The sequence below is a fragment of the Carcharhinus amblyrhynchos genome, chromosome 8, assembly GCF_965287045.1.
Source record: "Carcharhinus amblyrhynchos chromosome 8, sCarAmb.v2.hapA, whole genome shotgun sequence".
Lineage (NCBI taxonomy): Eukaryota > Metazoa > Chordata > Chondrichthyes > Carcharhiniformes > Carcharhinidae > Carcharhinus > Carcharhinus amblyrhynchos.
The window spans coordinates 34446447-34568342 of record NC_137331.1 but is presented as its reverse complement, the minus strand read 5'-3'; the positions used below and the strand labels follow the sequence as shown (position 1 = coordinate 34568342).

General features: G+C 44.2%; 1 protein-coding gene across 1 annotated transcript; it reads right to left on the bottom strand.

Annotated features, from left to right (window-relative positions):
* Positions 1-17031: 17031 nt before the first annotated feature.
* Positions 17032-116835, bottom strand: LOC145346939 (uncharacterized). Its single transcript, XM_080194816.1, has 24 exons — positions 116785-116835; positions 114507-114518; positions 114307-114390; positions 113679-113732; positions 107941-107994; positions 104405-104458; positions 101098-101151; positions 100955-101008; positions 93039-93092; positions 87744-87797; positions 76238-76291; positions 50753-50797; positions 46455-46508; positions 36946-36999; positions 34039-34092; positions 31366-31437; positions 30978-31013; positions 27339-27383; positions 27194-27226; positions 26202-26348; positions 26051-26105; positions 24975-25160; positions 20476-20553; positions 17032-17497 (listed from the first exon to the last, which is right to left on the bottom strand). The coding sequence occupies exons 1-24, from the start codon at positions 116833-116835 to the stop codon at positions 17307-17309; spliced, it is 1629 nt and encodes a 542-aa protein (XP_080050942.1). The 3' UTR covers positions 17032-17306.
* Positions 116836-121896: the final 5061 nt, after the last annotated feature.

The following is a 121896-nucleotide window of genomic DNA, read 5'->3' as shown; positions in this document are numbered from 1 at the left end:
CTGAGACTCTGACGGAACGACTTACCCAGACCTTATCCCTGTCACCCTATGTGTTTACCCTGCTAATCCCCCTAACATACACATCACTGAACACTAAGAGGCAATTTAGCATGATCAATCCATCTAACCTGTGCATCTTTGGAGCATAGGAGGAAACTGGAGCACCAGGAGGAAACCCACGTAGACACGGGGGGAACACGCAAACTCCACACAGTCAGAAAAGGCCAAAATTGAAGCCGGGTCCCTGGTGCTGTAAGGCAGCAGTGCTAACCATTATGTGATTAAAATGTACATTGTGGGAAATTTAAATCCTGTATGTTAGTTTCCCCCTGGACACTTAGAATCAGCTTGGCAGGACAATGGAAAAACCAATGGCACAATGTAAGTAGTCGTTAGTAATCCCTTCCACTTATATAACAGGAAAAGATACCACTCACCCTGTGGTCAGCTCATTCTGGACTGTGGTGTACCACATTGAGCACACTTAATCTTGCTTTCCTGCCAGATGCCACCACCATAATGCTTTCACTTTCAGCCAGTCTCTCATTCCATTTCATTCCACCACACCTTGGCTTGGAAAAGCAATTTTTAAAAATTCATTCATGGGACATGGGCATCACTGACTGGCCAGCATTTATTACCATCCCTAGCTGCCTTAGAAAGAAGGTGGTGGGAAACTGCTTTCTTGAACAATTGATACAACTATGCGTCTCATTTCAGGGGACAGTTGAGAGTCAACCACATTGCTGTGGTTCTGGAGTCACATGTAGGCCAGACCAGGTAAGGATGGCAGATTTCCTTTCCTAAAGGACATTAGTGAACCAGATGGGTTTTTCTCAATATCGACAATGGTTTCATGGTCATCATTAGATTCTTAATTCCAAATTTTCATTGAATTCACATTTCACCATCTGCCGTGGCAGGATTTGAACCTGGGTCCCCAGAACAGTAGCTGAGTTTCTGGATTAATAGTCTAGCGATAATACCACGAGGCCATCACCTCCTCATAGCTGGGTAAATTCTAGAAGAACAAGGCTAACCCCCAAATAATGGGCTGTTGACACCAGCACACTGTCGACAGACACCAGCTCAGCACTGCTAATATGATGTTGAGTGAATGACCAGAATTTACATAAAGCAGACTACTGGAGAATTCATTGCAGATGCCTGCAGTCCTGCGATGTTCTGTAACATGCTCCAGCTAAAGTCTCAAGGATCATGGTGGGGTGATATATGTTCCTCACTCAATGAAACATCAGAGACTGAAATGACAAACACCCGGGGCTTCTGGTGAAGCAACAGCAATTGTACCATGAGGAGAACGTAAAGGACAATGCAGTGCAGCCAATGAGAAACATTAGGACCAATCTGATATAAAACATCTCCTCTGCCTTACAATTTTGCCCACTCATTCATAATTCTGTCAATGTTGCCTTCTCACCAGAAACAGGTGTTGATGCACAGGAACTGAGTCATGATACTCATTCAGAGAGTCGAAGCAGACAGGATGGGTCAAATGGCCTCCTTCTGTGCTGTAACAATTCTGTGATTGAATTTACCTTGTCTTCCAGTTCCTGAGAGGACACACGTGACTCCCAGTCAAAAGCATTTCCAACACTCACCAAAACAAATGGGCCAAACTATCTTTTGCTCCATCACTGTAACTTTGATGGGACTAAAAGATACTTACACAGGTTCTGTCACACCTTTACCTCCAAGGCGACGTTATTGTTAAGAAATCCTACCAATGCCTCTACTTTCTCAGGAAGTTAAGGAAATTCAGCATGTCCGTTATGACTCTCACCAATTTTTACAGATGCACCATAGAAAACAACCTTTCTGGATATATCACAGCTTGGTATGGCTCCTGCTCTACCCAAGACAACTAGAAACTACAAAAGGTTGTGAACTTACCCAGTCCATCATGCAAACCAGCCTCCCATCCATTGACTCTGTCTACACTTCCTGCTGCCTCTGAAAAGCAGCCAACATAGTCAAGGACCCTACACATCCTGGACATACTCTCTTCAATTTTCTTCCTTCAGGAAAGAGATACAAAAGTCTGAGGTCATGTAACAACTGACTCAAGAATATCTTCTCCCCTGCTGCTGTCAGACTTTTGAATGAACTTACCTCATCTTAAGTTGATCTTTCTCTATACCCTAGCTATGACTGTAACACTACATTTTGCACCCTCTGTTTTCCTTCTCCCCTATGTACTCTATGAACGGAATGCTTTATCTGTGTAGCGCACAAGAAACAATACTTTACACTGTATCGCAATTCATGTGACAATAATAAATCAATCAAAAACCAAAGTTACAGTGGTGTGAAGACCACACTATACTTACACTGGTTCTGGTACACTCCTAATCAAAGTTAGGTGGCAGAAGTTACATGAAATTCACCTCCCCGACAATAATTAGGATTTGGTAAATTCAGTTTATTTTGTATTGTTAAGCCAGAATTTCTTCATGTTGACAGGAACCAATCTTGCTATATTGCAAATTAAATCGCTCATATTACAGTTAAAAGTTTATTTATTAGTCACAAGTAATGAAGTTACTGTGAAACTCCCCTAGTCGCCACATTCCGGCGCCTGTTTGGGTCAATGCATGTAACCAGCATATCTTTCAGAATGTGAGAGGAGTCCGGGGCACCCGGAGGAAACCCACGCAGACACGGGGAGAATGTGCAAACTCCACACAGAGAGTGACCTAAGCCAGGAATCAAACTCAGGTCCCTGGCACTGTGAAGCACCACTGTGCTACCGTGCCACCCTTATAAATCTGATTATAAATAAAACAGCTTTGCACGTGCATTATATTTTCCGAAGCGGTATCCTGAGCTCAGTTTATTTATGTGGTGGAACATTTGGCTCAGAAGTCAGGAGCTCCTGACAATTTCTCTTTAAGTTATGTGTTTTTGTCTCTAGGTCAGGTTTGACTGCTTCGGTATGTTCTCCACAAGAGATTACCAATCTCTTCAACAGTTCATCCATCACCAGAAACTCAGTTAACCTTGGGGAAAAGTTGGAGCAGGTTTGGAGGATGTCTGTGCTTCTTCAGGATGTTTAGACATTCTTTTGGGTTCAATGAGGCTCCCAGGATGGCAATACTCAAAAGAACCCAGAAGTGCCACTCTTACAGATTTGCATAGATTTTAGATGGATCCAGGCACACATTCCATGAAGAGTGGAATTCCATTTTTCTGATCTTGTGAAGATATACCAGGCCAAAAACAACTAGAAATATTGAAAACAGCTCCCCATATCTATCAGTCAGTATCTAAGTGATGTTAAAAATTTATAGCATGAGGACACGAGTTTAAAGTTTATTTATCATTCATAGAATCTCGACAGTGCAGAAGAAGGCCATTCAGCCGGTTGGGTCAACACCGACCACAATCCCAACCCAGGCCCTGTTCCCGCAACCCCACCAATCTACCCTGTTAATCCCCCTGACATTATGATCAATTTAGCACAATCAACCTAACCCACACTTCTTTGGACTGTGGGAGGAAACCCACTCAGACACGGGGAGAATGTACAAACTCCACACAGACAGTCACCCGAGACCAGAATTGAACCCAGATCCTTGGCACTGTGAGGCTGCAGTACTAACCACTGTGCCACTGTGCCATCCTATTGTCATGGTCTGAGTTAGGCTTACATTAACACTACAATGAAGTTACTCTGATAATTCCTGGGTCATTGTGCCTCTGCGCCAAAGCTTATCTAAGCTTTGCCCACCACCTGTGTGCCTTAACAACATAATTAACATAATTTTAACAAGGCCAACTGAAAAATTTACCTGGAGGTAGGATGGATTAGGGAAACCAGCACATTGCTAGCAGGGCTATTTTTAGATCCTAAACCAAAAGAGAAAATGCTGGAAAATCTCAGCAGGTCTGGCAGCATCTGTAAGGAGAGAAAAGAGCTGATGTTTCGAGTCCAGATGACCCTTTGTCAAAGCTATTTTTAGATCCTACACTCTTTAAATCCTGGGCCTCGAAGAAGTCAAAAATTCAGCCTAAAGTCCTATAAATCTTCAAATCTTTGGACAGAGTAAACTGATGGCAACCTGGGCCCTATGTGCATGTCTATCACAGTGCAACATAAGCAAAGGCTTGGAACCAATCACCTTCATTGATCAAAGAAGGGAGTGAAACTAAAAATAAAATTCATCGATGTTAGCTTAGCTTGCAGATTGGCATCCATAACATAGAATCATATAATCCCGACAGTACAGAAGGAGGCCATTCAGCCCATCATGTCTGCACCAATCACAATCCCACCCAGGCCCTAAGCCCATAACACCATGTGTTTACCCTCGTTAGGTCCCCCTGACACTAAAGGGCAATTTATCATGGCCAATCCACCTAACCCGCACATCTTTGGACTCTGGGAGGAAACTGGAGCGCCTGGAGGAAACCCACACAGACACAGGAAGAACGTGCAAACTCCACACAGACAGTGACCCAAGCTGGAAGTTGAACCTGGGTCCCTGGCACTGTGAGGCAGCAGTGCTAACCACTGTGCCACCTTGCCATCATGTCATCACCTCTGAGTCAGGCTGCACAATTTACACCAACAAACCCAAATCCTTTTTTTAATACAGTGGAGAACAGTTTTTAGTGGAAACATGAATTGTTATGGGATTATACGAGGATTAATCACGAAGGACTGCGGTTCTCACGAGTCTTTCGGCATCTTAGCCTTGGGGCCATGAGAAAATATTTGGTTATACAATAAAGCCAACGTTCCTTCTTGGTGACTTTGCAATACTTTCCAGACATTTCTAACAGCAATGCAAACATCTGACAGCATAGATAGGAATGCCACACTTGTCTTTGCAAATAGGCAGACAAAAAAACATGTTAAACATTCACCGTGAATTCCTCCCCCTGCCATTTTAATGGTGGTGACTACACACTATGTTAAGCTGGTTCCCCCCTCCTGTTACAATATGACATGGATGAAGATCCTTCAAGATCTATGCAGTGTTCACAATATCCACACAGAGTTAATTTCAGGCCCATTCATTTTTAGTTCAGAGACTGAGGCTCTTTTTATCATTGTCAACTATTGTGAAGTATAAACATTCTTTCCAAGCTGAGTCAAGTTTTGGCAGCGCAAGAAGTTCCCGGAGTGAAAGTCATAGCAAAGTGCATGTGTGTTCTCCCACAAGCAGTCTCACTGGTGCAGCAAGAGGTCAATGTTTCAAACCTTACATGACTTTGACCATCAACTATGGTGGGATTGGGGAAGACTGGCACGTTAGTGAAACTGTGGGAGACGAGCAGGATTTCCACGGACACGTTTGACATCCAACCCTTACATTCTGTGCGCCTGATATGTCAGAATTCACAATTTAGATTCTGCCTTCTCTTAAGTAGCTGATTTTAAGAATTTTACACCACTGTGTTAATGACTCTTCACTTGCACTTGTCTTTGTCAGAGTTAGGAATTGCTGAATTACAATTTAGAATCATAGAATCCCTACAGTGTTGAAAGAGGCCATTCAGCCCATTGAGTCTGCACCAACAACAATCTCACCCAGGCTCTATCTCTGTAACCCCACACATTTACCTTGCTAATCCCCCTGACTCTAAGGGACAATTTGGCGTGGCCAATCCACCTAACTTGCACATGTTCGGACTGTTGGAGGAAACTGAAGTACCCAGAGGGAGCCCACGCAGACATGGGGAGAACGTGCAATCTCCACACAGAAAGTCACCCGAGGCTGGAATTGAACCTGGGTCCCTAAAGCATTTTAGCTTATATCATAAGATAAGCCAAAATGCTTTATGTTTGTGCCAACATGGATGGATTTTTAATTCATTTGTGGGATATGAACGTTGCTGGCTGGCCAGCATTTATTGCCTGTCCCTAGTTGCCTGGGGACAGTTGAGAGTCAACAACATTTCTGTGCTCTGGAGTCACATGTAAGCCAGACCCAGATTAGGACAACAGATTTCCTTCCCTAAAAAACATTCGTGGACCAGATGGGTTTTTCTGACAATCATCAATGGCTTCATAGTCATCAGTAGATTGTTGATTCCAAATTTTTTTTAATTCAAATTCCACCGTCTGTCATGGTAGGATGTGAAGTTGGGTCCGCAGAACATTAACTGAATTACGAGATGGATAATCTAGTGATAATACCACAAGGCCATCGCTTCACCCTGAATGATTATCCCAATTCACAACCGCAGTTCAATGCTCCACAGCTTGCTATGTTACAGAGTTAGATACAGATACAAAATCCCTACAATGCAGGAGGAGGCCACTCGGCCCATCGAGTTTGCACCGATAATAATCCTACCTAGGTCGTATCCCCATGACTCCACATATCTACCCCGCTAATCCCACAAACCTACGCATTCCAGGACTCTAAGCGGCAATTTGGCAATCTAACCTGCACATCTTTAGACTGTGGGAGGAAACCGGAGCACCCGGAGGAAACCCACGCAGTCACGGGGAGAACTCCATACAGACAGTGACTCAAGCCGGGAATCAAACCTGGGTTCCTGGTGCTGTGAGGCAGCAGTGCTAACTGCTGTGCCATCGTGCTGCCCATGTTGTGAAACTAATGGCAAATGTCAGTCTATAGATCTGCCCATTTAAGCCCCAGTGCACCCAATAACTTTCTATGTTAGTTCCACTGCTACTTTTTAAGAGAGGCTCTTCTGACTGAATAATTAGAGTAAATAACTAGTGTTAAAGTCAGCACATTCTATTGACTGGCACTTCAAATGACTTTGGTTTATATGGTGCTGTGAGCAGAGTGGATGTTAACTGTGTAACAGCAGTGCCTAGAGAAGTGTAAATTGTGTTGTTTCTATCACAGCTGGTAACTCTCTCCGGAGTTGGGGACAGGCACAGCAGCGTGTGATTACAGTGCTGAGGAGTATGATGAAGTTTAACTCAGTGGAAAAGCAGAATTCCTTTAACTGTGCTCCAATGTTTTCCAATCAGGATCAGAGAAAAATACAAGGAAATACAAAGAATGGAGACACGTTGGCACAGTGGTTAGCAGGGACCCAGGTTCAATTCCAGTCTGGATTAATAGTCTAGCAATAATACCACTAGGCCATTGCCTTCCCCTGAGTGATATTCCTGACTCACAACTTCTGTTCAGTACTTCAGTCTGCCCATGTGGAGTTTGCATGTTCTTCTTCTGTCTACTTTGGGTTTTCTCCGGGTGCTCCGGTTTTCTCCAACACTCCAAAGATGTGCAGGTTAGGTTGGTTGGCCAAATTACCCCATAGCGTCAGGGGAATTAGCAGGGTAAATACTTGGGGTTACAGGGATAGGGCCTGGATGGAATTGTTGTCGGTGCAGGCTCAATGGGCCAAATGGCTTCCTTCTGCGCTGTATGCTCTTATGAAAACTGTTACATCGGGGCCCAGCAGACACAAATAAAGCGTCTCCTAACTAAAAACTACATCAGTCATTGACAGCCTCTTATAAAGATAATGAGCCTATTCTAAGTGTGGAAAAGTCCTCTGTTTCATATCTCGAGTTCAAAGTGAAGTCTCCTTGTGTTCAACAAAGAGCAGTGAAACTCTTACACCATCTTGCATCACTCAAGTATTTCCACACAAATAGGGAGGTGTGACAGCTTCATCTCAGTGTTGTTTTTAAATAGTGTTAAATGATGCTCAAATGATTTTGTAACACCATTAAGGAATGCCTTGTACGGCACAGACGTCCTGCTGTAATTAATGCTGAGACTTTATGGCTTAATTGCTCGGGGCCTTCCGTGGTTTAAACTGGCTGAGTATTTGTGTTCGGCTTTACTCAGCTTTCATGCCAAAAGCTGAACTTTCCAATATACAACTTAATTAGTTTTCTGAGAAAACTCCAATACTGAGGGCAACTTTTAGGCAAATTACAGATATTTTTGTAGGCATTTAAGTATGTTTGAAACTGGAAATTCCTTATTCATATAAAGGATACAAGAATGTTTAATGAGTGTTTTACCCTCTTTTCCTTTCACAATTCTCTTTTGGCAAAGGGAGTTTTACCAAGAATAGGTTCAGGCAGTGATTAGATTTTTCCTCCCCTAAAGGCCAAATAATAATTGCTCAATTATTGGGCAGCACGGTGGCACAGCGATTAACACTGCTGCCTCATGGTGCCAGGGACCCGGGTTCAATTCCGGCCTCGGGTCACTGCCTGTGTGGAGTTTGTACATTCTCCGCATGTCAGTGTGGCTTTCCTCCAGGGTGCTCAGAGTTCCTCCCACAGTCCAAAGACATGTGTGTTAGGTTGAGTGGCCATGATAAATTGCCCCATAAATTGATGGAGTGGCCATGATAAATTGCCCCAGTGCTGGAGGGAATAGCAGGGTAAATACAAGGAATTAACGGAATAGGGCCCGGGTGGGATTGTGGTTGGTGCAGACTTGATGGGCCGAATGGCTTCCTTCTGTACTGTAGGGATTGAATGATTCTGTTTTATCTATGAAATCAACATCAGCAGTTGCCATTCTACATTTCAGAATGTGGTTTCTACAGCCAGCTTCCCTTCCTTTTGAAGGTTGCTATTGAATCTCCATCCACTGTCCTGCAGGGCACTGGCTTCACTGTGATGCCGTTACAGTTGAATAACCGACTTGCACACATTAAAGCTGCAGAGTTGTGTATGTACCACTTGGACGAGGGATTGAAGCCCAGGCAATGGTTTCCTTGCCAGGAGCCAGTAACAGAAGAGAGGGGAAAGAATTGTTGAGGGCAAACAAAGCCATTAATAAAAAATAAGTAACGCTAGATTTTCTCAAACCATTAAATGGAATTTTCATTGTTCCAAACAATGAAGTTGCTGCCAAAAGCAATTAAATAATTTACCGCAGTTCCCGACAAATTTGAAATGATGATTTTACACCAACTGAGTGCCAAAAAATGGCAATTAAAATTCTGTTTAAGCTTTGCCAAATCCATCTCATTACAAATCTAATTGCGATGTGAAATGCCCAACTCATTTCTCGGGTGTAGGCCCTATGCAGTAATCTTTATCAAGTATGGAATATGCACAAGTCAATCACTTAAACACTGCTGGATAATTACAGTTCCCAGAATATGCTGTGACAATCCAGCAAAACATTCACAAACAATGAAACATAAAAACCGACAGTGTTACATTTAATCAGATTTATACAGATTAAATTATAAGTTGCACTCTGTGGCAAATTCTAAGCTAGTCATGCTGTTCTGAAGGATAGGTTAGTGAGGAAAATTGATGTATGTGCCAGCGTTATTTGATTTGATTTGATTTAATATTGTTATATGTATTAACATAGTGAAAAGTATTGTATCTTGTGCACTACACAGACAAAGCATATCATTCATAGACAAGAAAATGAGAGAATGCAGAATACACTACGTTCTGCACTTTCTCCTTTCCTTCCCTATGAATGATATGTCTGTATAGCGCACAAGAAACAATACTTTTCACTGGATGTTAATACGTGTGACAATACTAAATGAAATCAGTCATAACTAGGGTGTAGAGAAAAATCAACTTAACGTGAGGTAGGTCCATTCAAAAGTCTGACAGCAGCAGGGAAGAAGCTGTTCTTAAGTTGGTCGGTACACGACCTCTTTTCCCGACGGAAGAAGGTGGAAGAGAGAATGTCCCGGGTGCGTGACGTCTTTAGTTATACTGGCTGCTTGGCCGAGGCAGCGGGAAGTATAGACAGAGTCAACGGATGGGAGGCTGGTTTGCGTGATGGATTGGGCTACATTCACGACCTTTTGTAGTTCCTTGCGGTCTTGGACAGAGCAGGAGCCATACCAAGCTGTGATATAACCAGGAAGAATGCTTTCTATGGTGCATCTGTAAAAAGAGAGTCGTAGCAGACATACCAAATTTCCTTGGGCTGCTGAGAAAGTAGGGGCTTTGGTGGGCTTTCTTAACTAGTGTCAGCATGGGGGGAACCAGGACAGGTTGTTGGTGATCTGGATGCCAGAAAACTTGAAGCTCTTGACCCTTTCTATTTCGAGGGGAATGCCATCATGGGGGGAATGAGAGACAAATGTACTTCAGCAAAATTCCTTGCCTAAGGGACCAACTGAGTTATCACATCACTCTGATACGGCCACACTTATCAGGCCTGATTTTACCATTTTCATTCTAAGTGTTGAATCTGGGTGCAATTCAGATCCGACTTGGAAATCTGCTTTCAGGTGCCCCCATTAGCACTTAGACTGAAAAAAAATCACGGATCTGAATTGTACTGTGCGTGGGGCTTAGCATGCCCGAAACGATCAGAGCTCTGAACTGCGCGTGCGTAGCTAGAAAAGAATTTGTAAAAGTATGCCCGTGTCAGATCGCTCCCTGGCCACAGAAAGTGGATAACATGGCCTGGGAGCGATGGCCCCCACAGACATCACTGTCCCCTTTTTCCACCCAGCCCCTACTATCCAGACGAACCATGACCCCTGCCCCCTTCCCCCCACCGATCGGCCACAAAGTGACAGTGGACCCCCCCTCCCCCTGTTCCCCGCCCCCCCCGCCCCCCCCCCCCCCACCAGAGATACCTCTTACCACCCCCCCCCCCCACAACTGCCCTCCCCCCTCCCCCAGAGAATGATCTGGCCTTCCTTCTCTTTCCCCACCCCACCACCAGAGAATGATCTGACCCACCTCCCTCCCCTCCCACCCCACCACCGATCTGAGTCAGAGAGCTGAGCACCCGATTCAGACTTTTATTTAGCAGGTCCGTTTTGGCATGGTTCCAGATCGGCGAACACGGTGGTAAAGGGGGAAATGCTGATAAAGTTGGATGGGCAGTTCATTAATTCAATTGAAATGCACGCAAATACATTTAAATTGCCGTTGCGCCCGTTTCAAGTGCGAATCGGATTGCACCCATTCCCGGGTCTGGGTAAAGTGGCCATCTGCGTGGGCGCGGATCGTGTTAATGGCCTCACGTCCGACTTTACCACATTTTTGCGCCCAAAAAAACGGGCACAACACAATGGTAAAATCAGGCTCATCGTGACCGCTTGGTTTCAATAACGAAGTGACTTCAAAACCCCAAACAGTTTTGGGGTGAGATTCGAACACAGAGTGGTGAGATTTTCCAGCCACGCCTGCCCCAAGACCGGAAATTTCCACCCGAGGTCGACAGATCTTTCCACGGTCTGCCGAATTTTCTATCCTGCCCACTACTGTTCCCTTGGTGGGCAGGATGAGAAATTTTCCAGCAGTTCACGTTCCGTCGCCGCTGCTGGAACTTGGGAGCTCAGCCAAATCTCCGTTCACTGTAGAGGGAACGGAGGATCCTGCTGGCCGGAATGGCCGGAGAATTCCATCCGTATCCTGTTGGACTGTTAGTCCAGTGACATAATGAACAACACTACAGTACAAAAACAGAAAAATGCTGGAAAATCTCTGGTTCTGACAGCATATGTGGAGAGAGAGAGAATAGAGCCAACATTTCCAGTCTAGATGACCCTTCCTCAGAGCGGTTATATGAGCTCTGACGAAGGGTCATCTGAACTCACAATGTTGGCTCTATTTTCTTTCCACAGATGCTGTCAGACCCGCTGAGATTTTCCAGCATTTTTCAGTTTTTGTTTCAGATTTCAGCATCCGCAGTATTTTGCTTATAACACTACAGTATATCTTTGTTTCAATCCATTGGCTTGTGGCAATGATGGCTTGTTGTATTTAGTACCAGGAATTGAACACCAGGGTCCAGGATTATCTGTCAGCAAAGCTGTGGGCAATCCCCTCGGATTGATAAATAAACCTGTTCCATATAGTACAGCTGCTGTCAATGCTTGGTCCCTCTCAGATGTAGTGAATGCTTCCGATAGATGTAGAGATGTGTTCCTGTTTACAACATGCCTTACTTCTGGCCTTGTTGAGACCAATGGTCATAATTGATCCATTCCCCTCAGTCAGTATGTAGCTGTTCCCAGCTATAAAGCAGAATAATCTGATATACACATTATACTTTGTTAATTTTCACTTCTACATTTTCATAAGGGTCATAGAGTCATTGAGGTTTACAGCATGGAAACAGGCTCTTCAGCCCAATTTGTCCATACCACCCAGTTCTTACCACTAAGCTATTCCCAATTGCCCGCATTTGGTCCATATCTCTCTATACCCATCATACCCATGTAACTGTCTAAATGCTTTTTAAAAGACAAAATTGTACCTGCTTCTGCTACTATCTCTGGCAGATTGTTCCAGACACTCACCACCCTCTGTGTGAAAAAATTGCCCCTCTGGACCCTTTTCTATCTCTCCCCTCTCACCTTAAACACATACCCTCTATTTTAGACTCCCCTATCTTTGGGAAAAGATACTGGCTACCTAGTTTATCCATGTCCCTCATTATTTTATAGACCTCTATAAGATCACCTCTAATCCTCCTACACTCCAGGGAAATAAGTCCCAGTCTATCAAGCTCTCCTTACAATTCAAACCATCAAATCCTGGTAGCATCCTAGAGAACGGGGTGCAACCCACACTATTTTTTTTAATCATTTGAAATTACATCATATGACATTTCCAGAAGAGGTAATGGATGAAATGTTTGCTGTTGACTCTTTTGCTGCAACTGGGTCTGTCGCAACTGTTCCCAGCTATAAAGCAGAATAATCTGATATATGCATTGTACTTAAGTCGCAATGGGCTCTGAAAGGGGCCAGGCAGAATTCTAACTCTGGCCTTGTAGCGTTCAATAAGGTTATTCACACATCAGTCCTTTTCCACCTCTCGTCCCCACCTGTCCTCAAACAAAACTGCCCCCCCCTTCTCCCTACCCCAGTGCATCATCGTTGAATGGATGAGAAAGCAACACGTACATCTACAGCACATGCCACTTAAGAAGGCAACGTATCTCCACCTTCTTAACGGCAATTAGGGATGGGCATTAAACGCTGGCCTAGCCAGCAACACCCACATCACATGAACCAATTTTAGAAAGTGAAGCTGTGCTCCCAGTGAGGTGGATGTGAAAGATCCCACAGTCCCTCTGGAAGTGGATGAGATCTTCGAGCCCCCTAACCTCCCAACACCCTGGCCAATATCTGACTATCCAACCGACTCCTGAAAACAGATGATGTGGTCAACACGGTGGCACAGTGGTTGGCACTGCTGCCCCCATTGCCAGGGACTGGAGTTCAATTCCGGCCTTCTATGACTTTTTGTGTGGAGTTTTCATGTTCTCCCTGTGTCTGCGTAGGCTTCTTCCGGATGCTCCGGTTTCCACAAGAGTGCGGGTTAGGTGGATTGGCCATGCTGAATTGCCCCTTTATGTCCCAAGAGATATATAGGTTGGGGGATGAGCAGAGTAAAATATGTGTGGTTAGGGGAATAGGGTCGAGCTAGGAGTCGATGCAGACCTGATGGGCCAAAGGACCTGTTCTACACTGTAGGGATTTTATGATTCATTCCACGCAGCGTGGGATCTTGCTGTGTACAATTCAGCTGCCACATTTCCCACATAACAAACAGCTGCATATATTCCAATATACCTAACTGACTGTAAAGGAGATCCAGAGGTCATAAAAGGTGCAACCTGATACCAAAGGATGCTGAGTGATGTTCTGCAGTGGTTCTGTCCATCCAGCTGTGTTTCTCCAAGGGGAGCAATATTCACCCACCTCTCTCTGTCCAGCTGTTGTGACATTCCCCTTGGCTGAAACAGGTGATGCTCGGTTGCAACACCGAGCTGCTGTCTGGAGTTTACAGCGAACTTTGTTCATAACTCCAGAAGTGGCCATGGGGCAGCAGGAATGCTCCCGGGAACACCATGGCAAGCACATAGCGCAGCGACAGCACCACCACCCGCTTGCTGTAGTAAACCCCTCTGCAAGCCGTAAACCCAGCTTCCCTGCTCCAAACTGCAGATCCAGAAATATCCTCATATAGCCCCCCACGAGAGTGGAGCAGGAAATAATGAGAAATACAAGAGTTATCTTTCCAGGTGTTGCTGAGATATAAACTTCCTGTGAGACTGAGATATATTGAACTCTGATTGAAGTGATTGTTTCTAAATGTGCTCCTCCATACTTTCTCTCAGCTACATCTTCCAGGCATTTTATTGTGTTCAGTTACTGTTGAGTCCATTCTCTGGCTTGGATCTGATTCCCCTGATTGGTTCAGCTCGGCCTGCATCAGGCCAGTTATGCACATTAGAAAATGAGCTAACTGCTAAACTCAGCGAATATCTTTTGGAGGTGGCACGGTAGCACAGTGGTTAGTACTGCTGCTTCACAATGTCAGGGACCCGGGTTCGATTCTGGCCTCAAGTCACTGTCTGTGCAGAGTCTGCATGTTCTCCCTGTGTCTGCATGGGGTTTCTTCCAGGTGCTCTGGTTCCTCCCACAGTCCAAAGATGTGCAGGTTAGACTGGTTGGCCATGATAAATTGCCCCATACTATAAGGGGGACTTGCAGGGTTACGGGGACAGGGGCTGGGTGGATTGTTGTCAGTGCAGGCTCGATGGGCCGAATGGCCTCCTTCTTCACTGTAGGTTTCTATGAGTAACACATTAATTAGGAAAACAGTCAGTGAGACCTCAACATCACTCAGGCTTGTGCTAAGTCACAGGCGGGTAGCATTGTAACAATGGAAAATATGACTTGTCAATTTTCACACAGCAACTCTTGCAATCAGCAATGAGATAACTAGGCAAAAGTTATGGGATGAAATTTGTCCCAGAGACTCTGAGAGTTATACCATTCGTTGACCAGTGTCGTGGAACTTGGGAGAGTATGAGTGGACTCACATCCAAACAAACTGTACCTCTGATAGTGCATCTCTCCCTCCTTACTGCACCAAAGTATCAAGTACATAAACTATATGTTCAGGAATACAAGGCCCAGATAGGACATCTTTGTCATCCTCTGTCCTGGCTCCCCTACCCCTTTGTCAACCACCTTCTTTTCTGACTCACCTTATTGGTGACTGAGTGAACCCCTGGCTATGGAATGTAACCATACGGTTTCCTGCTGCTACCCATTGCTTCGTTACCTCCACCAAGCGGGAGTTTGGCATGGGCTCCTGCTCTACCCGAGACCGCAAGGAACTACAAAAAGTCGTGAATGTAACCCAATCCATCACGCAAACCAGCCTCCCATCCATTGATTCTGTCTACACTTCCCATTGCCTCGGCAAAGCAGCCAGTATAATCAAGGACGCCACGCATTCTGGACATACTCTCTTCCACCTTTTTCCGTTGGGAAAATGATACAAAAGTCTCAGGTCACGTATCAACCAATTCAAGAAAGCTTCTTCCCTGCTGCCCTCAGACTTTTGAAAGGACTTACCTCGTACTAAGTTGATCTTTCTCTACACCCCAGCTATGACTGTAACACTACATTCCGCACTCTCTTGTTCCCTTCTCTATGAACAGTATACTTTGTGTAAGAAACAATACTTTTCACTGTATATTAATACATGTGACAATAATAGATCAAATCAAAATCAAATCAAAGTTAGTGAGGGGGGATTTTAATGAAATCCAGGAGTTAAAGTTGCCCAGCCTCACACTGAGGATGGCTGATGGATAGGCTAAACAGCTCAATTCTTTCACAAGGCCCCAGGTTAAAACCTACCACCAACTAGCTCGCAAATCCTCCCCACCCCCTCATCCGCACCCTAACCATCATATCCAGATTCAACAATTTCTGCACAATACTTTGCTGAGTCCAATGTGGGACATTAGCCCCAGCAGACCTCTGCCTTGTGCCCCATGTTCTTGTCCATGAGAAAAGGCAACACAGCTAACCTGAAGTGGATTTGGGATCATTTCCCTTTAAATCTGTGGTGCACCAAGTGCTGAGATACTAAAACCCACCACCTGGTGGCATAGCGGAACCATCAGATTAAATTTACTCAGTGTCACCACCTGTGGAAACTTCATGATATTACAGCCCAAAAGACTCACGAACATGTGAAATATTTTAAGTGTGGATCTTATTTCAGTTTGTAATCCTGGAAGGCAATATGTTCATAGAATCCCCACAGTGCAGAAGGAAGGTGTTTGGCCCACCAGGCTTGCACTGACCACAATCCCACTCAGGCTCTATCCCCATAACCCCATGTATTTGCCCTGCTAATCCCTCTTACATAATGGGACAATTTAGCATGGCCAATCCACTTAACCTGCACATCTTTGGGGTGTGGGAGGAAACCAGAGCACCCGGAGGAAACCCACACGGACATGGGGAGAACGTGCAAACTCCACACAGCCGAGAATCGAACCCAGTTCCCTGGCGCTGTGAAGCAGCAGTGCTAACCACTGTGGCGCTGTGCCCCCCTATGTTAGTGATTTGAAAATGGTGGCTGGATAGCTAATATCTGGGCCCACTCATTTTCCCTGATTTGGAAGAAAGTGATCACACCCTATTAATATTATTTATATTTTTTATTTATTCATGGGACATAGGCATCGCTGCCTGGCCAACATTTATTGCCCATCCCTGGTTGCCATTGTTCAGAGGGCAGTTAAGAATCAACCACATTGCTGTGGCTCTGGAGTCACGTGTAGGCCAGACGAGGTAAGGACGGCAGATTTCTTTCTCTAAAGGACATTAGTGAAACAGATATGTTTTTTCGACAATTGACAATGGTTTCATGGTCAGTAGATTCTTAATTCCAGATCTCTTTATTGAATTCAAATTCCACCAGCTACCATGGTGGGATTTGAACGCAGGACATTAGCTGAGTTTCTGGATTAATAGCGATAATACCACCAGGCCATCGCCTTCCCATTAATGTTACTCCAACACAATGTCAACACACAAAACTTTCCATCAATGCAGGAGTTGATGTTGTGCGTGCCTGATTTGGGTACATAAAATCCAACCCTATCAATCCCATGGATGTTGGGAGGCTGAGGGAGGGAGTTTTTGATTGAGTTTGCATAACTCAGACTGCCAAGTCCATGATGTCTGAGTTGAGGTTGGGACACCAGGTGTAGCTCCTACCAGCATTGCATCTTTCATATTCCAGGGTGACCATTGTATAGTTATACAGGAACTATTTACAGAGGCAACAAGAACACATCAAAATTTATTATATTTTTAAAAAACCATAGTGGGGTAAACATACATGCACAGCACGCGGTGTGTCTAAAATGTTTGTATTGAAGTATTCCAAAATCAGTAGCAAATCAAGATAACAGACTGAAACCTGTAATAATTAGCTATTGGTTCATGCACCGATTGTTTTCTTCCTGAGAACCAGTTCCTCCGATTTGGCAGCAAGTGAGAGAGATTTGAGATGATGGGGCAGGATTCAGCTCCCAGCTGACCCTTTGAACCCTGGAAGACCTTCAAAAGTTTGGTCCTTTGTTAAAAGGATTTCGGCCACCATTGTAGGAATTATAACAGCTCGCTATATCGCACACTCCGGGCATTCCCGGTGCTCCCCGCTTCCCTGGACTGCCGGGCGCTCCGTTTCTCCCTGGTTCCCCATCCACTCCTGGCAATCCTTGACCAGCGGGACCTGGCAATCCTGGCAGACCTGGAATTATAAACTAATGTTAAGGAAATTCGGCATGCCCGCCATGGCTCTCACCAACTTTTACAGATGCACCATAGAAAGCATCCTTTCCAGATGTATCACAGCTTAGTATGACTCCAGCTCTGCCCAAGACCGCAAGAAACTACAAAGGGTCATGAACAAAGCCCAGTCCATCACTCAAACCAGCCTCCCATCCACTGACTCTGTCTATACTTCCCACTTCCTTGGAAAAGCAGCCAGCATAATTAAGGACCTCACGTACTCTGGACATTCTGTTTTCCACCTTCTTCCGCTGAGAAAAAGATACAAAAGTCTGAGACCACGTACCAACTGACTCAAGAACAGCATTTTCCCTGCTGCCATCAGAATTTTGAGTGGACCAACTTATATTACTCTACACCCTAGCTATGACTGTAACACTACATTCTGCACTCTCACCTTCTCCCTTACGTACGCCAGGAATGATGTTTTGTATAGTACGCAAGAAACAATACTTTTCACTGTATCCCAGTACGTGACAATAATAAACTGAATCAAAAATCAAAAAGTTGTCATTCACACTCTGTGCCTTCACATAAATAAATGCACTGTAACCCCCTGTTTTACCCTCTACTCCTTTTGCTTTTATTCTGACTATTAACTTACTATTTTCTATTCCAGTGCTATCCACCTCTCCTCCGCTGTAACAGCTCTGTGGTTATTGGATATGTAATGCCAGTCAAATACAAAAAGGCTAACGTTTCTCTTTTTATTGATTCCACTCCATCTTTGTCCAATGAACAGATGAATTTTGAGGTGGGCTACTTAAAGGACTCGCTGTCCTCCTGCTAATGTTTCACAGTGTGTCATAACGACACTGAGCAATCATGTCATGTTCCAACTGATGGATGAAATAATTGTGTGGGGTCACAGGAATAGGGCCTGGGTGGTGCAGACTAGATGAACCGAATGGCCTCCTCCTGCAATCTAGAGAATTCTGGAATTCTATCAAGTATTTCCTGATAATACAATCAAAGAATAATTGGATCCCTCCAGTGCAGGAAGAGGCCATTCGGCTCATTGAGTCTGCACCAACCCTCCCTTCCCCCAAGACAAAGCATCCTAACCAGGCCCCATTCCCATAATTTGTATTTATTCCCCCCAGTACACACTAAGGGACAATTTAGCATGGCCAGTCCATCTAAACTGCACATCATTAGAGTGTGGGAGGAAACTGGAGCACCTGGTGGAAACCTTTGCAGACATGGGGAGAACGTGCAAACTCCACACAGACTGTGACCCAAGGCCAAAATTGAACCCAGGTCCCTGGGGCTGTGAGGCAGTGGACAATGATTAGATAGTGGTGCTAATCTGAGACAGGAGTTAGACAGAACCAGACAAGGTCAGGCTTTTGGTAGCTTTGCCAGGCACAGATTTTCCCAATCTTTTGTTGCCAGTATCTTTGTAGCTGATGGTACAATTCATCAACTGGCTACCTTTCTTTCATTATTTATTTATTTCATGGGATGTGGGTGTCACTGGCGAGGCCAGAGCTTGTTGCCCATCCCAAATTGCTCTTCATTAAGGAGGCTTACTTGGCCATTTCAGAGGGCAGTTTTGAGTCAAGCACATTGCTGAGAGTCAGGGGTCACAAGTAGGACAGACCAGGTAAGGATCTGATGGGTTTCAATGTTTCAAGGTCATCATTAGGCTTTTATTGAATTTAAATTTCGCCATCTGCCAGGGTGCCATTGAATGAGCCGTAGAACGCTATGGAAATTCTCCCAGATTGACTGTAAATTGGGTATTGAGGCAAAAAGAACAGGCTCCAAAGCAAAATGGAACATGTTACCCATTCCAGAAAATCTTACCCCTCTTCAACTGATTGAGTCTGGAGGTCGGTTTAGCTCAGTTGGTTGGATGGCTGGTTTGTGACACAGAGCGACACCAAATCAACGTTGTCCCTTGCCTGAGATGGGGACCAGGGTAAGTCACCACAGTTCGATGGTGACCTGGGACTATGGTGATTTTACCTTTCAGATTGGGTCCTTGCTGTGCGTTTAAATTATAAATGTAGCATTGATGCAAAAGTAATTCGCTTTAGAGAACTACAGTTATAATGCGAATGGGCCTGGAGTGGACTTGTTTCGAAAGACTGGCATTCTTACATTAAAACTGGCTGCTAAAGATGCCTAAATTTCTGACTCTGCCTCTGTGTTTGTGCGGAGAATTGCTTGGATTTTACTGGTTAATTTTCCAAGACTAGGAATTCATTGTGTGGAAGATCAGACACAAACCAACTTTAGACTCTCACCAATTTTTATCACAGCTTGGTATGGCTCCTGCTCTGACCAAGATCACAAGAAACTACAAAGGCATGTGATGGTAGCCCAGATTTCAATTGAATACAGATTTCACCATCTGTCATGGTGGGATTTGAACCCAGGTCCCCAGAGCATCACCCAGGGTCTCTGGAATACTAGTCCAGTGACAATATCATGATGCCACTACCTTTCCTTAATTGAATTCAAATTTCATCACCTGCCATGATGGGATTTGAACCTGGGACCCCAGAGCATTATCATGGATCTATCAAACAAACCAGCCTCCCAACCACTAACTCCGTCTACATTTCCTGCTGCCTCGGAAAAGCAGCCAGCACAATCAAGGTCCCTATGCATGTCAGGCATTTTCTCTTCCACCTTCTTCAATCGGGAAAAAGTCTGAGCTCACTTACCAACCGACTCAAGAACAGCTTCTTCCCTGCTGCCATGAGACTTTTGAATGGACCTACCTCATATTAAGTTGATCTTTCTCTACATCCTTGCTATTGCTGTAACACTACATTCTGCACCCTCTCCTTTCCTACTTCCCTATGTATTCTATGAATGGTATGCTTTTTCTGTGTAGCACACAAGAAACAATACTTTTTACTGTATACTAATACGTGACAATAACAAATCAAACCAAGAGCTGATGTAATATGATGTATATCTCACCTGCTTGACCAGGCGGGCCAGGTAACCCTGGATTCTCTTCACCTTTCATACCTTTGGCTCCTTTAGGTCCCTGATCCCCTAAAATTATTGATAAATGTTGAGACTGTTGCATACAAGTTATTGCAGAAGATTAGCATAAAATAACACTTCAACTTCAGCACACTGTGGCAATTTTCAAAGGTTAGCTTCACTGTACTGCACTTATTACACTAATCTACTTGCCTTCACATCTGAGAAAATGATATCCATTTGGAATGAGTAGAAGTGTAGGATATTGAGAGCAGGTGCCCCCACTTACCCCTCCACCCTCCAGCCATGCACCCTTCCACCCCCCCCCTTCCCACTTCCATTCAATAGGGTCATGGCGGAACTGTGAGCCAACTGCAGATAGTTACATTTCCCCAATTTCCTTCAATACATTTGCTTAACAAAAATCCATCAATCTCAGTGAAACACTAAGAACCAGCCTAGTATCAGTTGTTATTTATAGAAGAGTGTGTTGAATGTCTGAAGAAAGACTTTTCCAATACATGTGACAATAATAAATCAAATCAAAAAGCCTTGTTGTTGTTATTTTGAATCTACATGTGCAGACCGCATCCTTTTCTTTTCATGCAAAACCTCCAACTTCTAACATAGTTAGGACATAAAAGCATTATCAGTAAATTGGGGTATATGACTTTCCATCCATCTTGTAAGTTATTAATAAATATGATGAATAGTTGACACCCCAACACAGATCCTTGTGAGACACCATTAGTCACATCTGCCAATAGGAGTTCCTGGAGAACTACACACTCACCATCGAGCCAACTGAGCTATCTGACCCCCATCCTAAATTACAAATGTGTAATTTCCCGACAATAAATGTTATGTTAACTGGTCTATAATTCCCAGGTTAGTCTCTCTCATTTGTCTTACAGAGTGCTGTGTATAATTTTCTAACCTAAAGGAACAGTTCTTGAGTCATGAGAACTATTGAAGATAATAGTTAGAGCATCTGCAATAGTCTCACCCCCAACTTTCCTTGGGCTGTCCAGCTTGTTATCCTCTTCCTCTACAGTTAATACTGATGAAAAGTAATTATTTGACATGCCCATGATTGCCTTACTTTTATTTATAGTGTTATTATTGTCAGTAACTTCATTGCAGAGACAATACAAGCCTAATTGTGACACTAATAACAAACATTTTAAGAGCACAAATCACTCTAAACCACCCTCTTTCTCTTAATATAATTGAAAGGGGTTTTGTGCTGACTTTAAGATTCCTGACCAATTTCTTTGTAACCCTGAATTACCAACCATTTTGTCAACCTTTGCTCTTCTTTGTATCTCTCTATTCCCCAGTGTCTCTTATCTTTTATATTAAAGTATGTTTGTTTTTTCCCCGTATTTAGCTTTGTTGTCCCTTACTTCTGTAGTTTCTATGAAGAAGGGTAAATTGAAATCAGGTTAAAGAAGCCCTTCACTTTAGTTTTGCTATTATAAGTAGACTAGGTTAAGGTAATTATAAAGTGCCTTCTATGTAGTGAGAATTTACAATGTCCTGGAACAATATATGCAAAGGTATTATAAACTATTTAACCACAATTTCACTCAGTATTTTGAAATTAAACTGTATTCTTAATGTGTTTTGTAAACGTTGGCCAATGGGTGATGTAGCTGCTCAGCATAGAATCATAGATCTCTGCAGTGCAGAAAGTGGCCAATACGCCCATCGAGTCTGCACCAACCACAATCCCACCCAGGCCCTATCCCCATATCCCTCTAACCTATGCATCCTAGGACACTAAAAGGTAATTTAGAATGGCCAACCAACCTAACCCGCACATCTTTGGACTGTGGGGGGGAAAGCAGAGCACCCGGAGGAAACACACACAAACACAGGGAGAATGTGCAAACTCCACACAGACAGTGACCCGAGCCAGGATTCAAACCTAGATCGCTGGAGCTGTGAAGCAGCAGTGCTAAGCACTGTGCTGCCCTACGCATGATGGGAAACACAGTGGTAGACAGACCAAATTGTTTCAATACAACAGAGTACAGAAAGGCAGTTTTTCTTGTCAGCTTAAGATACGCAGGAGCAGGTTTAATTAGAGGCCTGGAACGTGTGGGAGTATATTCATTCCTGAGTAGTGAGGCTGAAGCAGTCTCTCAAGCTGATGAGAGGCCGGATCTGGGCAAAAGAATGACTCCATTTGCCAATTAAAATTTGCAGGTGTTAGCTGCGGCCTTAGATATGTGGATTAGGTTTGCTAGTTAACGGGGTAAGAACCAAAAGCGTATTGAACTACTGATCTCCTAATCCTGTTGACAGATGGAACGTTATTGACTAAGGTAATACAGTGCAATATTGTAATTGGGCCCTCCAACTTGGGTGACAGGCTGGGCGGGATATTGAAGTGTTCAGTAGAGTATATCAATTCTACATCTGTATTGTTAAGCCAGAAAGGATAGTCGACCCTCACGGACTGCTTTCTTCCTCTCCTCTTGCAGGCAATAGCAAATAAAATTCCTTTTCATTTTTTTAACTACACGCTGCCTTTTGTAGTCTATGTATTGGTTGTGTGAGATCAGCTGAGTGCAAGACACCACAGTGGGACATTTCAGAAAATTCCTCTTTCATTTCACAAGGCTGTTTTTTGGTCTCTAAGGGCTAAAATCTACCTTTGCCACTTGAGTCTTCACCTCCCCATCTCAGCCCCACTCACCACATAAATTCATTACCACAGAAAGCAGTAGGGGCCTAAACATTGTGGGCGCGATCTTAACGTCCATGCCACGTTCCTGCTGCATTGAGGTCTGAGAATTTAGCAACCAGCCAAAACTCTGTTCATTGGGTGGGATAGGAAAATCCCGCTGACATGAACGGTGCTAAGAATGCGGCCTGTATGCTTTCAAGAGGGAGTTAGAAATAGCTCTCGGCGCAAAGGAGGTCAAAAAATATGAGGGGGTGGAGGCGGGATCAGGCTATTGAGTTGGATGATCAGCCACGATTATAATGAATGGGAGAGCAGGCTCGAAGGGCTGAATGGCTTCTTCCTGCTCCTCTTTTCCATGTTTCTAAAGTATCTATCTGCCTCATTTATCCTTATCACTAGGCCCTGGTTCTAGCCTGATTCAGGTGGAGCTCATCCCAATACTACTGTAATGACTTTAATAAGGGAGTTGAGGTTGGTCTTCTTGAATATGAACTCCATGATTAAGGGGCCCCTAAGTTAGTTTGATTTCATTTATTTGGTTGGACAACTAAAGATATCCCTGATTAAGTGCCGAATTGATGGTCTAGTCAGGGAGCAGCCAGTTCCTCTGGCACTCCAGATGGAGACTACGTACTGACAGCACTCTGTATCATGTTGTTGGATCTTGTAAATAAAGAAATTTTGATGAAGGGACTTCTGCCTCTGAGCACTTATTACAACTACAGATCCTTCCTACTGCAGTACAGATTAAGGAAGGCAATGGCCTAGAACTTGGAGTGTTCATTGGTCCAGAATAGAATTGGCCTAAGGCACACCCGATACTGGGCCTGGTGCCTAACTTACAAGAGGGATTGGCAGGTTGGAAATGCCAATATGTTGACTAAAGGCAATTTGTTGGTAAAGGTGATTTCAATTTCAGGCCCCTGTACCTGGAAGAGCAGTGAATGTAACTGGGAGTGAGGGGGAAAGTAATCAGGGACTTCTGAGTTGGGGCCAGTCACAGACTTTGGCTCAAAATTCAGGCATTCTTTTTAAAGGAAAAGCAGCCTCCCCTCTAGGGACAGTCATTTTGACCACAAGTAAACTGGATCGTCCTACTGCAGCCATTACCAGCTTCAAAGAGGAGTCGTAAGGCCCTGCACAAGGTTTTATTTATTAGTATCACAAGTGGGCTTACATTAACACTGCAATGAAGTTACTGTGAAAATCCCCTAGTTGCCACACTCCGGCACCTGTTCGGGCACACTGAGGGAGAATTTAGCATGGTCGACACACCTAACCAGCACGTCTTATGAGCTGTGGGAGGAAACCGGAGCACCCGGAGGAAACCCACACCGACACAGGAAGAACTCCACACAGACAGTGACCCAAGCCAGGAATTGAACCTGGGACCCTGGCGCTGTGAGGTAGCAGTGCTAATCACTGTGCCACATAAGGATGTAGCATTCAATTCAAGCAAGGCCTTAAACATCTCAATTTTTGCCTCTATCAAAATGGTGATGAACGCACACCTGTCGGCCATACCAGTTGCTTTAGGGAATTGCTTTGAGTCCGAAAAACTGGTGTGACACATAAGATTCCGAGGCCAGTGTTACCTTAAGAAGTACTGCCCTACTCCCTGTTCCTTCCCCATTGCCCTACAACCTTTTCCCCCCCTCAAGTAAATAAACATTGAATCTACTACCGCTATCTTTTTCATCACCACAGATTAGTTAGAAAGCCAGCAGTGGAAGTACTTGTTTCAGAACCAAGACCAGTAGGAAATCTGTTCTGAATTAATGTCACTTTATTGTACCTTTCATTCCTGGCAGTCCAGGCATGCCAGGTAGACCTCTGTATCCTCGCCTGGCTGTTCTTCCTGGGTGGCCGGGTAATCCTCGTTGTCCCTGCTGTCCAGGCATTCCAGGTTGTCCGGGTGTCCCTTTAATCCCTTCACATTGACAACTCGGTCTCATGCTTTGAAGTAGTGATGGCAACTGAGCTGTACAATAGGTTAAAAAAAAGACAGACTTTGTTGCGAAAACGTGCTTTTTGAAAAACAAGATCCAATTTTTAATCTCTTTTCTCTGACTGCATTAACACAATGGAGTTCTGCTAGGATATAGCCACAATATACAACTTGCATTCCACCCACGTGGGATGAAAAGGGAATAGACAGTGAAACCTCCCCTCACCAAGGTTATGTGAAAGACTCCCACCTTCTGCTAGTTTTCACACTACCTTGAAACCTGTCAAAGGTTTGTCAGATGAGACATCAGAATGCATGTACCTGTTTCTGCAGCAGGCATAGTAATTGAATTCCTCTGGGATGTACAGCCAGCAGGACTTTTACAAACTGTTTGACCAAACCAGACAGAAGGCAAGGAAAGATCAGAATGCTATATTGAAAGTCTGCAAGATAGCTGTTGTTCTCTCTCTCCCTCTCCCTCTCAAAGAATTGCACCCAAATTTGCAAAGTAACAATGCTGAGAAGAAAAATCTTCTGCAAACTACAATCTTTTGGGAGTAATACATAGAAATCTGCTCCATACAGGGACTCTGGTTCGATTCCCGGCTTGGGTCACTGTCTGTGTGGAATTTGCATGTTCTCCCTGTGTATGCATGGATTTCCTCCAGGTGCTCAGTTTTCCTCCCACAGTCCAAAAGATGTGCTGGTTAGATACACTGGCCGTGCTAAATTTTCCCTCAGTGTACCCGGACAGGTGTTGGAGTGTAGCAACTAGGGGATTTTCACAGCAGCTTCATTGCAGTGTTAATGTAAGCCTACTCGTGACTAATAAATAAAGTTTAACTTTACTCCAATTCTATTCATATTGCGCAAGCTCTAACAGTGCTATTCCGAAAAGCAAAACTGCTGTTACAAGTACTTACTGCGAAGCATGTCACTACAGAGTTTCATCACTCGTTCATCTGTGACAGGCTTCCCCTTAATAAAATAAACATAAGTTGTCATTCAGTATTACGGGCACACATTATAGACATCAAAAAATAATCATAGGAATGGTATTCTAATTATACCTACAGGTTTCCCAGGAAGTCCAGGAACACCAGGCAATCCATGTGGTCCTTCCTGGCCTGAAGGTCCACGTAGTCCAATTGAGCCCATCAGACCAGGTTCTCCATTCTTGCCATCAGTTCCCCTTTCACCAGATAGTCCTGCATTCCCTTTCTAAATTACAGTAAAGAAACATGTGTATATTACACGTGAAGGTATACTACAAGAAATAGAATAGGCCATACAGCCTTTTGAGCCTGCTCTGCCATTCAATAAAATAATGGCTGAATGGCTACCTCAACTCCATTAAGGAATCTATGATCACATTGTTGACGGTGGGAACTGGCTGCGTACATACGATTTGCTGTATTGTCAGCCTAGATTTTTGTGCTCTAGTCTCTGGAATGGGGACTTGATTCCACAACCTTCTGATCAAGACTAACTGCTATCTATTGAGCCATTGGAGCCCTCTTGTCCCAGGTCATTGGGAATAATCCGTTTCTGTTATCCTGCCTCGTCCTTTCACAAGGTCACGTGCTCTTTCCAATATTCCTCCGAGGTGCAGCCAAGGAGTTGCCACTGGATACATCTGCAGGGCTGGAAAGGCAGGAGTGCTTCCCTGATCTCACAAACCACCCTGGGTCAATGTTACTCCACGTTCTTCTCCACTCCCAAAAATCACACTTTCCTACGGATTATTTTCTTGCCCATATGCCGGCCAGATTGTCCACTATTGCCCAGAGTTGATGGGATATCCCAGGCATCCATTTACTGGACTCATAGCCCGGCCAGCTGACTGCTAATAAAACCTGACCTTTCAACCCCAAACTAAAGCATGCTCCTCCCTCCCAATGGGACCATATATGTTGCTGGTTGGCTAGTCAAAGTCCACATGAAGGGAATATCTATTCTTATATCATTGAGTTGACAAATGGGAGCTACTTTGGTTAAAAAATAAGATATTAGGAAGCAGAATTAACAATAATTTGACTTTTTTTTGTTATCTCGCAGACAATTACCTCTCCTTTTGCTCCTTTGGTACCCGTAGGTCCCTGAGGAAATGTAAAGACAGCAGGTTACTGGTGAAGCTCTGGGATAAAAGTGAATGACATTTGCATATAATGACATGTGTATTTCATAAAGTGTGTGTGTTAATGTATCTACCTGTGGCCCTGGTGCTCCAGGGGGTCCTTCTTCACCTTTCTCAGCCTAGGTAGCAGAAGAGAAAGATGATTACATTTGAAGCATACCTTCCCCATGGACCCCACTTCCTGCTGGCAAAGTCCGATCAGGGAATCACCTCTTGCACATAATCAGACTTAAAACTACTTTACAATCTTCTCACTGAAACAGGACTTTGAACTGCACCAGCCTTGGTTATCTTCTGTTATGGACCCATTTATGCAAAGACTTAACTTCAAGATATTTCTGCGTCTGCTTTAAGCTTAGCATTTAAATGCTAAGCTTAAAGAAATTAACTAACAGTTGACTACATTTTAAAACTCAGAAGGCATGCTGTTTTAACTAGAAATTGACCGCAGTTTTGAAGGGTACGATGCAAGCAAAACAGACATTTCATAAGCCAAAACAAGCTTTTCATAAACAACATCTGCAAGGCCTGTTTCTCCAAGTTGGAGACAGCAGAGGCAATTCTCCCTAAAAAGCTGAATTTGCAGGGGAACTGGTGTAAATCACGATTGTTTTTTCAGTGGGAGTTCAGACTCGAATCTTTCACACTCTGTGCACTGCAGAGGTCACAGTTTTGAATATCATTAAAAGCTCAGGGAGGGCAGGGCCTATTCACGCCAGAGTTTGACAGTTCTGGAACTCTGCCCATGTGCACTGGCCCCAAACTATCAGCCACTGACTTGCTGGTCAGCTCAATAGCCAGCATGAGATCCCCCAGCTGCCCCTCAGGCTCAATAATGGCCCCCACGACCATTCCCAGGCCAACTCCCGCCTGTCCTGGAGCGCCCTAATCTCCAGCAACCCCCCCCAAACAGTGATGATCCCTCTACCTCCCCCACACCAGCAGGCCCCAACTCACAGGAGGCAGGCACCCTGCTGGGAGGCAGACACACTCCCCACCCCAGCAGACCTCCTCCCCCATGGGAGGCAGAACCCTTGGCAGACCACCCTCCCCCAACCTGCCCCGATTGCTGGCCTCCCTCCAGCACCAAATGGCAGAGGAGCATTACAAAGGCAAAAAGAAAAAGCTGGAGAGAAACTGGCTTATTTTCACATGCACCGATCGTGCATCTTCTCATTCCAAGGGTCCGAATCCCGCCATGGCAGATGGTGGAATGTGAATTCTATAAAAAATATCTGGAATTAAGAACCTACTGATAACCACAAAACCATTGTCGGGTGTTGTAAAAACCCATCTGGCTCACTAATGTCCATCAGAGGAGGAAATCTACTGTCCTTACCTGGTCTGGCCTACTTGTGACTTCAGAACCATAGCAATGTGGTTGACTCTCAAATGCCCTCTGAACAAGGGCAACTAGAGATGGGCAATGCATGCTGGCCAGCCAGTGATGCCCATGTCCCACGAATCAATAAAAAAAAATTAGAGGACATTGATTTAAGGTGATTGGTGAAAGAAGTAATAGCGGCACAAGGAAAGCGTGGTCAGGATCTGGAATGAGCAGCCTGAGAGCATGGTGAGGTAGAATTCAAGAGAAAGTTGGAAAATGTAGGATTTAGAGAACTGTGGGAAAAGGCAGGCAAGTGAGAGGAGACAGGTTGCTCTTGCAGAGCATGCCAGAATGTTCAAGATGGGCCAAATGGTCTCTTTCCGTACTATCCCCATTCGATGATTAATACTTAAACTAATATAGCATCATCTTTGGCTTTACATTTGGTGATAAAGATAAGTTTTAACACTACCGCAGGCAAATTAATGTTTCGTTTGCAATGAGCTTGGAGTTGAACAGAACATGCCATAGTTAGTTACTGCAGTCACCTTATCAAACCAGCAAGGGAAGATGATGAGAATGTGCTATGGACAACTTGGTTCTGTTCTGCTACATCATACTCACAAATTGTAAATCATTGTCAGCTTTGTAATTTTCCCGGTAATATGCTAAAGTAACTATAATTACACTTTTTCTCTTGTATTGTGAAAGGATCTACAAAACAGATTCCCCCTCCAGTCCCTGCCACCACCCCCCCCCCCCCCCCCCCCCCCCACAGTGTGACTTGTGCTGCCAGAGGCGGCCAGCCATTGGTCGACAGTGGGATCTTCCGATCTTCAAGTCCTGCCACCTGGAACAGACCACCAAAAATATCATATTTTGCCACAGTGCAGAGATATCGGGCAGGATTTTCCAGCTGTTCCTGCCAGCTGGATCTTCCATTCTCTCCAACAGCAGAGGGTGCAAACAACCGTAAAGCTTCGAGAGAGGAGACAGGTTGCTCTTGCAGAGCGTGCCAGAATGTTCAAGATGGGCCAAATGGTCTCTTTTTGTACTGTAACCATTCTATGATCAATTCTTAAACTAATATAGCATCATCTTTGGCTCTACATTTGGTGATAAAGATAACAGTTTTAACACCACCGCAGGCAAATTAATGTTTTGCTTGCAACAAGCTTGGAGTTGAACAAAACAGGCCACAGTTAGTTTACTGCAGTCACCTTATCAAACCAGCAAGGGAAGATGATGCTTTACAGTTGTTTGCACCCTCTGCTGTTGGAGAGAATGGAAGATCCAGCTGGCAGGAACAGCTGGAAAATCCTGCCCGATATCTCTGCACTGTGGCAAAATATGATATTTTTGGTGGTGTCTTCCAATGGGAATTGCAAATTTTAAGATGAGGTGGGAGAATCCATTCCCTATTGCAAACTGAAAGTTTGATTACGTTTTTAAACAAAATAAATGATTGGTTTCCATGGTGTTTCACAGAATTCCAACCCCTGCTTTGGGCTCAGATGGTTCACTAACTAAAGTAGCAATGCCAATGGAATATTACAGCTTTGTAATATTTTAGTTATTATTTTACTTTTACTGTGTTCAACTGAACTGATGATTATAGAGTTTGGGGTTCAGAAAAGAAGAGATATGGGGACACACTTGCACAAATATTTGTGGCAGGAGAAGTTAAGAAGGCTGCTAAAAGGGCATACATGTTCCATGGCGCCATGAATAGAGGCATAGAGCACAAATGTTGTTTCCTTTTAGGAAACAGTGACCATTCTCTAGCTGGTTGGATTCCAATTAGAGCATTGTGATCAATTCTGGGTATTGCACATTAGGAAGGATATCGAAGACTTGGAGCGGGTGAAGAAGAGGTTTACTGCAATGGCACTGGAGATTAGAAGAGTTCAGCAATGCAGGGAGAGTGCAGAAGCTGGAGTTTTTCTCCTTACAGTTGCGAAAGTTCAGGGGAGAATTCTGATACATTGCGAGATACCAGGACATTTGAACAACAGTGCAAAACTGTTGCCATAGGACCTGGATTTATGACAACAGACAAAAGAGACAAAATTAAGAGTTTGTATTTGAAAAATATGACATTTATGACATGGCATGTCTGAAAGGGTCATGGAAGCAGATTCAATTGTAACACTCATGAGGGAATCGGATAAATATTTGAAGTGGTTCAAACATTGCAGCTCTAGTGGGAAGGGAATTAGTTGAATGGCACTCAATAAGGTGCCAGCATGGACACAATGGGCTGAAGGGTCTCCTTCTGGGCTGCATCATTCTATTTTCCTCCTGTGCTCAAGGGCTGTCCCACTTACCAGAACCAGATGCCACTGGTATTATTCAAAACAAACATGGGAAAGGAAGCAATTATTACCTGGCCTCCTTCCTTCCCTGGATTTCCTGGTTCACCCTGTAAAATATCATTATATAAAGTAAGATTTGCTGATACCGTTCAGTGCGAAACACGCAAAACATTCATTTATTCCAGGTTGCTGTTCAGTATGTCGGTGTATCGTTTCGCACGCTGATTTTCCTTGTTTTGCAAACATTTGGATTTTCTTTTTGTCAGAACATTATTATTTCAGTTAGGAAACAGCTTCTGAAAGCAAAAATGTTGCAGGCCAAAATCAATACACTCTTGACTTGGTGAAGTTTTGGGGTTTGTTCAAATTTTAAACAAATGCATTATTCAGAAGGTAGAGTGAGAGTTGGAACAGGATGAGAATTTCAAATTTAGCCCAGTCATGGATATAAATCCTCACCTTATTTCCCTTTGCTCCAGGAATCCCCATAGAACCAGGCTGGCCTGGAATACCTGGCTCTCCTCTTAAACCCTGTAGGTGATAAAAAGAAATGTGGGCTCCTTCTAAACTGATTAAGCATTTCCTGGCAATGGTATTAGTTACACAAATGAAGAATTGGGCAGGAACAAAGAATAACTGATGTGATTCTTTGTTACTCCAAAATAATCAAACACTTAGCTGCTAAGCACAAAATCCAGTGAGTTTAATATATGATGTGCAGGTGCTGGTGTTGGACTGGGGTGTGCACAGTATGAAGTCTCACAACACCAGGTGAAGGAGCAGCGCTCCAAAAACCTGAGATTCCCAACAAACCTGTTGGATTTTAACCTGGTGTTGCGATGCTTTTTAATATACGGGACTGTTCAATTCCTGTGAGGGCACATCATTCAGATTGTGGTTCTTGAGAAGACCAATAATCTCCTTACAGCAACAAGAGATGGGCAATAATTATGGCTGAAATGTACACAGAAAATATAGGCTGCGTACCTTGGGGCAGATTTCCAACTTAATGGATGGGTGCGACATTGGATTTGCATTATCCAAATGGCTTCTTTCTCCTTTCCATTGAAATGAAAATCTGGGGCTCACTATAATGGGTACAACACACCCACATGCAGCAAGACCTGGTCAACATTCCAGCTTGGGATGACAAGTGGCAAGTAACATTCAGGCCAAATAGGTACCAAGCACTAGCCATCTCCAACAACAGAGCAACTAATCACCTCCCCTTGACATCCAATGACATTGCCATCACTGAAACATCAATATCAACAACCTGGGGGGTTATCATTGACCAGAAATTAACTGGACCAGCCATCAAAATGCTGGCCAGAGGTTGGGTATTCTGTGGTAAGTGACTCCCCAAAGCTTGTCCACCATCTGCAAGTTAGTGTGTGATGGAATACTCTTCACTTGCCAAGATGAGTGAAGCTCCGACAACACCTAAGAAGCTCAACGCCATCTTGGACAAAGCAGCCCAATGGATTGCCACCCTGGTACCATCAATTTTAGTATTCACTGCCTCCATTACTGGTTCACAGTGGTAGCTGTCTGTATGGTATACAAGACAGGCTGCAGCAACCTCTATCACTTATGTGAAGAGGGGTACATAGAAATGCAAGAACAAGTTCCCCTGCAAGCCATACACCATCCTGATTTGGAACTATTTTGCTGCTCCTTCACTGTCACTGGGTCAAATTCCTTGAACACCCTCCCCAACAACAGTATGGGTTTACCTACACCACATGGACAGCAGCGGTTCAAGAAGACAGCTCACTACCACCTTATAAGGGCACTTAGGGATGGGTAACAAAAGACTGGCCTAGCCAGCAATGCTCATATCCCATGACAGAATAAATAAATCTGCAGTTTAATATCTGGGGTGCAGAGAAGGAAGTTGAAAATCTACTTCAGTGAGACAGAAGGGAAAAATTGCCTCCCTAATTTCAGAAATCTGCATTTGTTTGACATTATGCCCTCTACAAAACCTTCCCCTTTCACAGAATCATAGAATCCCTATAGTGCAGAAGGAGGCCATTCAGCCCATCGAGTCTGCACTGACAACAATGCTTCCCAGGCCCTATCCCCACAACCCACATATTCTCCTTGACACTAGGAATATTTAGCATGGCCAGTCAACCTAACCTGTACATCTCTGGCCTGTTGGAAGAAACTGGAGCACCCGGAGGAAACTCCACACAAACATGGGGAGAATGTGTAAACTCCACACAGACAGTGACTCAAGGCTGGAATCGAACCCAGGTTCCTGGAGCTGTGACGCAGCAGTGCTAACCACTGTGCCACCGTGCTGCTCTTGTGCACATGGCCAGAATCAATAAAGGAGCAAATGAATGTCAAAACATGCTGGACCACTGAATGCATCAACGACATCTTTAAGCACCCACAAGCTCCATAGCAACAGATAGGCCCCGGTTTGCTGGTAAGAGTTGCAGTGAGCAGCAATGGCAATATTCTCCCCATGTGTGAGTGGAGTTTCCTCCAGGTGCTCCAGTTTCCTCCCACAGCAGCAATGGCAACGGAGGCCTTTACATCACCAGAATTCCTGAGAAAGACAGAAACAATCTTAAAGGGCTGAATATTTACCCAATATGTGGCATCAGCTCTGATGATATCACGTTAGAAAATGGCCAAGGACGGATATGTGGGTGTGAAAGCAAGTGCGGAGTTAAAATTGCACGCCCCAGGAAAGTTGGGGTCATGCCTGTGGGCTGAATCCCCACGACCTCCATGGCAGACTGAAAGGGAGGTCATCGTTTGGTCCGATTGAGTTGTCCATTAAACATGGTGCCCTGGTCTGGGTGCAGCCGGCACGTGGAGGCCCTGACCCCCTACATGATGGCATGAAACACGCCCAGGGCTGATTTTGTTTTAACATAGGTGTGGTAAGATATGGAGAGAAAACTGACTGGTTTCTCTGGGGAGAAACATGCCGTTTCTCTCGCCGGAACCAACATTCTGCCATTGTTTGGTACGATTTCACCCACCGCTCCAGACTAGGTTAGTGACATCATTATTAAGCTTAAAAGGGAGCAACAGTTTAAAGAATTATAAATATACCAAATTTTCTATGAAATACATTTTCATTGCAACTGAAATGTGGATGCCACTCACAGCTGAGCCTGGACGTCCTGGGAGACCGGGTAATCCTGATCCACCAACTTCCCCCTGAACCGACATCAGAAAATAACACAAACAGGTAAGAAAATAACACAAGATTCAGTGATACAACTCCAGAAAGACATTAATCAACTGTAATGAGTTACAAATGCTGGCCAGGTCAGGGGTGCTTTCATCCCATAATAGAATAAAAAGATATATTTTAATGGGACACCCATCGATCCCCTGCGGCAATTTCAACTTTTAAAGAAAACCAGTATTGGATTTGTAAACAAACGTGACTGAATTTATTGAAGTGGTGGCCAAATGAATGGACAGGAGCATGTCTCTGGCTATTATTTATGTGATGTTCCAGAAGGTCTTTGATTAAGCCCCAGCTAATTGTTAAATAACTTTCAACCTCCTAGAATGGAAGGAAAATTATTGGCCTGATGAGTGGCAGGAGATGGTGAATAAAGGGTTCATCTTATTCTTTAACTGCTTAAATGATTAAGATGCTTCAAAGGAGGAATTTCCTTGCCTTTTTAGTGCATTAGCAAAGCATAATTTTTTTAACAGAATCTCTACAGTGCAGAAAGAGGCAATTCGGCCCATTGAGTCTGCACCGACCACAATTCCCCACAGGCCCTATCCCCATAACCTAACTTATTTTACCCTGCTAACCCCCTTCACACTAAGGGGAAATTTAGCATGGCCAATCAACCCAACCCGCACATCTTTGGATGTGGGAAGAAACCAGAGCACCCGGAGGAAACCCACGCAGACATGGGGAGAATGTGCAAACTCCACACAGTCACCTGAAGCCGGAATTGAACCCGGGTCCCTGGCATTGTGAGGCAGCAGTGCTAACCACTGTGCCGCCACTAACTAGTGCATATTCTTTTTTCAGCAGGACAATTTGGTGGAAATAATTTCTTTTCCCATTTTGTGCCAATAGAAAGCTCAAGAACTCCAACTCCCACTGGCCCCAATTTGGGGGTTCCTAAACTCTGCCTGTTAGGTCCCTTCTCGAACCCACTTCCATACACGTGGGGCAGCATGGTAGTTGTCCCCGTGTCTGCATGGGTTTCTTCTGGATGCTCCGATTTTCTCCCAGTCAAAAAGTCGTGCTGGTTGGATGCATTGGCCATGTTAATTTCTCCCTCAGTTTATCCAAACGAGCGCCAGAGTGTGGTGATGAAGAGATTTTCACAGTAACCTCACTGCAGTGTTAATGTAAGCTGGCCTGTGAGACTATTAAATAAATAAATAAAAGTCTTGAGGAGCAGCACTTTAACAAAGAGGCGACTGAGCGCCAGAAACTGCATCAGACCACAAATTATCCCAGGATTTTTCTCTCGCGGGTAACACTATCCTCCCACAGGCTTCCCTCCTTCCCTGACTCCATAACTAATAGAAAAACATATCTCAATCCACTACACATGTTACCAAATCACAACAGTCTTCTTTATCCTTACAGGACCATGCCAATAATTGTCACCTGAATGAATTAATCAGCACCAAAGGGCTGTATGACTGGACCCTCTATGAAAAATGAAGTACCATGTTGGTGGCTTTTTAATTTTAATTTGATAATTTATCATATTTTAATATAATAATTGCACCTGGTATATAACCACCCTGCTCTTTCTAAGCCTACCTATTACCTATTCTAATGAGTGTTCTTTCTCTCTTTAAACCCCTCGATGGATGACTACGTAGATTTACAGAGGATATCTTGAACTCTTGAATTTCTGCAGTGCAGAGGGAGGCCATTTTGTCCATTGAGTCTGCACCAACTCTCCCACAGAGCTTCCCATCAAGGCCCTATCCTTGTAAGCCCACAGATTTTCCCTTCTAATCCCCCTAATCTTGGGAGACTAAAGGACAATTTATCAGGGCCAATCCACCTAACCCGCACATCTTTGCACTGTGAGAAGAAACTGGAGCAACTGGAGGAAACCCATGCAGACACAGGGAGAACATCACAAGGCCGGAATTGAACCCAGGTACCTGATGCTGTGAGGCAGCAGTGCTAACCACTGTGCCACCATGCTGCCCCAATACAATATAGAGACAAGAAACAGGCCATTTGGCCCAAACAGTCCATGCCAGCTTGAGCCTCCTCCCTGTTTTCCTCATCAAAATTTACCAATGTAACCATCCATTCCCTTCTCTCACATATGCTTGTCAAATTTGCCCTTAAGTTCATCTATTCTTATTTCAACCTCTCATTGTGGTAGCGAGCCCCACATGCTCACCACTCTTTGGATAAAGAAGTTGAATTTCTTGTTGGATTTCTTGGCAACTATCTTGTATTGATGACCTCTATATTGCATTACTCCATAAGACAAAAGATTCTCCTTGTATCCAATCAATCAAAACCTTCTTAATTCTAACAGCGCTGATTAGGCCATATAATATCATACAAGCCCTACAGTACAGAAGGAGGCCATTTGGCCCATCAAGTCTATGCCAACAACAATCCCACCCAGGTCCTACTGCTGTAAGCCCACATATTTATCCTGTTAATTCCCCTGACACTAGGGTCAATTTTGCACGGTCAATCAACCTAACCCGCACATCTTTGGACTGTGGAAGGAAACCGGAGAACCCGGAGGAGACCCACACAGACACGGGGAGAACATGCAAACTCCACACAGACAGTGATCCGAGGCCAGAATTGAACCTGGGACCCTGGCGCTGTGAGGCACCAGTGCTAACCACTGTTCTACCTTGCCACCCAGCCTTCAGCCTTCTTTTCTCAAGAGATGTTAGAGTAGTTTGCTAGATCTAAATGAAGTTCCAAGTGTGTCCTCTTTGGCTTGTTGCCATGTCCTCACTCCCCACCACAAATTATTACTTTTCCTTGCATTTCAGAAAATCATCTGTGACAGAGAATCATAGAGAACTGCACAGTACCATTGGTCCTGGTGGCCCATCACGTCCAGGTGATCCCTGATGTCCTTGCTTACCCTGCAAAGAATGAAAGAACGATGGTCAATATAATCATAGAATCATACAGCGCAGAAGAGGCCCTTCAGCCCATCGGTTCTGTTACGAACGCATCAGAAACACCTGAACTCCTACCTAATCCTATCTGCCTGCACTTGGCCCCTCACAGCTGTGAGGCAACCTGCCTCTACCACAGACCTGAGGTAAAGAGACAGTATTCAGATGGATATCATAGATCATACAATCTCTACAGTGCAGAAGAAGGCCATTCGGCTCATTGAGTTTGCACCAAGCACAGTCCCACCCAGCCCCTATACCCAAACCATACGTATTTACCCTGCTAATCCCCCTGACAAGAAGTGGCAACTTAGCATGTCCAACCAACGTAACCCACACATCTTTGGACTGGTCCCAGTCCAGGTATGTCCCCCCTCCTCCCTCACGTGCCATGTCTTTTGGGGTTAGGAGCAGTGGGGACAGGGGTGGGAGGGGAGGAACAGGTCGCACAGAATGATGAAAGGGCTGAAGGAGGGGAGTTGCTGTCGACAACCAACTCCCCCGAGGAGGCAGCCATGCCTGTTTCCGCATTACTTGGGCAATTAGGCACCTAAATGTGAATCCCAAACCATAGCTGTGCCTGCCTGTATGGTGCACTGAAGGATCCTGGAGGACTACATGGTCCTCCCATGGCCCATGCCAATCTTAGCAGGGGACAGTGTTACAGGGCATGGCTGAGTATGTGCTCAAATCAACAGAGTGGATGCCAGCCTTTGAAGGTTCAAGACCCCAATCAGCACTTACTTAAATGATGCCTTCTGAGACATCTTGACTGCCAGAGCCTCCCTATCGTACTGTGGATACTTGCCATTTTCCAAAAAGATTGCATACCCCATTCGACACAGAGATCAAGAGCATCAGCCCTTTACACCACTTAAATATTTAAATGATCACATTTCCATTTCCGGACAAGATCAGCTCTATTGTCAAGAGGCAATCACAATCTTACCTCATATGTAACCTAACAGAAATCAAATGATGCCTGAAGAAATTTGATTTGCTCTCTGTGAATCATAGAATGTCCCCTTGCACCAGGAGTGGTAAAATAGAGAGAGCTGTCAAATTCACCAGCATTAGCCCTGGTGCCAGTGAAAGTATACATAAATCTGTTGGCCAGTGCTGTTTTCCCCTCACTGCAACTCCCCCCGTTTCCCAATTTCAATTCTTTCTCTCCTGAAGACACAAAGTCAAAGTCTTTAACATTCAATTCATGTAACTTGGATGACCTGCTTGTTGACTGGAGAGGTCCCGATGATGAAAAACAAGCTGTTCAAATATTTATCCTTCTAAGAAAAAGATTATTTTTAAAATATATATGGAAAAGGTTACTATGACTGAAGAGCTTTATTTGTGAATTCCATTTGCCCACTGAGGGACTAATGAACAATGTACAAGAGGCTGACGTGTTGATTGGCTGGTTGTCCAAAGGACTGACCAAATCTTAGTAATGTTCCAACCAGAAGTCCAGACCCCACTGCTTACACTGCCCCCTGCTTATTATGGACAACTGCCCATATATAACAGTCCACAAACAGTGAAAGGAGTCAGTTATCAAAGCACTGCTTATCTGGTACTTAATTGGATCTTGGCTCCTAAAAGGGCTTCATCCCTGTAAGGCGGTGCATGCTCTTTTTGCTGTTTCATCAACTTTTGGTTTTAACGTCCACTGTGTAACATAGAACACCCACTATAAGTGGTGGGGACTGGAGTTGCATTGTAAATATTAGAATGGACATTTCGACAAAAATTCCGGCTTGGTGGTTACCACTGCTGCCTCGCAGCCTTGGGACCAGGGTTCAATTCCGGCCTTGGGTGGAGTTTGCACGTTCTGTGTGGGTTTGCTCTGAGTGCTCCGGTTTCTTCCCACATCCCAAAGATGTGCAGGTTAGGTGGATTGGCCATGCTAAATTGCCCCTTAGTGCTAGGGATCTAGCCGGGTAATTACATGGGGTTACAGTGATAGGGGCTGGTTGGATTGTTGCTGATGGAGACCTGATGAGCCAAATGGCCTCCTTCTGCACTGTAGGATCCTATGATTCTAGTTAATATAAAATGTAATAGAGCATCCAGCCCTGATACCCTCTGCATCATAACCGATAAGACCAGCTACTAAAATAATAACTGGCCTGAACTTTCAAAGCAACAATGACAGAATGACTGAAACCAAAACAAAATACTTGCTGTATTGTTCATGCAAAAAGGCCCAAATCTATATCGATAATATCTTTATGCCTCTTCGGAAGTGAGGCTGGGAGAAAAGAGCAACTCCTGCATTCATTGACTTAACTTCAGAGACTGTGTTTCAGAGTCCTGGGCTGACTTTCACTGATTCTCAGCAAGTCCTGGAAAATATAGGATTATAGAATCTACAGTGCACAAGGTGGCCATTTGGCCCATCTAGCCTGCACCAACAACAATCCCACTCAGGTCCTATCCCCATGACCCCACATATTTACCCTCTTAATCCCACTGACACTAAGGGGCAATTTAGCATGGCCAATCCACCCAAACCATACATCTTCAGACTGTGGGAGGAAACCGGAGCACCCGGAGGAAACCCACACAGACACAGGGTGAATGTGCAGACTCCACACATCAGTAACCCGAGGCCGGAATTGAACTCATGTCCCTGGCACCGTGAGGCAGCAGTGCTAACCATTGTGCCACCGTGCAGCCCATCGTGATAAAGCCAAAAAGCAGGACTTTGACAGGGATGGGACACAGAGCTACACATTGCTAATGGCAGCCTATTACGAAGCTCCTGCCAGGACAACTGTCCACCTGAGGATGGTGTTCCACCTCCAAGAGCTCCTGGTCCAATCAGAGGGCCAGCAGCTCAGCAGCGCCACTGCTAGCAGTGGTCACTGCTGAGATTGCAGCTGTGGTGATAGGGCTTCTTAATGACTGCAATGCCCTTGAACAGCATTGAGGTGGGTTGGGTCAGGTTCGGGAAGCCAGTGTCAGGAAGCCAGACACTGTTGGTTGTCGTGGAATACAGATGGCACTGTTATCAGAGGGAAGCCACTTCTGCTATTGGGCACTCTGAGTCAAGGAGCATCCATCAAGGAGGTTATCCACCACCCACCAACCCCAGGGCCTCCTGGCAGGCTGCCTGCTCTCACGATGGGTGGATTTCCCATGTGGCAGGGGTGGATCCATGGAGTTCCCGTGGAGTTGGGGAACGGCCTTTACTTGGCCATTTAAATGTCTCAGGTGGCCTCCCGAAGGGTGAATGATCCACCGACTGTCCTGCCTTTGGTAGCATGACATGGGTAGATATTGGGCTAACATTCGGTGCCTTCCTCTGCCATTTTGCCAGCTCTCCAGCTTCCCAGCCCAACCCCAAAGGACAAGAAAAATTCAGCCCTTTAACTGACTGAAAAAAACTAATACACATAACACCTAAAGGCGGTGGCCTGAAATAATCCATTGCAATGTTTTACTTCAAGCAGTGGGCCCTCTGAATTCAGATCTAAGAATGCTGACCTTCCCAGCTATGTCCACATGCCAAGAACAAAAGAATGAAGAGAGGGGAAAAAATAAAAGGTGAAATTACAACTTAAGTTTTCTGAGCGTGCGCTAGCGGTGAGGAGCCTCAAAGCTAACAGCCTCACAATTGTGCTCCCTTCAAATTAATGAATGGATATTAATGGGCAATCTGGCCACTGATTTTCTGGTTTGCCCTGATGGTAGGTACATAATGGGAAAACTAAATCCAACATGGTAAGCATTTGTTGCTCTTGCTCTGACAAACTTTAGATTTACATAGAACGCGGATGTGCTGAAGCAGGTCCTGCATTGGCCGTACTGACTGGCACAAGACCAACAGTTGGATACAAGTCTTCCCAGAAATCCCATTGGTATTGGTGCCACATTTCTTCTACATTTTGGGAATTGGCTGTGAATGGGTTGCCCTGACTTTGCCCTGTTCCTGGGCCCATGTGATAAACATGCAAGTTCTGCAAACAAGGTCATATTGCTACTGCCATCTTTGCCTCAGCGCAGCTAGTGATGGTTACTGAGCTGAGGAACCATATGTCTATGAATAAACAAAGCTTCACCACCACAGTTAATACCATCAATGTGATTCCTAACTTGGTCCCCTCATCGCTGAAGAGCACATACCATCTGTCACTGCACCAACTAATTCAGCCTTCAATGACTCAATCACTGCTCATTGGATACTAATTACTGCAGCAACTATGTCATCAACAAAGAGTATAACACTACTAACGATGTCATCAGCCAGGCCATTGCTAGTGAGGAAAACACAAAGTTGGACACAATTTCCTGATGAGTCACTGAATACATATTGTGTTAAGGTATGGAATTCCATTTATATTACCTGACATTACCTAGGCAGCACGGTGGCACAGCGGTTAGCACTGCTGTGTCACAGACTAGAGACCTGGGTTCAACTCTGGCCTTGGGTGACTGTATGGAGTATGCACATTCTCCCAGTGTCTCTGTGGGTCTCCTCCAGCTGTTCTGGTTTCCTCCCACACTGCAAAGAATTGCAGGTTAGGTGGATTGGTATTGCTAAATTACCCCTTAATGTCCCAAAATGTGTAGGTTAGGGGGTTAGCAGGGTAAATATGTGAAGTTACAGGGATAGGGCATGGGTAAGATGCTCTGTCAGAGAGCTGGTGCAGACTTGATGGGCCAAATGGCCTCCTTCTGCACTGGTGGGATTCTATGATTTGATTTATTATTGTCACTTGTATACATATTGTTTTTTTGCACACTGTACAGACAAAGCATACCGTTCATAGAGAAGGAAATGAGAGAGTGTTACAGTCATAGCCAGGGTGTAGAGAAAGATCAACTTAATGCGAGGTAGGCCCATTCAAAAGTCTAACAGAAGCAGGGAAGAAGCTGTTCTCGAGTTGACTGTTACGTGACCGCAGACTTTTGTGTCTATTCCCAAAGATAGAAGAGAGAATGTTCAGTGTGGGGTCCTTAATTATGCTGGCTGCTTTGCCAAGGCAACGGGAAGTGTAGACAGAGTCAATGGATGGGAGGCTGGCTTGTATGATGGATTGGGCTTCACCATGACCCTATGTAGTACCTTGCAGTCTTGGACAGAGCAGGAGCCATACCCAAGCTGTGATACAATCAGAAAGAATGCTTTCTATGGTGCATCTGTAAAAGCTGGTGAAAATCGTAGCTGACATGCCAAATTTCCTTAGTCTTCTGAGAAAGTAGATTTAGGTTTATTTCCAAAATCTACACCTGATTCAAAGATAAAACTCAAGGGGATATGCCACAATGTTTCAATGATGGACCCCACTCTATTAGTTTATTAATGTAATGATTTAATTTTTTTTTTAATTCCACGCAGAGTAACTGCTGACTGATTTTATTCACAGGTCATGAGGCAGAGGCCTAGATTTTCCCTTGCAACAGATTTGGGGTCTTCAAGAGAGACACCTGGGCTGTGGGTTTCTGAAGAGATTGGTTGGAAATGTCCTGGAGCGGTGATGTGGGCATTCATTGAACCATAGAATCCATACAGTGCAGAAGAAGGCCATTTGGCCCATCGAGTTTACACTGACCACAATCCCACCCGGGCCCTATCCCTGTCACCCCACGTATTTACCCTGCACCCCCCCCGACACTAAGGGGCAATTTAGCATGACCAATGCACCTAGCCTGCACACCTTTCAGACTGTGGGAGGAAACTGTAGCATCCAGAGGAAACACATGCAGACAGGGGGAGAACGTGCAAATTCCACACAGACAGTGACCTGAGGCCGATGATCCAACCTGGGTCCCTGGCGCTGTAAGGCAGCAGTACTAACCGCTGTGCTATCATGGTATCCTGTCTGAAGTAATGTTGGAATCCCATCCACTCCATCCTACTTAGATTTGAACAACACTGATACACCAGCCTCTCCACTTCAGTTCCCCGTCATTTGGGACCCACCTCGCTAACTGAATGCTTGTATAAAAGGTTGCTAGTTGGCATTAGAGCTCCGCAGGCTTCATTCACAACCTCCTGCAATAGTTAAGACAGTGCAATAAAAGCTTTACCTTAATTGCGTCTCCTCACTCCTGTGATTGGTTTTTATTCCTCACAAAACCAATCAAGGCAGGAGAGAAGAATGATGATTCTACTGGGATTCAATTTTACTCCATTTATGATGAAGAAACAGAGAAGAGTGAGGAAGTGTCCACAGCCAGGGATGCCAGGGCTGCCAAGCACCATAGGGAACTCCTGCTATGTATTCCACTATAAACAAAGATGTGGCAATGCCAGCATTGGACTGGGGTGGATGCAGTGAGAAGTCTCACAACACCAGGTTAAAGTCCTCAGCGGTTCTGCGTTCAATGCAGAACATTCACACGACTACGCAGAATTGCCAAGTAGAGACTGATAGCCAAGTTCCGCATGCATGAAGACAGCCTCAACCGGGATCTTGGGTCCATCTCACACTATCTGTAACCCCTTTCATTTGGCCTGGGCTTGCAAAATCCTACTAACTGTCCTGGCTTGAGACAATTCACTCCTCTTTAACCTGTGCTTCACCCTCTCTCCACTTGCACTGTCTGCACCTATAAAGACTTGATTACCTGTAACAACTCGCATTCCAACCATTGTCTTGTAATTGTGTTTCAGGCTCTATGTGCTGTGTTTGGGAAACTTACCTTTTCCCTCACCTGATGAAGGAGCAGGGCTCTGAAAGCTCGTGATTCCAAATAAACCTGTTGGACTTTGACTTAGTGTTGTGAGACCTTACTGTGCCATAAACAATAAGTGAGAGGGCTAAGCTACCCTAGAGATGCTCACCCTAGACCTGGAACCCACACTACCACAGGATGCCACCGTAACCCTGAACTTCTATGTCTCCAGGCTACATGAGGGAATGTTAAATTGTGTCACTCAAATGGCTGTAACCATTCGGCTTTGAACCCATAGTTGTTCATCTGGTCTCACTCCAGAGGTATAGGGCTGATTAACTTGTCTGAGCTGCTTGAGTCATAGAGTCATTATTACAGCACAGAAGGAGGCTATTTGACTCATTGAGCAATGCTCGCTCCCTCTGTGTTTCTCTGGTTGCTCATAAACAGCAAAAACGATTTAACCCAGGGCCGTGATTCCTTCACCTTGAAGCAGCCCGATCTCCCATCACTCCTCATTATCTGGAGTCAGAATTCTGTATGATTTCAGGAAGCTGGAATCTACCTCCTGCTGTAGCTAGTTACCAGTGGTGCACATTCATACATCAGGTGATGACTGATGCCACGGCTCATTGTGACACCGGAAGGCTCATTGAGCAGATCCCTCAGATTCTGAAAACTTTGTTTCAGATTCCTGTACAGACCAAAGAGCGAGTATCGAGGGTCACGCTACATTAATTCGCTTGTTTATAGAAGACATCAGGGGCGGCATGGTGGCGCAGTGATTAGCACTGCTGCTTCACAGCATTCGGGACCTGGATTTGATTCCCAGCTTGGGCTCCTGTGTGGAGTTTGCACATTCTCCCCGTGTCTGCGTGGGTTTCTGCCGATTACTCTAGTTTCCTCCCACAGTCTGAAAGACGTGCTGGTTAGGTGCATTGACCCGAACAGGCGCTGAGTGTGGTGACTAGAGGAATTTCACAGCAACTTCATGGCAATGTTAATATATGCCTTACTAGTGATAATAATAAATTTTTTTTTAAAAAGGTGCTTGCTTAAGAGGAGGAAGACGAATTTGGGAATAGGGATAGAATCCCCACAGTGCAGAAGGAGGCCATTTGGCCCATTAAGCCTACACTGACAACAATCCTACCCAGGCCCTATCCCAGTAACTCCAGATATTTACCCTGCTAATTCTCCTTACACTAAGGGACAATTTAGAATGGCCAATCAACCTCAACCGCATATCTATGGAGTGGTCACTTAACCTCTTGAGGTGCTTTGCTATTCAATTTGATCATGCTTGAACCTGAACTCCATTTATCCATCATTGTTCCATACATATCCTTTCATAGTCTAAGCAACTTTCAAAATGCCTTTGCTGGAAGGAGATTAACTAATAAGATAACATTTGAACAGTCTGTCAACTGAGGATTCAGAGAAGATATATCCTTGCCTGAAGAATCGATATGCCTTGATGTTAATTGCGCAGGATGACAAAGACTTATCATTGGTTCCTAGCTGGATTTTGCAAGCATCTGACTGGAAATCTTACATCTGAACTATTAATTCTTGAAGGATATTTAGAAAGAAGCAAAATCATGCAGTAGCATAGGTCAAAGTTTTCCATCCTTTCCCGCCGGGTAGGATCATACCGTTCCCCACCGTGTGTGACCACCCACACCTACTCCACCAACCCCCCTCCCCCCCCCAACCCCCCACCACCTGTTGAGGTCAGTTCCCCAGTGGCAGAGGGTGTGATCAACAAAAAAAGCCATTAACATCAGTGGGACCTGAGAATCCCAATGCTGGCCAATAGCGAGCCATCCCCACTGCGACAAAACATTCGACAATTTGTTGGGGGTGGGGCGATCCCACTGTAGAATGAGAGGGTAAAGAACTGGAATTTTCTGGCCATTCACGCTCCGTCACTGCTACAAGTGAGGACGGAGAATTGGATGCTCAGCCAAATCTTCATTCACTGCAGCTGGACCAGGAAATGCCACCGGCGTGAATGGCTGGAAAATTCCGCCCAGGATCTCTTGCTAGTCCAGTGGCCAACTTGTCGACACTCTCTTCCCATACAGCATAAAGTTGTTATTTCCCCGACATTGCTGTCCTTGCGATTGTCCTGCTGAGTGTAAGATGAAAAGCTTCGACAGAATGTCTTTTCTCAGCCATATCCACAGAAAAGTTACTTCATTGAAAGGGAAATAATTTAGAGGGCTATCCATGCTGAAATCTGATGGATCTTTCTCCCTTATTCTCTGTCTGTGTTAGATTCTATGAGCATCTAATTAGGTAACATTTCCCAAACCAGACCGGGCGGCAGTGGTTAGCATTGTTGCCTCACAGTGCCAGGGACACAAGTTCAATTCCCAGTTTGGGTCATTGTCTGTGCAGAATTTGCACAGTCTGCCCATGTCTGTGTGGGTTTCCTCCGGGTGCTCTGGTTTCCTCCCACAGTCTGGAAGACGTGTTGGTTAGGTGCATTGACCCAAACTGACACCGGAGTGTGGTGACTAGGGGCAATTTCACAGTAACTTCATTGCAGTGTTAATGTAAGCCTTACTTGTGACTGATAAATAAACTTAAAAAAGACTTGGTTTGTAACCTCTTAACAGATATCCAGCACTGCAGAGACTAGGGAGGAGGGAATACAGTGAGTGTGATGCAGGAGGATTTCTGCAAATATCAGCTTCTCCTTTCCCTCCAACCCTCGAGTGTTTGTTGTGGAAACGGCAAAAGTGGAGGTACAATTTTTCTTTCAAATAGCAGAGAAAAGGATGATCACTCACCGGTATCCCAGGCTGACCTTCAGCACCCTTTTGACCAATCAATCCTTTCTGTCCCTTGGAAGAAATGGAAACATTTGACTATCGATTTATTTATTTGCCCATAAAGGAAAGTTTAAAAGATACAAAACAACACTGTCAATATATTTGGAGTTTCACACTATCATGTCTTGGGCTCAGTGTCCCTTGTCCCTTGGTTACTGAGAGTTACATGAACTTCATGATATCTCTGCCCATTGAGCTGTCAGGCTTGGAATTCCAATCAATCCAAGTGCTGTACCTTCTTCCCAAATGTCGCTGTAACAGATGTCATTGGGATATTGGCAGAGGAGGAGGCCATTCAGCCCTTCAAGCTTTTTTCACATTGATTCAGGATGGCACCGGAGCGTGGTGACTTCCCGCAAACTGTCCCCAGCATACTCTCTAATTCTATTTTTTATTCTTGTTCTATGCTTTTAAATCTGTATTCTAACTCTTATAAACTCTCTAACAATGCTTCACTGTGCGCACCCAATTATAGAAAGGATATTATCAAATTAGAAAGAGTGCAGAAAAGATTTACTAGGATGCTACCGGGACTTGATTTGAGTTATAAGGAGAGGCTGGATAGACTTGGACTCTTTTCCCTGGAGCGTAGGAGGCTAAGGAATGGGTTTATAGAGATCTGTAAAATAATGAGGGGCATAGATCAGCTAGATAGTTAACATTTTTTCCCAAAAGTAGGGGAGTCTAAAACTAGAAGGCATGGGTTTAAGATGAGTGGGGAAAGATACAAGAAGGGTCCAGAGGGGCAGTTTTTTCACACTGAGGGTGATGAGTGTCTGGAACAAGCTGCCTGAGGTAGTAGAAGAGGTGGGTACAATTTTGTCTTTTAAAAAGCATTTACACGGTTACATGGGTGTAGAGGGATATGGGCCAAACACAGACAATTGAGGTTACCTTAGCAGTTTAAAAAAAAGTGGAATGACCAAGATGGGCCGAAGGGCCTGTTTCCATGCTGTAAACCCCTATGACTCTATAACTGTAACACTACATTCTGCACCCTGTCCTTTCCTTCTCTATGAATGGTATGCTTTGTCAGCATAGCTCGCAAGAAACAATACTTTTCACTGTATACCAAAAATGTAACAATAATAAATCAAATATCATTGAGATCATGGATGATCTGCCACCTGATCCCGTACACTCAGCATTGCTTCATTCCCCTTCATACCTCTGGCTAATAAAAATATATTTTCGATTTAAAATTAACAATTGATCTCACATCAATTGCCTTTGAAAGAATTTCCAAACTTTTGCATGTAGAAATGGGTAGATAATTTCACTTTTTTCAGTATTCAATATCAGTGGAAGACCAGCTAATGAATGTATAGTTGTACAAATTGAAGGAGAGGTGGTCCTTAGTTACTATTCAAAAGGCCTCCATGTATGCATAATACAGGTTCTGGGCAACATAGATAAGCCTGAAGGGAAGGTTGGGAACTGTGGCTGCAGCTATAAGTACAAACACTTCTGGTGCTTTGAGCCCACAGTGCTTGGATGGGATTACGTATGATCCTGTAGTTGGTTATGATCATTTACAGCTGTTTATGTACAGAGATATACAGCACAGAAACAGGCCCTTTGGCCCAACTTGTCCAAGCTGACCAGGTTTCCTAAACTGAACTAGTGTCTTTTAAGTGTTGATATTGTACCTGCCTCTACCACCTCCTCTGGCAGCTCATTCCATATTCGCACCACCCTCTGTGTAAAAGAGTTGCCCCTCAGGTCCCTTTCCCCTCTCACTTTAACTTATGCCCTCTAGTTTTGGACTCTCCTGCCCTGTGGAAAAGCCCTTGGCCATTCACCTTATCTATGCCACTCTCCGGTTTGAATGTGAAGGAGAGAACGAGGAGCTGGTTAAAAGCAGGAAGAATTGAAAAGGAAAATGCTAAGGAATCTCCGAGCCCCCCTCCCCCTACTTTCTCTGTTGTCCTCAGACTTTCCGGGGTCCTCTCCGTCGAAGGAACAAGGAACACAGGCCAGAATTCTCCATTCTTGTTTGCCCCGCCACCGCTGCTAGCGAGGACGGAGAATTTGGCAGTCAGCAAAATCTCCATTCACTGCAGTGGGACTGGAGAATTCCAGCTGTAGGCGAGCTCGGAGAATTCCAGTCAATGTTTCCTCCTCTGTCTGGAGATAGTAGCATCTGTTACCCCTGACCCTGATGGAAAAGATGCATATAAATGGAATAAAGAACAGGAAAGATGATATACATCATCCCAGCACCCAGGCCACTAACTCGATGAATGTGCAGCTGTATTGGCAGGATGGGTAGTGTTTTTACTTGACCTGCTCAATGATCCATTGGGTAAATATTTGGTCTGGCAGCAATTCAAGTATCTTAGTTAAAGGAGGACAAGTCTGTGCATTTAAACATTCTTCAACAGTTGGCAGTGCCATTCAGAATGTATGCAGGGCGCCATCTTTCCTTGCGCTGTTAAGATGGGTTTTCTGCCAACATCATAAAATTGAACCAAATGTACGCAATACTTCCTCAGATCACAGAATCACAGAACACCACAGTGCAGAAGAGGTCCTTTGGCCCATTGTGTTTGTACCGATGCATGAAATGTCCTGACCTGCCCACCTAACCCCAGCACTTGGCCCATAGTCTTGAATGTTATGGCGTGCCAAGTGTTCATCCAGATGGATGTGAGGCATCCCACCTCCACCACCCTCCCAGGCACTTCATTCCAGAATGTCGCCACCCTCTGGGTAAAAATGTTTTTTCTCAAATCCTCCCTAATCCTCCCACCTCTCACTTTTAACTTGTGTCCCCTCGTAACTGCCTTCAACTAAGGGGAACAACTGCTCCTTATCTCCCCTGTCCATGCTCCTCATAAACTTGAGCAAATGTCTTCCTCAGCTACATCCAGGTTCGGTGCTTATTCGAAGCACCCGTTACTTTTTGCTGCTTCCATCCAGGAAGCTTCGCTGCTTCGTCTTGCTGGTAACTTCTCAAACACTTTCTTCCGAGGAGCTTCCAATCTGCTTCAATGGGAGGAGCAGCTCTGAGTGTTCTGACAAAGGGTCATCTAGGTTTGAAACATTGGCTTTATTCTCTCTCCACAGATGCTGCCAGACCTGCTGAGACTTTCCAGCATTTTTCTGTTTGTTGTTTCAGCTCAGTGCTCGCCTGATGCCAGCCATTGCTCTTCTCTCCTGCAGCAGGGGTGACCAGCAGCACTTTAACAGCTGCTGATTCACTGATAACCTGTCCCAATTCTAGCCTGTACCCAATATGTCACATGCTACATGTCAGGAGCCCCAGAACAGAAAACCGATGGACCGAACTCACATTATGTAGCAGTCATAGAGGTTTACAACATGGAAACAGGCCCTTTGGCCCAACTTGCCCCTGCCACCCTTTTTCTTTTAACCAGTAAGCTAACCCCAATTGTCCGTATTTGGCCCATATCCCTGTATAACCATCTTACCCATGTAACTGTCTAAATGCTTTTTAAAAGACAAAATTGTACCCACCTCTACTACTATCTTTGGCTGCTTGTTCCAGACACTCACCACCCCGTGAGAAAAAAGCCCCTCTGGACCCTTTTGTTTCTTTCCCCCCCTCACCTAAAACCCATGCCTTCTAGTTTTTACACCTTTTGGGAAAATATATTGACTATCTAGCTGATCTATGCCCCTCATTAATATATAGATCTCTATAAGAATGCCCCTCAGCCTCCTACATTACTGGGAGTCTATCCAGCCTGTCCTTATAACTCAAACCATCAAGTCCTGGTTGCATCCTAGTAAATCTTTTCTGCACTCTTTCTAGTTTAATAATATCCTTTCTATAATAGGGTGACCAGAACTGCACACAGTATTCCAAGTGTGGTCTTACCAATGAATTGTACAACTTCAACAAGGCGTCCCAACTCCTGTATTCAATGTTCTGATCGATGAAACCAACCATGCCGCATATTCTTCACTATGATGTCCACCTGTGAGTCCACTTTAAGGAGCTATGAACCTGTACCCCGAGATCTCTTTGTTCTATAAAACTCTCCTTCGCCCTACCATTAACTGAGTAAGTCCTGCCCTAGTTTGATCTACCAAAATGCATCGCCTCGCATTTATCTAAGTTAAACTGAGTCAGCTCAGTTTATTGTAAGTTCATATTTCATCCAAACAGCACTAGTCTAAGAATCACTACATTTCTTGATTTTCACAAGTAAAAATGTCATATGGATAATGAAATGCATTCGATATAATCTAATTACATGTATTAGATATAATCAAGAAAATGTATCTACCTTGGGGCCTTGTGGTCCCTGGGGTCCGGGGAGACCTCGAAAGCCCTGGAACAAAGAACAATTTCAACAATAACTTTTTCTGTGGTCATTCGCTGACATTTTACCATTTCATAGAGCTGTCTTGCACATGTGTTGAGATATTTAAAATTGCAAATATTATCAGGAATATGTGATAACTGGACACTTAGAAAATAATCATAGAGTCATAGAAACCCTATAGTGCAGAAGGAGGCCATTCAGCCCATCAAGTCTGCACTGACAACAATCTCACCCAGGCCCTATCCCTGTCACCCCACATATTCAGCTGGCTAATCCCTCTAACCTTCACATCCTGGGACACTAAGGGGCAATTTAACATGGCCAATCAAGATAATCCACACATCTTTCAGACTGTAGGAGGAGACCGGAGCATCCCGAGGAAACCTGCGGAGGCACGAGGAGACTCCACACTGTCACCCAAGCCGGGAATCAAACCCAGGTCCCTGGAGGTGTGAGGCAGCAGTGCTAACCACTGTGCTATCCCATGGGATGATTGGACAGAGTTACCATCGAAGGGAAATCTTATTTGCCAAACCCAATAGTATTTTTTTGAATGTTTAACTAGCAAAATGGATAAGATGGAGCGAGTGGATGCGGTGTATTAGGATTTTAAGAAAGCATTCAATCAGGGCTCAAAACAGGAGGCTGGTAAGCAGAATTAGAGCACATGGGATTGGGAGTACTATACAGGCATGGGACTGAGAATTGATTAATGGACAGAAAACAAAGAGTAGGACTAAGCAGGCCATGACTGGTGGGGTACCGCAAGGTTCAATATTTGAGCCCTGGCTGTTCACAATCCATATCAATGATTTGAATGTGGAACCAAATGTGATACTTCCGATTTCCTGATGACAAGAAACTGGTTGGGAATGTAAGTTGTGAAGAAGGTGCAAAGAGGCTTTAAGTGGATTCAGACTGGCTAAGTGAGTTGGCAAGGACATGACAGGTGGAATATAATATGGAAAAGTATGAAGTTTACCCATTTTGGTAGGTGAAGTGGGGAATTCTGTTCTCAGTGGCCGGAATATTTTAGAAAATATTAAAAAGTAATTCTATTTAATATTTTTCACAAACGTAAATGAAACTCAGATTTAAAGTGTAATAAATTTATTCCTAACACTAGTTTTGTTACAAAACATATAAACAGTACAAAGAACAAAAGACATACATTAGACAAATGCAATATTTCAGCCGAAGGAGGATCTGGTGATGCAACAGCACCTTGCGTTTCCACTACAGATCTCCGACTTCTGTGCCAAAATCTTGGATAATTATACGATTTTGTTATCTTAGATACAGCCCAGCAATTAACTTAACATGATCTCATTTAATATTTAACTTGTCAATCTATTCATGACACATTCTTGAATCAAATTATAATAAAAATGTGCATAATTTATCCATGTTCAAGCAACATTGTAATTGAGCTTTCATGTTTTTCAGTCCACTCTCTGATATAAGGAAACCTTGGGCTACTAATCAGGCTGATCTAACAATTAACATTAAATTACTTTTAATGTCCTTGTTAGATTTTCATTTAGAAGCCTAAAACTAAAATATTAGTTGCTTAGTCCTCTATGCTGGATATTATGATCAAACAATTAAATTCCCTTTATCAGTAACAAAAGCAGAAATACAGTGTAATTCTTGAATGGTAATGTGTTGGGTAGTGTTGCTATCCAAAAAAGGCCTGGGAGTCCTAGCTCATTAGGCATTGAAAGCTAATGTGCAGGTGCAGCAAGCAATTTGGAAGGCAAATGTTGGCCTTTATTGAGAGGATTTGAGTACAGGAGTAAATAAATGTCACTGCAGCTGTACAATGCCTTGGAGAGACCACACCTGGAGCATCGTGTGCAGTTCTGGTTTCCTTGTCCAAGGAAAGATATACTTGCCATAGGGGGAGCGCCACAAAGGTTTACCTTACTGATTTCTGGGATGGTGGTTTTCTCCCCTGTGGAGAGATTGAGAAGATTGGGCCCAGATTCTCTAGGTTTTAGAGGAACAAGAAGTTAGCTGATTGAAGCATACATTATTCTTACAGAGCTTGACAAGGTTGATGCAGGAAGGATCCCTTGGTGGGGACCAAGAATTAGGTACACAGTCTCAGAAGGAGAGGGAAGCCATTTAGGACTGAGTTGAGGAGGATTTCCTTCTCTAGTGAATCTTTGGAACTCTACTGTAGGAGCTGAGGAGATTCAGACATTGAGTATGTTCAGGACTGAGATTAATAGATTTCAACTTTTTAAAGATATCAAGGGTCATGGTGATAGTGTGGAAAAATAACTTTGAGTTGGAGGGCGTCACAGTGACATAGTAGTTAGCTGTGCTGCCTCACAGCACCTGGGACCCGGGTTCAATTGCAGCCTCGGGTCATTGTGGAGTTTGCACATTCTCCCCATGTTGCGTGGGTTTCCTCCGGGTGCTCTGGTTTCCTCCCACAGTCCAAAGACGTGTGGGTTAGGTTGGTTGGCCATGCTAAATTGACCCTAGTGTCAGGGGATTGGCAGAGTAAATATGTGGGGTTACGGGAATAGGGCCTGGATGGGATTGTGGTCGGTGCAGACTCAATGGGCCGAATGGCCTTCTTCTGTACTGTAGGGATTCTATGAAATTAGCCACCATCCAGTTGAATGAAGGAGCAGGCTCGAGGGGCTGAGTGGTCTACTCCTGTTCCTATTTCCTATGTTCTTACTGGTGGGAATATTTTTACAGGTAGGTTTTAAATCTGGAAAGAAACAATCTTCACTTTGTGGGGACTATTTGACTTACTTTCGTCCACTTTAATACATTATTGCAAAACAGATATGGTGCAATAAAACTGACAAGAAACATCTGAACATTTGATCGCATCTTAACTTTAACATGGGAATGACAATTCAGCTGCCATGCATAATATCTGGGTTTATACACATATAAACTCTAATAATTATAACTTGGGTTACTTTATTCAGTATCTTCCTTCTAGGGAGTGTCTGTTGACTGATTCCAATGGATTCATGGCAACTTTAACAATGGTCAGAATATTGTTGCCTTTGAGATATTAATCCTACTGGATTGATATCTAACCTGCTCTCCTGCCAACAAGTTTTGGGTATGTAAAAAGATGGCACCTCTTGCTATAATCAGCAAACTGCTGTTGACTCCACTCTATTGTACAGCAATGCAGGGGGAGAGAGAGAGCTGGGCAGGTACATCCACACAAATCACTGAAGGTGGCAGAGAAGGTAGGAAGTGATTAAAATGTGATATCGGCTCCTGAAGATATCAAATCCATATGCAAGGGTGTTACGACCAAGCTTTATGGAACACTGTACATGCGAGTATTGGCCAAAATATTCCTGTGCTGCCTGCCATTGGGATCTTCCAGTCCTGCTGATGGCGAGCACTGCCCCCCCCCCCAGCCCTCACTACCCCACCCTCATTCATTCCTGGCAGCAGAGTGTGCAGCGCATGCAAAACCCTGTGGACATCAGTGTGGACAGGAAGATCCCACCGCTGGCCAAAGGTGGTCCACTTCACCCTCCAGAAGTGGTGGTTGTGAGTGTGGGAGGGAGGGGGTGGTTGGTTTGAAAAAGGTGGCAGAAAATCCCATCCATTGTGGCAAATGCTGGACACCAGGACACCAAACTTTAGGGATCCTGGAAAAGAGATTCACAAGAATGGCTCCTGGGATTACATGGACAGACTGGAGAAGCTGTGGTTGTTCTCCATCGTGAAGAGAACGTTGAAAGGAAATTTGATAGAGGTGTTCAAAATCATGAAAGATCTGGACAGAGTAGATCGAGAGAAACTGCTCCCATTGGTAGAAGAATTAAAAGCTGGTGAACACTGAGAACATGGCGGATCCAGATATGACCAGGGCAGATATGGATACAACTAGAGCAGATACAGGTAGGACCAGGGCGGGATACAGGTACGACCAGGGCGGGATACAGGTACGACCAGGGCGGGATACAGGTACGACCAGGGCGGGATACAGGTACGACCAGGGCGGGATACAGGTACGACCAGGGCGGGATACAGGTACGACCAGGGCGGATACAGGTACGACCAGGATGGGATACAGGTACGACCAGGGCGGGATACAGGTACGACCAGGGTGGGATACAGGTACGACCAGGGTGGGATACAGGTACGACCAGGGTGGGATACAGGTACGACCAGGGTGGGATACAGGTACAACCAGGGTGGGATACAGGTACAATCAGGGCAGATACAAATATGATCAGGTGGATACAGATACGACCAGGGCACATACAGATACAGGGAATTGGATATGGATAGGAAAGATCTCCAGAGCGACAGGAACAAGCGGTGGACTGGGACTTGCTGAGTTGCTCCAGCAGAAAATGAGCGTGAGCATAACTCTACAGATTAAAAGGACTGAGGGAATGTTGACTAGGGTTGATGAAGGAAGGTTTGTGTGAGTAGGTGCAGGGAAGTGAGAGAAATAGTGCCAAAGTGATGCTTGTACCTGTGCTCTCCTGGCAGTCCTCAGCAAACCTTTCAAGCTTCAACTGACGCACCACTGGAGGGCACTGTTGAGCACAATCTCAGCTTTTCACTGGAAATGTGACCTGTGGACTTCAACCCTCATTCTTTCTGAATGAAACAGGCTCCTTTACACATAACGAGTCGAATTTTGCTCTCAGCAGTGAATAATGACACCAACTGTTCATTATGGCACTGCGGTAAGCAATGCTGCCTCACAGCGCCAGGAACACAAGTTCGATTCCGGGCTTGGGTCATTGTCTGTGTGGAGTTTGCACATTCTCCTCATGTCTGCCTGGGTTTCCTCACACAGTCTGAAAGATGTGCTGGTTAGGTGCATTGATCCGAAAAGGTGCCGGAGTGTAGCAACTAGGGAAATTTCACAGTAACTCCGTTGCAGTGTTAATGTAAGCCTTACTTGTGACTAATAAATAAACATTAACTTTAACCATTCTTTCCAGAGGATTTTACATTGGAATTTCCTATAAACTAGACAGCTAAAATAGTGTTACACTCTACAGGGAGCTGCACACACATCTCCTTTACCAATCAGATTGAAGAATCATTAATTGCCAGTGCAGAGTCTAAAGCAGGAAATGTCATTCAGGATGCTTAGCTCAACATCAAATCAGCCACAGAAAGTAAAATAAACAGCGAGAAAAAAAGATAGGGTTGAGAAGAAAAATGAGACAAAGAAAAAATTAAATATATACTTGCAAAAATAATTAAAACTGAAGGAATGAGACTCTACACTTGTAAAAGTCAGTTCTCAATGGCAGGGAGGTTGGCTCACAGTAATTAAGGCTTAGCACACCACTGAACATTTAATTACATCAGCTTGTAACATTAGCAAATGTTTGTGGTGTACTTAGCGGAAAGCTATTAGGTTAAATACAAAAACCTCACCCCAATTTCCATATTTTAACATTGAGCTTTTCAGTGTGATACCATGATAATGCCGTTTCTGGAGGAAAAGGGCAACTGGCGCAGGAATTTATGGATTTCTGCACTCAACTCACATCTGGTCACTGTAGGATACTGTCTAATTTATTATAATAATACATAATAATGTTATTAAATTCAAATTTACAGTTTATAATGATGAGTGCTGTTATTCTCACTTATTGTCATTTTGTCCCAATGATTGGTAATGTTGCATTGTATTGGAAAACAAACAGATACATACATAGCATAAATCATAGAATCATCAAATCTACAGTGCAAAAGAAGGCCATTCAGCCCATCAAGTCTGCACCGACAACAATTCCACCCAGGCCCTATCCCCACAACCCCATGCATTTATTCTCACTAGTCCCCATGATATTAAGGGGCAATTTAGCCTGGCCAATCCACCTAACCCACACATCTTTGGACTGTTGGAGGAAACCGGAGGAAACCCATGCAGAAACGGGGGGGATGCACAAACTGCACACAGACAGTAACCTAAGCCGGGAATCGAACCCGGTGCTGTGAGGTAACAGTGCCAACCACTGTGCTACCATGCCACCCTGTATCAAATCAAATCAAACCTGAGGCCGGCATTGAACCCAGGTCCCTGGTGCTGTGAGGCAGCAGTGCTAACCACTGTACCACCGTACCACCCACAAATATGCTAAAGGAAGCCATATCACTGCAATACATAAACACCAGTCATTCATAGAGCAACTCAAAATTAGCATTATGCCGTGTGGGGAGTCTGTCAAAACTTGAACATTAAAATCACTTTATCACAACGCCTTTACAGATTCTTAAAAATGGTTCAGAATAATGCCTTACAATATTTCCCTCAAAGACTTGCTTGAAAAAGTAATACCATCAATTTAACATGTTGAGAAGAAAATTACACATTCTGTCTTGCAATGGTTAATCTTTTAAATGGAGCATCCATTTTGTTTTAAATCCAGGAATCGCTTTCAATAAAAGCTGTCCTTTTGCATGTGTTATTTTTGTTTAAAGAATAAGACACAAGGTTTTTTTTTCATAGTCGGATAATGAAGGACTATAGTTTTTTCACATCATCAAACTCATGCACTCCCTCAAGACCGGGCGCATTCTTCCTCAGTAAAGGAGACCAAAACTGCACACATTACTCTAGGCGTGGCCTCACCAAGGCCCTGTGTAACTGCAACAACACATCCCTGACAAAAGATACCACAGATCCATTAGTATTTGGCTATGAACCTCCTGAGAAACCGTTGTTGGGGGATGGAGGGGGTCATTTTAATACAGTGTGGAGGAAACCCACAGAATCAGTTGAATGCTGGTGTGACACCACTTGTGTGCTATGCTCCTTCGGAGAGTAGGTGCAGGCTTGATAGGCCAAATAGCCTCCTTCTGCACTATAGGGATTCGATGGGGTTATGTCCACTTCTGGTGATGTTGCAGTGGCAGAACAGGGCACAGCTCCAGAGAAACCTCTGGAGGTAATTTCACAGTACCATAGTCAGATACTGAAGGACTATAGTTTTTTCACATCATCAAACTCATTTAAATACATGTCCAGAAGGAACATTATTCCATCACTTGCTGTGTCAGCAGAGCTACTTACAGTGCAGTCTGATAACCTGTAACAATACTGTGATGAAAGCTTTGCTCCCTTCCTCCATGAGAGAGACGATGGTGGGGGAGGGGTGGGGGAAGTGAGGTTTCTCACCCCCCCACCCCTCCCCCGGACATTCCCGGTGGTGGGGAAGTCCAGAACCACGGTCATGGTTGCAACTGCAACAACAGTGGTTAGCACTGCTGCCTCACAGCGCGAGAGACCCAAGTTTGATTCCCGGCTTGGATCACTGTCTGCGTGGACTTAGCACTTTCTCCCCATGTCTGCGTGGGTTTCCTCCGGAGGCTCCAGTTTCCTCCCACAGTCTGAAGGTTGTGTTGGCTCGATGCATTGTCCCAAACAGGCGCTGGGCTGTGGTGACTAGGGGAATTTCACAGTAATTTCATTGTAGTGTTAATGTAAGCCTTACTTGTGACTAATAAATAAAGTTTTAACTTTTCACAGTCTGAGGATTCGGGATAGACTATTTAGGACGGAGGTGAGGAGACATTTCTTCACCCAAAGAGTGGTGAGCCTGTGGAATTCATTACCACAGGAAGTAGCTGATGCCAAAACATTGAATGTATTCAAGAGGTGGCTGGATGTAGCATTTGGTGGTGAATGGGATCAAAGGTTATAGGGAGAAAGCAGGATTAGGCTATTGAGTTTGATGATCAATTATGATTGTGATGAATGATGGAGAATGTTCTCCTCCTATGTTTCTTTGTATCTCGTATCTCAACTGAAACAAAATTAGCCTGAGCCAACCCAACTAACAAAGTGTTCTGACGTGCACAGACTCAGTTTAATTTTTGTTCTGAATATATCTTCGTATGCAGACAATAAGACTGTTTAAATTATGTAACTGTGTTACGATGATGCAGTTATAAGTATAGTGCCTTCAGCATACCCTGAGCTACTTGGTTAGCTGATGTTGGTCATACATTGTTAACAGGTCACTAACATTGTCGATTTAACATACAACCTGTTTGTAGAGTCACCAGTTAAGGATTTACCTGGTCCAGTCATTTCAATCCATTTCTGTTATTTTTTAAAATATATTTATTTTTTGAGAAACTTCTCACGGGCCCACTTCCTATCACTTACAGATGTCCATTTCCGGTTCAAAAGTTGCAGCTCAGCTGTGACTTAAACTCAGACCTTTGAAGTCAAAACAAAATTCAGTCACAACATCGGTTCAAAAGCCAAGTGGTGCTTCTCAAGGGGAGGTGATGGCCTAGTGATATTATCACTAGACTGTAATCTAGAAACTCAGCTAATGTTCTGGGGGCCCAGGTTCGAATCCCACCACGGCAGGTGGTAGAATTTGAATTCAATAAAAAAAATCTGGAATTAAGAACCTACCGATGATCATGAAACCATTGTGGATTGTCGGAAAAACCCATCTGGTTCATGAATGCTCCTCAATAAACATTCATAAATTGCCAAGGAAAGGAGGTGCTTCTGAGACATTAGCGTGGACAAAAGACTCAAGGTGCAAGTGGTTTCCGAATGGGCGGTGCATAAATGTCATGAATCGGAAATGTGAGGCATCCTAAGAGTTGGCTGACTCTCATTTATATCCCATTGATGGGCTGCTAATCCCTACAGCACAGGAGGAGGCCTTTGGCCCACTGAGTCTGCACTAACGCTCCAAGACAGCATTCCATTCCTGTAACCCCATGTATTTACCCTGCTGATCCACCTAACCTGCACATCTTTGGACTTTGGGAGGAAGCTGGAGCACCTGGAGGGAACACACGGAGAGAACGTGTAGACTCCACACAGACGGTGACTCAAGGCTCCAATTGAACCCTGGTGCAGTGAGGCAGTAGCGCCAACCACCGTGCTACCATGCCTCCCCAGAAGGTGGGATTTGCAATTGAGTCCACTGCCGGTTTAAGGAATAAGCTACACCCTCACAGCGTGGTGCAACTAGAACATGGAAATCCATGTTGCTGCCAGGGGGCTCCCGGAGAATTTGCAAGTGCACCTGCCTTCTCACACACAGTAACATACACACCCGTGGAGAAGTTAAGAGCACGCAGACAGGAATTTCTCCTGCCTCGGATAATGGAACAGTATCCGAGCTGGCACTGGATAAAGGGGATGGATAACAGCACCTATGCCACAGCTTAGATTTTCCCAGCCCTGTGGTGGAGGTGCTGAAGGTGTTGGGGTGGGGAGGCTGTCAGCTGGAGTTGGTCTGGAGAACAGCGGGGAGCTGCATTGGAATGGAGCCCTGATACATTCCCAACTCCAGGGATTTGCCTCAGATTCAGTCGGCTGTCAATTAAACAGGGGTGAGCAGCCAGTGAGTGCAGTGAAAGGGCCCAATAGCTGAGTATTTCCATTGCCTCTGACACTTGACAGAGTCTGCTTACTGCTTTCCAACTTGTAACAAATCCCGTTTGCTTATCACCCCTGTGCTTGCTGATCTCTGTTGCCTCAAAGCAAAGTAACACCTCAATTTTAAAATCCTCATCAAATCCTCTCTCGTGACCCTTCATAAACTGGAGCAGGATTCTCCAATCTCGTCCGTGCCCTGCCTCACTGCAGATGAGAACGATGAATATGACATTCCAGCCAAAACTCCGTTCATTTCTAGCGGCACCCAGGGAATCCCAGCCATGAGTGAGGATGGAAATTTCCAACACCGAACTCTCCCTATTGCTGTAATCTCCTCCAACCCTACAACCCTCTGAGACATCGATGCGCTTGGCCCCTTGTATATTCTCAACTTTAATTGCTCCGCCATTGGCAGCCATACCTTCAGCTGCTTGGACCCCAAACTATGGAATTCCTTCCCTAAACCTACCTTCCTTTCGACCTGCCTTTCCTTCTTTGAGAGACACTTTACCCAGACCTGTGGTAGCCTGACCTAATATATCTTTATGCAACTTGGTGGAATAATTTATTTTATAACCCACTTGTGAAGCGCTTTGGGATTTTTTATTTTGTTAAAGGCACTATATAAATATAAGTTGTGTTTGGGAGAGAAGAAACCAGAGGGGGTGATGGGGGTATGACATATAGGAGGAGATATTTGATTATAAAGGAGCCAAAACAAAAGCAGTGTGAGATATGTTGTCACCACGGCGCATGAATAATATCAGCAAATATCCAACAGAGCCGAGACTAGTGGGCTTTTCTTTTACAAACGGAATAAGCTCGTTGTTTGGGCCTCTCAGTCAATTCTCAAAGTCATCTAACAAGTGAATGATTGGCTTTAATTTATACAGGATGGCTGGAGCACAACAAGCTCTTTGTTTAAAAGGAAAATCTAAAAAAGGTGGGAGAGAAAGGGACAATGGCCATAACATTTCGCACAATAACCTTTGTTGTTTCATAAAAGTCAGAGGTTTCCACGTTGCTGTTTGAATGCCAAACGGGGCAATGCTGCTGTGTTGGACAATGTCAGTGACTAATCAGAGGTCACCAATCAGGACCCATCATAAAACTCATCTAATCTTTAGCAACATTCAGAACACTTCTGATATTCAGATCAGACTGAGTTAACCTTGTGAGAAAAATTATGCAGGATTGTTAGAGCCTTTCGCCATATAGGTTACAGCCCACGATGCATGAATGGGAGTTTATTCAGAAGTTTAAAGTTCAGGGTTCAGGCACGTGTCAGGAAGATTTTTTTTTAAAACCAAACCACTTGTGGAAAATCTGAAAATCCTTCCTTCAAATTGTCAACGTTTTTCAAGCGGTTCACAACGGGTGGAATTTTCCTGAAATCTGGGTGTGAGAATCAGAGCGTTCTGTGCTGGTATGATCCAGATCGCAATCTTCCCCCAGTGAGTTCAAGTATTCCTCCCCCGCTTAGTGAGGGTTGTGGAGCTGCTGGACACCAGGCCTACTCATGCATGAACCTGGAGGGTATGCGGGGCATCATAGCTCCTCCTGGCTTGGCGCACCCATGCCACCCGTTGCCAGTCCTCCTTTCTCAGGGTCCTCCTCGAGCTCTTCCTCCTCCTCTAATGGGGGTGGGGTTGAATCAGGCATGGAAGCCTGATATTGAGTTGATGATGTATTCCAATGATGTTCCCTACATTGAACATTGAGTCACTGATGGGGGTGGGGGAGGGAGGAGAATTGTGTCAACGCATCCACACCAGCATGAAATATTCTGCAAACAAACAATTTCAAGAGGATCTCTGACACCAGATTTCCACTGTGTAGCCACAGAGCCTCTTCAAACTTCATGGAATGTAAAATGCTCTGTATATAAACAACAGATCGAAATACTCTGCAAACAAACAATTTCAAGAGGATCTCTGACACCAGATTGCCTCTCTGTAACTATAGAGCCTCTTCAAATTTAATGGGGTTGAAATACTCTGTAAATAAACAACTTGAAGAGGATCTCTGATGCCAGAACACCTCTGTGTAACCTCAGAGTCTCTTCAAACTTAATGGGACATTACAAGAGATAAACTGCAGAATATCACTTGCCCTGTGAGAAGATTTTAGGACAGACAGCCTATAAATTTGCTCTGGGCTGTTAAGGGGTTTTAAACCTGAAAGGTCTCAAGGTTACACAGACCACCCACAACATCCATCCCAGGGGATACCACCAACCTGGTCCCCTCAACCTCAGCTTAAACCCTCCCCCCCCACCCCCCACCATCTCCAGGTCCCATTAAGGACCCACTCCCACTCCTCTGCATGTGACTAGTAGTTACTTTGCCCTTGTGCACCCTGGCACTACGTGAAGTGTGGTACTCAACTCCTCCCTACCACTCAGAGTCCATGGCACCTGGTCCATGTTTTTAAAGAGCAGTCGTAATTTGTGCCCAAATGACATCACGCTGGTTGTCGGGGGGGGGGGGGGTGATTAAGTGAGGCCAGAACCTACATCTTTAACCTCACTAATGATATTCAAATAGATTTTAAATGATGAATTAGGATTCTGCAACCGAGTGGCCACGTGCGTATGTGTAGACAGGTATCGGCAGCAATCTTGCATTGGCAGGAGACACAATGACCGGAATTTTCCAGCCCTTCATGCCAGTGGGAGCTTCCAGTCCCAATGATGCGAATGGAAATTTCAATGGCTCACTGTGCCCGGGATGTGGCAGGGAACAATGCCCGGTATGACACTCTTCCCCCCGCCCATCCCGAGTGATGCAGTCAACTGAGTTCCTCTGGAACTCTCCAGACTGGTCTCCTCGGGACATGAAGTATTTTGGGGAGACCAGTCAGGTCCCATGCTGTTCTATCATCATGCCAACACGTGTGGGTGGGGTTGAATCAGGCATTGAAGCCTGATAATGAGTTGATCATGTATTCCAATGATGTTCCCTACATTGAACATTGAGTCACTGATGGGGGTGGGGGTGGTGCGGTGGGGGGGGGAGTGGAAAGAGAGGTGGTGGGGAAGGGAGGAGAATTGGGTCAACGCATCCACACCAGCATGAAACGCAATTTGGGACCCCTCACAAAATTTACCGCTTTCACCATCGCTGAACCCATCTAACCCAATTGGCAGTGGAAAATCGTAGAAACTTACAGTGAAGGAGGCCATTTGGCCCATTGAACCTGCACCAACCACAATCCCACCCAGGCCCTATTCCCATAACCGCATGCGGTTACCCTAGTTAGTCCCCCTGACACTAAGGGGCAATTTAGCGTGGCCAACCTCCTAACCCACACATCTTAGGACTGTGGGAGAAAACCAGAACACCCGGAGGAAACCCATGCAGACACGGGGAGAACATGCAGACCCCACACAGACACTGACCCGAGCTGGGAATGGAACCATGTCCCTGGCGCTGTGAGGCAGCAGGGCTAACCACTGTGCCACCCTGGCCAGGATTTGTTAATTGAGTCGGCAATTTATAACGTTACTTGTAAAAGCGGCCACTTAACAGAGCTACAATTTCAAAATCAGAAACTATTTTTCATATGGACCCAATGGACTTCATATTCAAGTGGTATATCCATTTGGATTTATTGGCACAACCTCATTGAGGGAAAAAAAATTGAAATCAAAAACAGGATTGGAGCCTTCAGGAAAAGAGGTAACAGATGTTTTTCTTCCGTAGTATTCAAATTTTCTAAGTACAGAAAGTACAGAATGGTAATATCTTATTAAAAATATCAACTAAAGGTACTTCCCAATAGTTTGTGAGCCTTGGATTGAAATTTAACGTCATGTGGTTTCTCACAACTTTGCCTCAATCTATATTGAAGCTTAGAATGTGAGGGCCATATTTTTCACGCTTTGTTAGTATTATATAATGAAAATGAGAGGAAATTGGTGAGCACGACAGCTACAAAGTAATAATAAGAAATGTGTTTACTTTTGTCCGGAACTGCTTAGAGTTTACTGAAAGCCAGTAATGAGAGGTCTATCAGTCACAATCTTATGAATGGCAGGGCAGGCTCGAGGGGCCTACTCCTGCATCTAATTTGTATGTTCACATGCATCAGAATGAAGACGCTGGTGGGGGAGGGTGGTGGCGGTGGTGATGGTCGGCAGCAAAGGCAGGGGGTGGGTCACAGTAGGCCTCTCCTTCCTAATACCAAGTCACTCTACCAAGTGCTGAGCACTCTTAAACAAGCAACCTCCACCTACCCCCACCATCATCCCAGGCATCCATAAGCAAACACACTAGGGTAAGCATTTCCCCCCCCCCGCCTTCTGACTGTTGGGTTAATTACTCAATGAAAGGCCTCACCTACCAGCCTCCCACCTGACCAAATGCTTCCCGCCAGCAAACCTGCCACAGGGAGGGTGTTAAATTCCATCCATTATCCTGCTTTTGTGCGCCTTTCCTCTAGAAGTGAGCTGCATTACTTTGTTTCCACTCTTTCTGGCTTTATCAATGATAGTTACTCCTTTTAGCAAATTGTCTACCTGTATTCTTAGCTGCTCCGCCTGATTCAGCTTCTTGCCTCCTGAGTAGTGACTGGCCTCCTTATTCTTAACACTACAATGAAGCACTTCACTCTTCATCAGAGCAGCGAATTTAATTTACTATTTACCCATCCTCTCTTCAAGCATGTGCTGCCTTCAGGAAAGAAACAGGTGGCACTTCAAACTCACCTCTCTGCATCAACAAGACGTTCCAAAGTGCTTCACAAGCACTTGGGTCCTCCTGAGACTTTATGTAAGCAGATTTTGGGGCAGATAATTGTGCACATTAATGTCACAAATGAATGGATGATCAGTTAATCTGTTTATGGTACTGACGTTGAAAGAGGAATATTGGCCAGGCCATCCTGAGAAGAATCTGTTTTCTTTCACATTGGTGGGGGGAGGGGGAACTTTTACCCAAGCAGAGTTCTAAGAGATACCCTTGGAAACATATCTGTCACCCTGGATTAATGTGCTAAAACTGAGGAATTTCTTTAAAACCACAATCTGCCAACTGGAAAGTTTAAGCACTACCAAGGGAGGTAGGCCAAGAGTAGTTTTTATTGTTACTTAATAGGTCTTCAGTTACAAGGTCAATAACACTTATTATAAACCCTCATTAGGGTGGCACGGTGGCACAGTGGTTAGCACTGATGCATCACAGTGCCAGGGACCTGGGTTCTATTCCTGGCTTGGGTCACTGTCTATGTGGAGTTTGCACATTCTCCCCATGTCTGCATGGGTTTCCTCCCACAGTCCAAAGGTGCACAGGTTAGGTGTATTAGCCGTATTAAATTGCCCCTTAGTGTCAGGGAGACGAGCTAGGATAAATGCATGGGGTTATGGGAATAGGGCCTGGGTGGGATTGTGGTCGGTGCAGACTCGATGGGCCCAATGGTCTCCTTCTTCAATCATTTACTCTCAGTACCTGGGATCTGGGTTCAAATCCAGCCTTGGGTGACTGTCTGTAAGGAACTTGCATGTTCTCCCTGTGTCTGCATGGGTTTCCTCGGGTTTTCTTCCATGGTCCAAAAGATGTGCTGGTTAGGTGCATTGGCCGTGCTAAATTCTTCCTCAGTGTACCTGAACAGGTGGTGGAATGTGGCAACTAGGGGATTTTCACAGTAACTTCATTGCAATGTTAATGTAAGCTTCACTTGTGATAATAATAAATAAACTTAAAACAAAGTGTGGGCTTTTCACTGCACGTTATTTTATGAATTGCTATATGCTACTAGTAGTACAATAAGGTCAGCTCTCCCTATCAAAGGGGATAGCAGCAAATGGTCATTTTGGACTGTGGCAACTTTATCTTTTTACAAACAGATGTAAAGAAGCTTTACCGGAGGGGGAGAAAAGCTATATATTCAAAAAGCTGTTTTGTTAAAATATGTTATAATAATTAAGTCAGTTTTTTAAGACAGGATAAAACAAATGCATTAACTAGTGCCAGTTAACTGAACACTGACTCTCTTACGCTGCTTTCATCAGCCAATTCTCCTTCTGCTCAATCCAATCTAATTCTGAATATTAATTAGCGCGTCTGCCAAATGCAGTAGCAATTAGAAAATATTATATCCGGAATATTTTAGCCGAATAATGACTATAATGTATGGCAGTAGGAAGTCAATAAAATGAATGTTTTCTCTACGGGGAACGACTGAACACGGGGAGGGGGAGGAATTTTAACCCCACCCATCTGATGGAAAATTAGTTAATGCATAACGCGTGTCTATGACCCACCTGGACCCTGTTTTTGGCATTTCCCTCTCCCCCCCAACAAAATAAAGCACTTTTGGGACAGGCGGCTAACCTGGCCACCCAAAGCCTGTGGGTGGGGTCCTTCTTTAAATATGCAGACTGGATCAGATGATGGCCCTATTGAAATCTTAGCTCAGCCTTGAGCAATGAGGCTTTCCCACCAGCTGAGTTTCTGTAATGTAGTGATTTGCATGTTCGCCTGACATGTGCAAGGTCCCTGGTTCGTAAACCAGGAAAAAACATCTCCCACCGGTTAAAAGCCTGTCAGGAATCCAAAGTGGTGGTTCAGACTAAAGTGGTTTTACTTTCATTGACCACAAGGAGCAGAAGATCAACTCCATTTAGTAAAAGAATGCAAATTAAGTTGACCTCTTTTATCAGTCAAAAATTAAGACTGATGTTGTTATTTTTATTTTACTCATGCATGGGACATGGCTGTCGCTGGCTGGTCATCATTTATTGCCCATCCTTAGTTGCCCTTTTGAAGGTGATAGTGTAGCAATTCATATAACGGAATGGTTTGCTGGGCCATCTTAGAGGGCATTTGAGAGTCAAATACATTTCTGTGGATCTGGAGTCACATGCAGGCCGTATCAGGTAAGGATGGCAGATTTTCTTCCCTAAAGGACATCAGTGAACCAGCTGGGGTTTTCCAACAATCGACGATGGTTTCATGGTCATCAATAGATTCTTAATTCCAGATATAGAAACATAGAAGATAGGGGCAGGATAAGGCCATCCGGCCCTGCAAGCCTGCTCCGCCATTCATCAAGATCATGGCTGATCGTCCAACTCAATAACCTATCTAATCCTGTTTTATCCTCACAACTTTTAATTCCATTCACCCCAAGTGCTATATGTAGCCCCCTCTTTAATTTTTTAATTGAACTTAAACTCCACTACTTACTGTGGCGGGATTTGAACCCGGGTCCCCAGATCATTAGCTGAGTTTCTGGATTAATAGTTTTAGCGATAGTAGCAAAAGGTAATCACCTCCCCATATGTGGGTAGGCAGAATATCCAATGAGATGGTGTGTAGACCTTAGGTAAATGCAAAGTCATTTTAAACTCTGGGGTCCTCATACATCCATTTTTCTTTTTAATGAGGCGACTTTCCCCTTATCCCTCCTGCTGACGATGCTCCATGCTGAGGTATAGTATCATCATGACTGGCGGCCTACTAAGGATATGAGTTGATAAGTATAGTCATGGGTTGGTGATAAGCCAACAATTCACTTTGATCTGCAGGCTGCAAGTCGACACTACTCCCCTTAGTAAAAAGCCATTTTGCCATGACGTAAGTGATGTTTTCTCAGAACAACTGGAGTTTCTCACTAGATCACACCAGACACAGTCAACGCTTTACCACCAGGCCCAGCTATAATCTCTGCTGGTGAAATATAAACAACTGTACAAGAGACATAGCTTTCCAGATGTCTCAAAGAGAATGTTGACCACTTTAGTTGTGGGTTCATTAGAGGTCACTGAGTTGAGTGCCGCACTTACCAATTCTAGGTGCTGTTGTCAGCATTCCCGTACTGGATGGTACTAACCTGGTACTAGCCCCAGTTAAAGCGTTGGTAAGACACTGGTGCTCTGGAATTCATTCTATTTACATTGCAGGGCAGTACAGAAAGAGAAACGATAAAGCACGTGTGATCTTGAGCATGAATGGTTGTGGAAAAAACACAATTGTGACTGATTTTCTTCCCTGCGGAATGTCCATCTTGCCAGCCAAAACACTCAAGCTGATTTCTGTACTCAAAACCTCTCACTGCATGTTTAAGGTTTAAGTTTATTAGTGTCACAAGTAGGCTTACGTTAACATCACAATGAAGTTACAGTGAAAATCCCCTAACTGCCACACTCCGTCACCTGTTCGGTCATACTGAGGGAGAATTTAGCCTGGCCAATGCACCTAACCAGCACATCTTTCAGACTGTGGGAGGAAATTGGAGCATCCAGAGGAACCCACACAGACACAGGGAGAAATGCAAACTCCACACAGACAGTGACCCTAGCTGGGAATCGATTTGGGTCCCTGGCGCTGAGAGGCAGCAGTGCTAACATGCCGCCCCTATTGAAACATCATGTAGGAGTCTATTCTGCTTTCTGCTGCATAAGAAAATATTATTTCTTGGAGTTGATGTTAGTAACAAGAAAATGAACTAAGATTTACAGTTCAATGCCAAAGGGAAAATATGTCTCATTCCGAATCATAAAGTGATTCACTATAGATAATAATGGCAGGGCCAACATTCCATTGTGCACTATTTTCCTTCACTTGTCAATCGCTGTGTACAAATTTTATTTTGGTTAATCTAATGTCCAGAGTTTATGTTCAAATAGTATTGCAACTCGTGTTGTTAATAGGGTACTTCTGCTATTGATTACTAGATTACACAAGTTTAATGTGCAGTTGGCATGCAAATCCAGTTACTTCATGAAAGTCATGGAAAGTGCACATTATCAACATATTGAACATCGACCTACTCAGGGCTGTCTCCATACACTAGGTAATTGTGATTGGAGACCAGGGGGGTGATTTTCTGACCATACCGTGCTTGGCACGGATTGCACCGATCCAGGCCTCTCAAAGAGAATGTTGACCACTTTTGTTGTGGGTTCATTAGAGGTCACTGAAGTTGAGTGCCACACTTACCAATTCTAGGTGCTGTTATCAGCATTCCCATGCTGGATGGTACTAGCCCCAGTAACAATGTTGGTAAGACACTGGTGCTCTGGAATTCATCCCCCAAATAGTGTGCCGGTTTAAAAACCAGTCTCGCACCCAACACCAAATCGTCCTGATCCCTTTTCGCTGGCACAAATAAGATCATGGCCAGAAAGGGCATGAGGCTGATTAGCATATTTTAGGTAGCATTTAAATATGCTTAGCCCATTCAAGGCCAGATTTTCCTAGCTGCTAGGATCTTTTGATCCTTGGCTGAGACCCTTGAGAATCACTGCTGATTTCCACAAGTGGAGGATGATCAGGGAGAGGTCGGTGGCTATTAAAACTCCTGAATGATTGGGGATATGTCTGGGCTGTTCTGCCAGTGTGCCATGGGCTGTGCTGCAATTGGGCCCGAATGGGGTTGGGGGGGGGGGGGGGGGAGGGGCGAGGAGGTGCTATGCAGGAGGAGGTGGGGGCAAGTCGGGGATCATGAAGAGACACTGATTGGGAAGGTCTCAATGCCCCAGTGACGCTGGTGACCTGTGTCAGGCAGAGGGTGGGGAAACATGCTGCCGATGGGGGGTGGACTCCCGATATCCATGGGGATCTGGTATTCTCGCCGTTGTAACACGTATGTTTTTGCGGGGGTGGGGGGTTTGGTGGGAATCGCGGCCCACATCTTCTGACTTAAAAGCAACTCGAAGAAAGATTTGTTCTCAGTGGAAATCAAGTGACAACCCAATAGCAGCTGCAGTGAATTTTGCATGGATAATTGTGATTTGTAAGCGTATTTCAGAATGGAACAGAACCCATCACTCTGTCACATTTACACATGCAGAAATAATCTTCTGCCACTATGTATTTGAGAATCTTACTGATTGATAGAACACGTGTGCTCATGAGGTGGCTTGGCTTGGATGTCATGGCACTGCTGCTGTTCTCACATATGCATTAAATTACACAATTCTATCTCATTTGATGTCTAATAGCTCTTTTTCCATAGGGATGTTATGTGTAATTGCCCGTAACTTAGGCAATATTTTCTGGATTACAGTAATTGCATCTATATCAGTCCAGGACTTTAAAATGTTGGAATTATCCATTCAGAGAATCCTCACGGTCCAGAAGGAGGCCATTTTGGTCCTTTGAGTTTGCACCGACCGCAATTCCACTCAGGCCCTATTCCCATAACCCTTCATATTTACCCTGCTAATCCCCCTGACAACAGGGCCAATCAACCCAACCCACACATCTTTGCAGTGTGGGAGGAAACTGTAGCACCGGAGGAAACCCACGCAAACACGGAGTGGGGGGAAGTGTGCAAACTCCACACAGCCAGTGACCCAAGGCCGGAATTGAACCCACGTCCCTGGCACTGTGAAGCAGCTGTGCTAACCACTGTGCCACCATGTTCCTATTTCACTCTTGCAATCCTTCTTAAAATCACAATTTGCCTTATATCGGAATTGCAATTTCCTAGAGTGCCTTAAACGTATTATAACTTCAGTGTTGATAGCATTTATCGTGGCTTCTCAATTAAGAAACAAATAAATACCCATAACTATGGATGAGATTGTAATAGCGAAACAATAATTCTTCAAAATTACAAAGGCCATGCATGTGAACAAATACATGCGCGAACACACTCAATCTTAGCACAGTGTTTGTGTGTACAATAGGGTGGGGAGAAATCAATTCTCAATTCCTGATAAATAATTCTATTTATACCCAAGCCATTCAAGCATTTAAACCTTTGCAAAGCTACAACTCGTGAGGCCACAATTTGCTGGTGAAAGGCCACTATGAATCTGTGAACAAGCCAGAATCCAATGAATAGATGTTCCAAATTGCCAGATGTTTGTACTTGATTGATGCTTCCCCACTGTTGGGGACTTGGCAAAAATGGTATCTTACCCTTAACTTTCCACAAGCTTCATGAAGTGACTGGATTTGCATGCCAACTGCACATTAAACTCATCACAGAGAGTCAAGTCGAATAATCAATAGCAGAAGTACCCTTTCAACAACAGGATAATTGTTAATGACTGTCAACAATTCCTCTGGCCCAAAAGTGAACAACTAAAGATCATGCCTTCAGATTGAGAATTGTTGTTGGATTCTTTTTTTAAATCTTACATTTTAAATGTTTACATTTGGTTTCTTATTTTTCCTTTGCCTGGAATGTTATGTCCACGCATGCTGGCATTTTCCTGCAGTAAATAGAGACTTGGCTGGGTGCCAAATTCTCCGAAATCGCTGCAGCATTAGTATGGCGTGAATGGTCAGTAAGATTGTGCCTTTTGTCTCTTTTCTCTCTCTCTCTCTGTGTACCTGATTTAATTCTAATTTACTTGAGTTCTCAGTTGCATTTAGATCTTAAACCTTAAATTTTTTTGTTGGTTAATAAGATGGACTGTCAATCCCATTGTCCACCAGAGGCCAGCAATTTTTAGGAGTTTTTTTTAGCATCAAGAGGGGAGGAATATCTTTAACTAACTGGGTATACGGCAAATTGTTCCATTCCAGCTCATGGTAGTACTTAAACATTGGTGAACCAAAATTCGCTGCAACAGGGCATCTCATGGCAGGCATTAGTCTTTCTTCTACTAGATCCTTGTTTTATTTTCTTGCAGGGTAGTTCCAGATATCCATTAAAACACCGCAAAAAGTTCTCATCACTCGCAAAAGTATATCATTTGTTGTAATTGAACCAACCACCTGTCCCAGTCCCTCCATGCCAACGTTATAGTTACGAAAGTCCACCAAAGTCTTTACTTACTCAGGAGACGAAGGAAATTTGGCATGTCCACTACAACTTTCACAGATGCACCACAGAAAGCATTCTTTTTGGTTGTGTCACAGCTTGGTATGGCTCCTGCTCTAACCAGGACCGCAAGGAACTACAAAGTGTTGTGAATGTGGCCCAGTCCATCACTCAAACCAGCCTCCTATCAAGTGACACTGTCTACACTTCTCACTGCCTCAGAAATACAGCCAGCATAACCAAGGACCCCACGCACCACGGACATATACCCTTCCACCTTCTTCCGTCAGGAAAAAGATTCAAGAGTTTGAGATCATGTACCAACAGCTTCTTCCCTGCTGTCCTCAGGCTTTTGAATGGACCTACCTCACATTAAGTTTATCTTTCTCTACACGCTAGCTTTGACTGTAACACTACATTCTGCACTCTCTCCTCTCTGAACGGTATGCTTTGTCTGTATAGCGTGCAAGAAACAATACTTTTCACTGTATATGAATACATGTGACAATAATAAATCAAATCTTTGCATAACAGTTTTATGAAATGACAATCCTAGTATTGTGATTTCACTAGGCAATTCTACTGAGAGTGGAAAGTTGTGAGAACCATGCATCAGAATTCCCGATCAGATGCTCCAGGTAGATTACGCCCACTGCCAGGAATGCAATTTTACAAAATGAATAATCTGGAATCCAAGTTTTCCATTCAGTTCAATAGCATGTGAAAGCACCCACTGTTACTCTTCAGCATGTGGGGCTGAGGTTAATGTTCTCATTATTAGTTATTAATTTTATTAAAGTCATTTTAATGTTAAGTAGAAATTAGTTATTTGTTCTCATTCATGCGCTGAGCTTCCTATTCAAATATGTCAGCTGTCAAGGCTTTCGAAGATCCTTTAGTGTAGTAAAAATGGTTCAAATACCTGCTTTCCATTTACAGGAAATTAAATGTAACGTTTATTATAAAAAAAAGAGACCAGATGATCTCTTTGCAAGTTGTAATTTTCTGCTTCTATTTGCTACTGGACCAGGCTGTATGTGTAGACTGACCAACCTGTCCCAGCTCATCTACACAGACTCACAATGGAAAGTAGGGCACTGACAACTGGGGTGACACAGTGGTTCGCACTGCTGCCTCACTGCGTCAGGGACCAGGGTTCAATTCCCTGCTTGGGTCATTGTCTGTGCAGAGTCTGCACATTCTCCGCATGTCTGCATGGGTTTCCTCCGGGTGCTCCAGTTTCCTCCCACAGTCCAAAGACGTGCTGGTTAGGTGCATTGGCCAAGCTACATTCTCCCTCAGTGTACCTGAACAGACACCGGAGTATGGCAACTAGGAGATTTTCACAGTAACTTCATTGCCGTGTTAATGTAAGCCTACTTGTGACACTAATAAATAAACTTAAAAAACTGTTTCTAATCATCCTGATAAGCATAAAACCATGTAAAATATAAACTAATGACTAAATAATAATGTATTTTCATTTTACTGTGAAGAAATAGGTACAGATTCATAGTGCATGCTCACTGTGGGATGATACTGTGCTATTTTGATATACTTTATGTTTAAGGTGGGACTGTTTTAAGATTCAGTGCATTTGTACAAAGATTCAGTTTGTTTGGAAAGCAAGATAATTACTCATTTTTAGCCATGTATTTTGATTTGATTAGATTTATTATTGTCACATATATTAACATACAGTGAAAAGTATTGTTTCTTGCGTGCTATGCAAATAAAGCATACCATTCATAGAGAAGGAAATAAGAGTGCAGGATGTAGTGTTACAGTCAGAGCTAGGGTGTAGAGAAAGATCAACTTAATGCAAGGTAGGTCCATTCAAAAGTCTAATGACAGCAGGAAGAAGCTGTTCTTGAGTTGTTTGACACATGACCTCAGACTTTTGTATTTTTATCCAGAGGAAGGTGTGAAAGAGAGAATGCCCAGGGTGCATGGGGTATTTAATTGCGCTGGCTGCTTTGTTAAGGCAATGGGAAGTTTAGACACAGTCAATGGATAGGAGGCTGGGCTATATTCACAAATTTTTGAGTTTTTGTAAGTGGTTATCTCAGCAGAAGGCTTATTGGGGTGTTTTTTAATTAATATAAACATGTGAGTTTTAATTAGGTTGATTGACAGGGACAGAGTAATTTGAAACCAGAAATGTGAGGAAGTAAGCTTTTAGGCAAAAGCAGTTTCATGTTCATATTAAAATCAAGGGCAGTTGCTACCTGGAGCTGGTAGAAGTGTCTCTTTCTCTAGATGCTTTCTGAAAACTCCAAGACTGTTAACCCAGGTTAAAGCAAGTATGCCTGTGATTTGCTAACTAATTCTAAGGAAAGGTTTAAGTCTTTCAGAGAAAAATTGCTTGATTGGAACTAAAAGTGATAGGTTAGCAATTAAAGATTGTATCTTGTCATGTTTAAGTGTTGTTCAATTGTTAAAGGTTAAGCTAATTCATTTGTTGTTGGTAAACTGTGTTGTTAAAATAAAAATTGTTTTCATAAAAGTTTCCTAGTGTGTCAATAAAATCACAACTGAAGTGAAACATACTATCCTCAGACTAATGCCAAAATAGGAAAGTTTTTGGAATCTAGTCTAGCTTCATATAAACTGATCTGGATCCCAAATAACTGTTCTGTATATGTACTGATTCTTGGTAGCTGCACTAAGCAATGTATATTAATATATTCTTGTATTCACCAGAAACAGTGTCATAGGTTGCCAGCACAGGAAATTGCCAGAGTAATGAAGTAACTATGTAGTGAACCCTACCCTGTAAATAAAGCTTTGTTACGTTTAACCCGCCGTGTTCCCTAGCGTCAATCTCCAATATACAACACTCACTGACCTCGAATATGACGTGGAGATGCCGGTGTTGGACTGGGTTGGGCACAATAAGTAGTCTCACAACACGAGGTTAAAGTCCACCAAGGGTGTTGGATGAAGGAGCAGCGCTCCGAAAGCTCATACTACCAAATAAACCTGTTGGACTTTAACCTGATGTTGTGAGACTTCTTACTGTGACCTTGAATATGGAAGAGGGGTAGTAAATATTTGAGGCAAATCCGGTCACGTTGTTAGAATCTCATGGACCACAGATTTCCGATCCCTGTTTAGGCTCAGATCCATTATTAATACATCTTTTAACATAATTAAAACTCCTTTCTTTCATTATAGATTCCCAGTTGCCCACTGGAGGACAACGGTATTTAGATTTAATGGAAAATGAATATTCAACTGGGGATTGAAAGCAAAGGCAGAATTTTCCATTATTTGCTCAGGGTGCTGGGTCAGCCAAGAAAACCATTATGTTGCCAAGGGAGAATTCCAAAGGGTTATAGAGGAAAAGTCAATGATGTGGTCCTGAGAGTTCAGGGTAACAGGGGGTAAGTGAAGGGAGGTTCGATGACGACGGATGGCAGGTCAAGAGTCACAGGAGGCAAGTCTGGGCCACTTTGATTGGGTGTGAGTATCTGCTGCTGGCATCACTACGAAACAGGATCTCCCCGACGGACTGGAGACGAACTTGGGAGGGACGTATTGCAAACATATTTGTCTGCTCTGAGATATCACTCCAGAATAGCAGATAGAAGCAGAAGTTGGGGATATCCAAAAGGAGAAAGATCAGAAGGTTCTGTGATCTCAAGGCATCGACTCATCACGCAGCTCGACTGAAGCAGCTGCATTGCAGAGAATGAATGTCTGTCTGTCAGATGCTCATTAGTGGCGGGGTTATCAACTCCCTCCCTGCCTCCCGCTGCACAATTGGGCAGGCAACCCATCCAAGAATATCTAATTGGCTGGACGTCACACCTACGAGCGGAAGTTCCAACACACAAACTCTAAAGATGTGCAGGTTAGGTTGATTGACCTGCTAAATTGACCCTCAGTGTCAGGGGATTAGTGTGATAAATATGCCAGGGTAAGTGGATAGGGTCCAGGTGGGATTGTTGTCGGTGCAGAATCGATGGGCCAAATGGCCTCTTTCTGCACTGTAGGGATTCTATGATTCAATGACATTTCTGACCCCGCCATTGGGACACTCGACTCAACAACAGAATTCCAGCCTGGTGTACATTTTGCTTTAATACATGATTAAATGTGGTGTCAAATCTGCTTCCCAGCATTCCCTAAACCAAATCACCCAAGACCAATCAATACCAAGGGCTCAGACAGGAAGGGTAACCACCAGGTTACTGGAGACCTGCTTGATACCAAGAGAGCAATTTTACAACAATAACCATTGTTTGGAAGGGAAGCCGAGGAGGGAGCGGAGAGGAGAACAAAGGAAAGAATCAAGCCAGGAGGGAATCAGTTGTGACTGAGATATGCTACAGTCCTACCAGTGCTCCACGGTGTCCATCTCTCCCTGGCAAACCTGGGTTTCCACTTTCTCCCTGAAGGAGAGAAGAAATCTTTGTGTTATTGTCAAAAACAAAACAATCGTTCCAAAGAATAGCACTTTCTTTTGTCACAATTACAAAGGAACATATTTAACAGACTCCAACAAGGCAGAATTCGAGAAATGATTTTTATAAACACACATTGTAAAATTGGACCCTAACCCTGAGTTAGAAGTTGTCCATTCCTTCTGTGGTCAAAACCTGGCACCGTCAGTAAAGATGGATACATCACAGCCCACACATCACTACCAAATCACAGTTGTTCTATTCATCACAGCGATGTGGGGAAACGTTAATATAGAACATAGAAAAACTACAGCACAAACAGGCCCTTTGGCCCACAAGTTGCGCCGAATATATCTCTACCTACTAGGCTTACCTATAACCCTCTATCTTACTAAGTCCCACGTACTCATCCAACAGTCTCTTAGAAGACCCTAACAAATTCACCTCCACCACCGCCGGCAGCCGATTCCACGGACCCACCACTCTGAGTGGAAAACTTACCCCTGACATCTCTTCTGTACCTACTCCCCAGCACCTCAAACCTGTGTCCTCTTGTGGCAGCCATTTCAGCCCTGGGAAAAAATATGCAGCAAAGTTGTGCCCACTTACACCAAGGGTGTGTGTTTCCTCTTAATTTAGGGAGGGAGCAGTCAGGCACATAGCTGAAGGGTCAAGAGGTCTGACAGCGCTTAAGTTTAACATTCCACCCAAAAGATGGCACCTCTGGCTGTGCAGCACTCCTTCAGTACTGCACTGGAGCATCAGCTTTAATTCATGTGTTCAAGTGTATGGAGTGGGACTTGGACGTGGACACCAATATAAACATGTGTGTGTGTAAACACATCAACAGGAGCATATGCAGAGAAAATGACTTACTAATCGTAAGGATTATTTCATCATTTTACTGTTGAACCTCTGTCATACAAGGATAATTCTTTCCCCGCTGCCTTTGAAAATATTCCCTCTAAAGATGTGCGGGTTAGGTGGATTGGCTATGCTAAGTTGCCCCTTAGTGTCCCATAGAAACCGCAGAAAATTTACAGCTCAGAATCAGGCCTTCTGGCCCTTCTTGTCTATGCAGAACCATTTTTTGCCTAGTCCCACTGACCTGTGCTTGGACCATATCCCTGCACACCCCTCTCATCCACGTGCCTAAGTTTTTCTTAAATGTTAAAAGTGACCCCACATTTACCACTTTATCCGGCAGCTCATTCCACACTCCCACCGCTCTCTGCGTGAAGCCCCCCTCTAATATTCCCCTTAACCCATGCCCTCTGGCTTTTTTCTCCCCTAGCCTCAGTGGAAAAAGCCTGCTTGCATTCAGTCTATCTATACCCATCAAAATCTTATACACCTCTACCAAATCTCCCCTCATTCTTCTATGCTCCAGGGAATAAAATCCTAACCTATTCAATCTCTCTCTGTAACTCAGCTTCTCAAGTCCCGGCAACATCATGAACCTTCTCTGCACGAACGTGTAGGTCAGAAGGATTAGCAGGGTAAATATGTGAGGTTACAGAGATAGGGCCTCAATAGGATTGCAGACTTGATGGGCCAAATGGCCTTTCTCTGCACTGTAGGGATTCTGAGATTCTAAAGTTGAACAACCTGAATGACATGAACTGTGCGCAGCAGTGATTTGCAGTTCTCAGTAATTTTATGCAAACCACAATGCTTGGTTCCACAAAATAGAGAATAATTGTACTGATGGATGGATTAAAGCTGTCAAGGCAGTTCTGAAGTTCAGGACTCTTATTTTGTCCACGGTTATGAAATAAGTACATTTTTCATTCACATTTAAAGTGTGCAGTTATATTGCACAGGTTTATTTCTAGGTCACATCTGAATTTGGCTTAACATTTCTTGATAGAATAAAAACATTGATCTTGGCAAATGAACAATATTTTTCACCAGTGATCCATATTCCTATAAGACCAATAATGTTCTACAGTGTGTACACAACAAAGAATTCTTTGTCTATTTTCTGTTTAACATCTTTACAAATATCTGCTTTGCATTCATCCAAAAGCAGTTCAGGTTAAATCAAACACGTTTCCTTTCAGATATTATTCCAATCTTTTCAAATTACCTTTGCCTTTATCAAGGCTTTATTGAAGCAATCTATAATCTATCAGGGGAGGCACTGCCTTAGGAATGTCACCGGACTAGTAATCTAGAAGCCCAGGAAAATGCTCTGGGAGCATGAATTCACTGAAATCTAGACTCAGTAATGGTAACCATGGAACCATTGTTAATTGCTGCAAAAGCTCATCTGTGGGGCACAGTGCCACAGTGGTTAGCACTGCTGCCTCACAGTGCCTGGGACCTGTGTTCAATTCTGGCCATGGGTCACTGTCTGTTCTCCCCATGTCTCCGTGGGTTTCCTCCGGGTGCTCCGTTTTCCTCCCACTGTTCAAAGACGTGCAGATGAGATTGTTTGGCCATGCTAAATTGACCTTAGTGTCAAGGGATTAGCAGAGTAAATATGTGGGGTTACGGGGGTAGGGCCTGCGTGGGATTGTGGTCAGTGCAGACTCGGTAGGCCGTATTAGCCTTCTTCTGCACCGTGGGGATTCTATTATTCGCTAATCTGCTGTCCCCACCTGGTCTGGCATCCATGAGATTCCAGATCCACAGCCCTCAAGTTCCCTCTGAAATGGCCTGACAAGACATTGAGTTGTAACAAACCCCGATACCAAGTCCAGAAGGAAAGATGGACCACCTCACACCAACCTTAGCAGCAGAAATAACGGTGGCAATTCTGCCCTGTCGCTTCTGTATCCAAAATTGGGAGAACTGTACCACAGAACAGTCAAACAACAGTCTAATATAGTCATAGATCCGGAACCATTACGTATATCCAAGATACCACCACCATCATCCCTTTATACTCAATAGAGTATCGTCAGGCGATGGACAGTCGGGGGATGGTGGCTTGGAGCAGAATTCAAATCTCCCCATATCACATCCCCAGCCACCTTCAATAAGATCCCAGAGGTGTGGGTGGGAAGTTGGGGAGAGGCATGGTGGGCTGGCAAAGTTCAGATCAGAAAAGATTGACCTATTTTCACATCCCCTGATTATATGATCATTTAATTAAACAGTGGGTAGTTTGGATTGTCATTATTGCTTATTTTGTTTATGAGGGTGACCTGGACTGCTGGGGCCAAGAGAATACTTAAAGCACACCTGAAACTTTCAACATAAGGTGGAAATTGTTAGTCCTTATAAAATGGTGCACATCATCTGAATTAGTGTAAATAATTTGGCAGCACGTTGGCACTGCTGCCTTACCGCACCAGGGACCCGGGTTCGATTCTGGCCTTGGGTAAATGTCTGCGTGGAGTTTGCCGCATTCGCCCCATGTCTGCGTTGGTTTCCTCCCGGTGCTCAGGTTTCCTCCCACTGTCCAAGAATGTGCAGGCTGGCGGATTGACCATACTAAATTGGGTACAGACTTGATGGGCCGAATGGCCTCTTTCTGCACTGTAGGGATTCCATGTTTTCACTGGAGATTGACAAGTAATATAACAAGGGCATACGTACGCATGATAGTTTTCTCCTATCTACTTTTTAACCACCATGTAATTGAAAACCTTCCTTATGAAATATCAAATAGAGTTATAATTTGGGCGGAGGGTGGGGTGGTATTTATGAGAATCTTAATGAAACCTACCATCCCACTCAATTAAATAGACCAGACCATTAACATTGCAAAAGTACAGAATCTAGCATCCCATTTCTAGTGAGTTTTATCTGCTTCAGTTTTCAAATGCCTGAATTAAAAGCAATTACTTACAAAGATGATTAAATGTACTACCAATTTGTGCAGTAACCTTGGTTACTACCCACATCCCACGACTTGCTCAGTTGGCTGTTCTTCTGACAAACGCACATCCTTCCTCCAACCCGTTGGTGAATTACAGACTCCTCCGCAGCCCCCACCAGCCTGGCCTCCATCAGCCAGCACTGCCTCTCCTGCACCATCCTTCAGGTGACGGTTCTGAAGAGGCAAGTTTTCGTACAGTCAACTTGTTCCACTCTTTTTCTTCATTAACTTCACCTTGCAGTGATACTTGCTGAGCGCGCACTGTTTACGATGTTTTCCAAACTTCTGCCGAAAACCTGAAACTCCCACGAGTTTCACGGAAAACAGAAAATCTTCTGGGATTTCAGACTGTGTGCTCCAGTTACTTTACGGAAGTGTTCAATTTTGCCGCAACTGTTAATAAGTTCAGGGAAAGAAACATCTGCTTTATGGCTCTCATTTTCCTTGTCTGGTGGGGAACAGAAATCCTGCTCGGTGGAAACAGCAGTGGTTATGCAAGTGGAAAATTATGATTACTGAAGTTGCCAACTCCCCACTCATAATGTGACACTCACCATTTCCAGTAATGATTTGTCGATGGGATTCAAAGCTTTGGTGCAGAGTGTGTGAGAGCAACATCATTCAGGTATAATCACTCCTTGTATATGTTAACAAGGGGTCTAATGCCTGCTTTAAGATCCTCGAGGGATTTTGTTTCCACAGTGAAAGAAGCAAAATTATGAGTCCCCCATTTGCACAAGAGCTATCCACTTAGCCAGCTCTAATTCACTGAGGGAGTATTTGACTCTAAATTCCACTGCTGCTGAGTTTAACAAACTAGCCAAGATTAGGATGACATATCAGTGACAATGATGGACAAGATACTTGTCCCTTCAGTATCTCATCACACTAACTCCTCTTCATCCCACCCGAAAACCATAGTCTCATGGGAACATTATTCAGCTAAAATTTGAAACAAGCCACTGAATGAGATACTGTTTTCAAATCCCTCCATGTCTCCACCCATCCATATTTAACATAAAATGGAAACCAACCAAAAGTCCAGGCCACTTGCAGCACATCTTATGGTCTTCGAATGTTCTGATATTTGTTTTTGTTCATTCATGGGACTTGGGCATCGCTGGCTGGCCAGCATTTATTGCCTATCCCTAGTTGCCTGAAGGCAGTTGAGAGTTAACCACATTGCTGTGGTTCTGGATTCACATGCAAGAATTATTTGTACAGAGATTTATAATTTTATAATTTATTATTAAAAATGATATTACAATTCTTACCAGGTAAGAACAGCAGATTTCCTTCCCTAAAGGACATTAGTGAACCAGATGGGTTTTTCCGACAATTAACAATGGTTTCATGATCATCAGTAGACTCGTAATTCCAGACATTTTTATTGAATTCAAATTTCACCAGCCGCCATGGTGGGATTTGAACCCGGGTCCACAGAACATTTCTGGATTAATAGACTAGCAATAGTACCGCAAGACCATCCCCTCCCTTTGCAGTCTCTGCAGCTTCAGCAGTTTTTTCTGAAGATTGTATACAAGTCTAGGATTCACTTTGCCTATATGCAGATCATCGCATCTTTTAGAAGTTAAGTGCCATTTGCCAGTCACAAGCACATTCAGATTGATGTGTAGTTGCCTCCTATTGATTTGATTTATTGTTACATGTATTGGCATACAATGAGGAGTATCGTTTCTTGTGTACTGTACAGAAAAGCATACCATCCATGAATATATAGGGGAAAAGAAAAGGATAGGGTGCAGAATGTAGTGTTGCAGTTACAGGTAGGCTGAAGAGAAAGATCAGTTTAATATATGATAGGATGTTTCAAAACTCTGCTGACAGCAGGGAAGAAGCTGTTCTTGAGTTAATTGGTTTATGCTCAAGAACTATTACCAGAGTTTTAATGCAGATGCTTAGTGTCTTCAGCAAACTTGCAGATTGTTCCCCCTACAACATGAGAACATGAATAAAACCAAGAAACAGCAATGGACCCAACACCTATCCTTGTGGAACACATTCATAGAAACGTAGAAGATACAAGTGGAAGGGGGCCATTTGGCCCTACAAGCCTGCTGTGCTTGTAGCTCGTCCAACTCAATAACCTAATCCTACTTTTTCCCCATAACCTTCAATCCCATTCGCCCCAAGTGCTATATCTACCCGCCTCTTGAATACATTCAATGTTGTGGCATCAACTGTTTCCTGTGGTAATGAATTCCACAGGCTCACCACTCTGAGTAAAGAAGTGTCTCCTCATCTCCACCCTAAATCCTCAGACTGTGAATTCCCCACCAATGGGAACATCCTCCCTGTATCTACCTGAGTAAAGTCAGACTCATTTAAAACAATCAAGACAACATGGTTGACAGATGATTTGATTGGCATTCAAAAAAATTATCATGTATTCTAACAAGAAAATAGGAATTTAAATATTTAGTGCAATCATATTTAAAGGGTGTTCTTTTTCGTTGTGTGGAGGTGGAGTCAAGGGGATTTGGATATTTTGAATTTACTGAATGTTTAAATTCCACATAGCTGCTCAGAAGATTGGCATCATGATTTGCTTGGGTGCACTGATGAATTATCCAGTCAAGTATTTCCGCTTTGGTGAGCATAAGATCAACAGTGTGAGCTTGTTACTATTGATGCAGCCCGTGTCAACATTCTGTGTCCCAAACGTCTAAGAGGTATCGTTTTCCAAAGAGATTTACAGCCAATCCAGACTTGCAGTGCTCGAGGCTTCATCTCTATATGAATGGTGGGAAGTATGAAAAAACTAGTCAGCCAACAAAACAATGGATACAAAGTAATGAATAAACTATGGTGATAACATTCAAAAGGGTGGGCAGATTAGGTGGACTGGCAATGCTAAATTGCCCCTTAGGTGTCCGGAGATGTGTAGGTTAGGTGGATTAGCCGTGGTAAATGTGCGGGTTTATAGGGATGGTTGAGGGGGGAGGAAGGGGGCATGGTGGGGGCGTGATAGTTGAGGTGATGGCTGCTCTTTCAGAGAGTCAGTGCAGATCAAACGTCCTCCTTTTGCAGTTTGGGGTTTTATGGTTAAACTTAGAGAATGTGTAAGAACAGAAATTCAGTATGGAGGGTAGGTGGAAAGAACTAGAGCTATGAAAGACTAGTAACAGAGCAGTGAGACACAAGAATGCCAAATTTCAATTAATTAGAACAATCTACACTACAGGGGAAAAGGGTGCTGATTGGTTAACTGAGGTAGCTGAGGCGTCACCATGGCGAAAGAGGTGAGGTGTTACCATAGGCTCCCCAAGCTCCTGGGTAATTCAAAAATGGTGCAAGGCTTGAACATGTTCCTTTTGTTTGCAGACCATAGGTTCCTGCCAATGAACGTATGTCATTCCAGCAAGTGTAACTTAGCACATTACATTTGACTGATTATCTGATTGATAAGAGAACTGATCACTAAACCAACAACCAATTTAAGATAATCAATCAAGCCTGTAAGTGGCTCATTTGCACATGCCAGAAGTAATATCCATTCACTACAAACACAAGGAAAGCATTCAAACCTTGCACATGTTTGAATCCCCAGAAAACCTATCGTTCCCCTTGCTTTCTCTATGGCAATGTCTCAGTCAGAGACAAATTGCCAATCAATCAGGACCCCTTCTCCTGTAGTATAAAATGTTAAGATCATTTGAAATTTGGTGTTTGTCCTGATGAGTACAGGAGGAAAAGCTTTGGTAACTGTCTCCCTTTGCATCAATGTTCTAGTGTGAATAGGGTCAAGAAAATGCAGAGTTTGGTCTCAGTGGAAATCCAGACCAGAGGTGAAGCTGAATTAAAGTTTTGTCCTTTTTGTAAATTAAGTATGAGAAAATAATTTAATTTAGTTCAGAAGGGAAGAAACTATAGCCTGAGGTGGGCAGAGGCTGTGGAATGGAAGAAATTTGGAAGCTTCAAATTACTGGACATCAAAACAAAGGTAACTTATTATGCATCATTTCTGGTTGAATCATTTGACTATTACACACCCAACTTAGTCTTTTCATGACAGACTTCTGTTCAATCCTGCTACCGTCAAAGTTCTTGTGGATAGCATCCTGGCCTCTGAGCCAGAAGTGCTGGGTTCAAGTCCCGCTCCAGGACCTGATTTCCAAGGAAGGTGCATTCATAACACGGTCAAACAGGTTGAATATCAACCTGCAAATCCTTCCAAACATGTCAATGGCTGGTGGTAAGAGTGAGAGAGACAACTGGTCAGCCACGCTCGATCATAGAATCACTACAGTGCAGAAAGAGGCCATTTGGCCCATCAAGACTGCACTGACCATAATCCCACTCGTCCTATTCCCCTCCCCCACATATTTACCCTGCTAATTGACCTGCACCAGGGTCAATTTAGTATGACCAGTCAACCTAACCTGCACATCTTTGGGCTGTGGGAGGAAACTGTAGCACCCGGACGAAAGCCACACAGACCTGGGGAGAATGTGCAAACTCCACGCAGACGGTAACCTGAGGCTGGAATTGAACCCAGGTCTCTGGCACTGTGAGGCTGCAAAGCTAAATGCTGTGCCAGCCTTTCAAGTGTGGAGTGGCACCCCTCAAGCTATAAGCCCCTGGTAACAGACTAGCGACCTGTTCCAGGAATTATTAGCCATGGAAACAAATGAAAGTCTGCCCTTGTGCACCACTAGGTGAGGAAGAGAATTGGAACCATCACCAAGATTTTCAGGATCAAATTATCAGAATTGTAAATTCCATCTGAAAGTCATAGTTGATGCCAGGAAGTGCTTGCTTTCTCCATGTCGAAGTTAAGTTCACCACAATCCTGACTCAGTTTCATGATTCATCGGTAGTGCCTGGTGGGTCCTTGCCATCAAGAGGCAGCCTTCCATTTCCAAACCCACAAAATCAGAGTGGCACCTCAGCAGGACTGCCTCAATATCACCAAAAAGAGACAGGCAGGCATTCACAGGGATAGAACAGTCCATGCAGGTAGATTCGCAGCTTTAGATTTGAGGGAGGAGAGGCCAATACAATGTGAGTGGCACAGTGGTGAGCACTGCTGCTTCAGAGTGCCAGGTGCCCAAGTTCAACTCCCGCCTTGGGTTACTGTCTGTGCGGAGTTTGCACATTCTCCCCGTGTGTGCATGGATTTCCTCCCACAATCCAAAGACGTGCGGGTTAGGTGGATCGGCCATGCTTAATTGCCCCTTAGCTTCGGGAGACAAGCTTGGGCAAACGAATGGGGTTGTGGGGATAGAGCTTGGGTGGGACTGTGGTCAGTACAAACTTGATGGACTGAATGGCCTCCTTCTGCACTGTAGGATTTGATGATTCTATGAATGCTCGGAAACCTCAGGATCTGTTGTTTCTCAGTGATTACTACCATGTACTTCACAGCAATTATTGAGGCAATAACGTGGGAAGACACCACAAAAATCTATTGAGCACTGACCTAGACTTTCCATGCAGTGCAGGGAGGCAGTTGTTAAAGTAGTGGAGGGCAGGAATTGTGGCTGTTTAAATGATATAGCATCAAGCCTCATGACCTACTTTTCCCTCTTTTCTAATGTTATCCCATCTACAGCATCAACAAGGGACATTGTTCAATTGAAATAATACATTTCTGATCTGAGCAGTGGGCTGGAATTCTCTGGCCGTTCACACCCTACCGTCGCTGCCAGAGAGGATGGAGAATTTGGCGCTCAGCTAAATCTCTGTTCACCGCAACAGGACAGGTGTGAATGGCTGGAGAATCCCCCCCATTATTTCATAACAAATTGTGCCTTTGATTGTCATGCAGTAAACCTCACAAATATCAGAATAACTTTATTACAATCCCAGGTTATAACAATGATAAACCCAGTATCATTGCTACAATCAGTAGAAAAAAAGTCAGAGGAACTATGACCTGATCTTATTAATGGAAGAAAAGTTGATGGATTAGATAAATTTAGATGAGGCACAGCACTGAAACAGAGCATTCAACCCAACCATCGATGTTGATGATCCAAGCAAGTCTCATTTTCTTCATCCTACATCACTCAAGTGAGGCTCATAAAATCCTGTCTGTGGCCAACGGAGAATTCTGTTCTGGTAAAATTCCAGCCATTATTCTGATGCTTTCTTCCTCAAGAACTTACCTATCTTTGCCAAAGTGAAACAATGCTATCTACCTCATCCACTCAATGTGCAGTCCAAAGACGTGTAGGTAAGATTGATAAGCCATGCTCAATTGCACCTTAGTATTAAGGGGATTAGCAAGGTTGTGGGGTTATGAGGATAGGGCCTGGGTGAGATGGTTGTTGGTGCAGCCTTGATGGGCTGAATGGCCTCCTTCTGCACTATAGGGATCCTAAAGTTCTTCTAATGATTTCTATGATGTAGCAGCAGGTTCCTCAGTCTCAGGCCTAAAATGTAGCACACCTATTCCAAACATATGAGAGAACCAACACATTCAGTCTTTCAGAAAAAAACATGTTCTTGCTGCCAAAAGCCTTGTGACAGAGTTCCTTGATCCAATTGGAGAACCACAATGTGGACTGTGCTCCCAGCCAACAATCATATTTTGCTCTGACTTACTTGAACACTGATTCTTCATGAGAGCAAATACTAAAAGATAATTGGGGTTACCAGCTGGATATAAGCAACTCAGGAAAAAACGACTAACCCAATACTGTAGTGCTCAATTATAAAATGACGAAAACCCATTGCAGGTAGCACGTTGGCACAGTGGTTAGCACTGCTGCCTCACAGCACCAAGGACCTGGGTTCAATTCCAGCCTCGGGTCACTGTCACTGTGGAGTCTGCATGTTCTCCCTGTGTCTGCACGTGTTTCCTCCGGGTGATCCGATTTCCTCCCACAGCCTAGTTAGGTGGATTGGCCATACTAAATTCTCCCTCAGTGTACCCAAACAGGCACCGGAGTGTGGCGACTAGGGGATTTTCACCGTAACCTACACAGTCAGCCTACTTGTGACACTAATAAATTTTATGCAGGAGAAGATAGCACACAACAGGCGGGAGAGGGAGAAGACGGGAGTAGGCCTGTGCTGGTTAAGTGCATTGGCCACGCTAAATTCTCCCAGTGTATCTGAAACAGACACCAGACTGTGGCGACTTGAGAATTTCGCAGTAACTTCATTGCACTGCTAATGTAAGGCTACTTGTGACACCAATAAATAAACTTTAAAACTTTAAGAGGAATATTAATGCCAGTGTGTTCTCCCCTCTTTAAATTTTCTTTCAGTCGGCTGCTTGTTACTTATTCCCACTCAGCTATAGCACACAGCTGCACAGTGTACAAACATGCCATCTGTGCCTCCTCTTCCACTATGCAAAATACCTTCGGGCACAGCTCACTGTTTCCAAAGTGCAGTCCATTTGTTTAAAATAGACTTGAAAAATAGACTGTAAAAGACCAATGTACAAACCTTATTAACCCAGGCACCTGTCCTGCCCCGAGGAAGGTTCCAGATCAGTTCTCATAAACAAGTGATTAATCTGCTGAGAAATGTTTGGTTTGGAGTGGGAATGGAAGCTGTGGGATTGGAATTCTAAACTGGAGCTAGTTTTCGGCCACAGTTCTGCTTTGCCAGCACCGCGTTCTATGTACATCTTACCTTTAAACCAGGTGATCCTACGAGGCCATTTCTTCCAGGAATTCCAGGTTCCCCCTATAAGCAGGTAAAGCAGAAACAAAACATGGTCAAAGTGCTCAAGTGTAATGAAATGATGACCTATCTCTTTGACCAGGTTTTTGGTCATCTGACTTAATTATCTCCATATGTGGCTTGATGTCATGATTTGTTTATAATGCTTCTGTGATGCACCTCAGGGCATTTTACTACATTAAGGGCACTATATAAATAGGAGCTGTTGTTGTATGCTTAATACTCAGATTCTTTTCTTCCAACTTAATCTCACATGGTATTTACAGCACAAATGTAAGCCATTTAGCCCAAGATTTATTTATTTATTAGTGTCACAAGAAGGCTTACATTAACACCGCAATGAAGTTAGTGTGAAAATCCCCAAGTTGCCACAATCCGGCCCCTGTTTGGCTACACTGAGGGAGAGTTTAGCATGGCCAATTCACCGAACCAGCACGTCTTTCAGACTGTGGGTGGAAACCAGAGCAGCCGGAGGAAATCCTCGCAGACACGGGGAGAATGTACAGACTCCACATTGACAAACAGTGACCCAAGCCGGGAATCGAACTCAGGGTCCCTGGTGCTGTGAGATAGAATGCTAACCACCATGCCATCCTGTCCATGTCCATGTCCATGTCGATGCTCCAGATGAACCTCCACCCATCCTTCTTCATCTAACCCTATCCATATACACCTCTATTCCTTTTATCCTCAGTTATTTATGTAGCTTTCTCTTAAATGCTAATTGCCTCCTTGTGGTAGTGAGTTCCATATTCTATCATGACACTATTCCCTGCCAGAAGATCTTGACATCATTTGTATTACGTGTGTTTACTCCGTTCATTTGACATCAAATGCATGCAAAGGCAATCATCTAACCATCATTTGACATCAGTTGCGCTTAAAAGCTAACATTTAACTGACATTTGCACTCAAGAGCAATCATTTAACTAACATCTAACATTGCAAGTAGCGTAACTGACATTATTGTCATCAATTACTCCAAACTGGAGTGCACAAACATTTGCACCTGGCAAAATCGCTTATTGAGAGCACTCAGACACCGAAAATGTTCAGTGTTTGACCTCCATATTTCTAATTTTTTCTAGCTTCAACCAGCCTAAAGTTGAGCTAACTATTAAAAAGCAGACTCTGTTTCAATATATGTGCTAATAAACTGGAGTTACATTTTCATAACTTATTACTAGCACAGCTACTGACTCCCCACCCACCACCCAATCCCCGCACCAATCCAGCCACAGCTTCCCGCCCCCACAGCTTCCCAGAGCTTTTTTTCATCTGCTAACCACCCCTACCCATATACAAACCGCCCCCCCCACACACCACCACCTCCCCGCCCAACCCTTGAAAATCCCCACTCCTACTCTGGATTGTGGACATTTTCTTCCTCCATCTTCCTCCTCCCTTATTCTCACATTGCCTCCCCTCTCTCTCTTCCCACTCTTTCCCTTGTCCCAGCACTTCCCTGCTTCATTTTCCCACCTGTCCTTCCACAACTCCCCCTCCTACGACCACCCTCCTCCCCTACATTTATGCCCCTCTCTTCCCCACCTCTCTTCATAAGACCATAAGACAGAAGAGCAGAAATAGGCCACTCGATCCATTGAGCCTGCTCCGCCATTCAATCATGACTGATTTTTCTCATCTCCATTCTCCTGCCTTTTCCCTATAACCCCTGACCCTCTTATTAATCAAGAACCTATGTGTCTCTGTCTTAAAGACACTCAATGACCCGGCCTCCACAGCCTTCTACAGCAAAGAGTTCTATAGCTTCACCATTCTCTGACTGAATAAATTCTTCCCCATCTCTGTTTTAAAGGTTGTGTCCTCTGATTCTAGTTTTTTCTACGAGTGGAAACATCCTCTTCATGTCCACTCTATCCAGGCCTTGCAGTATCCTGCAAGTTTCAATAGGATCCCCCCTCTTCCTTCTAATCTCCAAGTACAGACCCAGAGTCCTCAACCGTTCCTCATACAACAAGCTCTTCATTCCAGGGATCATTCGTGTGAACCTCCTCTGGACCCTTTCCTTAGATGCAGGGCCCAAAACTGCTCACAATACTCCAAATGGGGTTCGACCAGAGCCTTATACAGCCTCAGAAGTACATCCCTGCTCTTGTATTCTAGCCCTCTCGACAAGAATGCTAACATTGCATTTGCCTTCCTAACTGCCGACTGAACCTGCACGTAAACCTTAAGAGAATCTTGAACAATGACTCCCAAGTCCCTTTGCATTTCTGATTTCCTAAGCATTTGCCCATTTAGAAAATAGTCTATGCCTTCATTCCTTCTTCCAAAGTGCATAACCTCACACTCTTCCATATTGTATTCCATCTGCCTCTTTGCCCACTCGCCTAACCCATCCCAGTCCCTCTGCTTCCTCAATACTACCTGTCCCTTTACATATCTTTGTATCATCTGCAAACTTAGCAACAGTGCCTTCAGTTCCTTCCTCCAAATTGTTAATGATATTGTGAAAAGTTGTGATCCGAGCACTGACCCCTGAGGCACACCATTAGTCACCGGTTGCCGTCCTGGAAAAAATCCCTTTTCCCCACTCTGCCTTCTGCCAGTCAGCCAATCCTTTATCCATGCCAGGATCTTACCCTCAACACCATGGGCCCTTAACTTATTTAATAGTCGCCTATGTGGCACTTTGTCAAAGGCCTTCTGGAAATCTAAATAAATCACATCCACTGGTTTTCCTTTATCTAACTTCGTTGTTGCTTCCTTAAAGATCTCTAACAGATTTGTCAGACATGACCTCCCCTTGTCAAAGCCGTGCTGACTCAGTCCTACTTTATCATGCAGTTCCAAGCACTCTGTGATTTTATCTTTAATAATGGGCTCTAAAACTTTGCCAATAACCGAAGTCCGACTAACCGGCCTATAATTTCCCACCTTAACTCTTCTCCCCTTACCTCCACCTCACTCTGTTTCTCTCTCTCTCTATCTCTTCACCCTGCCTGACCTTGGAGAGTTCAGACTGTAGGCTCAGCCAGTACTGGAAATCATGTTGAGGCCAGCTCTGTTGCAGCTTGCCAATGGGTGATGGCTGCAGCTGCGAGTTGAGTATTAAGTTGGGAAGGTCAGAGTTGGGGCAGGTGCTGTGGAGAGTCACTGGGGGCCCTGAGGCTCAGAATTCTAAACAGGGTCTGGAGCTCAGTGTGGATGGAGAGGCACTGAGGCTTGCTGGGAGCAAGGGGATGGTGTCAGAAGTCCAAAACTGTGGAGGGGTGCCTGAGATAGCACGCTGGCAAGCACTGCTGCCTCACAGCGCCAAGGACCCAGGTTCAATTCCAACCTCGGGTCACTGTCTGTGTGGAGTCTGCACGTTCTCCCCGTATCAGCGTGAGCTTCCTCCAGGTGCTCTGGTTTCCTCCCACAGTCCAAAGATATGCGGATTAGGTGGATTGGCCATGCTAAATTGCCCCTAGTGTCCAGAGATTAGCAGTGTAAATATGTGGAGTTATGGGGATAGCTCCTGGATGGGATTCTGGTCAATGCTGACTCAACAGGCTGAACTATGGGGATTCTTTTCTATGGAATTCTATGAAACTGGGAGGATGGGGTTGGTCGTGGTGATAGCCCAGAAAACGTTTCTATAGAAGAAAGAAAGAAGTCCATGTGATGCTGGGCAGGGAATTCCAGGATTCTGAAAGGGATTCATAGGGAAGCCTTTTAATAGTGGGAGATTCTAGGCTAAGGAGACGTATCATTAAAACGAGAGGCGGACCATTGAAGAGTGAAGTTAGGAGAAAAGAACTGTGGAACACCATCCGACTAAAAGTAATACACAGAAAGCATCCTTTCCGGATATATCTCAGCTCCTGCTCTGACCAAAACAGCAAGAAACTACAAAAGGGACATGAATGTAGCTCAGCCCATCATGCAAACCAGCCTCCCATTCATTGACTGTCTACACTTTCCACTGCCTGTGAAAAGCAGCCAGCATAATCAAGGACCTCACACACCCCGGACACTTTCTCTTCCACTTTCTTCAATTGGGAAAAAGATATAAAAGTCTGAAGTCACGTACCAACTGACTCAAGAACAGCTTCTTCCCTGCTGCCATCAGACTTTTGAATGGACCTACCTTTCTCTACATCCTAACTATGACTGTAACACTACATTCTGCACTCTTTTTCTTCTCCCCTCTGTACTCTATGAACGGTATGCTTTGTATAGTGCACAAGGAATAATACTTTTCATTGCACACCAATGCATGTGACAATAATAAATCAAATCAAATTCAAACATGTTAGCTCAGTTAAACAAATTAAAATCTGTGCTTAGATAGGCTTTTGCTCAACAAGGAAGGAAAAGGATATGGAACCAAAACAGACGGGTGGAGTTAGGATAAAGTTTAATCAGGAATGTGGGAACGGGCTCAAGAGGCTGAATGGCTGTTACTGTTCCACTTGTAGTCATGATGTGAAGATGCTGGCGTTGGACTGGGGTAAACACAGTAAGAAGTCTCACAACGAAGGAGCAGCGCTCCGAAAGCTAGTGCCATTTACTACCAAATAAACCTGATGGACTTTAACCTGGTTTTGCAAGACTTCTTATTGTTCCAATTACCAGTCCTGTAATACTGCTGGTATTAACTGCATTCTTTCAGGATCACCATCAAGGCACAGGTCAGGGGTTATGATGGAACACTCTCCATTTACCTGGATGAGTGTAACTCTGACACTCAAAAAGATCAACACCATTCAGGGCAAAGTAGTTGCCTTGAATCCATTATCTTACTCACTCCACCATCAACACACAGTGGTAGCAAAGTGTGCCATCTACAAGCTGCACTGCAGTGACTCACCTTCGACTACAACTTCCAAACTACCACTTAGCAGACATATGGGAACACCGCCACCTACAGGTTCCCTTTCAAGTCACGCACTGTCCTAACTGGGAATTATATTGACTGTCAATGGGTCAAAATCCTTCCCAGTAGCACTGTGGGTGTACCTCCACTACATGGATTGCAGTAGTTCAAGGAGGCTCACCTTCCCAAGGGCAATTAGAGATTGGCAATGAATGCTGACCTAATCATCAATATTCATATCCCAGGGAAAAGGAAAAGCCAGGGAAAACACTTTTGACCTGAATGAAGCAATACTAACATTATTACAACGAGTGTTATCATTAGAAAACCTAGATTAATATTAAACTTTTACGTCAAACAAATAAAAACATTTTACAAAATGACTGCTCCTTTTTATTCTTTGAAAAACACATGCTTACCACAGGACCGTATTGTCCAGGGGGGCCGGGAGTGCCTTTCTCGCCTTTACTACCCTGCAATAGAATTGATTCCAAATTAAGAAAATGTTTTGAAACATGTGTGTAAGGATGGTTTGATTATATGAATAAAGACACACACTGAAAAGTTACTTTGGAAAGCTGTGCAACATACAAGTTACAGAATCGTTATGCAGAGGGAGGTGATTTGGCCCATCATGTCTGCACCAGCTCTCTGAATGAGCATTCCACCTAGTGCCTTTCCCCTGCCTTCTCGACCATCACCCATCTCTTTGACCAAGCGTTCCACCAATTGTACTAATAACACTTTAGGTGCCTCAGTGTCGATTTTAACCTGCTAACGCTCAACACTATTCAGGGCAAAGTAGTCCCCTTGGCACCTGATAATGTTGGCGGCACGGTGGCACAGTGGTTAGCACTGCTGCCTCACAGCGCCAGTGACCAGGGTTCGATTCTGGCCTCGGGTGACTGTGTGGAGTTTGCATGTTCTCCTCATGTCTGCGTGGGTTTCCTCTGGGTGCTCCTCTCACATTCCAAAAGATGTGCAGGTTAGGTTGATTGGCCATGCAAACTTGCCCCTTAGTGTCAGGGGGATTAGTAAGGTAAATACATGGGGTTATGGAGACAGGGCCTGAGTGGGATTGTGGTTGGTGCAGGGTCGATGGGCTGAATGGCCTCTTTCTGCATTGCAGGGATTCTATGATCCATTCAATGAACAGTCCTGTGATGGGCTTCGGGATGTTTTACCACGTTGTTGGTTCAATTTCACCCATTCACACAGTGGTCAGTGTCAACAGGTAAGGAACATGCCAACAACTCACCATTTCTCCTTGGATAGTCAGTTCAGTCTGGCTAAAACCTTACTGAATGTTATGAATGCAACTGAGCCTGAGTTTCAGCTGGCAATTATGTAAAAGCACAGAGAAATGAGCTTGCCACTAAGAACATTTGCAGATTGTGGCTCCCAAAAGTAGAACACAGGGAGGGGGCGGGAGGTGGAAGTGCCGGATGGGATATTGGGTCAGGATGAAAAGAGACTCTAATTAGATTCCACAATGGAATCAAGTGAGTTGAACACATGTAGTATTGTAACTGGTCATTGGAACAGCAATTCTGCCAGGGTTTAGTCCATTCCATACTAGGAGGATCCATGCCAAACCTGTATGAGGCCTGGTGACACAATGGTACTGCCTCCTTCTGCTACACCAAAAGCTCTGCTTTCAAGTCCATTGTTAGAACTTGTTGGCCATGGAATCATAGAAGCCCCTACAGTGCAGAAGAGGCCATTTGGCCCATCGAGTCTGCACTGATTCTCTGATAGAGTGTCTTCCCCAGGCTCTCATCCCCACCCTATCCCTGAAAGCCCACACATTTAATCATGGCTAATCCATCTAACCTACAGATCTTGGGATACTAAGGGACAATTTAGCATGGCCAATCCCTCTAACCAGTGCGTTTTTGGATTGTGGGAGGAAATCAGAGACCCGGAAGAAACCCACACAAGCACAGGAAGGACATGCAAACTCCACACAGAAAGGGACCTGAGGCTGGAATTGAACTTGGGTCCCTGGAACTGTAAGGCAACAGTGCTAACCACCGTGCCACCATGCCGCTATGGAGGTTGTGATTCAATAGGCTGATAATCAGCTCGGGAATCCTTCCCCCACTATTCTCCAAAAGATAAAAAATAATGCCAATGTGAAAATACACTTAAACAAAATGCCTGTTGAGTATGTCCCAGTAGGATTTTCCTCTTTTTAGGGTACCTATGTGGCACAACTCCTGCCTATTTCTGCCAGTGGATGAAACTTTATAAGCCCCAGATTCCCATTCCTGTACCTACAGCATTGTTGTCACACTGAAGGAGATTTGTTCCGTCATGGCTTTCCATGGGCAGCAGCATGGGGAGATAGAGAGTAACTATTTCTGCTGCTGGGGGAGTCCAGATTAAAAGTCTAACCAATATATTCAGAAATAGGCAGGTCATTGTGACATCCAGAACGAGTTCTTCACGCAAAGCGAGGTGGAAATCTAGAACCCGTACCCCTAAAGGTTGTTGGGGCTAGATCATTGGAAAGCTTCATACCTGAGATTGATCAATTTATTTTTGTTCAGGAAGGACATTAAGGGTAGGGGTCAAAGGTGAGATTAAGCATGTTTAAGTGAATGGTAGAATAGGCTCCCTCTTCCTATGGGAGATCTGTTTGCTTTCAATAATTGTGTAAGAACCAATGTTCCTTTGCACTCTTTCTCAATCACCTATTGTTTCCAGATGCATCACAGCTTGGTATGGTTGCTGCCCAGACCAAGACCCCAAAAAGCACAAAGGGTCATGAATGTAGCTCAGTCCAGCACTCAAACCAGCCTCCCATCCATTGACACTGTCTACATTTTCCACTGACCTGGGACAACAACCAGTATAGTCAAGGAGCCCATGCCCCCCAGACATATTTTCTTCCACCTTCTTCCATTGGGAAAAAGTTACAAAAGTCGGAGAACATGGTTGGTGCAGACTGAAGGGCCTATTCCTGTGCTGTAATTTTCTTCATGCTATCAGACTCAAGAACAGCTTCTTCCCTGCTGCCATCAGGCTTTTGAATGGACCTATCACCAACTGATCCTTCTCTACACCCGATCAGTAACTGGAACACTATATTCTGCACCCTCTCCTTTCCTTCTCCCCTATGTACTCTATGAACGGCATGTTTTGTCTGTATAGTGTGCAAGAAACAATACTCATCACTGTATCCCAATGCATGTGACAATAATAAATCAAACCAATGGTTCCCAACAGACTCCCCTTTAAGGTTGCAAGCTGGCTTTTAGCACATGTTACCTACACTAAGATGCAACAGTGCAGTTAGGGTTGGGCTATATATTACAACCCTTTAAATGATCTGGTTAGCTGGTGATGGCACATGTGATTCCAGGCCCTTTTATGTTTAATTCATTGATGAGATGTGGGCATCGCTGGCTGGAGCAGCATTTATTCCCCATCCCTAATGGCTTGTTAGACCATTATCAGAAGGGCATTTAAGAGTCAGCCACATTGCTGTGGATCTGAAATTACATGTAAACTAGAACAAGTAAGGTCGGCAGACCTCCTCCCTCAAGGGTCTTCATGAATGAACCAGATGGGTTTTTACGACAATTGTTATTGACTTTTAACACCAGATTTTTATTGAATTCAAATTTCACTATCCGCCATGGTGGGATTTGAACCTGAAAGCATTACCCTGGGTCTCTGACCAATGACAATACCTCATAGCCTTTGTGAGGGCTATCCCATTTTGCTCTGTTTGTGTCCCAGACATAAAGGCCGAACTCTACCATCCTGCCCGACAGGAATCGGAGCGGGTGAAGGTCTGAAAACGGAAATCTCCATTGTCCTCGGGCAGGAATTTCCAGTCTCACCCAAGTGAGGCCGTAAAATCTCGCCCAAGATTTTAATTAGAAGGCTGTGAGCTGGCATCTTCAGCATAAACATTAGTTTATCTTTTTGTTCATTGATCAGATTCCTTCAGTTTCCAAACAGCAAATTGCTTGTTCTTTCAAATTGCCAGGCCCCCAGTTCCAGAACATACTGGCCAGGAGGTTGCTGCCACTTACTTGGTGGTTTCTCCACACAGTGGCAGCTCTTCCCCCCACTGTTAAAATGCTGTCTGGGGCAGGACCCTTCTGATAACTCGCTACCTAATTCAGTTAATTGGCGGCTTATTCTATAGTACTATAGATCAAAAACATGCTGTAATACAGTATTATGGTGGCACAGTAGTTAGCACTGCTGCCTCACAGTGCCAGAGACCCGGGTTCAATTCCAGCCTTGGATCACTGTCTGTGTGGAGTTTGCAAATCCTCCCTCCGTCTGCGTGGGTTTCCTCCCGATGCTCCGGTTTCCTCCCACTGACCAAAGATAAGGGGGTTTGGTGGATTGGCTGTGCTAAATTGCCCCTTAGTGCCAGGGGAATTAGCAGGGTAAATATGTGGGGTTAAGGGAATAGGGTCTGGGTGAGATTGTTGGCAGTGTATGCTCAATGGGCTGAATGGTCTCCTTCTGCGCTGTAAGGATTTTATGAATAATTTTTATAAAAAGCATTTTTGAGTATCATGAGTTTCATAAATTCACTCAGTTTTTATCTTTCTGCAGTAATTACTACAAAATCTGTCAGTCCTTGGTTTGGTGGTGTTTCTAGATTTATGTTACGTAAAGCTTTCACCAGCGAGAATAGGCAGCGGTGATTTTATGCATGTTTATTAGTGAAATTAGTGAATAAACAGCACTCCCGCCCACTTGAAAAGTAGAATGATGGCAATCTGGGTGCGAGTACAGTACAAGAGCCAGCTAGCTCCCACTGGGCTTGTAACTCTATGCAAGATTGAGGATTTAGAGTTGGATGGAAAAGTCCAAGTATTATTACACAAATTACACCAGCTCTGTAGCCAATCATCTTAATTTTTCTTCATGTGATAATGAGTCCACTGTTGCTGGAAAAAATAATGGCAGGTTCACGACACACAGCCTAATTAATGCACAAATTGGCCAACAAGTTCAAGGGGGAAAAGTAATGCCATGTGCTGCAAACTGATTTATGTTGCTGCACTGCTTACCCTGGGCAAATAGAGAGCACACCACCCACCTCCCATCATTAAGTACTTGCTAAGTGTGGCTGTTAAATTGCCCATTAAACTCACTGCAGTGAGTTAGAGCTCGCACTTAAACAGTGTGAGTACTTTATTTAATGATGTGCGAATGCTCGACGTAATGCCAATCCACCTCGCCAGCCCAGGAAGGGAATTACTTAAATGGCTCAGCCTCATTCCTCGTGGTAGATTCAAACTTTTAGTGATCTAAATAATTTTACCTGTAAAATTTAACTTTATTTATTTTATTTCTTTCTGACTCCCCCGCCTCACTTTTAATCTGATATTTCGCTCCCTCAATGGCTTAGTGGTATTATCACAATTATTAACTCAGAGACTCAGCTAATGTCCTGGGGACCACAGCAGAGAGTGGAATTTGAATTCAAATTCAATAAAAAATACCTGGAATTCTACCGATGACCATGAAACCATTGTTGCCTGTTGGAAAAACCCATCAGGTTCACTAATGTCCTTTAAGGAAGGAAATCTGCTGTCCTTACCCAGCCTGGCCTTTGATTTGATTTATTATTGCCACATATATTAGCATACAGTGAAAAGTTTTGTTTCTTGTGTGCTATACAGACAAAGCATACTATTCATAGAGAAAGCATCCCATTCATAGGCCTACATGTGACACCAAAGCCACAGCAGTGTAGTTCACTCTAAATTCTCCTCCAAAGACAACTAGACATGGGTAATAAATGCTGGCCAACCGGCGATGCCCATGTCCCACAAATGACTTAATATAAAAAAAATTTTACTAGACCATTTTGGATATGAATTTACCCTCTTTCTTCAGTGTTCCTCTGGTTCCTTTCTCAACCCTTAAATCTGAATGGTGAGGGAGATAGATTAGAATAATTCAGCCATATGCCCATTTCCCAACACCTTTAATTGTGCACCAAAGGAACAGGCCGCTCCCACGGCTTACGATTGTCACCTCGGGACTGACAGCTCCAGTCTGGGTAAAGTTGCAAATTTAAATATGCCCTCAACGACCCCCCCCTCCCACTTTTGCTGGCAGTTTCCCATTGAGCAAGCCTCCACTCACTTAATAAGGCAGCTCGCACTCCACAAAACCCACGGGTAGGCCTTCATGGTCATCGTACCACAGACCATTGGGTCTATCATTCACTGAGAAAAGAGATGCATAGGATATTAGCTCACACTGCCAGCTACTCACCAGGACAAAAATATTTAAGCTGAAGGGGCACATGATGAAGTCTAACTAATAATGCACACTGTAAGATGCCCCTCCATAGTCCCATGACTACAGCGGGATGTTAGACCAGCTCCAGAAAATCTTGGGGCATTGGGTAATAGTTAATGGAGGCCTGATTCCTTACCTTGCCCCACTCTTGCAGGGTGCTACCCCTCAAGCTATTTATAAGCAATTGTCTCTCTGTCTCTCTAACAGAGAGAAAAGCCTGTGGCCCTTTTTGAACTATGACCGTAATCAAGAGCCAAAATGTCTGTGTGTTGGATCATCCACCCATCTTATTTTTAAAATCATAAAAGGCACAAAATGTATTTATATTTCTGTTTGAAATTCTGGCCAGCTGGCAGCCATTTTGTTTGACTTAGCCCTAGCTGGACACCTGGAATACATTTTGTTTGCTGTACGTGCCCAACCTTACTTCCAGGAGGAAGATAGCTCGATGAATGTCAACTGCCACAACTTGGCAATTAGCACTGTTTATGTTATCTCCCCAACCACAGGACTGAGACACAGCTGGATTGTTTGGCCCAGGAAGAAGGCCTGCGAGTGAGGGACCAGCAGCTGAATTGGGGGAGGGGATGGAGGGGGACAGGAAGCTGGGTTGGAGGAGGAACCAATTCCAGTCAGGGAACCAGTGCACTTGGTCTTGCTCTGATGGGGTAGCTGATTGAAGGGAAAACAGCCTTACGTTTGTTACCTATTGGCTACATTTAATCAGGAAAGAATTCCTTTGTCTTCATTCGGATTTCAAAGCAGAGGGTTAATGTAACAGTTGCCCAATATCTGGAATTCCTGCTCTGCTAGCCTATTTGTCAGGCTGCCAAAATACTAGAAATACTAAAAACATATATAAACTTTGCATCATGAACAATGGTCAAAACTGACAAATAATTGCTGATAACTTTATCAGTTTCAATCAAAACCTGTGCCCATCAGAATCAGAGTTATTTTCTATTCATTCGTGGGACACGGCTGTCACTGCTTAGCCAGCATTTATTGCCCATCCCGAGTTGCTTTTGAACTGAGTGGCTTGCTAGACCATTTCAGAAGGGCAGCTGAAAGCCAACCACATGGCTCTGGAGTCACATTTAGGCCAGACCAAGTAAAGATGGCAGCTTTCCTTCCCTATAAGAAAATGGTGAACCAGATGGGTTTTTCCAACAATCGACAATGGTTTCATGGCCAGAGATTCCTAATTCCAATTTTTAAAACCTGAATTTAAATTCCACCATCTGCTGTGGTGGGATTTGAACTTGGGCTCCCAAAACATTAGCTGAGTTTCCGGATCAGTAATCTGGCAATAATACCATTAGGCAATCACCTCCCCTCCAGCAATCTGTCACCATAAGTTGGCAGCGCAGAACATAATGCCAATTAAGTTGGTCCAATGCTGACCCTATTCTGTTTCTAGAATGAATACATCCAAGTACAGAAGATGGGCAGTGCCAAGGTGCCAGGCCGGCAGTGCTAAGGTGCCGGGTGTGCCAAGGTGCCGGGCCGGCAGTACCAAGGTGCCAGTGCCCAAGGGGCACCCCCTTGCCCTTGGTCTATCTGAGAGGCCTCAAGTTACACTGACGAGACCAACAGGATTGTTCCCTGTTCATGCCGAGCAGGTGTTTTCCTCACTGGAGAGAGCCTCTCTTGGCGAGGCTATAAAGGCAAGTGAGCACAGACCGGTCTCACTTAACACATGTAAATGAATATTTAAATATATTTAAATAAATCATTCAGACTCTCGCCCATTTCCGCGCCAGAAATCTGGGTGTCGTAAAATCCCAAGGGCCAAGAAATCAGGGGATTTTACTGGCTCTCTCCACCCATTGATGGGCAGGGTGAGGCAATAAAATTCCATCCAAGGTTTTTGTTGTCCATTTTGGACAGGTAGTTAGTTGTCCATTTGCTGCAACAAGTCCAGAGACAGTGAGCCCCTGGAATTGAGAATCACATGTCTGAACATCATTCCAATGTTTATTATTATTATTGCATTATTATTGCAAGGCCTAAACATTCATTGGGGAAGGTCGCTGAGACTACGTACCTTTTTCCCAAGGACCCCTGGTAGCCCTGGTCGTCCAGGTGGCCCTTCCGGCCCCTTTCGAAAAAACATGGCAGAGGAAACAGAAATTAATATTTCGCATTTTAACACAAATGGAAGTGTGATTAAATGTGTTAACATACAACCTGAGGACCCGAAGGCCCTTCTGCCCCCGGGAATCCACGTTGTCCATTTTCACCCTGAAAGATAGAATGAAACACGGCCGTGATTTTTAAAATATGTTTTTTTTTTGAGTGATTAAAGCGATGTGCCGTTTGCACATTCTCCCCATGTCTGCATGGGTTTCCTCCCACAGTCCAAAGATGTGCAGGTCAGGTGGATTGGCCATGCTAAATTAACCTATGCATCAGAGGGACTAGCAGGGTAAATATGTGGAGTTAAGGCCTGGGTGGGATTGTTGCGAGTACAGGCTCAATGGGCCGAATGGCCTCCTTCTGCACTGTAGGGAGTTGATGATTCAAATTCATCAAGAGCACTCATTGCAAATTCAGATCGACTGTGAATTTTGCCTTTTAGATTTGTCCGAATTTTACTTGCTAAACTGTTGACATGATCCTGAAGAAATTACCCTGGAGTATGATTGACTCTCAGCGTGGGACTTTTCCTGGAACAGAGTTGGCAATGAGCTTTATTTGAAAGTTGTATTTCAATTTCAATTTTTAGGTGTTTATAAAGCCAAGGGTTGCAGACTCTCTCAGTTGGGAAATGTGGATTAAGGTTGAAATGAAGCATTCTGAACTAGTGTTCTTCAGGCAATAAAAAGTCAGTTTACAGCCTCCAGGCAATCTCTCAAGAGGCTTTGTTCCCCTCCTCTCACCCTGCCCCCACCATTGAAGTAATGAGGAAGATTGAGAACTTAATTTAAATATATTTAAGTTCCATTAGTGGGCTTCCCTGCTGCATCGTTCCCCCCACATCTTAACATTACGTTGGCAAGGTTTACATCAGCTTTGTAGCAATATGAAGCAGGTGAAGAGATACTGCCAGAGGTGCACAGGAATGGACAGTCCTTGAAAGGGAGAGGGACATGCCCTGGCAGTACACTGGCACTGCCCCGGAACTACTTGGGGTGATGGAGGGCAGTGCTGAGAGCTGTACCGGGGGACAGATTCCCGTGGAGGAATTCTATAGGGGCGGTCATCTGTGTTCATTGCAGAGGGGTTGGTGTTCCCCATGTCTGTAAGGGGGAGCTGTTCCCTGTGTCAGTAAGAGAGGGGGGGTGTTCCCTGTGTCTGTAAGAGAGAGGAGATCCCCCATGTCTGTAAGAGAGGGGGTGTGTTCCCCCGTGTATGTGAGGGGGGGGGGGGGTGGGGGGTTCCCCGTGTCTGTAGGTATGGGGCCATAGGGGTGTGGTGTTCTCCTTGTGTAAGAAGGGGTTCCCCCTGTGTCTGTAGCTATAGGGCCATGAGGGCATGGTGTTCTCCACGTATGTAGGAGGGGGTTCCCCCATGTCTGTAGATATGGGGCATGGGGGTGTGGTATTCTGTGTGTGTGTGGAGTGCTCTATGCATTAATTGTTAGTGCTGGAGCTCTGGGTAACCATTAAAGGTGGTGCCCTGATCTCCGGAACGCCAATGTTACTGGGCAAGCTCAGAAAGATTCCACCCCGCCAGCGCAATGGTGCGGGACATGTGGCATGTTTTTTTTCCCTGAATGCTGGAAAATACAGTGAGAAAAGTTGGCAGTGCAGCTGGTGTGCTCAACACTGCTTGCCTGAGCCAGCACTTCAAGAAAAAAACTGGCAAAGTCCACCCAGAGTTTTGAACATCTTTAAGACAGAGCTAGATAGATTCTTAATAAGCGAGGGGGTGAAAGATTATCCGGGGATAGGCAGGGATGTAGGATTGAAGTTACAATCATATCAGCCACCATCTTATAGAATGGTGGAGCAGGCTTGAGGGACGAATGGCCTTGCTCGTACAGAATCATAGAATCCTACAGTTCTCTGGTTCCTCTTGATCCTATAAATATTTTGTAGAAGGAGGCCATTCAGTCCATCAAGTCTGCACTGACCACAAACCCACCCAGGCCCTATCTCCCTAACCCCATGCATTTACCCCAGCTAGTCCTCCTGACAATAAAGGGACAATTTTGCACAGCCAATCCACCTAACCCATACATTTCTGGACTGTGGGAGGAAACCTGACCACCTGGAGGAAACCCACACAGACACGGGGAGAACGTGCACACTCCGCACAGTCACCCAAGCCAGGATTCGAACCCAGGTCCCTGGAGCTGTGAGGCAGCAGTGCTAACCACTGTGCCACCATGCTGCCCTATGATCGAATGTAATGTACTCTGCGAGAAAGGCGGCAAGGATGGTTTTGTGATGTCATTGTGTTTTTAAAATGTCAACATGAATCAGCAAAATATTAAATAGATGTTCAAGTTATTGATAAATCATTTCAGTGATTATTACTTGAATGAATGTAAATTGAGAGAGGTGAATACTCAGCGAGAGCTTGGTGTCCTCGTGCATCAGTCACTGAATGTAAGCATGCAGGTACAGCAGGCAGTAAAGGCGGCAAATAGTATATTGGCATTCAATAGCAGGAGAATTTGATTACAGGAATAGAGATGTTTACTGCAAATTGTATAGGGCATTGGTGAGGCCACACCAGGAGTATTGTGTGCAATTTTGGTGTCTTTATCTGAGGAAGGATGTCCTTACTATAGAGGGAGTTCAGCGAAGGTTTACCAGGCTGATTCCTGGAATGACAGGTCTGTCAAATGAGGAGAAATTAAGTCAGTTAGAATTGTATTCATTAGGGTTTAGAAAAGTGAGAGGGGATCTCATAGAAACTTATAAAATTCTAACAGGATTAGACAGGGTAGATTCAGAAAGGATGTTCCTGATGATGGGGGTGTCCAGAACTAGGAGTTATTATTTGAGAATAAAGTCCTTTTAGGACTGAGGTGAGGAGAATTTCTTCACCCAGAGCATGGTGAATCTGTGGAGTTCACAACCACAGCAAGTAGTTAAGGACAAAATGTTGTGCGATTTCAAGAAGAAGCTTGATATAGCTCTTGGAGTTAAAGGGATCAAGGGATAATGGGAGAAGAGCGGGGAATTAGGATATTGAATTTGAAGATCAGCCATGAACAAAATGAATGGCGCAGCAGGCTCAAAGAGCAGAATGGCCTACTCCTTCTTGTTTCTATGGTGTTATTTTCTGGCCTTGTTCGCCCTGAAAACGGAAAATCCCTCCTAAGATCAATGGACCTTTCCATGGTCTGCCCCTCACCCTCTTCTATTCCCGTGGCGGGCAGGGTGATAAAATTCACCCCAAACTCCCAATGTGATTTTTACAGGAGGGCCTCAATGAAGCTCCCTCTTTAGTATCAGCACTTCCATTATACTGAATAAGAAACTTCATCACACACAGTTGCAAACTGATTTTGTTGGTCCAGGCATGTAAACAGGAATATTACCGTGTCTCCTTTTGGTCCAGACTGCCCTGGAGATCCAGGCAAACCAGGCAGACCCTGAATGGGAAGAAAATTACATGTTTTAGAAAGAATTACAAGTAGGTTATGTAGTTCAAAAGGCATAACATGTTTCCATTTTACACATCACAGTCTTTTTCCAAATCAAGGAGGTTATAAAGTTCTATCTGGCCTTGGAGAGGTTGCATTTGGAGTAATGTGTTAGCTTTGTGCCTCTGCATTACAAAAAAGGCATTCAATTATTGAGTTCAGAGTATGAACCCTTTGGTTGACCACTCAACATTGAGGACGGAACTATAAAAGGACAATCCATGACTCTGGAACTTTGCTACCTGCAAGGAGAACAGGAATTGCAAAAGACAAGTCATGTTTACTTAAGGTTAATAGAATTCTTTTGAATAAGTGACCAATCAATAGCTAAAAGGAAATTATATAGATTTTTCGAAGATATTCCATAGACTGTTACACAACATGCTTGGAAATAATGCAGCCTTACAGATCAGAAACAAAAGCAAAACAAAGCAGATGCTGGAAATCTGAAGTTAAAATGGGGATTAGTAAAATTGTTGGGGGGGGGGTTCTTGGAAAGCATGCTTGCTAATGACATGCTAAAGTATTAAAATGGAGTTTCTACGGCAGTTCAGCACATTTTATTCCACTTCACCGGCGAGGGGGTGGGAAGATTGGAACTTGAAAATGCAAATTGCTCTCTCTGGATTTTGACTGCACGCTCCCATTCCCACAGGCAGACAGCGCAGGCTCAGAGTCACTCCCACCGTACTGTATTAGAGAAACAAAGAAAGCGGCAATTGTCATTTTGGATTTTATACATAGAGTAAGGGACTTTAAATAGAAAATAAGAAATTATACATTTGTACAAAAATTTTGGCTAGGCCAGTTGGAGAATGGTAGTTTTAACTGCTCCATTACAGAAAGGGCATGAAGCCGAGGGAGTAAATTTATCGAGATAATATCTGGGAATGGGAACCGTAGTTATGAAGGAAAACTTGAGGAACACGGACTACTTCCATTGCAGCAGATGCGGCTAAGAGGAGGTTTAGTTAAGTTTATTTTAAATTATGAAAGATATTGATAGAGTAAATACAGAAGGATGATTTCCGTTGATTAGGGATACATAACGAGGAGACACCAGTTTAAAATTAGAATGAAGCTATGAAAAATTTCATTGGAAAATGATTCATTGGAGGTGGACTTCTTCAGTCCGATTGCACCGTTTAAGAGAAGTGTGGATGAGTTTCCTGAATGGATGAGATGCCTGAATATTGGAAGGTAGCAAATGTTGTGCCTTTGTTTAAGAAGGGCTGCAGGGGAAAACCTGGAAACTACAGACCAATGAGCCTAATGTCTGTAGTGGATAAGTTATTAGAAAGTATTCTGGCATTTAGAGATGCAAGGACTGATTAGGAATAGTCAGCATGACTTTGAGAGTGGAAAATCATGTCTCATGAATTTCTTGAATTTTTTGAAGGGGTAACCAAAAAGGTAGATAAGGGCAATGCAGTCAACATTGTCTACATGGATTTTAGCAAGGTCTTTGACAAGGTATCGCATGGTAGGCTGTTGCATAAGATTAAATCTCACTGGATCCAGGGGAAGGTAGCCAATTGGATACAGAAGGCTGAGGGCGGTTGGAGAGGGTTGTTTTTCAAACTGGATCAGCATTGTGCCTCAAGGATCACTACTGAGTCCACTGTTATTTGTCATTTATATTAATGATTTAGATAAGAATTTAGGAGGCATGGTTAGTAAGTTTGCAGATGACACCAAGATTGGTGGCATGGTGAACAATGAAGATTATCTAGGATTACAAAGAGATCTTGATCAATTGGGCTAGTGGGCTAACAAGTGGCAGTTTAATTTAGATAAATGCAAGGTGATGCATTTGGTATGTTGAACCAGGACAAGACTTATTCAGTTAATGGTAGGGCACTGGGAGAGTTATAGAACAAAGAGAGCTTCAGATACAGGCTCATGTTCATAACGCCTTGAAAGTAGAGTCACAAATGGACAGGGTGATGAAAAAGGCATTCAGTATATGTGGTTTCATTGGTCAAAACATTGAATACAGGAGTTGGGATGTCTTGCTGAAGTTGTACAAGACATTGGTAAGGCCACACTTGGAATACTGTACACAGCTCTGGTCACCCTAATATAGAAAGGATATTATTAAACTAGAAAGAGTACAGAAAAGATTTACTAGAAGGCTACCAGGATCTGATGGCTTGAGTTATAAGGAGAGGCTGGATAGACTGGGGCTTTTTTCCCTGCAGCGCAGGAGACTTAAGGGTGACCTTACAGACAGCTATGAAATAATAAGGGACATAGATCAGTTAGATCATCGCTATCTTTTCCCAAAGGTAGGCGAGCCTGAAACTAGAGGCATAGGTTTAAGGTGAGAGAGGAGAGATACAGAAGGATCCAGAGGTCCTCTTTTTTCACTCAAAGGGTGGTGAGTGTCTAGAACGAGCTGCCAGACGTAGGGGCAAACACAATTTTGTGTTTTAAAAATCATTTAGGTAGTTCTATGGGTACGATGGGTATACAGGGATATCATAGAATCCATACAATACAGAAAGAGGCTGTTCGGCCCATTGAGTCTGTACCGACCACAATCACACCCAGGCCTTGTTTCTGCAACCCCAAGCATTTACTCTGCTAATCCCCCTGACGCTAGGGTTAATTTAGAATGAGCATTCCACCTAACCCGCACATCTTTGGACTGAGAGATTAAACTGGAGCACCCAGAAGAAACCCACACAGGCACAGAGAGAACGTGCAGACTCCACACAGATAGATAGTGACCTGAGGCTGGAATTGAACCTGGGACCCTGGCACTGTGCTACCCTCAAGGGTTAGGCCAAATCAAGGATTCAGGTCGAATGCAGACAATTGGGACTAGATTACTGGTAAAACCTGGGCAGCATGGATAAGTTGGGCCGACAGGCCTACTTCCACGCTGTAAACATCTATGATGGAAAATACAAGACCTCATGGAAAACGAAGAGGAAAGTCAGTTTTCGGTCACACTAGCCTAAAACTAGCATAGTTCAAACATGATGCAAATGTCCACAGACATTAAACATATCAAAAGAAATTAGGACATTTAGGCCATAGTGTTTTCATTCCAAGATAGATGGAGTTATGGAACAGATTACCAATCAGGGCTGGCAGAACATAAAATCATGCCAGGGTTTGAAAAGGATTGGATTAACTCATAGTTGGAAAAGGGACGGCAGGGTCTAGAAACGTGGTGTAGAAATTGATGAGTGGTGTGAAAGGGTAGGGCAAGAGGGCCAGCACAAAACATTATCATCTGACAGTAAGATTGCCACTTCAGAAAGCAATAGAACAGAAACCGCTGGATAAACCCAGCAAGTCTGGCAGCATCCGCAGAGAGAGAAACAGAGCTAACATTTCAGCCCCATGCAACTCTCTTTCAGATTTCCAGCATTGGCAGTACTTTGTTTTTCTAGCAGTAGAAACAAGATATAATTTCATACCTGTGTGCCTCGAGAACCAGGAATACCTGGAATACCCTGCTCACCAGGTTGTCCCTTAAAGATGAAACACAAGTTAAAGATACACTACATGGATTGCCATTGCTGTGTAGAAAATATTCTTAGCATGTATGTTAGTTGTGGTTCTGTAGATTGCATCCACACCTCTGAAACATAAGGCCCCAGATTCAAGTCCTATTCCAAGGCTTGAGCACAAAACTGCACTGTCAGAGGTGGAACTACTACTAAACTTAACAATACATTTCAGAAAACCTTTATTCTTTCAGCCTAAACATCTTGATGAGTAACTCCCTGTTCTATCATTATTTCCAACCTGTACTTTTCAGGAGCTTGAGGGTTCCTTCCTTTCTTCCAGGATCAAACCATAGTGTGACACAGCTTCCAGGAATTCACTTTGAATCCTAATGTTCCTGCTATTCTCCACAGTATGAGATTCTTGGGGTCCTTCCACTAGCACCCTCTTCTTCAGGACCTCACAACCGGGGGCACACCAGCTCCAGCATGACCGTCACTGCCTTCTTGCTTTGTGGTCTACAGCTCCTGGCAGTGTTCTCTCTCTCTGCCTGTTTGCAGGTTAAGCATGTCAGCTGTGGCTCAGTGGGTGGCACTCCCACTTCCAAGTCACAAAGTTTTGGTTTTCGGGTTTGAACATGTAAAATCTAGGCTGACATTTCACTGGGTAGAGTGCATGGCATGTCAGAGATATTTCTTATTGATGAGGTGTTAAACACCTACTCTGTCTAATGGATGTAAAAGATTCCAGGAAACTATTTGGAAACTATTCCCAGAGTCCTGGCCAAAATTCATCCCTCAGCCAACATCACAAGAACAGATTATCTGGTCAAGATTGCAATACTGCTTCTGGGAGCTTGCTGTGCATAAATTGGCTGCTGCGATTCCTAGATTATAACAGCGACTACATGCCAAAACTGTTAGTTTGGCTGTGAAACTTTAGCTGTTTTAATGAGCATTCATGAGATGCAGATCACAGAATTAAAGAATTCCTACAGTGTAGAAGCCGCCATTTGGCGCATTGAATCTGCACCGACTCTCTGATGGAGCATTTTACCCAGGCCCTCTCCCCTGCCCTATTCCCATAAACCCACACATTTCCCATAGCTAATCTATCTAACCTACACATCATGCAACACTAAGCAGCAACTTAGCATGGACAATCCACCTAACCTGCACATCTCTGGATTGTGGGAGCACCTGGAGGAAACCCATGCAGACACAAAAAGAATGTGCAGACTCTGCACAGACCGTGACCGAAGGCCAGAATCAAACCCAGTTCCCTGGTACTATGAGGCAGCAGTGCTAACCACTGTGCTGACCTGCAATGCAAATGGCATTCAGGCCACCAGCCAGCAGGATGACTGGCCCACCAATGGGAGAATTACAACAGTGATTCTACACTGGCGGGTTTCTGACTCTCACTAGATCCTCTCCTCCTGCCCGTCACCAAACCCGCTATGGGAAAATTCCACCCTACACCTCTTTGTACAGTGATGAGGGGACAAAACTAAGATAAACATCTCCAATTTTGTATCATTTCACTTTTGGCTCTTATTCAAGACTCTTTTGGACGGCACGATTTAGAAGAAAAAACTTTGGACCCTTTACAGCACAACAGAAATAACTCAGGCAGTTAACATTGCTCCATTAATGCAATAACTTGTTCACATTCTTGCATCATATTCTTAATTATCCTCAGAAGACGGGACCTTTCAGCACTCTTGCACCATCAACCATCAACAGTACTGGGTGTAAAGCAAAGGAACATAAAGATTATAACAATATAAGCCATTCATGGTGGAAAGACAAGACTTTTCTTTCAGTTCTGCTTAATTTAGATGCAAGGGCATAATCCCCTCTGTAGCCTACTGGGCTGTGGATTCACATAAAGAGCAAGTGATCAGCAGACATCAAAGTGCACTTGGTGGGCACACTGGCAGATAATGTTTCACAATATAAGGAAATGAATCACTGGGGCCACAAAACCATTAGAGTGGGATGTATTACACTAAGTAATTGGATGAAAATAACCACTTTGCTTCATGCACAGAAAGATAAAGAAAGCTTTTTTTAAAAATAATGCATACAGGGCAAATGACATTTTTAAATGACTTTATTAAATCTATGCCGTATAAAGCAATATTCAAAACAACAGCACTTTGGAAGACAATAATAGTGTATTAAAAGTGTCACTGCCTACTGGAAATCAAACCTTAAATTTATGTCATCACATTGGCAAGTGGTTAGTACTGCTGCCTCACAACGCAAGAGACCCGGGTTTGATTCCTGAGTTTGGTCACTTGTGGAGTCTGCATGAGTCTCCTCCGGTTTCCTCCCACAGTCTGAAAGACGTGCTGGTTAGGTGCATTGGCCATGCTAAATTCTCCCTCAGTGTACCAGAACAGGCGCTGGAGTGTGACGACTGGGGGATTTTCACAGTAACTTCACTGCAGAGTTAATGTAAGCCTACCTGTGACTAATAAATAAACTTACCCTCCAGGTTTAAAAAAATGTAACTAGATCAGATTACAGCTGTAGTCCAGATAGACTAAGAAACGACGCTCAAATGAACAGCTAATCCTGGTGTTAATGGAGAGAATTTGCCCCCATCTATTCCTTCAGCCCTTTATTAATATTTGTTCCAGATTTATCCTAAGGGAATCTAGTTAAATGCATCATCACAGGCTTTTCCTGCCATCATTATAATGTCAGAGTCACAGGTTTTATTACATTTGGATGTCTTTCAGGAAATGATTCACACTTTGTCCTCGAGTGTCACTAGTGGTGTGCTGCAGGGCTCAGTACTGGGACCTCTTCTCTTGCAGTGTATATAAATGATTTGGAAGAGGGAGTAGGTGGTGTGATCAGCAAATTTGCTGATGACACCAAAATGGCGGGCAGTGAGGAGCAGTGTCTGGCAATACAGCGGGATATTGATAGGCTGGTTGATTGGGCAGAAACATGGCAAATGGAGTTTAATCCAGATAAATGTGAGGCGATGCATTTTGGCCGGAATAATGTAGGGGGGAGTTATATGGTAAAGGGTAAGCCCGTAATGAGTATAGAATCGCAGTGAGACCTGGGGGTGCAAGTGCACAAGTCTTTGAAGGTGGCATTGCAAGTGGAGAGTGTGGTGAAGAAAGCCTATGGTATGTTAGCCTTTATAGGAAGGGGTATAGAATATAAGAGCTGGAGTCTAACGTTGCAGTTGTACAGAACGTTGGTTAGGCCACATTTAGAGTACTGTGTCCAGTTCTGGTCGCCTTACTACCAGAAGGACGTGGAGACTCTGGAGAGAGTGCAGAGGAGGTCTACCAGGATGTTGCCTGGTATGGAAGGACTGGGGTATGAGGAAAGATTGAAGAAATTGGGGCTCTTTTCCCTTGAAAGACGCCGACTGAGGGGGGATCTAATAGAGGTATACAAGATTATGAAGGGTATAGATAGAGTAAACAGAGGTAAGCTATTTCCTATGATAGAGACACCTAGGTCAAGGGGCCATGGACTTAAGGTGAGGGGGGAGAGGTACAACACAGATATTAGAGGGAGGTTTTTCACTCAGAGGGTAGTGGGGGTATGGAATGCTCTGCCAAGTAAGGTGGTGGAGGCAAACACGCTAGAGTCATTTAAGAGTAACTTAGACAGGCACATGACTGGGTTGGAGATGGGTGGATATAGGAGATTGTTTTAAATAAGGGTCATTAGCATTGGGGCGTCCCTGGTAAGGTAAATGGATATGGTATAATAATAATGTCTTTTTTTCCCTTTTCATTCACAGGTTATAAGTCGGTCTGCCTCGTGTCCAACGAGGGGCATACATGCGATGGGTCGTACTGGGGCTGCTCTTGGTTGTTCGAGATTGGCCTAGTGCTTCATGTCGTTAGTGTGTGCCTAAACTGGACCAGATACTGGGCAAGACAACAGCTCAGTAACTATCACTGATTGCTGTGCAGACACATGGATTTGGGCCGGTGTCTGTGGGAGTTTGCGCATTCTCCCCGTGCTTGCGTGAGTTTTCTCCGGGTGCTCCGGTTTCCTCCCACACCCCAAAGATGTGCTGTTAGGCTGATTGGCAGGAATAAATTGTCCCTAAATCAGTTTCCCTCAATCTGGATGGCCATAAAACATTAGGCAAGGGTCGTGGGGGGAGAGGGGGACTGGTGGTGTTGAGATGGCAGCGCAGGTTGGGCCAAAGGGCCTGTTTCCCGGGCTGTTTTTGTTCTTTGAGTGGGTTAATATTTCATAGAATCCCTGCAGTGCAGATGGAGGCCATTCGGCTCATTGAGTCTGTACTGGCCACAATCCCACCCAGGCCCTATTCGAATAACCCCAACACTAAGAGACAATACACCATGGCCAATCAACCTAACCCACATTTCTTTGGAGCATGGGAGGAAACCAGAGCACCCGGGAGAAACTCACACAGGTATGGGGATAACATGCACATTCCACACAGACAGTGACTGGAGGCCAGAATTGAACACGGGTCCCTGGCATTGGGAGACAGCAGTGCTAATCACTGTGCCATCTTGTGATTCACAGAACTGTTACGGTGCAGAAGGAGGCCATTTGGTCCATCATGTCTGCACTGGCTCTCCAAACGGGAATGCACTTAGTGCCATTCCTCTGACTTTTCCCTGTGCTCCTGCACATTGTTTCTATTCAAGTAATCATCTAATGTCCTCTGGAATGCCTCAATTGAACCTGTTTCCACCACTCTTCCAGGCAGAGCATTCAAGTCAAAGTTGGACATGCACTTGAAAAGGATCATTGTTTTCAATAAGATATAAATAGAATTCAGTTCCCTGCGTAAGCTGGGAGAATGGTTCATCACCTGTTTGTAGAGGTGTTGTGATGAGTATTGCATCCATGATAATGTCATATCCAAGGGGATTAACAGGGAAACGTTCAGTCAAATGGAGGAAACAGAAAAGGAAATGTATATGTTGGCTCACAATATTATCCAACTCCATGTTTTATCACTAGGTAACAATGTATTACAGAAAAGCACAGACTATGAGCTGTTTCAGAGGGCTCTGCGGTTCCCATTTCCCGCGCTAAAAGGTCATGGTGGAACAATCCACGGTAATTGAAAACTGGGAGCATCATTAATTGCCTTAAGGTAAGACCTCTGCCCCTTCCTCCAGAGGAAGTCCAGCTTTAGAGAGCTGCTGGCCAATCAGATAGCCACCACACCAAGGAACTCATTGGGAGACAGGCAGTTTAGCAGAGGCCTGGTGAGAGGGGTGGGAGATTTGGATTCAGAAGGTCAAGGGGAAGGATTAAAGCAGTGGAGGGTGCCCTCCAATGGCCTCAGGGGACTTGCAAAGTAGACCCCTGGGCCTGGTTAAAACATCAGTGCAAACTCAATGGGCTCAATGGCCTCCTTTTGCACTGTAGGGATTCTATGATCACAAACAATCCTCCCGTTACAGGTAAAATACTGGCAGGAGCAGAATTAAGGCTTTAAGTAGTCATTGATTGACCATTTAAGGGACTCAAGAGGTTCAAATGTGGACAGGCATCCAGACCTCTGTGCCATCACCCATAACATTTCAGACTGGGCAATGGTGGACAGGTAGGCAGCAGGAATACCACCTCCTCTCTTCAAACCCGCGGGCAGGGAATGTAAAATCCAGCCCTACGTACTGATCACACATCCTATAAACATACAGAGATGATCTTGGAAATGGAATAATACTCACAGGCACACCATTCATTCCTGATTTTCCTGGTTTGCCAGGTTCTCCCTTATGCCCCTATTGGAAGAAACAAAGCACATAGATTAGTGAACCCCAACACACTGCGCTGTATGGCTCTACACCCCTGTTAGCTCAGAAAGGGTGGCAGGGGACTGGGAGTAGGGGTGTTAATTTCCACTACACTATATGTGGAATTGAAATGGCTCTAAGGAATTTCCCATCCATTTAGTTCCTTGTTAACCTTTGGCTTTCAGGAAAGGGATCCAAACACTCGCACTTTGATGACAACTTTCCTCCTTGCAAACAGAGAAATGCTAATGTGAGACGCAAGTTTTTTTTTAGCAAAAAAAGAGTAGACAATGTTAAATATTGGAAGTTGACTATCTTCATATAGCTCAGGAAAAAGTTGAGAATGACATGCACCATGTAAGTATATAAAATCCCAAATTCAGAGTGCTACTGTTGCACTATAATAATGTCTTAACTGTTGAACAAGAGAACAATAATTTTAAGTTCATATCCCTATTGTTGAATATTTTGCCAGTACTATGCACCAATTTTGAATGTGCGATTCTTGTGCCATTCTAAGTGGTTACACTTGCCCGATATTCGTACTAAATTGTAAACTCACCTTTCGTCCAGGAATGCCACGCAATCCAGGTGGGCCTGCTGGGCATGTGCAAACTGCCTTGGGGACTGTTCTGTTGGATGGACACTTCCCAAAATTAAATGAAGGGGTTTTAGTAAAAATCACTTTTTGTTCAAGGAGTAAAATCAGCCATTAAAGAATCGCTAAGAATTTGCTCCCAAGATACATGGAATATCACTCACCCTCTCGTCGTCCTAGATAAGAGAAAATATAAAAGAAATTAGTATGTGGATGAAATAATCAATGCCACAGTGACCACGTTTCAGAATTGGCCATAAAGCATTTTGGAAAATCTTAATGTCAAGAAGAGGAAAGCCCTTCTTTTTTAAAACTTTAAACTTAAGTTTTTTCAGGCGCACGGTGACACAATGGTTAGCACTGCTGCCTCACAGTGCCAGGGACCCGGGTTCAATTCTATCCACCGATCATTGTCAGTGTGGAGTTTGCACGTTCTCCCTGTGTCTGTGTTCTTATGTTCTTATGTTCTTTGTGGGTTCCTCTGGGTGCTCCGGTTTCCTCCCACAGTCCAAAAGATGTCCAAGTTTGATGAATTGGCTATGCTATATGATCCCTTCATGTCCAAAGATATGAAGGTTAGGGAGATTAGCTGGGCAAATATGTGGGATTGCAGTGATAGGGCCTGGATGGAATGCTCTGTCAGAAATTCGATGTAGACTCGATGGGTCGAATGGCCTCCTTCTGCACAGTATGGATTCTACCGTCTGAAAAAATTTCATTTCCTTGTGTGCAAGCATTACTCCTTTTAACTCAGGAACTTACCATGGATTTTTTTCTGTTTGTTTTTGATAATGCATAAACATTTAATGCAGATACGCCACACTTATTGCAAAGCACTGTAGCGATTTTAAAGTTTACACACCAGACTTTTCTTTCATTACTAAATTTGGAGCATTCCGCTTTCCATTCTGAGGGTTTTAAATTGATTTTACATTGTTGGCGCGGTGCATGAAGGTACACATTATCAACAAGACACAAGATCAACAGATGTTGGGGAAGGCATGTTTATATTACAAAAAAAAGAAACAGGTATGTTCAAAACACAATGGGCCGAATTCTCTGACCTTGCCTGCAGTTAGCTTTCTCTGCTGCCATTGCAATGAATGGAGATTTGGCTGAGCACCAACTTCTCTATTCTTGCTTGCAATGGTGGCAGGGAGGTGAAAGGTCAGAGAATTCTGCTCAATGTCACAATGGAGGTTCTGTTAACTTTCACACCTGTTTCTGCCTGTGAGAGTACTTCATCCTCCAATCCAACTCCTGCCCCACGATTATCCATGAAAGGTTTTGATCCCAGCTGAAGATTTTTTGTGAGAGTTTTGATATAATCTTCACAGTTATTCCCCTTCATCCTTGATTTACTTGTCTGGTGTTCCAGCAATGAACTCTCTGGTAGAATTGTTGGGATTCTCCTCATCTCTTCCAATTGGAGAATTTTGTCACAATCATTAAACATCATGGAGCTGGACTTTCCCGCTTGAGGCAGGAGTTGAGGAGCGAGTTTGATTCAGAGTTGCAAGCTCACCCCTGGTACTGCATGATCTTCAGTCGAGACCTTAATGACCCCAGAGGTGAGTCTGCCACCCAGCTGGTGGCCACTGGATTGGGAGGGGTGGATGGAGGTTGGTGCAGTAATGATAACAAAACACAGGGGCAACAGGCCACATTTTGGCCCCTGTCACACATTTTCTGTGACTGCCGTCCATGTCAGAATAAAATCAGAGGATCTTCATCTCCAAAGCGACCAGGGCAAATGGAGAGTTGAGACAGGGATATGATAAGAAAAGGTTGCTTACTAAAATCTTATTATTGCTCAGCACCTTCTTTTCCAAGCTTTCATGTGTTGGAATTAAATAAAACTGTTTCAGTGTCACCAGGTTGCAGCCAATCAGCATTAGAGAACTCCTAATGACTGCCCACCCCGTGAAAATCTCGGGGGGTGGGGGGGGGGGTCAGAAGGTGAATTCTTCACTGGCTTCCCGGCAACCAGAGCCTGTCGAATTCTGTCCAGATTCAGGGGAGGAAATTCTCAGATTCATAGACATCTGCAACATAGATGGCGGCCATTCGGCCCAACATGCCCATGCCGACCAACAAAGATCTGACTACACTAATCACGTTACTCACAGCCATAGAGTTTATGACTGCAGAGATCTTTCACCACAAGCCTCGGGAAGACATCACTTCCCCTCTCAGTTCCAGAACGGTAAGTGTGAGTTGTTCTAGACCACTGTGACACATGCCTCAATCAACATGGATAGTTATAAGTAACACTGACAGATTATGAGGGTCGATTACTTTCCTGGTTTTGGGGAGGGGGGGGGGGTGAGGGCAAGGCGATGCCAACAGCTGCATATGTAAAGAGCGAATTAGAAATTAAGCATAGCTACAGAGCCATTCTAAACATGAATCTGGATAAATCAAATTGTCACAAGGACAAACCTGCAACCAATACGTATGTGTCAGGATGTATACACTCGGCAGATAATACATTCCGGCAATTTGCCGAAACCATGGATGCTCCTTCCCCACCTGTGCCTTTAGTTTATGATATTTGAAATGAAGACTAAACGAAAAACATTTAATTTTATATCCTGACACTCTGATTAATCCACGTTAACAATGCAGCACCACAAACTCATCAACGCTGGGTGCTTACCACGATATGCAAAACTTTAATAAATCTAGAAGCATAGAGAATACAAAGACAATTTTAAAATATTCGTGACAGGGATAATTAGAAAAATGGAGAAAATTACAGCAGCAAATTGAAGGATAAATGTAATCTTTGAATATGTTCATAGCAAACTAAACAGTAAGATGGTCATTCTCTTAAGAATGGGGGGGAAGCACTGGCAGATCAGAAAGGAGCAGTTTAGCTAATTTCCCATTGCATGCAACTTATAAATTGTGGCAATGAACAGCATTCAATGAGGATCGACTAGCACCACACAGATAATTGCCTCTTTGCGCAGCGAGTTCCACTAAGGAAGAATTTAGCATGGCTGATATACCTAATCTAAGCACGTTTTTCGGACTGTGGGAGGAAAGCGGAGAACCCAGAGGAAAGGCACACAGACCTGGAATTGAACCCAGGTCCCTGATGCTATGAGGCAACAGTGCTGACCGCTATGCCACTCATTTCATTTTATCTGCTCAAGAACATACACTGCCTAAATTTGCATAAAAATCTCACATTGCCTCCCCTGTTTCTCCTTTTCTGCCAATTTTTGTGCCAGTATCAAACTTGGCTAAGTTTGTGCTGGCTTCAGTATCCATGTAATTTAATGGGGACTGAAAGCATGAAGGAAACATTTAGGATTCAAATGAACATTTCCACTCTAGTAAATGGAATGGCTGCATTTTTAACCATTTTCTTTACCAGTCCTGTAAGTTAGTTACAGATGTTCATGAGGAACCTCCTTAAATGCTTTGTGGAAATCTAAATAAGCTACATTTTGGCATGTATAAAAGCATTTGGAATGACGGATAAAGATCAAATAACTCGCTGATTGAGATCATGCTTATTTAAATTCCATGCAAACCCGACAATTTGCCTGAATTGCTTCCACCATAAGGTTTGTTTTGACCAGTTTTGCGGTTCCAGATTCTTGCAGCACCATCTCCTCCCCAACATCCATCTGTTATTTCCTATTCAGTTTCAGCCCATAGTCACTGAAAACCTCGCAAGCAATTGCCACCTCCAGAGACGAATATACCAGTGCTCTCCTTATTAGCCTCTAAACCCCTACTCACACCCAACTGTTGTTGATTGGATCCCATTTCATACCATTTGGCTGTCTTAACCTGCCCTTACTGATTTACTGCTCTTTCAACAGCTCAATTTTTAAATTGTGGTCCTTCTCTTTATGTCATCTGATCCACAGAATCCCTACAGTGCAAAAGGAGGCCAATTGGCCCATCAAGTATGCATCGACCACAATCCCACACAGGCCCTATTTCCGTAACCCCACACATTTGCCCTGCTAATCCCTCTGAATCAGTTCAATTTAGCATGGCCAATCAACCTAACCTATACATCTTTGGGCTATGAGAGGGAACCGGAGCACCCGGAGGAAACCCATGCAGACATGGGGAGAATATGCAAACTCCAGAGACAGTGACCCAAGCTGGGAATCGAGCTCATGTTCCTGGCACTGAGAGGCAGCAGTGCTAACCGTTGTACCACCAAGCCGCCCCCTATGGTCTCATCTCTCTCCAAGTCCAGAACCTCCACCACGACAATGTTATTTATTCACTCGTAGGATGAGGGTGTCACTAGCAAGGTCAGGATTTAATTTCCACCATGATTGCCCTTGAGAAGGTGGTGGCGAGTCACCCTCTTGAACTGCTGGCACTCCATGTGGTGGAGATAAACCCACAGTGCTGTTGGGAGGGACTGGATTGGACCCAGCGACAGTGCTAGAATGTCAATATCATTCCAAATCAGGATCATGTACAGATTGGAGGATAACTTGCAACCGGTGGCATCCCTACGTCTTTGCTGCCCTTGTTTATCTAGGTGATGGAGGTGATGATTTGGAAGGTGCTGTCAAAGGAGGCTTTGTTATTTGCTGCAGTGCATCATATAGGTGGTACATACAGCTGCCACTGTTCACTCATGGTGGAAGAGAAAGTGAATGTTTAAGTTGGTGGATAAGGTACCCCTTGGGTTGAATGCTCCAGAGTTCTCTCCTTAAACCCCTCTGGCTTTCAACCCCTCCCTGACCTTTTTCAATGCCTTGCTTTAAACTCACTTTAATCAAACATTTTGGTTACTCCTCCTAATCTCTCCTTTGACCTAGCATGCAGTTCCTTTATGCCTCTGAAGTGATGTCAATTTCCATGTTAAATGTGCTATCTGAAAGCAAACTGTTGTACTTGTTTTAACTTACTTTTAGTACTTTTTTTTTCTACGTGATGATGGTCTAATGTGTGGCCAACAGGTTAATGTGATAAGTCCAGTGCATGGGTGAAAAGAGTGGGTCTTAGGAGAAGTTTGACCCTGTTCTCAACAGAATCCCTAAGTGAGAACATCTTTACTTATTGGGGTAATTTGAAGAAAAAGAGTGAGGCATGGCCCTCTTACCTCAGACATCATGGGCAGACAGTACTAGAGAAATGAGAATGAACAGAGACCATTTGAGCTTTGCTGCCACCATGGGCTCTGTGTAACTGACAGCTTCTGTTAGGTGCCCTGTAGGCATCAGCTGGATCTGATCCCCACTGGATGTCATTCTCAGAGCTGCCTTTGCAACATATGCAGTGCTGAGTGTAATTCAGTGTGCATCAGGGTTTGAAGTAAAGGTTATTTATTAGTGCCACAAGTAGGCTTACATTAACACTGCAATGAAGTCACTATGAAAACTCCCGAGCTGTCACACTCCGGCACCTGTTCGGAGACACCGAGGGAGAATTTAGTATGGTTAATGCACCCAACCAGCACGTCTTTCAGACTCTGGGAAGAAACCAGAGCACACGAAGGAAACCCACTCAGATATGGAGAGACTGTGAAAACACCACACAGACAGTGACCTAAGCCAGGGATTGAACCAGGGTCTCTGGTGCTGTGAGGCAGCGGTGCTAACCACTGTGTTGAAGTTTCTCATTCAAAGCAGAACTGCCATCTTCAAATCAACATCAGCCATGCTGCCTATCCAGATTAAAACCAGCAGCTCTGCGGTTCCATTAAACAGGCGCTTTTGGTGTTCCCATACAGTTGAGAGTTGCCACATGAGAAGCAAGAGTTGAAAAATGCCGAGTGGTTCAAGGCGAACATCACTGTGATGGAACCTGGCATTAAAGCCAATTAATTCCAAACAAGACCTGAGCAAGAAAATTCTGAATGCGCTAAGAGCCATTCAAAATAAAGTACAAGTTTAAAGTTTATTTATTAATCACAAGTAGGCTTACATTAACACTGCAATGAGGTTACCATGAAAATCCCCTAGTCATCACACTCTGGCACCTGTTCGGGTACACTTGAGGGAGAACTTAGCACAGCCAATGCACCTAACCAGCACGCCTTTCCAACTGTGGGAGGAAACCAGAGCAGCCGGAGGAAACCCACGCTGACATGGAGAACGTGCAGACTCTGCACCGACAAGGCTTTAAATTGAGGGGTGATAAATATAGGACAGATGTCAGAGGTAGGTTCTTTACGAGGGTAGTAAGGACATGGAATGCCCTGCCTGCAGCAGTAGTGGACTCGCCAACTTTAAGGGCGTTCAAATGGTCAGTGGATAGGCATATGGATAACATTGGAATAGTTTAAGTTAGAGGGTCATTAGATTGGTTCCACTGGTCGGCGCAACATCGAGGGCCGAAGGGCCTGTACTGCGCTGTAATGTTCTATGTTCTATGACAGTGACCCAGTCTGGCATCGCGAGGCACAAGTGCTAATTAGTGTGCTGCCCGACAACAGTCTGAGCCAATGACTACAACTCCTGCCAGAATATCCAGATGTATTTCGACACAGGGAATGCATGAAGATATCAAAGAGACAACAGCTCCATCAGCAAAGAGAAGCTACAAATAGGTGGAGAGATGAATGGAACACCACCTTGAGTTGTATTCTACTGAGAACACAGTCACTGCAGAAGCCCTAGACACCAGAGCCTGACCATCATGACTGAGCTGGATGCTGAACCCACAGTGGAGGGGCTATTGATCCTCTTGCCATGTGCAATGTTCCAGATGCTGAGTCTCTACCACCTGAACTCAGCAAATATGGGGAAAGCAGCACTCCTGCAACATCTGCACAAACTCCTCTGTCTCTGCTGGATGAACCAGTACCCCAGGAAACGTGTAATGCAAAGATTGTAACCCTGTACAAGTACAAAGGTGGCCATAGTGATTGCACCAACTATTGACGCACCTCCCTGCTGAGCGTGATAGAAAAAGTATTTGTCTATGTTGTCTTCATCAAACTACAAATCTTGACTACACCCTGAATCTCAGTGTAGTTTCACAATTGAAAGATTGACCATTGGAAATGATCTTCTCAGTCCAGCAACTGCGAGATAATTGCTGTTAACCAAGGAGGCCAGTACATACTGCATTGGCAGTTAACTGTTCCTTGGCGCATTCCCCATGGCAACACCCCTACCAAGCAAAATCCACTTGCCAATCATCAGCCCCCTCTTCGCGTGCAGTATAAATCTTTGCTGTCTTTACAGTTGGTATTCTTGCAAATCTTTCCTGATGAGTGCAAGGCAAAAAGCTTCAGCAGCATGTCTCTTCTTTTCAAGCACTATGCCTTCATTGATCTCACCAAGATAGTTGGCAATGTAAACAAATGAGGTCTCTTTAATCTGCTGGAGAAAATTGGCTGCGGCTAAATCTGCTCAATGTGATCCCTTCTATCCAGGGCAGCATAATGGGTAAGGTCAGCAGTGAATGGGCAACATCAGAAGTCTCTGAAATTTGCCTTGGGGTCAAACAGAGCAGTATTCTGGCACCTACGCTCTCCTATCATGTGTTTTAAGGATATCGACTTACATACCAGCACTGACAACTATTCAGCCTTGCTCGCCTGAGATCCAAGATTAAACT

What these genes read in the sequence shown, in the direction of transcription:
- LOC145346939 (XM_080194816.1), bottom strand. Translation starts at nt 116,835, where the DNA reads ATGTATTATCTGCCGAGTGTATACATCCTGACACATACGTATTGGTTG. An exon ending in AAGGGCCTTCGGGTCCTCAG is followed by an intron (nt 101,009 to 101,097) that starts GTTGTATGTTAA and finishes TTTTTTCGAAAG; the next exon opens with GGGCCGGAAGGGCCACCTGG. An exon ending in TGGCCCGCCTGGTCAAGCAG is followed by an intron (nt 17,498 to 20,475) that starts GTGAGATATACA and finishes TTATAATTCCAG; the next exon opens with GTCTGCCAGGATTGCCAGGT.